The sequence below is a fragment of the Agelaius phoeniceus genome, chromosome 21 (genome assembly GCF_051311805.1).
Source record: "Agelaius phoeniceus isolate bAgePho1 chromosome 21, bAgePho1.hap1, whole genome shotgun sequence".
In the NCBI taxonomy this organism is placed as follows: domain Eukaryota; kingdom Metazoa; phylum Chordata; class Aves; order Passeriformes; family Icteridae; genus Agelaius; species Agelaius phoeniceus.
The window spans coordinates 4,701,448-4,845,626 of NC_135285.1; the positions used below are offsets into that span (position 1 = coordinate 4,701,448).

General features: G+C 46.7%; 1 protein-coding gene across 1 annotated transcript; it reads right to left on the reverse strand.

The window, feature by feature from the left end:
• Positions 1 to 15,628: 15,628 nt before the first annotated feature.
• On the reverse strand, positions 15,629 to 109,758 carry BRINP1 (BMP/retinoic acid inducible neural specific 1). Its single transcript, XM_054646601.2, has 8 exons — positions 109,339 to 109,758; positions 80,735 to 81,002; positions 46,010 to 46,200; positions 38,287 to 38,456; positions 36,927 to 37,032; positions 29,182 to 29,418; positions 22,961 to 23,183; positions 15,629 to 17,398 (listed from the first exon to the last, which is right to left on the reverse strand). Exons 2-8 carry the CDS (start codon positions 80,950 to 80,952, stop codon positions 16,258 to 16,260), a joined length of 2,286 nt encoding a protein of 761 aa, XP_054502576.2. The 5' UTR covers positions 80,953 to 81,002; positions 109,339 to 109,758; the 3' UTR covers positions 15,629 to 16,257.
• Between the last annotated feature and the right edge of the window lie 34,421 nt (positions 109,759 to 144,179).

Here is a 144,179-nt window from a genome sequence, read left to right on the forward strand (position 1 = left end):
TGTGCTCCAGTATTTATGTGAAGTGCTGGACTGGATCCTTCCACTCAGAGACCCGGAGTGTGAGCACAGCCCAGCTGGAGGGACATTTGGAAAACAAAACCAGGTCTTGCACCCTGTTCCCACCTGCCCCAGGATCTTGGGATGTCCTGGTTTAGTCAGGGACACTAAGCCAAACCTGTTAGAGCCATCAGCATAGAATGAGGTGACAAAGGATGAGAAGCTCAATGAAAGGAAGGCACCAAGGGGCACAGTGTCCCAGTGGGGCAGCAAAAGAGGAGAAAGGTTTTTGAAATTAGGCTGGACACTTGAGCATCCATTTACTGCTTTGTAGGAGGAAGCACAGAAATTCCTGCTGTCTCCCTGCAGGACTTAGCTTCAACCTGCCTGTTGGGCATCAAGTCCTTCAGACCTGGTTAGGACAGGACAAGAGGTCCCTCCTGCAGCTCCACGTGCAGGGTCACAGAGCAGCAGTGCTCTGCTGTCCATCCCAGTGCTTATTGTGAAGCACAGAAAGATTTGGGTTTCTTCAGCCAAAGCAGGATTAGTTTTACCCAGTTTTAGCCCTGTAAAAGTTGAAATGTCTAAGCAAGCGATCCAGCCCTCTTGTACAGGCTGTGAGGAGAACAGGAGGAATCTCCAGAGCATGAGTCACCTCTTGTAATGTACAGTGTCTGAAGTGGGCGGGATGAGTCATTCTCCAAAGGTAACAGTCTCTTTCTGGCTTAAATGACTGGTTAAACTGAAAGCCTGACTTTGTGGTGGCAGAAGTTAGCCATCCTTAGTGTCACCAGCATTTGTCTCAAGTTACTTGCACAATTAGAGTGAGGTGAGGTGGCTTCCTTCTCACTTAATAGCACTTCAAAAGACTGTTTTGTGCTTTCTCCTGGAATCTGCACATCTTTGCCCTTCAAAAATGGTGCTGAAACGGTTTGCTCAAGTTTCATGGAGTCAGAGAAATTAAAGGCTGTTGGAAACAGAAAGTCACTTGACCCATCCCTAATCCAGAGACAGAAAACTGCAGATCAGTTTTGTTATTCTTAATGTTTTCTTCTTTCAACAATATCTCCCAACAGTCAGTAGGAAAATTTCAGTTGTTTTCAATGGGCTTTGATCCAAGCCTGCAGAGAGAGCAATAGAGGAAATTCAGCTGCAGAGGCAAATCAACAGAGGGGAAAGGTAATGGCATGAGAGAGCTAAAAGACGTAATTGTGAGATGAGGGGAGAAGGGGGAACAGAGAGAGGTGCTTTAAAGGCTGAGCAGAGGAGGAGCACAGAGGCAGAGCTCAGTGGAGAGGAGATCTGGGCACGGAGAGAGGGACAAACTCATACCCTTGAAACACACGTCTCTCCACCACTGCAGCATTCCTTCAATTTGAAAATGCCTAACTGCTCTTCAGTTTAATCATTGCTGCACTTTTGGGTATAAGATGAATAATTAAGCCTGGGAGTAGAATACAGCAAGTGTTAATAGGGCAGAAGGTACTGCAAAGTCCTTATAAAAAGCTGTGCTTGCAGCACGAAGTGGCTGCTGCTCTCTGTGTCCCCAATCACAGAGTGAGGAGCAGCAAGGTACTAAATTAAATGAAGTGCATCTGCATCCATTCTGCTGGACTCTTTTCCCCCTGTGTTTGATACTATTTCTTGCTAAATAATACCCCATCTCTAGCAAAGGCTGAACAGTGTAACTCTGAATTGTCCTTCCAAATGCAACCAGGACAGACATCCTGCACAGCCCTTCCTTCCATGCCTGCACCTGAGGGCTCCCACAGGCACAGCCTTCTCCCTTATGTAACTCCATGCCTAAAGAGGCTCTCTGGTGCCTTAAAGAAATGATTCAGTCTGAAGTGGCAGCATTGTGAAATTCACCCTCTCCGAGGAGCTGAAGATTTCTTCCTGTTGCTGCCAGAAGATCAACACGAAGAAGCAAATGCCACTTCACAGTGTGAGAGACAACAATTAAACAAGGTCTGAGAAGACCTCTGGGATGACCCTGATTGAGCAGGGAGGTTGGGCCAGGTGACTCCTCTGTGATCCCTTCCAGCCTGGCCCATTCTCTGAAGACACTGGGCTGTGCACAGAGCAAGAGAAGGCACAGCCAGGAAAAGCTGCCCCTGGGATAAAGTACAGCCACAAATCCATGTACAAAGGCAGTGATTGTGGTTCGCTGCTCTGCCTGCTCTGCCCTCCATCTGGAGTGTCTCCCTTTCCCTCAGCACCCTCTTCCTCAGCCAAGCAGCAGCTCAGAGGACAGGTGGTCACCCAAAACTCACTGAATTCACTGAATTACCCAGGGACAGTGTGCAGGGTGATTCAGATATTTGGATCACCTAAAATTCACTGAATTGCCCAGGGACAGTGTGCAGGGTGATTCAGATATTTGGATCACCCAAAACTCACTGAATTACACAGGGACAGTGTGCAGGGTTATTCAAATATTAGAATCACCCAAAACTCACTGAATCCACTGAATTGCCCAGGGACAGTGTGCAGAGTTATTTAGATATTTGAATCACCCAAAACTCACTGAATTCACTGAATTACCCAGGGACAGTGTGCAGGGTTATTTAGATATTTGGATCACCTAAAATTCACTGAATTACCCAGGGACAGTGTGCAGGGTTATTTAGATATTTGGATCACCTAAAACTGACTGAATTGCCCAGGGACAGTGTGCAGGGTTATTCAGATATTTGGATCACCTAAAACTCACTGAATTCACTGAATTGCCCAGGGACAGTGTGCAGGGTTATTTAGATACTTGGATCACCTAAAATTCACTGAATCCACTGAATTGCCCAGGGACAGTGTGCAGGGAGTGTTGTTCACTCCTCTGGGAGGGCAGACCAGTGATGCAATGCTCCTCTTTCAGGTCTTCATTTTCCACATACACCCAATTAAACAGAGCTGTGTACATTAATCAAATTAGGTGAGGAGGAAGAAAGACAGTTTGTTATTTTTAAATCCTTGGAAGATGTTTGGGAATGGGAGGTCATAAAAGTAAAGAGGGAGGTCAATAAATAGAAAGGAAGAAATTATTTTTAACCTTTGCAGATAAGGTATTTTTAGAGCAATCACCTGAAAGCTCCCTGAACTACACAGAGTGATAAGCACAGCTCAAACTGGCACTGCAGCCTGGCTCAGACCCACCTTCCCTGGCTTCTTTAAAGTGAGTTTTCAGTGTAAGAACTTTTTTCTTTGCCTTTTTCTCCCGTCTCCAGTCCTTCCTGCTCTCACTGAGGCACCTCAGAAAGTCTGGTGCTTGTATGGACATTTGAGATCTCCAGGCATTGCTAAATGGATATTTTTCCTCCTCTTTGATTTGCTTTTCATCCTTTTCTTTTTTTTCTTTTTTTTTTTCTTTTTTTGGTCTCCTCTCCCCTTCACACACAGGAGGTGGAAGGATGACAAGCTGAGCTTCCCCAGGCCAGCAAGTTGGAAAAGAAACCAGAGGGGCCAGGAGGACACAGCTGTGGCTGGAACATCACAGACAGGGGTGTCACACGTGGGGCAGGAGCTGTGGCTCCATCAGAGGCAGAAGAAGACCCTGAGGGGCCTGGGTGTGTTTGCCAGTGGTGGGAGAGGGGGACATCCCTGGATTTTTAATTTTCTTTTTGCACACTCTGCCATACAGCTTCACCAATTATCCATGTCACACCTTGTCAGCAGGAGATGGGATCAACACCTTCATTTTCACAGTCTGGACAACAGTGCAGGCAAATGTAGGTGCAGGAAAGGAGCTTTGGATCAGGATAAACTTAGGACAGGCCTCACACAGACATCCCTCTCTAAAGCTGCAGACAAAGGCCTGGATGCACTAATATACTGTGTATAAAACACTTTTTTTGGCTCTCTTCTCTTCTAGAAAGGGCCAGACCTTCAAAGTAATTCAGCACAAACCACGCTGTGCCATAACGTGTAAGCTGTGAATTGAAAACAGATCTTTTCAAAGGTAAAGGGAAGATGTCCCAGCATCTTCCTCAACCTGAATTAGCATTTTTCCTGCCAGGATGCCAAGCTTTTGAACGTGTCAATATGTTGACATGTTGCCATAGTTTGGGGAAAATAATCATTTTTGGAGCCATCTTCCCATCTGCTGTGTGAATTTGGTTTCTTCCTGCATCCTGCTGGCCACTTCACTGAGAGCCATGGTGCCTCTGCCTTCATGCCTTGCCAGAGTGAGGGCAAGGAAAAGGAATTTTCTCTCTTTCAGAGGTGAAAGTAAAGCATAGAAGATGTCAAAAGATAAATATTTGACTTTGGAACATGAAAAAAAAAGAGAAGAGGAAGAGCAGCATCATGGGAATAAATCTCTTGGGGTGTCCTGCAGTCTGGATGTACATTTGTATTGCAAAGACAGGAGCTGGGGATGTGGTGTGTAAAGATGTGGGTTTTACAAGAAAATAGAATCAGTTAGGAGACCTCTGGGAAATCACAGAATGTGTGTACACTTTATGGTTTGTGTAAAATTAAATGCTTTTTTTTTTTCCTTCAAGATATTGATCCTTGTTCTTTTATTATTATTTATTATTATCATTTCTTTTCTTTCACTCTCCTTTGATTATCCATGTCCTGGTCTTTCTGATCCCTTGTTTGAATTGGGCCTCTTTAGGTGAAACAGGCCTATAACTCTCATCTCTTCTCTCTTATGCTCTGAATAATTATAGGTTTCCCAGGAAATCTGGCCTTCAGTAGAAATTTTGTGAAGGTTTTGAAAGATTTTATTAGAAAACACTTGGATCCTGCACAATTATCAGTTCTGAAAGGTGCTTTGCCCACCCCCTCCCGTGGAAGGGCTATTGATCATCTCACAAAGGCAAGGCAGGTACTCACAGGGAGAGGAGTTGAGGTTTGGTTGTCTTTTCAACATCAGTGATAAAATTGCATCTAATGTTCACCTCATTCACCTTAACTCCAGTGGTCTGCACTAATTAAGGTGAAGCAAGCAGTGCTGGTTAATAAAGAACACTGTAATTCGGCTTGTGCTGGGCAGTGATTGCGACAAGAGCAAAAAACTCAATAACTGATTTAAAAGATGGGCTTTGATTACCAGAAATATCTGGGGCTTTTGTCCCCTGATTGCAGAGCACACACTGCAAAGCCCTGCCACCATCAATGGCTCTAATGTGACACTCAAAATACCTTCTCTACCTTTCAAGTTGGGCTCCAACTCGTCGAGTGGGGCTTTAAAATATTGTAGATGATCCTCACAATGCTGTCTTCTGTTTTGCAAAAAACACTGTTCTGCTTGGCCATATGTGCCACCATCCTGCTCCCAGGTCCTATATCCAGGGCCATCACATCCCACACAGTAGCCAGCTCCTTTTGGAGCAGCCACTTTGTTCCTTCCATGTTGCACACTGCTGGAGTTTGCAGGAAATTTTGCTGCTAGGTCTATTTTGGATGCCCATATGTCTGCCAGGTTTGGTTCTCTCAATCCAGGACAGTTCTTTCCCCACTGTCAGAACAGACTGTGCTCCTTCCTTCCCAGCACACCCAGCCATCCCTGGGATGTGTCCTCTGTGCTGTGCCAGCAGGGCTGGGACACAACCCTGCTACATCCACTGAGGTGAAAAATACACACATAAAATCATCTTTTAGAGCAGTGACAAGAGTCAGTTTGGGTGAGGTGTGATGTATTACCCTGATGGCTAATTCCCTCTCTGGAGCATTAGCCATGGAGATGTGTGATGGAGGGCAGCTTCTGCAGACTGCTGATGATCAGGGTGGGAGTTTGTCACAGACATCTTTTATGGAAAATCCTCTCCTTAGGATTTTTCCTCCTGAGAAGCTGAGAGGCCTCAGGAACAAAATGTAACCAATGGTTATCTGCTGCTGTGGAATGCAACAGGTGCATCTGGGATTGGTCTCATGTGGTTGTTTCTAATTAATGGCCAATCACAGCCCAGCTGGCTTGGACAGAGAGTCTGACACAGAGCCTTTGTTATCATTCTTTCCTATTCTATTCTTAGCCAGCCTTCTGATGAAACCTTTTCTTCTATTCTTTCAGTATAGTTTTAATGTAATATATATCATAAAATAATAAATCAGCCTTCTGAAACATGGAGTCAGATCCTCATCTCTTCCCTCATTCCAAGAACCCCTGTGAACACGGTCACAGGAACTGGAAATACAGAAAACAACCCCATGGGGTTTTTCACCCCCTGTGCCTGTCTGGAGCTGCACATCCCAGCTGTGTGGACAGGAGACAGAGCAATCAAGGATCACTCCTTCCCCCCAAGCCTCTCAGGAGCACTCAGAAAGGTCTACATGTACTCAGCAAGGCCAAGTTTTCACAGCCCATTAGCCCAGATGGGATGAACTTCACTTGTCATCTCACTCTCTGCTGACAGAGCTGACCAATTCATTTTTCCCCAGCTGAACAGTTTTCTCTTACAGAAATGCAAATTCAGCAAAATATCATTTTTGTTGACATTTGTAATGGGAAATTATTGAAACACTTCATTTCCAGTTTAGCATTTGGCTGGTTCTGTCTCATCTGGCGTGAAGTAATCAAAACCCAGCAGAGAAGCCCTTGCCTCTTAAATCATTCACCAGATTTTCCCTTCAACAAGCCTGTCCTGAGCTCCCTGAGATGAAATAAAATGGAAGGTTGCCTTTTTACCCAAAACTTTGAGAACACTGCTTTCCATTTAACTTCAGAACTTTCCTTCTTGGAATGAAACTATTGCTCCAGAAATCTGCATTTCTAGGGAGAAAAATGTGCCTTGCAGCAGCTGAATCACAGCAAGGATGGTTTGACTCAAGGCTTTTAAAGAATTAACAGTTGCCACAACAGGACTCCCTCTTATGCAGCCAAGGCAGTGCAGAGAGGAGTTGGTACAGGGAGTCCTGCGTGGTTCAGGCTTTTTATAGTGACAGATTTCTTTGCATAATGTATTTTGGGTGAAGCTTCAGGTTTATTTTGTACTGATCTGATGGCAGAAAAGTATATGTTAAGTATTTTAAAGAAAAAAAAAATGGGAAAGAAAGGTTTCTTAATCAGCTTATTACAGCCTTCCATGTCTAATAAAGCACTTATATGGCTGTAAACCTGGAATCCTACAGGAGGTTGCTGTAAAGTGACAGATTCAGGTCAGAGCTGTTCATGAGCAGCCAGATTGATTTGTGATGCATAACGGTGGCAGAAATGGCATTATTGTTTCACAGGAGAGCACAGAGAGTTGGAATATGCCAGGGCCATTAGAACAGCTGGGTACCCTGGTCTGAAATACCTTGCCTCTGGCCAATGCCTGATATTTCAAATAAATTGGAGCTATTCCACAACTGGTGAGCTCTTCCACAGCTAGTCACACAGTAGGTGTGGTTTTGGTTCCTTAGCTCCCTTCACCCTGGCAACAAAGCCTGAATTTCCCAGTTAACTGTTGCTCCTTTAGGTACAGGCTTTGAAAATCACAGACATGGGATGGGTACAACCACAGCTGTCTGCAAGAGGTCAATTTTAGATTTTCCTTCCTTTCCCTCTGTCACTGCCTAACCCTGTGACCATGGGCAACTCTTTCAATACCTACTTCTGTCCTCTTTCTTGTTTTAAACAAATCCTTTTTAGAGCATGAGTTTGTCCTGTCTGTGTCATCTGGTTGGCTTTTATGGTATTTCTTGTTCTGAATTTGTTGGCCTTTATTTGTATTAACTGGATCCTGTAATAAATGCACAAGTAATGCTGACCTGAGGGAAATGCTGCTCTCTCTATAAAGATATCAGAGAGGTATAAAAACACTTTCTGAATGGAACTCTATTGAAATGGTAAAAGCAATGGCTCCTGTCCAACATTTCCAGGAGCAGCAAAAACCAGATGAAGGACTGGTCCACCTTTATGGGACTGACCCTTGAAAACCCACTGGGAACTTCAGATGGTGCCACATGCATCTTCCTCTTAATTAGTGCTCTTCTGAGAGACTTTGTGACACCAGAGCTCCTTTCTCCTCCAGCTCAGTAAAATGCCAGTTCCTCTGGGGTCTTGGTGTGCGACTGAGGTGCCTCGGTGCTACATCAGAGGTATTAATTCTCATTAAGAAATTATGCAATCAGTGCTCATTTGGACACGTGCTGTGCCCCTCTCTGGCTGCTGGGTGCACAGTGATGGTTCAGCTGGGGATGGAAGGCTCTGTGCTCCTTCCTTCCATCACAGCTGCCCAGGCTCAGCTCACCCAACCAGCTGCTGAGATGGGCAAACTAATCCAGGCTGGCAAGATGGGTTTGTGATCTTGGGACTCCTGGGCCTTTACAGCCCTGAGATCCGGGATTCTCCCTGTTAGCAGTTATTGAGAACTCTGAATTCCAGCCAAAATAATGGATGGGCATTATCTTAACTCTGAGGGGTTTGAGCAGTCCCTTTGACTTCCGTGCATCTGCCACACACATTCAGACCCTCAGTGTTGCAACTCCTGCTCAGCACCTTGCAGGACTGAGCCCCTCACTAATCCTCCTAAATCCAAGTCTATTGACTTTCAAAGCAACCCGCCAGGGTTTCTTATCTACATTTCCTGAACAGGCTGCTTGCTTAAGCTGAGCCTTTTTGCATTAGTCTTCAACCAGACTTGATTTTGAGCAATGAGCATGATTAGATTTTCATATCAAGAGGGAATGAAAGTCTGGAGATAGTTTACAAGTATCTTGGAGTGAGGCAGGAGTGATCTACCTTAATTGAGTAGCTTGTAAAAACACAAAAGGTCAGAATTAGTGTCTAAATCCAACTCAGGCAATATCCAGGTTTTTCTTTCTCACCCTGGAATGAATCTTAACAGAACCCTGAGTCTAAATGTCTCAGGGAAGTTTGAGAGCCAGATCTCAGCCCTTACTTAGATGGCTGACATTTGTAGAATAGGATCCTGTCACCACATGGCAGAATGAGATTCAGTCCTAAACTGTGGCACAATCCCACAAAGAGGGAGATGCTGAATGAGCTCAAGGAGTCTGCTCCAGAAAACAGGCTGAAATAAGGATTGCTTCATCTCCAGGAAATTTCTGTCATGGAGGTCACTTTAAAATTTTGTCACCCAAAATCAGGTGAAGACTGTCTTTCAGGCTGGACCTGAGCATTTGGGATGGCAGAAGTCTGAAGCAAAGCCCACATTGTGGCAGCACATCAGTGTACACCTTTCTCAAGGTCACTGTCACTGCTTGTGCCAGTGGGCAGTCAGGGACTGGCTGTGGAAATGAAGCACAGCTGGAATAACCATTCCCACACTGACATTCTGCTCAACTTCACACAAAGGCCAGGCTTGGGCCTGAGACTCCAGAGGGACTCCCTGCAGTTCTGTGCAGGCTTTGCCATAGCAAGCCACTCTCTGTCCCTTTTGGACTTCTTGTTCCCACCTCTAAAGTCAGAGCAGTCCTAAACTGACCATGTCTGTGGCAACCTTGTATTAATTCAGTGTATGCCCAGGAATAAGCAAAATGAGACTTGGATTGTCACAGAGCCCTCAAAGTGTGGATTAATAGAAAAATTAATAGATCAATTAATAGATCAATAATATACACCTCTCAAAACTTAACAAAAACCTGCATCTAGAAACACAGAAGGTGCAATTGTGTTTCTGATGTCACAGTCAGACCCCTGGCTCCCTCACTTGAATTCAGCAGCACCAAAATCCAATCCTCTGTTCCTGGCAGCAGCTTTGAGAACTCCTGACCTTCAGCTCCCCTTGGCACACCCTGTTTGAGAAGATGTGTGAGCATCTTGGAAAATCACCCCAGCTGAACTTCCCTTTCCTGTTCAAATCTATGTTCTAGACAACATGACTGACAGTATTAAAACACAGGGCTAACTCAGATTCTCAAAAAGTAATACCCCTCCCACATTTGTCAGTCAAGAAATCTTTACCTAAAATTTCAGCCAAAATGATTCAGTTGGACATTTTTTTACTGGAAGCTCTTGTGTAGTTAAAAATTAAGATATCTCACAGAGATTTATCACTGGCAAAAACATCCCTAATAAACAAAATGAGCTGCTGTGCTTTTCCCATTTCATTTTGCTTTCTTTTTTTCAGTTTGATTTATTTGACTTTTTCAGCATTAAAATATTATTTTAAGCTCTGCTTGCATGATGTATGTTTTATATATATATAATGGGCTGGCTTTGTTCATCACTGAGCCAAAACTGAAATGAGGAGGTGATGAGAGACAAGATGGGCTGGGGGAGTGGAAGGAGCCCTCCCTGAGCACTGAGGTCAGTGTTCCAATTTCTTTTGTGCCTGCCTGTATCTCTTCAGGGTCACCTCACCAGATCTCACTCCTCCTCCACAGATTCTGCTGCTGTGGTGATTTTTTCCAGCTATACCCTTTGTAGTTCTCCTGGGGAGGAACCCATGGCCTGTTTGTTTAAGGGCTCTACACAAGGTCAGATTTTCTTCTTGGCTTACAAGCAAGTGCTGGAGGTGGACAGGAGCCACCTGGGGATTGCACTGCTCAGGATGGGGCCACAAAGATGGGTAACAGCACCTGGGGCTGTTCCTGGAGATGTCTTTAATATCCAAGGGGCAGAGACTTGGAAAATTCGCCTTTTTTCCTTGTTACACTGAAGGAAGGTTTGGTTGAACAATGCATTTGTACAAAGCACCCATCTTGTTCCAGTTAAACATTCAGGAGGAAGGACTGAAGTGTCCAACAAGGCTTTTATATAGTATTTAAGTCCTCACTGATTTCCACATTTATTTAATTCATGGATGAATAATAGTTCTGGTGACATTAGGAGAAGATTTAGATTAAGGTGAAGAAATTGTGAGGGTGAGATAATTGATATGTGCATTCTTGGACAAGAAGTCTATAATCTGGCTGGCTCTAAATTGTATATTGTTAGTATACAATTTCTAATTTTCCAAGGCAGAAAGAACCTGGAAGTGCCTCCCCCATGGCTTCCTTATGCCTTGTCTGCTGTGTCTCCCTTCATCCTCTCCCCGAAACACACACACCACAGATCATCCCCCTGTGTCTCTGTTCTCAGGCTTGCAGCACCTCCCCCTTGTGCCATTTCCTCCCTTCAATGAGGGTGAATTCCTCGAGGGGGGTGTTTTAGGAGCACAGAGCTGGGACTGGCACCCAGCGTGTCTCCTGCAGCACTGGGACTGAGCAGCCAGGCTGGGGACCTTGCTACACCCCTGTGCAGGAGGCACCATCTGCCAAATGTCCTCCCGAGCCCTGTTTTAGCAAGTGGGCTAAAGAGCTGAAAAGAACATCCCATCCATGGCAGCTGAAGTCCATCACAGCTTGCTTACAGGATTCTGGCTCTGAAGGGAGGCTGGGCAAGTGGCCAAGAAGTCTCTCTTACTTGCCCATGCTTCTCTTTGGGGAAAGGGATTCCTGGTTTAGCATGGCCTGAGCTGGCTTTAGGGAGCAGGATGGCTTTAGGGAGCACTGGAGTTCCCTCATCCCAGGTTGCAGCCCACCCAAGAGGATGCATACTCCCTTAATTGGATTTGCCAGGGCCTTGGGGCTGCTCTTGATGTCTTCAAGGGAGCACTGGCATGAGCCTTGTCAGCTCAAAAAGCAGCAGATCTCTTGTGTTCTTCTATGCAGGAGCAGCCAGGCTTCCAGGGAAGGGAAGGGAAGGGAAGGGAAGGGAAGGGAAGGGAAGGGAAGGGAAGGGAAGGGAAGGGAAGGGAAGGGAAGGGAAGGGAAGGGAAGGGAAGGGAAGGGAAGGGAAGGGAAGGGAAGGGAAGGGAAGGGAAGGGAAGGGAAGGGAAGGGAAGGGAAGGGGCAAGAAAAAGGGGAATTATCTCCATGCTTTATCTATTTCTCTGCTTGTTGCCCCCTCCCATTTCTTGTCCACCTGCTTCTCATCCCTTCAAGAGGAGATTTCTGCTCCAGCATGAGGCTGCTCCTGCAGCTGTGCAGTGGTCACTGGGCCTGACTGGGGGGGTGTCTGGGGCTGTGCCCTTTGCCTCTGAGGAGGCCAAAGCTGCTGAGGTCCAGATTCTTCCTGATGATTCCATGTGATAGCTAATTAATGGCCTCCCTACGTTTCCATGGCAACTTCATGCTGTGCTCTTAGCCCTGATCCAAATGGACATTCTGCACACTCCTGAAGCCATGGCATCAGCATGTTAATAAGACTTGCTGACGTCTCTTGCTTTCTGCCACACCGGCTGGTGAGTCTAAATTTGAATAATTTGAAAAGAGCAGATTTCTTAGGAAGCTCCCAATGAATTTCTGTCATGTGACTGGAGGAAAATGGCCCCAGAAGTCTTCTGCATCTGAAGGGAAGCAGGATTCTGCCCTACCTGTTGCTTTTTCCTTGCTTTGGCTTTGGGACACCTGGAATTGACTTTTCTTTTTTTTTCTCTAGGTTATTTGGAACCTCCAGCTTTCATGTAGTGCCGAATTTAATGACATCAAGGGACAAGTATCTGTCCTGAATTGGTAGGAGCATCTCTATTAGCTGAGCTGGACAATCTGATGGATTGCTCCCTAACTCCTTCCCATGCCAAGGAAGGAAGCTGGGTTTTGTTCTCATACAGTTAGAGGATGGTTACTCTGACTTGAGAGTCTGAACATCCCTTTAATCATTAAACTCTACAGCAATGCCCACTGAGCATTCAGGTTAGTGGGTTGAGCTTTATGGTGAAGGGGTTCTCTGGCTCCCACCTAATTCTGCTCAGTTAATTGCCCTCCATTCCAGTCATTGTCCTGTCAAACACGTTTTTATGGCCATCATTTCCTCAGGAGCCCGTTAACCCCACTGGAGCACTGGTGTGGCCTCTCTGGGGGTCTGAACTGTTTTCTCTTGCTGAAGCAGATGTCAGATGCCTCCACATCTCCCATTGCCTGCAGAACAAATCCCCCAAACCAAACCCGGGGGATGTTTCTGGATCTGGCTGTCACAGACTGCCCCTTGCCTGGGGAAGGGTTTTGGGACTGAGCAGTGGAAGCACAGCATGTGCCCTGTTTAATTTATTTCCTAGCATCAAAAGCAATCATCCACATTTGATTGGCTTGTTTGGGGTTATTTTCCATTTTCTCAGTGAGCCCAAAACGGTGGTTGAGCTGCCAAATAACTTCACTTTCCCTACCTTGAAGGACATGGAAGTTTCTTCTTGACATTTTTGCTGCATTCCTACACAAAATTTGATGCAGCCACGTTGGAACGTGGCTCCACTTTATGGTGTTGATGTGCCACCGTTTCCAGGTGCACCATCAGGTACTCCCAAGGTGAGTTCCATATGCTGACAGCACGGCTGTGCCAAAACTCCTTCCCTGTCCCTGCACTGCTCCCCAGCCACGATGGGAACGTTAACTCACGTGCCTCTCTCAGCACGCACTTGCTGTTAAATCCAGCCAGGATTTAATGTTGTCTTGGCACCCAAAACCTTTCTTAAGGTTTATGGAGCTGCCCCCATTGCTGAAGGCAGTAAATGCTGGGGGCTGCTCATCCCAAGGCATCATTAAAGATACATGAGGGCAATTGATTTGATCCCTACCAGTGCCACAAACACCAGGCAAGATTTAGGTAATGTGCTGCTAGTTACCCACGAGATCTGAGATTTAATTGCAGCTTCTTTGGCTTCCACTCACTAGACCTGGATTCTTATCTCAAAGGAAAGAATTTATCGAATTAATTTCACTCTGTGTTGGCACAGCCACTATTCCCAGCCATGAGCAAATCCCATCATTGCATGCAGGCTGCAGCTCAGGCAGCAGTCAGTATTTTTAGAGCTATAACCATAGTTCTTTCAAGTGTCAGCTCTTTGGGTCATACATGTAATTTAAACAGTACATTTCTATTCCCTGCTTAGATGGATGTAACTGTCAGGAACATTATTTCTACTGATAATTACAAATTTGACATTCATTTCCCATGAATACTCTCTACTATTTGCTTAAAACTCACCTCCATGCATACGATTGCTGCCAAATGTTCTCTTATCAGAAAGCTGAGGCAGAAATGTCACATCTATAAAGAACACTCTTGGAATGGTGAGGTCTAATATGATTTTCTGCTACACAAAGCAAAGACCAAGCAAATGAAAAACAAACACTGGGAAAAATGGGCAGCCCAAGGCCTCTTGTGTGGACTGCCCAGGTGAGAGAGAGATCTTGATCCAAGGTAGGGAAAAAAAGCTCCCACTAAAGGAAATATCCCTAAAAATATCCTCGCTGTTTAATTCACCCAGTTCTTCTTCTGATGTCAGACCTTGGTGACTAATCCCCCTTTTTGGGGTTTTTCTGATTATCCAAATTGCTTTTCTTATGCCCTCAATTGGTAGCTCAGCAGGAGAGTTCAGTGAATGTATATTTTCCTTAAGCTATCCAGTTTCTTCTCAGGAAATTTGGATGAGAACAACCTAAATCATAGAAATTAAATCTGAAACCAGCCTTAATAGCTCAAGCCCCTGGCACCACATGACCAATACCACAATGCATGAACTGATGTTACTCTCAGAATCTCAGCCAAAGTCTTCAAATAAAGTCAAAATTCCTACAAGACTGTTTTGAACTCTGTTGAACCAACACGTTAAATCTTGAGCCAGACCTGAATCTTGGTCTTTGGATCAGGACTGTGCCCCTTGCTCAGACCCGTTTTCCCCAGGATGCTCCTCCACCTCTGGAAGCCATCAGGATCAGAGATTTATTTTTCTCTCCCTTTCTGAGCGGGCAGGAATTCCAGTCTCTCACTAGCACTTCTCAATCAACTTCAACTAAAAAAAACAGTGAAATTAAGAGAAACACCTCACTACTCACCTCCCACAGTGTTCAGACTTCATCACCCAGCTCAGATGATCCTTCATTCACACAGTCCATTCAACATCCTACTTTTTGTTTAAATCCAAACACATGTCCCCACACATTCAAAAAAATTTTACCCACCTTTTGGTTATTTTAGTATTTTTTTGATAACTCAATTTTTTTAATTTGGCTTTATCCTTGCAAACTCAGGATATGTTTGGTTGTTGTGCTCTTCCCTCCCACCCCTCCCTTTTACTAATTTTGCATATATTTTAATAAAATGTTCTCATATATTTGCTATATATTTTTTTTTTTTTTTGTGGACAAAGTGTAAGTGAGACAAGGATATTATTCACAGCCACAGAAACATAAGAAAGTAAAAAGGATTTTTTTCCTTTCCCAGTGAACAGAGATGACCTATGTACCCTTCAGTGTCTCCAGGTTTCCTTGGAAATGTATTCCCTTGCATTGTGCTTTAGTTTTTGTGTTGATGAGGGTTACCCCGTGCTATTGGAAAACCCAGCACCTGAGGCAGAAAGACAAACTCAGCTTTGCCTTTATGATTTTGGCTTTCTCTGATTTAGGGACTATCTAGAAGGGTCTGAAAGATGAGTGAGGGAAGATTTACAGGTGCTGCTCCTCCTCTGGCACCTCTGAAGGCAGCACCAGCCCAGGGCAGGGCACAAACTGCAGGTCAAGCTAAGAAAACCAACACATCCCATTTTCCAGCATCTGCTGAGTCTCTACCTCTGGTGAAATGTCTTCCAAGATGGAAATCCCAAAGGGAGGACACCTGAGCCCTGCACCCACCCTCCACCTTTTCTGTGTGGTCTCACCAAGGAGGTGAGAAAACTCATCAGTTGTAGCCCCCAAGGGCTGCCATCCCCTCCTGTCCTCCAGCAAAGCTCAGCACAGGCTGCAGGAATAACTCAACATAGAGCTGGCATAAATCTCAACAGAAGAAATATCTTTTATCTTTAACCATTTACTCCCACTATAGGAATAATGGTAGCTCTTTTACATTTACATATAACTCTTGTTTGTTTGTTTGTTTGTTTGCTTTGATTTTTTTTTTCTGTATGTCTCTTTGTCTTGGCACCTGCATAGCAGAAAACTTGACAGTTCAGTACAGAAGTTTGCCCCTCTCTCTGCTCCTCCCTTTATTTCCTCTGCTGCCCCTGAGGACTCACAAGCAACACCCCCAAGGTCAAGAGAGAGTACGGTGTTACCCTTTTATGACGGATTATAGAAATAACAAACATGCCTGACAGTCTTATACAGCGGCTAGAACGGGTTTAGTTTTCAACAAATGAAGAATTTCCTCTTTTTTTTTTTTCCTCTTTTGTATATTAATTACATTTTACAAATCTTATTTTTCCCCTTTTCTTTCCCCCCACTTTTACTTCTTCCTTTTTTACTTTTTTTTCCTCTTTCTCTTTTTTCTTTTTTTTTTTTCTTTTTTTTTGTGGGTTTTTTTTTCGTTCGTTCGTTTGTTTGTTTTATTTTTCTTTTTTTTTTTTTTTTTTATACAGCAAAAGGATCAATCACCAAAGTGTCCATTGCTAAGTCCAGGGGTTAGCAGAGTTTGGCTGTCATCTGGTCGGACTGTTTGAGGATCTCGGTGTTGTACAGGTCCAGGGCGTGGTTCACTCGGATGATCTCGCTGTTGGTCAGCTTCAGGCGGTGCTTGAGCATACACGAGAACAGATCCAGCTGCGGCTTCCCCGGGGCCACCGGAGGCGCCAGGCGGTTGATTCGGTCCCGAATATCCAGCAGCAAGAGCATGACGGAGGAGGAGGAGTAGAACTGCCCGCCCTGCGTGTAGGACTGGTTGACCTGCTGCACCGCGCTGCGCAGGAGGTCCGCGTTGAAGCGCAGGCTGTAGCCGAAGACCTGCACGTCTGAGATCTTGATGTAGAACTGGCGCTTGGTGGGGTCGGAAAGGTCCACGGGCCCTTGGCCAGTCTCGTTGCGCAGGAGGGAGGGCAGCCGAGTCCGGCTGCGTAGGTAGATGTGGACGGTCTCAAAAAAGGTTTTCCACCGGTTGCCCAGCAGCAGGGTCCAGTTGTAGCACTGGCTGTTTTGGAGGCGGATTTTCTCCCAGCGCGGGTAGCCGTACTCCCCGAAGGGCATGTTCCAGCCCTCCGAGTGGCTCCCGCTGAACGGGTTGACGTAGACAAAGAACATGGGGTCCAGGCTGCTGTTGCGCATCTGGCAGATGCGCATGGAGATCCCGATCACCATGTGGATGAAGTCCATCCGGTTCTTGTTGCTCTTCAAGGTGAGGGACATGCGCTTGCGCCACCGCGGGTCGAAGAAGGTGTCCAGGCGGATCTCGTTGCTGATGAAAGTGGTGTGCACGTACAGGCGGGAGTCCATCTTCTGCAGCAGGTACTTCAGCTCCAGGTCCTGGAAGTCCAAGTCCGTCTCAAAGCTGATGAACTGCTCGCTCCGCTCCGAGTCCACGTTCTGGGGCTCGCAGCGGCCTCGGTAAAGCTTGTAGCCCTTGTTGCACGAGCCGCAGAGGGAGATGTTGGCAAGGCTGCACATGGCACAGCTGTTGTTGCCCCCGATGATGCAGGGGATGGGGCGCTGGCACAGACTGGTGCCACCGTGGCAAACGCAGCTCCGCTGGCTTTCCAGAAACGTCCCCCAGAACCCGTTCTCGTTGCAGTAGAGCAGGGACTGGACTCGGGTAAGCCATTCCTGTATCGTCCTGCAGGTGAGGAGGAGGAAGAATTAGCGCTGTAAGGCCTCACAGGGAATCAGTGTTGGCATCTTGCTGGAGCTACAGTGTTTTCAGGGATATGTCTGAGGCAGAGCTCTCGGAACATCAATACCCTGCCGTGGCATCTGGGAGCTATTCCAGTCTATTTCTAGACTGAATCTTTCATCTGCTGTTTACTCCTCTGGTGATGAGCAAAATCCTTCTAAGAAATTGCCACCAGTTGGAAATGCTCACCTGAGCTCTCTATCTTCACTCTGCACCAGGAGCCAAGACAGGCACTGTGTCCTGCCAAGGATCCCAGCAGGGCTCTACTGACATGGGAATGGAGCTGATAAAGCCATGCCAGAGTCTGTGGGGCTATCAGGACATCACAAGGGCAGCAGAACTCCCAGGCTAGCAGGAGGAAACTGCTCTTCAGGTCATTGGCAATTGGCTCCACCCTCTAAAAAACAGATCCATAACAGGACAAGGCAAAGCAGGCAGCAACCTCTGCTTATGAGCTCAGAACAGTAGAAAAGAAGGTGGAAGCCAGGATGCTTAGAGACAAAGCTGCTAAAACTATTCCTCCTTAAAAAAAAACCCCAAAAGTCTTCTGCTAATTAATCACTTCTTGAAGTCTCTTCCTTAAAATCAGCCCCGCTCACCCACCCCTGAGCCCCACCACTCCCACAGCTGCTGGATCAGCACTTTCAACCCCACATCCTGCAGCCCTGGAACGACTCCTAGAAAATGACACTGCAGCCCACGTTCACTTTTTTTGCACAACCCACTTGCCACGTTGCCTTGTTCCCCCTTTTCCCCCCTTCCCACTGCCCCAGGAAAGCTGGGTACAGCGGCTCCTTTCTCAGCAGCCTTCAGCAGAGCCCTGTGTGCAGCCGCTGCTCCCTCCCCTCCACCTCCCCCCTGGCTAATGAATACTTCATTGTCTCCTCTGGGCAAAAAGTTCTTGGTAGTGCTGCAGTGAGAGGACTGGCTAATGACAAATTAGGATTCAGCCCCTGTAGAACAGGAGGAGTGATTATGGACAGAGGCTCTCAGAGCTGGATTAGTGAAATTCATGGCACCTGCATCGCCTGACCTCCGAATAATCATTAAGCTGTGGGCTGTATCAAAGAAGGCATTAAATGATACAGCAGCAAAGAACAGCAAGATGATTAGGGGGAGGGAGCCAGTGGAGGGATGAGAGTGTAAAACAGAGGAAAGCACTGGAAGGAAAGAAATAATCAAGGAGCAGAAACAGAAAGATTGGGAAAGAAAAAGAGGAAAATGTGCAGGTAAAAGGAAAAATGAGAGAGAAACACAGTGGGCAGGAGTAACGGGTGGAGAAAGGGAAAAACTGCAACAGCAACCACTGAAAGAAAAGCAGGAATGAAAAAGCAGGAATGAAAAGCAGGAAGAAAAGGAGTAAAAAGAAGGGCAAGGAAAAAAGGAAGGACATTAGAAGAAAAATTCTGAAGTGTTGGATATGGAAACAGACAATTTTTCATATTCTTCTACCCCTGGTACAGGGCTGACAGGGTCTCTTCCCCCTATTCCCAGCCAAGAGGAGCTCTTCTGCTGGTGGAAAGGACAAGGCTGGCTGGGGAGCTTGGGAGCAAGGCAGTGACCCCCATAAATATCTGCTGTAGAGGGAGACAATCACAGCCCTAGTCCCTCAAAATGAGCACAGGGCTCCTCTTAATTCCTGGGACAGCTCTGCCCCGAGGGGAGGGGACAGCACAGCACAGTGTGCCTGTAAAACACAGCCACAAGCTGACAGCAGCAAGCATTTCCAAACCATCCCAGGGACTGAGGCTGTCTTCTGCTCACAGGTGAAATTTTGCTCACTTTTCAGCAATACAAATATATTTTCACCCATCTGAATCTTTGTGCTTCCTGTTTGGAAAGCCAGTCAAATGCACCTGGATTTGTGCAGTGCTGGACTGATGCTTTACACAGGTTTTATGTGTTGATAACGCCCCTGAGTTGCTGGGCCATGGACTGCCAGGCCATAGGAATGAAATAAATTAGAGTCAGATGACCACATTCTGTCCATTTTGGGTATTTTCTGTCTTAGCAAAAAAAATCACTGGATAGTAATCTTCTTTATACTAACAGCCAGCAGAACAAAATGGGAAAGAAACCTCAGCTGATATCTTGAAATGGATACCAGTAAATTTCCTGTTCCCCAGATGAACTTTGTGGAGGATGGATGGGAGGTTGTTTGTGGTGTGTGTGTGTGTGTTAGCTTTCAGCAAAGATACAAGGAAGACTAAAAAAACCATGAAGAAAATGAAACAGGAGACTACCCACCATCTCCTGATGGCAGTAATAAAGGATGTAATTAAATAAAAATGCAGAATCCAGGGCAGAGCTGGGCATCAGCTACAAACACGACAATGGGAAGTGTGAGAGAGTGAGAGAGAAGTAAAGTGGTATAAATTACCCCATTTTTTCTTGCGACTGGGACAGGTTAAGAATATACACAGGACCAGCCAAAGCCCTTCAGCTGACAGGAGGTAACTTTTTAAAACACACCCCACTGACGGCTCAGGCTCATGGCATTGTACCCAAGAGGTGTCACAGCAGGAGAATGCTGGAAAAATCCACTGCTGAACAGCTGGAAACCAGTACCAGAGTAGCCCCTGATCCTCATTTAAAATATTCCCAGGGAGGTGCTGGGAATCCCCACCCCTGGAGGTGCCCAAGGAGCACCTGGATGTGGCACTCACTGCTCTGGTTGGGGTGACAAAACGGGGATCAAGCCCAGGCTGGACTCACCAATCTTGGAGGTCTTTCCCAACCTCAATGATTCCATGATTCTAAAGTGAAAATAAACATGACCTGCAGGCCAAGCTCTGAGTGAGAATTACTTTGCAGTGCTCTCTGACTGTTGCTCACTGGACATGTGGCTCCCTGGCAATGCTGGGAACAGGCAGCCAGACAGATTTTGGTTTTTATTTGCAGGAAAAAAGGCAGGGACTTAAATAATTTCCTTTGTAAACTCACCTTTCGCTTTCCAACCATCACTAGCTGCTCTGGGGGTACTTTTGGGTTTTCTGTACAGGAGAGTGAAGTAAAAAATGCTATTTTTTTCCTCAGCAGCTGTGAGATGTATTTTGGCTGCAGGCCAGAACATGTATAACCCTTCTCTCCATTGGACGTTATTTCTATTTTACATCCAGTGCTTTAAAATAAAACTACAGGTGATCATTCGACATCAAAGTTTTATTAACTGAGGAGTGGTCTCCTTTTTAAACCAGCTGACTTGCCTCTGTTTTAAACCTGTAAACTTTCCTGGGTTTTGACAAAAGAAGTACAGACCAAATATATCTATATCTATATCTATATCTATATCTATATCTATATCTATATCTATATCTATATCTAATCTATATCTATATCATCTATATCTATATCTATATCTTTATATATTGATATATCTATACATTTATCTATACTTCCATAGATAAAATATAGATATATAGATATATAGATACATAGATATATAGAGATGATATATAGATATAGAGATATAGAGATATAGAGATATAGATATTTCTATCTCCTTAGCCATTGCAAAGGGTCATGGAGAACCAGCCTAATTGCCAGAATCTCTACTCTTCTTTTCTTATCTTCCTTTTGGAAGCACCACCTATTCCTTTCCCTGAGGACAATCAACTGCAATCTTTTTTTTTTAACATTGCCTTTGAATGTATAATGCAGGCTTACAATTATGTGTATTAGGGAGAGAGAGGCTTGCTCTTAATAGAACCAAGCCATCCTTTCAAAGCCACTGGCATGCTTGATGAGCCTCTGTCATTCTGTACAGCAGCAATTAGAAAATGAGAGTATTTCCCAGCTCTGTGAGGAGAAAGATGGGCTGCACCTCTTCCACTATAGAGCTCCTACCACACTGCTCCCCTGCCTAGCTGCAGATGCAGAATGACAAACAAGAAAAGAAATTATAATATGCCTGCTCATGTTGACTTAAACAAATCAAGCACATCAGTCAGTTAAAAACCCATCTGCCATCATCCATTCCACCCTCCTTCCCCCACATTTCATTGTAGTACTTGGAGGCTCCCTTTCTGCTTGGCTGGGTTTTTAAAATAGATGATAAATGCTGAAGACATATTTGTCTGAATCTTTTGGAGTAACATGGTTGGATGGAGATTTCCTCGCTGCTGCTTCACTTTGTTGTTGTTGTTGTTGTTGTTAAAAATTCAAAAACAACTAAAAATTCCACCTTGGACATGCCTTTGGCTGCTCCAGCACTCAGCCTGGTCAGAACAGCTCAGCCACTTGGCAGGGATGGGGCAGGTTTAGGAAGCTCTCCAAAGACTTTATTTCATAATCTCTTACATTTAATAGATATTTCTCCTCATCCCTAGTAAGTCCATCAAATTTTTGTCTAGAAACATGAGATTTCTTGGTAATTAAAGAGGTGTTAAGCCCTGGAAGGGGTTTTCTGAGCTGCACAGTGATGAAATGAAAAGTCAGCGTGTTCAGCAGCCAGGGAGCTGGATGAGTGCTCTAGACAGCAGTCAATCTGTCAATTTTGTCTTGAAACAGAATATTTAGGTAATGAAGGAAGTGAACAAACAGTTTCTCTTCAAATATTAACTCGGCCTGACCCTTCCAAGAGAAGCATGCAAGAAAAGGCACTCAGACTCATTTGTTTTCCCCCAAGATTTTCCATATTGCTTCAGTCCAGACAATGTAGAAAGACACAGCAAGAGATGTTTATGAAAATCCAGAAATGCAAGCCTCCAAAAAAGGAATTGAAGTAACTCAGCTACAGGTTAGGGCTGAAAGGAGCCAGCAGGAGGGGATTATCAGATATCAATAATTGCTGTAGCAGTGGAAAATGCTCTCCTCCACATATAATAAATGGAAAATCTGCTCTCTCCACCTATAATAACCCTGCCAGGCTTCTGCTCAGTGAGGTTTTACAGGTTCACGCTGCATCTCACAGCAAAAATGTGATGTATTGCAAGGGAAACTAAAGCTTCTCCTTTCACTCTGGAGATATTGAGGAGCACAATCCAAGAATGGACTGAAGCACCTTGTGCTCCACATCTCTCTTTGAACAGCAAGAGGAGGCTGAAAGCTCAGCTGTGGATCTTGAGGGGAAAACCACAAAAAAAGCAGAACAGACTGAAGATATTCTTGCAGAACTTAAAGAATAAGTGATGCCCTTCCCCTGGGTAGGTAAAACCACACAGAAGGGATGTGAATGTAATCAGGAATGTGACAAAAGTTACCTACACCTCCAGGAATTTCCAGATTTTACCGTTTTCCCCAAACATCCACGCCAACACCCCCTACATCCAAACACATCCTGCTGGGATTAATCCCAAACCCAAGCCCAAGACGTGAATGTAATGAGGAATGTGACAAAAGTTACCTACACCTCCAGGAATTTCCAGATTTTACCGTTTTCCCCAAACATCCACGCCAAGACCCCCTACATCCAAACACAGCCTGCTGGGATTAATCCCAAACCCAAGCCCAGCTCCACCAGGCCCTGAGCCCAGCTCCCCCATGCCCGAGGAAGGATGGAGGTACCTTTCCCTAGGCAGCTGGTGGTTAGGATTGTGCCGACACCGGACGCTGAGGCCAAAGAGTTTGCGGGCGGTGCGCTGGATCTTCTGGCGCTGGGCTTCCAGCGAGCTCTGCAGCAGCTTGTAGCGGTTCTGCAGGTCCCAGTCGTTCCCCCAGTGCTGGTGGATGCTCCCAATGGTCAGGAAGTGGTTGCTAGGTAGCCTTTTCATGAAGGATTTGAACTCATCTGGAACACACACACACACACACACACACAAGAAATGGGGAGAAATGCGGAGGTTTCTGAGCTGTGACAAAGGTTTTGTTGGCAGGGTGGAGAAAGAGCGGTGGTGATGAGGCCATCAGCTCTGCCAGGGGAAGGTGATGCCCATTAACTCACTGCTCTGAGTTAAGCCACTAATCCCATGGCTGTTGCTGCTCCCATATAGGAAAAAACCCCCTATAGTGAATATCAAGGTGTAACAGCACAGTTAAAATGTACACGGTGGAGGAAAGAAAAAAAAAACCAACAACAGAAATTCCCTGGAACATGAGGTTATAGTGTAAGGGTTATAAACAAAAAGCTGGGAGTTGCAATCATTTTCAGTTAAAGTGTTCTCATTTACGTTGTTTTTCAGCTGCTCCTGAAATGCTGTTTGTTGTTGAAGGCAAAGCATTTTGCTGTGTAATTAAAAAAAAAGGGGGAGAAACAAAGATTTAAAAATTCCCCAGAGGAAAGGTTTGGATGCTGTTAAAATGTCCTGCTTTTGCATTTTTTAAAATGAGCAGTCTGATTCTTACCTCTTATTTAACTCCATTTGAAGTTAAATGAGTTGCATTTTGTAACGAGGAAAATAAAATGAAACAGTTTGCAGGGCTCGGGTGAGAACAAAAGGTGTCAATTTTAGCCAAAGGAAGAAATCCAATTGATCGAAGAATATATTGTTCAGTATTGCTGTTTGTTGTGTTTGTTGTTTTTTTTTGATCACTTTATTTCCATTTTATTTTGCTTGATAATGAAAAAAACCCACTGTTCTGCAGGGTTTGTTTGAGGTTGTTTCGTTTTTTTCATCACAATCATCAATTCTGATACTGTTTCTGTTTCTGATCAGCCCCTCCTTCCTACCTGAGAAGGGTGGTTTGCTCAGATTCTGATTACCAGGCTGGGACAACCTCAGATGAGGAAAAACCAGATGGTTCCAACTTTCTCAGGGGAAAATAACTCAATTTTTGATGCTAGAAAACCACATTTGACACAGTGAGACCTTGAGAAATGCAATGAGTGGGACAATAAGAACTCCATCAAATGCAATAACAACAAGAGCAATGTTTTGTACCAGGAGAGAAAAACCCCAAGTGTCAGCACAGGCTTGGGCACAATCAGCTGAGGAAGGTCCTGGGGGCTGAGGTGGGTCCACATCCTGCTCTCACTGGAAAAAAAAAACTTCATACTGGGCTGAATCCTGCTTGGGGACGCTGATATTCACCCTTTCTTGGCAGTGTTACACCTGGGGCACCCACCTAAAAGGGATGGACAAGGCTGGGAGGGCAGAGCTGAGGGACATTGAGGTGCTCTGAGCTCTGCAAAGTCAGGTGTGGGGAGCTGCACTGGTCTCACTTGGTAAAGAGGAGGCCAAGGGATATTTAATTACAGCAAAAGGTACTCACAGATATGAACAAAACTCCTCTTTTGAGAGACACTTGCTGTAACAAGGAGCAATACACAGTTTGCAGCTTGAGAAATTAAAATGATTTACTGAAAAACTTCATCACTTGGAGGTAATGCAGTGCTGGAACACGATCAGAGATGTATAAAAATCTCTCATTTTACACTCTGCTAGGCAAAACCAAGGCTGACCTGACCTGGTGCTGGCTTTGGTCCTGCTTCTAGAAGGAAGCTGGACTAGGACCCTGCCATAAACTTCCCAAACAAGCCAACAAGAAGTATTTCCTCTACATTATCTACATTATTTCTGATCCTTTCCCAATCTTCTTTTTTTTTTTTAATTCCTTCATCCTATTTTCAGAAGGAAAAGGAGAGCTTGTAAAGGCTGACATCTTTTCAAATAAGAAAAAGAAATAATCCATAGAATTAGCGGAAAAAAAATCAGATAATTTAAATCCTATAGTACAAAGTTAAAGATATTTGCATAACAGATTTCCTATGCAGGAAATTTCCTACTTGCAGTTCATGCTTAACTGCCCAACAAAGGATATTTGTACATCAGGCAGTCCCATCCTGCCATGGATGGTAAGTGGATGTTCACATCCTCCTCATACAAACAATCATCACCACTGCACTACCAACATCCCTGGGACATCTGCTTGTCTCCTTTCTCCCCCAAAAACAACCAAGAGATTTTTTTTTTTTTAGTAATCTCTCAGGTTTTCACTGTGTTTTTAATGCTGCTGCAAGTGCCCTTCTCCTCCTCAGCCCTGACTGTGCTTTTCCGTGGGCCTCTGGAACCACCATCAGGTGTAATTGCTTCTGTTGACCATGCTGATTACTCCGGGTACCTTTCAGCAGTAAAAGCCTTGCATTTGCTTCCCGCCCCTTATAAATCAATTTCCTCAAAAGCCTTTTTGTGCAGGAGCCCAGGCTCTTTTCCCTCTGATGATGAATGTGGAACATTTTTCATCGAGACGGGCGAGGCAGGAATTTCGGTGCAGTGTGCACATTTTGCTACCGCAGTGCAACGTTGGGGGAAAAACAAATGAGCAGCAAATCTGGCAAAATAAAAGCTGGATGGGGTTGTTTAAAATTAGGGTGATGAAGAAAAAGAAAAGTACTTTAAAACCAACATCGTTTCTTCATGATTTATATTTATTTATAACTCTGCCTGAAAGCCAGTGGTATGGATGGGGATATTCCCTGTTTCTGGGAATAGTTCATACTCAGCCCTTAGAATTTCCAATTAATTAACAAGTCTGTTTGCATTTGTGGTTATTTGATTCCTCTGCACAGCAGACCTTGCTGATGGCTGGAACTACACCTCCCGTGATGCAGCCTGGCCCCTCTTTCTGCTGAGTCACCCCATCCCTAAGGCAGTCCCATGGCAGTGACTCAGCATCACAAGTGGCACCACGGGGAATTGGCAGGTCAGACATCTCTTTCACAGATGAAATTTTCTTTTTGCCAGTGTTAAAAAAAAATAAATAAATCCCATTTACATCAGACAGCAATAGTCTCGAATAAACAAACAAATTAACTCCACCAAATGACTTAATTAAAAGTTGGCTTTTTTTTTAATCCACAATCACTGAAGTTTTTGACCAGCCACTCTAAGATGTCAAGAATAAGGCAGAGTTATTTTTCTCAATTTACCCACAAGCAGTGAAGCACAGGGTAAAAAATTTCCTGAGCTGATTCAAAGCAGCTTCAGTTCACTGCAGCCTCCTTGACTTTGAAGATACTATTCCAAATCACAGCAACTCTTGATTCACCCTGCACAATTTTTTTCAAATTAACAGAGGATCCAACACAGACCAGAAGCAGAATACAAATGTTTTGGGCTTTCAGTGGCTTCCTGTGCAAAATGGTATTTTGCTTTCAGAGCACTCCTGTGCCTTTCAGTCCACTTTATTGGAAAAGCCTTCAGGTGTCATCAGAGATTTCTCCTCTGCTGTTCATAATGAAGAAAATCCTCTAGTTATTGGGAATATTTATTAAAACAAAGGAGCAAAACACTAATACTGCAGTCTTTTGTGATAGCAACTTCTATCTCAAAGGATAAGTTCACGCATGATGCATCAAAGTGATGAATCAGATGCAGCAGCTTTAGACATAAAGATAATCACTCCATCTAGCCCTGAAAAGCCTCCAGCCCTGGGTGGAATATGGCAGAAATTGCACTGCAATATGTCACTTGAACATGGCAAATGAAAAACACCTTCCCCCATTCAAATCTCAAGGGGAGGGAGCCTGGATATAATTATCTGCCCTGGCCTGTGCTTGGATTGAGTGCAGCAAGGACAGGATGTGGGGCTGGAACTCCCCTCCCCACAGGGCTCCCACCTTCTCAGTGCTGGGTGGGATCCCCTGGGATGGGAAGGGGTTTGGTGAGACCAATCTGTGCCTCTTGAGCACCTTTTGTGAAGATGCTGTGCCAGAGCCAACAACTGCTAACACATAACCAGTGGCAGAGCTGTGCTGGCAGGCACTGCCAGTAATCCTTGTAAACTTGTGTGCTACTGAGCTGGCAAAAGCTCCTGAAATCCACATTTCTGGTTTGCCCTGGGGTTATCCATCCTGCTACCATGATATTTTCTGAAAAATCCCTTCACCAGGATTTTTTCTCCTGGCAAGATAAGAAGCCTCAGCTTCTCCTTGTTTTGCTGCTCTGGAATGTGGTCTGGAGATTGTTTATCCAAACATGTGAATTGTTTTTAATTAATAACCAATCACAGCCAGCTGTGTCGGACTCTGAGGAGTCAGTCACGAGCTTTCATTATCGTTCTTGTTAAGCCTTCTGGTGTGTCCTTTCTCTTTCTTTAGTATAGTTTAGTATAGCATTCTTTTAATATAATATAATATCATAAAATGATAAATCAGCCTTCTGAGAACATGGAGTCAAATTCTCATCTCTCACCTCATCCTGGCGACCCTCCCAACACCACACCCAGCCCATCCATGAACCCACAGAAACTCACAGAACACATCTGACCTTGCTAGCTGGTGACCTGCTCCTGGAACTGCCCAGCCCTGTGGCTCCCCAGGGTACCTGGGGGATCTGGTCAAGGTGGGCATTAACCTTGGGCCATTGACTCCCACCCTGGCTGCTCTGGCTGCTTGAGCACCAGGGTGACAGCATGAGTGGGACATAAGGACCTGTGCAGCAGCACAAACACCGTAGGGGCCACGTGTTGAAGTGTGAAGCAAATCCTCCACAGACCTTTGAGGAAACATCACAGGCTTGTCACAGACATCTTTTATGGAAAAGCCTTTCCTCAGGATTTTTCCTCCTCAGAAGCTGAGAGGCCTCAGGAGCAAAATGTAACCAATGGTTATCTGCTGCTGTGGAATGCAACAGGTGCATCTGGGATTGGGCTCATGTGGTTGTTTCTAATTAATGGCCAATCACAGCCCAGCTGGCTCGGGCAGAGAGCCTGAGCCACAAACCTTTGTTATCATTCTTTGCTATTCTATTCTTAGCCAGCCTTCTGATGAAATCCTTTCTTCTATTCTTTTAGTGTAGTTTTAATATAATATATATAATAAAATAATAAATCAGCCTTCTGAAACATGGAGTCAGATCCTCGTCTCTTCCCTCAACCAAAAACCCCTATGAACACTGTCACACAGGCTACTGCATTTCAGCCTTTAAAGGGATTAAGGTGGCATTCAACATGAAGAAAGAAGTAAAACTTATGAAGGATTCCTCTTGAATTGAGCTAGGTGGTCCTTTTCTCACAGTTTTCTTCCTGACATGGAGATCTGAGCAGTTGTGACAATAATCATTGAAGAAAATGTGTCTGAAAGTGGCTGGTGAAGACTGAAAGATGAGAGTCAGCACAAGGACAGGCTCCTTGATGAAGTTCTGCTTGGTGCCTGTGTGGTTTCAGGGCAGACAGGCCACTTGCTAAAGGAGATAATTCACTGAAAGTCTTGCTCTTTCCTACCTCAAGCCCTCAGGAGTGTGTATCCTGTGAGTACAACACACCTACTACTATGGGTAAACTACTCCCACTGCCATCACCAACACAGAACAAACTGTGCTGACACCCCCAGCCTCACCTGGGGAGAAAGTGGGAAAGATAAATGTTCCCAGCAGCAGGGAACATTGCCCTGCAGGACAGAGGAGTTATTTTCCCTTCTTCTCCCTGCCTCAAAGGAGGTGTCATCTGGCCTGTGTGATCTTCTCCCTCTGAATTGCTTTCACCAAAGCAAAAGAAAGTATTCATTCAAATCTGAAAAGCAATTTCTGCATCATTCATATGGTGGAAGTTTCTCTGTAGAACTAGTAAAAGAGAGATTTGGAGATGGTTTAGTATGAAAAATCAGATTTTTAACCAAACATATACTTCCATGGAAAATATCCCTGTACACATAATTCCATGTCTGGTGTGTGTTCCTGTCTGTGTGTTTAATAGAGGAAAAAAGGGTAGGACTTTCAAGACTAAGATCCTGGCTTTGGGTTCAAATCTTCTATTTTTTAGCCAAACTAGAGGATTATACTGAGGGAATAAAAGGTTTTTACCAGGTTGTAACCTGCCACAAATTGAAAAAGCAAGTTTTGGTCAGTTACCTGAATTCTCCAGATCTTTATAGGCTTCTGTCCAGGTCTTGGCCATGTTTGCCAGGGTGTACTCCATGATCTGGATGTCGGTGATGGGGCAGTTGCACTGCGGGAACTCCTCGGAGCACTGGCAGCCACACTGGCTGTCCCTGCAGATGTACTCGCCCTCCCCATTGCACATGATGTAACTCAAGGCAGACTGGACAAACTTCTCTTGTAAATACTGAGGGAAGATGATCTGGAGGCCTGGAGAGAGAACAACAGGGTTATGGAAGGAAAATAAAAGTAAATAAAAAAGTAATTTCAGGCATTTGTTGCTCTTTTCAAAACACGTTTCTTTAACAGTTTGAGAAAGTTATGGTGAGGAATTAAAAGCTGTCATGAATAAGGAAGGAACAGTAGTGATTTAGCTGAGAACAGAGCCCATCTCCTGTGCAGGAGAAGGGTGACAAGAAACTTCCCCTTCCCCAAAACCCATTTCATCCCATTCCCAGATCCCAGTACAGTACAAGGCCCTGATTGCAAAGCCTCCCTTATTCCCAGGTGTGGTGTTTTTTGTGTCCTGAAACTAAGTGCTAGTTCAGAAGCAGTGAGCATTATGCTGCTCTGACCTGTTTAGAGAGATTCTAAATGGGTTTGGTTCCACAGAAAAAAAGGGAAATACACACTGAAAGGGAAAATAAGAAGGAACAGAAAACAGAAGAAAGGAAAATACCACAAGAGGGGATTTATAAAAGTCCCTTGCAGAGTTAAGTGCCCAGCTCCCACAGCATAAATACAGGAGTTGGGTACCTGAGCCTTCACAGCTTGCTCCCTGCTAGGAAGGCTACTTGCCAAATCCTATAAAAGTGCAAATGGATTTAGTGCCGATGATTTCAGTGTTGCTTGGCAGACTTACATTAGCAGGGAGATCTATCCCCTTGTCCCTTCCTGCATGGCAAGTGTTTGTGTATGCATCCATCTGTGCAGGCAGCAGTGTAAGTGCCCCTTTGCTCAGGTACCAGAGATGCAATAACAGTTTCAATGTTTGCCCTGAGCACAGTGTGTGTGGTTTTCCATCCTGTCCTCCTCCAGACTCCCTGCAGATCTCCCTGAGGATTCCCAGCTGTTTGCTTCTACCTGGCCAGTGCTGCCTGTCAGCCCCTGTCAGTGTCTGTGGAGCACGAGGCAGGGGACAATAACCCCAAACCTTCCAGGGACCTCTCAGGTTTCTGTGGTTGAGATGACCCCCAAGGTATTAAAGAGTCTCTTTTTTCCCAGCCCCATGACCGAAGAAGAAGTTGAGATTCCTCGGTTCTGCTTTTCAAGGTTGTTTATTTTTCCTTATCTATCCCATTCTTTCTCTGACCTGCTGAGATCTGTCCAGCAGGTCGGGTTGTGGCACAGTCCCTGCCCTCAGGGTGGTGTTAACTTTTTATACTAAGAACTACGTGTGCTTTATTTACAATAATTTTCTGATACCTATCACCTATGTTAGACAGTCTGTCTCTACTCTAAAAAAATCCAAAAGTGCCACCATCACAGCAGAAGATGGAGGACAAGAAGAAGAAGAAGAAGGACAGGACATGCCCAGATTCCTCCATCTTGCCTCTTGAACCCCCATTCTAAATCCCCAAAATTCTACTTTTTCACCCTGTAACACATTAACTATCATTCTACTCAAACCCTTGTGGCTTGTAACTCCTCACACGAAGTTGGTAATTGTTTCCATGGGCTAAAATCCAAGGCACAGGTGGTTTTGACTCCGTGCCAAGGTCTCTGAGCCCCCTGCCAGGGTGTCAAATCCCCCAGGGCAGCCAGAGGAATGTCCTGGGTCCTGACAGGGACCCCCTTGGAAGAGGGCAGGTCTGGAGTGGCAGTGTGAGGAGTTTGTGGCAGTGCTGAGGCAGGTCTGGAGTGGCAGTGTGAGGAGTTTGTGGCAGTGCTGAGGCAGGTCTGGAGTGGCAGTGTGAGGAGTTTGTGGCAGTGCTGAGCTGCGGTGCAATGGAGGCACGCGGGTCAATCCCCCATCTGTTTGTGCTTCTGCTGTGCTGCATTACCAGAGCCATGCCTGACAGCTCACTGGAGTGGAATGAAAATCAGACAATAATTCAGAGGATGAGAGCGTGCAGGAATGGCAAAAAGGGTTGTGACCCCTTTCAGGAGTGCAGGCCCGTCTCTGATGGGTTGTGTTCACCTCAGACAAGAGGAAAACAGCAGGCGGTGACCCTGGGACCCCCATTACCCTTTTGCATTTGGATCCATAGAAGCACCTCAGCCTTAATGAGGTCCCTCTGGAAGAGCAGGTTTGGGGGCTCAGGAGGCTGTGGAAGGCACAGGGAGCCCTGGTTCCCCTGCCCCTGTGCCTGGTGGCACCAAGCTGCCCCTCTGCCTGACCCCATTGGCAGCCTCCAGGCAGGGTGAGCTTGGAGCTCCCTCCAGCTGGGAATGTGTTTGTGACACTTGCACAGGGAAGGATTTCCAGCCCAGGGACACTTCTGCATAGATCCTGCTGCCTTTTCTGCATTGCTGTTGTGGACTGGAAGGAGCACACAAAGAGCTGACCAGGGCAGCATCCCTGCAAACACCTCAAAAACTGGCCTGCAGAGGATCATTATTTTGAGGTGCCTTTGGTCTTTTCTGAGATGTGTCTCAACAAGAAGCTCAGATTTTTTCCTGCTGTCTTCAGGAAGTCCTGAAGCTCAGCCTCTTCCAGGGATTGTAATGGTAGGACAAAGGGGAGTGACTTTAAACTGAAAGAGAGTAGGTTTAGATTTGACATTAGGAAGAAATTCTCCCCCTTGAGGGAGATGAGGCCCTGGTAGAGGTGCCCAGAGCAGCTGTGGCTGCCCCTGGATCCCTGGCAGTGCCCAAGGCCAGGATGGACAGGGTTTGGAGCAGCCTGGGACAGTGGGAGGTGTCCCTGCCCATGGCAGGGGTGGGATGGGATGAGCTTTAAGGTCCCTTCTAATCCCATTCTGGAATTCTATGATTTATCTGAAACAACCACTACAGAGGGATGGTCCCTTGCCAAACCCTCACACTGATATTAGTGACCCACCTGCCAGGATCCCAAACTTTCTTTCAGGGTGGAATGAAAGTGGAGTGCTGTTGGAGAGCTGATCCACAAAAGGGACCAGAGAGCCTGAAGGCAGCTGTACTCACTGAGCTTTCAAGCTCACATGAGAGCAGAGCTGGACTTCTTGATGTGCACTGACTCTTCATTCATGGTCCAAGTCCCATGAACACATTTTCCACTCTGCTTCATGGAGGAGCAACCTGCTCTGGCTCTTTGAATATGATCAAATTACCCCAGGCTCTTAAGCTCTCCATAGTTTCTCTTTGAATTTGAACTTGGATAAAGCACAACAAGGTGTTTGGTCCCAGCTACAAATGATCCTGGCTTTGGAGATTTTTTTTTTTTTTTTAATAGGGAATAGGGGTGAAAAAAGCAACTGAAGTTTCAAGGAAAGCACCTCCCATTGCAAGGGAGATCCACTGTGCATTCCAGCACATGCAGAGGTGTGAATACCCTGTAATCTCCAAAATACAACATGTTTTAACACTGCAGTGTTTCACATGGATCCTCTCTTTTTGCCCATAAAACTCATGGTTTCTGAAAAAAAATAACATTTCCAGGAAAATATCCTATTGTAAGAAATAATATAATGTTTAAGGGGCAATCAGACCTCTGTACACTTAGCACCAACTCAACAGAACACTGATATAAATACTTAATTTCATCAGAAAAGCAGTTTTGCTGGAACCCATCCTTTGCCTGAAGCATTTGACAAGAAGCCCACACTCAGGGCTGTGTTTGTACAAGTGACACCCAAACCCAGCCACTCATGGAGCACCAGTGTGCACACTCCAAACACAACCCCTGACTCTAAACAGGCTGCTGGGATTGCAGGTGACTCACATCTTCCAGCCTGCAATTTCCTTGTGGAAGAAAGCAGTGCTTCTGGTTCTGGTTCTGGTTTCTTCCAGAAGAAACCAGAAACTTAACAGCTGAAATTTCTGGTGCTCAACCAGAAATTTCACAGCTGAAATACAGCTGTGCCTATTTCCACAGAAGTATTTTATATATATACATGTAAATATTCACAGATTCCTCATCATCCCCAGACAAGGGCATATCAATTTTTTTCATATCAATTATATACATATCAATTTATTCATTTGAATTTTTTTGCTTTAGTTCTGAGCATCTCTGAACTAAATCAGAGTGATTGTGATCATCTCTGTGTTTGGATATCAACAAGAGATTTTACAAGCTCTGTGCCAGCAGCAACACCTCATCCAGATGATCCTGGCATCCTCTCTTTCATGTGTAGCTCTAGCCCATGCCCAGGGACTCAATATTTCTGGAATTCAGTGGGTTATGGTTGTCAGGAAAGCACAAGTAGCATCAATCTTTTGAGACCACTGCTCTGGGTGCTTCTGTTGCTACCTGTAAAGCAGGAAAGCTGTAATCCCAAGGAATATAACAGCACCACTGAGCAGCTTGTGCTAGCAGGGAAAGCCCTGCTGCCAGCCACAACCCTAATAAAATAATAAAATATCCCAAATGCTGTGCTGTTCTCTAAGAAAGTTATTTGGATATTGCAAACATTAAAAAAAAAAAAATATATATATATATATATGTAGATAGATAGATAGATAGATAGATATATTCAATCTTTCACTGCTGTCTACTGATGAAACAATCTCAAGTCAGCAGCCAAGAAGAGAAGCAATCTGGTCTTAAAAATTGGGATTTTGGACCATCCCCATGGGGAGAATCCCTCAATCCAAGCCAGGGGGCACAAGGAATGGGCTCATCCCCAAGAGCAGCCTCAGGAGCTGATAACAGATGCACAAGGAAAGTTTGCTGCTGACTTGGATATCTTAGATTTTTAGGGAATTTATTGATCAGAGGAGGAATTCTGCCACTTTGTAAAGCATGAAGTTCCTCTTTAAAAATGAAGGGCAGCACAGATTTGGTATAGGTTTATCTTAGATAACTACAGGCAGAATATGAAGTATCTGACAAGGGAACATGTCCTTAATTCACCCAGAAAAACTATTAGAGATAGATGTTTGGCTTTAGACTGTATATAAAAGGCTTCCTGCATTAAAAGAGGTAAATTTTCCCAGCTCTAAATTAGAGCTATTTGAAACATTTTCCACAGAAGAGTTCTCTGTTGAAAATGCAGTTCCATTGAAGCATTTTGTGAGAGCATGTTGACTCCAAAAGCACTTTTCACTTTCTAAATGTATTTTTTCATACTCCCTCATTTCACTGCAGTGAAAAGTTGAAATGTTTTGTGTTGCCATTACTGTTCTTTCCATCTTGGAAAAAGCTTTAATAGTAATTTTAATGTAAATTCTAATGTTATGTTATCATATATGCTATGCAGGTATATAATACATCTCTTTATGTAGTTATAGATGTATAATATATAAGGGTATTTACACATATACGACAATATAATATTAAATATTGAAATTTAATATATTTAATATATTTAATACTATATAAGTATTGCATACAACATGCATTATGTATAGCATAATAATATATGACCATATTTGATGTAGAAAATGACCTAATATGCAACATTTCCTGTTTATTGTTGCACAGTTTGGAACAGCATAGAAGGATTGTACCTCACTGAGATAGTGCTATGCTCCAATATTGACATATACTGTCAGTAACAGTATTGATACAATAAGCCATGCCTCTGAAATTTGGAGTTCCTGAAATTCTTCAAAATGTTGCTTTTTTTTTCTTAGTCAAATTTTCCAATTTCTGGCCAGGGAACCCAAATGCCCCTTTCCCAACAGGTTGCTGTAGAGCTGCTGGTACCCTGCCCTGCATCACCACAGGGATCCTGCTCCAGGGAGTGCTGGGAAAAAGGGGGACATTCTTGACAAACACTGTGTATATATATGTATATAGGTACTCCAGAACATGTCATGCATGCTGGGCCCACAAGGATACTGGTTTATAAATTAGTGATTCTTTTTTGTCCCAGCAACCCCAAGTGCAGCACCAGACACCCTGCACTATCCTCCCCCAAAATCAACCTGCCCAAACCCTACATGGGTTCATGGAATCATTTAGGTTGGAAAAGACCACCATGATCACTGAGTCAGCCTTTGGATAATCACCACCTTGCCAACCAGAGCAGGGCAATCAGTCCCACTTTCCACCCTGTCTCTCCTGAAAGGCACAGCTTTGAAAGCCCAAGTCCCAGGGCTGGGCAGCAGCAAGTTCAGACAGAGAAATTCTCCCTGTCACGAAGAAGCTGCTCTTTTATTGAGCCAGGCTGAGAGCTGGAGTGACACAAAGGCAGGAACATGGATTTCTGTCAGCAGCTCATGCTCGGCTGCTAATCAGATCAGAGGAGACTTGGTCACGATCCATTACCTGCTGCAGCCCTGTGACTAATTTGTAATGAGGCCTCTCAGAGCAGAGGAAGGATCCTGGGTAATTATCCCAAGAACCACACTCCAGATTAGGTAGAAAACTCAGGTGGAGCTGTAAAGGTCACTTTGTTCCATTAGGAAGAGCTCCTGCCTTCCTCCCTTCCCTCGCTGTCTCCTTTGCGTGGGTTCAGCCATGGAGCTCCATGAAACCCACGTGTGGTTGGCCCCCAAGGTTCTCTGTCTGCTCCCATCAGAGACCATAGCCTCATCCCCTCTGTCTCCTAACTTTTCCCTTTTCCTCCACCTCCTTCCCCCTCCCTTGGTTTATCTCCTCTCTTGTAGGATCAGATAACCAATAGCAGTCTATTGATTTACCCACTTGTCTGCCTATAACCCGAGCTGCCTGCTGATTTAGCTGCTTCCCCACTTATCTCATGTGTCATCCTTGGGTTTTCATTACCAGCAGCTATCATCACAGTGTAAAACCCTCTCAAACTGCTTATTGTTAATTAGCTAAGAACCAGAACTCAGTGATTTGGATAATCACTGCCATAGTGAAAACAACCTGCATATTATTTTTAAAGGCAAATAATAACAACAATAATATTATATCCACAACATTACTTGGTAAATGAAACCCAGTTTCTGTGAAACCAAAGATTAAAACAGCACTTGCCAAATTATACTCAAAGCAGAAGATGTAATGTAGCCCATTCATCTGAAAAATTAAAATTTGTGCAAGTACAAGGATTTGAGAAATAAAACCATCTGGGCAAATGAGCAATTAAATCCCACATTTCCTTATTTTGTCAAAAACTTGGGAATAACCTTCATGAATTACATGCCCAGTGAATTTCCTCCTTCTACTGAAGTTGACTTCTTGCTAACCAGCATGTATTTATTTATTAATTCAGCCATGACCTCTATCTGTTGACTTTTGGACTAGCTCCCCATCTGGGACTGAAGCCATGGCTTCTAGCATCCAAATAAAACCTCTGTGACTTTTCCCAAAGATTATGGTCATTAGAGAGCCCCGAAAGCTGATCTGCAAACCTCTTACACAAATCAGCAGTTTGGGAGGGATGGAGAGACGTGGGCAGAATTCTCCTTCTACACTGATGGAAGAGGTCACTTTTTTTTTTAATGTTGGTGTGTGTATCATACACAGAAGTCCATCAAAATTCAGCAGCAGAGAGACACTTCATTGGGGTCAGCCCTAGCTCTGCTCAGCTGAACCTCGTGTGAAGCTGCAGGGAACTTCCAGACACAGCAGAATCACAGCAAAGAGAAGAGGGGGAAAGGCTCAGAAAAAGGGCACTCCTGTCCCATTTCCACCCCCCTCCCTGGTCCCTGGGCCCTACCTTGCAGGTGGAGTTTGCTCTCAGTGCTTTGCAGAAGGACAGAACTCACAGAGTCCAGATTGTCGTAGCTGTTACAGCCCAGGGGGCCGGTCCGAGTTTCTGTTACCTACAGAGGATGCAGAAAAGAGAGAATGTTCCCTTTGACTGCAGCACCACACCTTCCCCAGGCTTTTTAAATCTTTTAATTCAAGGACTCCTTGTCACGGGCTGGTATAAGCCAAAACACATCCTCCCTAATTGGGAAAAAATGCCCCACCCTGCAAGACACTGCTAATGTTTGGTGCAGTCTCAAGCTGAAAAATCAGAAGGAATTGTGGCTGCTTTCTTTAGGGTACCTCAGGTTATTCTGGGCTTGGCAATGGGATCCTGCAGATTGATGTTTCTCACAGAGGATCTCCATTGGAGAACATCAGAAGCCTGTAGAGGAATTATTCCCTGGCTTCTCTTATTGGAAAGCAAGAAACAGAGATGGATTGCCAGCCCACAGTGGTGCCTGGTGCTCCCACAACAGATGTGAACAGCAGCCCTGTGCTGAGGATGGATGGAGGCACAGATGACCTGCAGTGCTGTTGCTGTTGGTTTCCTGCCCTCCTGGAATTCACCACGGGTGATTATCTGCTGTCACTGTTTCAATATCTCAATACAATTTCCCATCCAGAAGGGAACAGCCTCAGCCATGAGACAGCACAGAACAATAACGAGAGCTGAAACCTTTCAGAAATGGCTAACAATGACGACTCCATCCACACCACCTTCCCTGGAGTGAACTCAGCAACAATAAAATCCCTGCCCACTGTAGGATGATTGCTTTCAGAGAAGGCAGCCTTTGCAGAGCCATTTTCCCTGTTTTGTATTCTCTGAGCAGCTTCCCTTCCTTCCTGCTGCAACCCCCAAGCTGTCTCTCAGTCCGTTTCATTCCAGAAGCCTCAGTAATGCCACGCTGAGTTTTTCACCATTTCTTGTAAATTCAGCTGAGAGATGTTTTGCAGCCTTACACCCCCAGGAGACAAACACTCCTAGGTGGCACAGGGCTGTTCATTTCACAGACCTGCCTTTCCCTTCCAACCTCCATCACTGATCTGGGTCCTCTGTCCCTCTCTCCCTTCCAGAAGTCACTGTCACATCTAGTGAAAGCCTCCTGTCCTACACAATCACCACACTGAATGCCCACCTCTTTCCAGACATTGGTGACCCTGGGGAAATCAATTCTTCAATTGAATAAGAGCCAACAACCTAACCCTGGGAATAAAACAACTTGTGCTCAAAGAAGACACCAGACTGGCAAAGCCCTGCCCAAATCCCTAGAGAATCCATACAAGGCAGACAATCTTTTCCCTCTTCCTAAGGCAGGATGTGGTACCTTGATTGCTCCTGTAGAGATCTGGATCTCATGGAGTCTCCTCATGGTGCCATCACGATCTACAAAGTAGGAGGAGGCGAGCTGGTGCAAAGCTTCAACGCTCTGGGTGGCGTTTCCTGACTTTCTGTCGAGGCGGCTTTTGTCCATGTACATGGTCAAGGCCTCCTCTCCTGCAGCAGAGAGAAAAGGAGATTTCAGGCTGCAAGCAGGGAGAAAATGGTGTCATCTACTGCACCTAAAGAAAGAGAAGTCCCACACCTAGAGCACTCTTGGAGGAATCTACCCTTCCTCACCAGCATCATAGGAGGCCATAGAGAAACCTCCTCCTCTATTCAGACAGCAAGGCCGAGTCCACCAGACAAGTAAAGCAGCTCCACTGAATTGAGTAGACAACATTTTGGACATTTTTTAACCAGCAGAGCTTTGCCACAAAGGATTCAGCCTGTCTGTCCCACCTGAAGCACATTCTCCCTGTAGGCAGTGCCTCTGGAATGATGCACACCTGACAGGAGAAGATCTCACTTTGTGCAAGTCTCTGCCTGACCCGACCTCTGGAGGGGATGGATGATGACTGCAAGCAGAACACAGTGTGCAGGTAGGTACAGTGGACAAACAAATGTTACTTGGGCCTCTTCAGCTCCCAGTGGCATTGCAAAAGGGGAGAGGAAAGGGGATGAGTAAAGAGAATTAATCAGAGGAAAAGCAAATAAGTTAATTTGAACAAACCACCCTTGCTGCCTTCTTTCCTCTCCCAGAGTCTCATCCAGGGAATATAAGTAAAGAGTGAAAATACCATACAAGATAAGGGACAAAAGCAGGTGATTTTGAAATGGTAAACTCAGAGAATCTGGGAGAGAAGCAGTTAAGAACTGATAAACATCAGCAGAGACCTGAATGTAACAAAGCAGGTCTGAAAAGGACATGCAGCTGAGAAGGACTATTTACCTAATAATTCAATTTGTGCTGGGTGAGACACATTAAAATCCAGTCCATTCTTAACAAAAGGCTGGCATTGTGAGAAGTCTTAAAAGGTGGAATGACATCCTGCATCCTTAACATGTGAAACTTGGATTTTAATAAATGAAGAGAAGACACAACTACAGGAGGAATGTGCCATTTCTACATAACTCTCTTAATGAGAAGAATGGTGCTTGTTCTGATTTGATAGATGAACCACTGATGAATACACTGCCTCTGGCAGTGATAGCATGGTCCAAAAAATATGTACCACTGCTTTCAAGGCCAAAAAATATTTCACTTTTCATCATCTTTGCATAATTTTTTATGAGAACAAGGAGTTACTTTTCTTTAAAATTCTTACAAGCTAAAACAATTTGATTCATCCAAATTATTTCTTTTATTTCATATATGAAAAAAATAACCCAAAATCCCAGTAAGCCCTCCCTCTCACTTTCCCTGGAAATTTTCCAGCTTTTATCTGAAAGCCAAATGCCTGAAAACAAACCAAAAATATTCTGGTGGAAAATCAAAATATTTTTATTAGATTTCAGTTTTTCAAGCAATAGTTGTGTTGAGTATTCAGCCTTTGGCTTTGAGATGAAAAATTCACTTTTTTTTTTCTTTTTTTGTGGAAAGAAGGTGCTTTTCATCAAAATAATTGATCGGTTGAAATCTTTTAATTAGTTTTGCAGGACCTAAGTGGAGAAGTTAGGCATGTAAAACTTTGTCTTTAATATTTTGTTAAAAATAACAGACTAGCCTTCGACCACTATCAAAGCTGTGGTGGCAACAATGATGGCATTGTTATACCTCTTACAAAAGCACTTTCCCTGGAAAATGACCAGCTTTGATTTCCTTTATCACCATTACCATTTTCATGTGTCGAGCTTGTGAGGAGACCTTGGCAGGGATCAAGGCTCTGCCACATCAGGCTCTGTCCACACAAACAAAGTCAATCCATCTTCCAGAGGATTGAACCCCCTGGATCTGATGAGACACAACAGGTGAACACAGCAAGCAGCCAGCGAGGCACAGGGGATAAATAAAATGTCTGTGATTAATGTGAGGAGCAGTGGTCACTGCACTGACCACTCAATGCATTTTTGAGTTTTGTCCCTTTGTGTTTTTCAGGGGGATTTGAAGGAATTTTGTCATTTTCATGAAGCAACTCGTTTGCCGCTGAAGAGGCTGGATCAGTGGGAAAGTGTATTTTGAGCCAGAAGTTCTGGATCTCTCATGTAACAAAAACATTTAACTGCAAGGAGATGCAGCAGAGAGAAATGAGAAATGTTGTTTCACCACCATTTTGTGAGGCTGTGGCAGGAGAAGGAAGATCTGGGATAATTCTCCCCTCAGCAGTGATGCACAGCCATCAACTCTTCATCAATTGCACCAATAACTGGGGAAAAAAACAATTTTCCTGGGAAAAAACATGCCTTATATTAACAGCCAAGGCACAAAAATCAGGATTTTTTCATTCCAGCCTGGCTCATTTTCACTAGAGGAATGCTGAGGCTGGAATCCTTGGCCAGGGGCAGGCAGGAAGCCTGGGTGGAATCACATCAGGCAGCAGCACTGCTGTCACATCACCAGCAGATCTCCTCTTGGATTTGGTCCCTACACAACATGAACCAGGCACAGAGAAGGAGAAGGGGAAGGGGAAGGGGAAGGGGAAGGGGAAGGGGAAGGGGAAGGGGAAGGGGAAGGAGAAGAGAGGAGAGGAGAGGAGAGGAGAGGAGAGGAGAGGAGAGGAGAGGAGAGGAGAGGAGAGGAGAGGAGAGGAGAGGAGAGGAGAGGAGAGGAGAGGAGAGGAGAGGAGAGGAGAGGAGAGGAGAGGAGAGGAGAGGAGAGGAGAGGAGAGGAGAGGAGAGGAGAGGAGAGGAGAGGAGAGGAGAGGAGAGGAGAGGAGAGGAGAGGAGAGGAGAGAAGAGAAGAGAAGAGAAGAGAAGAGAAGAGAAGAGAAGAGAAGAGAAGAGAAGAGAAGAGAAGAGAAGAGAAGAGAAGAGAAGAGAAGAGAAGAGAAGAGAAGAGAAGAGAAGAGAAGAGAAGAGAAGAGAAGAGAAGAGAAGAGAAGAGAAGAGAAGAATCTGTTCTCTGGAGCAGTGAGGATTAGTGATTTCCCTACAAAGGTTGTCATTTTTTTTCCTCCAAAGGAAGAAAACAGAGAAATCCATGAGTGATGATGCTTTTTCCTGAAGGAGCAGTGCTGTCCCTAGGATTGAGGGGTGCTGAACAGGGACACTGCTGCTGCAAACCTATTCTGTGCAGCTCTGTGCAGAGCTGGAAAAGCACAGCATCCCCATGGAGGGGTCACATGGGAAAGCAACTCTTGGATCAAGAGAGGTTAACAGAATTTTCCTGCATTATTAAGTCTTAATTTCTCCTTTAATTAAGTGAATGATATGTTCAAAGTTGTTTTTCCTTGAGGGATTTTCCTGAAAATTGGCTCTCAGCTCTGTGTGCTCCATCCCAGAGCATGGATGCCCTCAAAGTGACCCTTCACCAGTGCCTTTGTCACAAGCAGGCTGGAGCAGAGCTGGGTTTTCACTGGCTGCTCTGCAGGTTTGAAAGGCACCAGAGCTGTTCCTCCTGTGTCCAGGTGTGAAAACTGCAGCGTTCAGGTGCTGCTCCCTGTCCCACCCTCCTGGGGCCCGAGCAGCAGCTGGCATTTCAAAGCCAGCCCAGTTCCTGTGTGTTTGTCACTCTCTGCCACCTCCTGAGACACCAGGCTGAGCCACAAGCAGCCATAACCCAGGGCAGAACTGCCTGCAGCTCTGCTGGAGAGACACCAGCTCCTGGGAGAGCCAGGTCATGGCTGCTTTAATGTCCCAGAGCTCTTGTTTAGCCCCCAGACTGAGATTGGAACGTGTCCTCCGTGCATAATGCATGCCCAGCTCTATCTACATTTTCCCTGCCATTGCCAAGATAAATCCTCTTTTTCTCCCCACCATGCTCAGGGCTGGTGGGGTGTTTAGTGCTCCCCTCCAACACCAGTTCTCATTATGAGTCTCTGCATATTTAAAGTTGTTGTGTTGTAAAATCAGGGGAAGAAACAAGCCCCTGTGAATAATTTACAACCTCAGCCAGGCAAAATTAAAAATATATTTTACCATCAAAGGTCTTTCTTATTTTGAATTTTCATGGATGTGAGTGGCAAGAAAAAGAGGAATGTCAATGGGAAAAAAGTAAACCAGCAAAAAAAAAAATATAAAAATCTCTACTTGGCTGTCTTGGGCTCTGTAAAACATGGTCTTGAAAAGTGAATTCCTCAATAAAAAGCAGTTTATCTTTACCTAGACTTCATTAAGGCCTGAAGAAAGCAGTCACTTATGCTCTTCAATGCTTGGAAACCTCCTTTGCCTCACATCTCTTGCTGATGGAATGGACTTGTTTGGGTGCCTGGACTGGAAGAGCAGCCCAAGGATCTTTGAAGGACATCACCACACCAGAGGCCACTGGACTTCTGGGGAACTGTGCCAATTTAGCTACCTACCTAATTTGTGCATGAATCATATGCTCACATCTAATCTCATCCCAGTGTCTGCACAATGCTCTGGGAACAGACAGATGGCCAGAAATTCCTCAAAGTTCACTACAAACACAGCAATGTGGCAAGGCTGGAGGTGAGGCACGTTAGAAAAAGCAACAACCACAAATTTTGAAGTAAAATTGAGCCTTTACCACTGCAGAATCTTTCTCACAGGTAGTTGTTCTTGGAAGAAAAGCATTTAAATGAAAGAAAGGCACACCCCAAAGGGGGAAGAGAGCCATGAAAATAATACAGGGTGGAAAAAAAGAACCAGGAGTAAACATCAATAGGAGCTGCTGATTTTCACCCCTCCAAATGCTCCTGAAGCACCACCAGCAGCGCCTGCTCAGGAGTTCATGGCCCTACAGGGCTCTCTCTGATGTCATCCCTGACACATTCTGTGCACACACAGACCTCTCTGCAGCCCTTGCATACACATTTTGAATTTTACTGAACTGCTGTTTTTCCAGAAGTCTGCTCCATGTTAATGCATTCAGCCTTCCGGCCATCTCTTCCCCTCTGTTCACGCTCCCTGCCCAACTCCTTGAACTCCCTTTTCCTGGAGCTCTTTAAAATTCCTCCAGTTCCAGCAAGAAAGGATGTTTTCCCCCCACCCCTGCATTTGTTTTCATCCTGTGAAAAAGAGGGATGAGCAGGTTCTGTTGTGAAGCTGAGGGCAGTGGTGCAGGGCTGGCAGGACAGTGGCCCAGCTGAGGGATGGGTTTCTCCTGACACACACATGGTCAGAGCAGCACAGGGGCAGCTCCCACCTCACACTCTGAATTCATTGGCAAAGGCTCTTTGGGAGGGTGTGATGGTGTTCACAGGGGTCTGAGGATGAGGGAAGAGAGGAGGATCTGACTCCATGTTTCAGAAGGTTTGATTTATTATTTTATGATATATATTACATTGAAACTATACTAAAAGAATAGAAGAAAGGATTTCATCAGTAGGCTAGCTAAGAATAGAATAGAAAAAGAATGATAAAAAAAACTTCTGTCTCAGACAGAGAGTCTGAGCCAGCTGGACTGTGATTGGCCATTAATTAGAAACAACCCCATGAGACCAATCCCAGATGCACCTGTTGCATTCCACAGCAGCAGATAACCATTGGTTACATTTTGTTCCTGAGGCCTCTCAGCTTCTCAGGAGGAAAAATCCTAAGGGAAGGATTTTCCATAAAAGATGTCTGTGACAGGAGGGGGAGCTGCAGCCTGGCCTGTGCCCCCACTGCTTTCAGAGTCACAGGGTGGTTCAGACTGGAAAGGACCATGCTGGGGTATTTGGTCCAGCCTCCCTGCTCTACAGGCTCATCCCAGAGCACATGGCACAGGACTGCATCCAGCTGGTTCTGGAATTTCTTCTGTGAGGAGCCTCCATACCCTCTCTGGGCAATTTGTTCCAATGTTCCCAAGAAATTCTTCCTCACGTTCAGCTGGAATTTCCAGGCTATCACTTTCTGCCTGTCCTTTTTGTCCTTGTGGCTGGCACCACCAAGATGAGCCTGATCCATGCTCAAGGCACCCCCCTTTAGATCATTATTAATGAGGTGTCCTCTCAGTCATCTCTTCTGGAGACTGAACAGCCCAGCTCCCTCAGCTTTTCCTCACAACAGGGAAAACCAGCCTGTCACCCTGGGTTTTTTAAGATTTTCTAAGCCTTCTGATGTTTACATTCTTGCGATGAACTTTCTCACGCACTTTCTGTAAATAACTCATTGTTTTGCATTCTTTTATAGAGGAGAAATTGGATGGGCTTTGGTTTGTGCAGTGTCATTGGAGAGGTGGCACTGTCACCCTCCAACCCACTGTCACTTTTGGAAATCTATAAATGTTGGAGTCAGAAATTAAATTTCCCTCTTTTTTACCTCAGAGAGTCCAGTGTCCACGTTATTTCATGTCCTGGAGCAACAGATGCCCTGCTCCCCTCACCTCTGCCACAGCCCCTGCTCTGCCAAACTGGACACACTTCCAGCACTGCCCAGTGCCTTCACCACCCTGTTGTGTTGTGATTTCATGGTTAACCCCAGAACCTCACATCCCTCCCCTGATGATTCCCTCCCAGGTGTGTCAGTCACCTCTCCTTTCCCCTCCCAGCACTGTCTGTCAGTCCTGGCATTCCAGAAGGGCCTCAGTGATTGGCAGATCCAAAGGATGCCCTCTACCCCTGGGGGCATTGGGGCCATCCAGGTGTCCTTTGTCCCTTTGTCCCTCCCCTCCTGTCCCTGCTTGGTGGCTCCCTGCCCCTTCCCTGCCCCTCTCCCCGGGGTTAAAGGAGCAGCAGCCACGGGCTCAGGGAGCTCTGTTGGAGCTGGTGCTGCATTCAGAGGCCTGGGGGCCAGAATAAAGCTCTGGATCCAAACCCTCCATCAGAACCAACTCCTTTCCTTCACCATCCCCTTAAAGCTTCTCTGCCAGAGGGAAACCTGAGGAGCAGCCCCTGTTATGGGGGGAAGCTCCATCCCAGCACCACCAGAGCTCCTGCAGGCCTGGACTTGTCTGCAGTGCCCAGCTGCAGCACCCAGCCAGGCAAAAGTGTCTGTGGGGTGAAACACCACACACCCAGGCAGGCAAAAGTGTCTGTGGGGTGAAACACCACACACCCAGGCAGCCTAAAGTGTCTGTGGGGTGAAACACCACACACCCAGGCAGCCCAAAGTGTCTGTGGGGTGAAACACCACACACCCAGGCAGCCTAAAGTGTCTGTGGGGTGAAACACCACACACCCAGCCAGCCAAAAGTGTCTGTGGGTGAAACACCACACACCCAGGCAGCCACGAGTGTCTGTGGGGTGAAACACCACACACCCAGCAGCCAAAAGTGTCTGTGGGTGAAACACCACACACCCAGGCAGCCAAAAGTGTCTGTGGGGTGAAAACACCACACACCCAGCCGGCCTAAAGTGTCTGTGGGGTGAAACACCACACACCCAGCAGCCAAAAGTGTCTGTGGGGTGAAACACCACACACCCAGGCAGCCAAAAGTGTCTGTGGGGTGAAATACCACACACCCAGGTGGCCAAAAGTGTCTGTGGGGTGAAACACCACACACCCAGGTAGCCAAAAGTGTCTGTGGGGTGAAACACCACACACCCAGGCGTCCTAAAGTGTCCCTGGGGTGAAACACCACTATTTGGTTCAGGAGCAAGGGCCAGACAAGCTCAGGCAGGTCCCATCCAGCTCTATTGGTAAATATTCCAGTACCACCCCCCAGAGCCAGCCCAGGTGCCACCTACCTCCCAGGGTGGCAGAGATGAGGAGGTGGGTGCCGTACTTTTTGATGATGGTGTCAATGAACTGCTGCGTGGTGGGTCTCCTGCCCAGCAGGCGGATGCTCCTCTGGAACTCGGGCATCAGGGGCAGCGGGTTGTGGAGCAGGTCCCTCCTCTCGATGGCTGTGTTCCTCACCTTCCAACGGGCAAACTCCCTGTGCCACAACACAGGAAAACACAACAGGGGTGAGGCTCCCAGTCTGGAGGGGCAGGGGGAGTCGGCAGGGGTAGGAGAGGAGGATGGAGAAGGGGCCAGTGCTGTTGGACACCCCCCATGTGGATTCACACATGAGGTCACGAGGCTGGACAGAGGGGATGGGGAGGAGAAGAGGAAAAGTGAGACATTACTGCACAATAACCATATGCTACAAGGGTCAGGCTGGTGAGGAGGCACCCTTGGAGACATCAGAGGTGTCTGTCAGAGAGCTGGACTGCCCGAAAATAAAAGCAAGCTGGTTCCTTCACCTTCCCACACTTTGGGGTCTTTCACTCCTCCATAAAGCAGCAAAGTCTGGTGTCTGTCAGCAAATGGTCTCAACCACAGATCTAGCCCAAACTGATCATTGCTAAATCTCTAATGCCCACAAGCCTTCCTAGCGCACTTTTGCAAAGCAAAGCTGAAGAAAATACATTTTCTCCAAACATCTTCATCTTTCAGCACCGTAAGTATGGCAAAAGAGAATTTTGGAAAACAATTTTTGAGATAAACAATGTAAAAGGATGGATTCAGATATAGGCAGAGTCCAGGATGAAAGTGGAGGTTTTGTTCATGTTTTAGGAAAAAAAACCCAAAGTGATTCTCAAATCCATGCTTTTAAACTGAGAGCAACTGGGAAAAAAATAAAGTTAATGTTTGCAAAAGCAGTTCTTTATTGCAGGCATCCATTTTAAAACAACACAGAGGGAAATGCCTAGAGAAAAGCTTGCACACCTGCAATCTAAAAATCAGGCCTCTGAAACATCACCAGCTGAGCACCTGAAAAATGTGAAACCTATTAATGTCTTTCAAAAAATATTGAGCAAAGCCTTCCTTAAAGGAGAGGATGTTATTTATACCCATTCTCCTACAATGCACCTGCTCTATCTTCAGCTATCTCCCAGACCATCAGCTCACAGGCTTCTCTGTCACTTTTAATCCACACATTCCTGTAACTTGGGTTTAAGACAAATATTTTATTTAGATTATAGGTGTTGTGGTTTAATCCCAGCTGGCAGCTCAGCCCCACAGAGCCACTCACTCCTCCTAGAGAGGAGGAGAGTCAGAAGGGTGAGAGAACTCATGACTTGAGATAAACAGTTCAGCAGATAAAGCAAAAGCTGCACAGGCAATCAAAGCCAATCAAGGAGCTCATTCCCCATTGCCCATCCCAGTCTGGAGTTCAGCCATCTCCAGGGCTCAATCAGAGTGGCTGGGGAAGATAAACTAACTCACACTGCAGATGCCCCTTTCCTTTTCCTACAAGCTGAGCAGGATGTCCTGTGGTGTGGGATATCCCTGGGGTCAGCTGTCCAGGCTTTGTCCCCCCACAGTTCCTTGTGCATCCCAACCTCATCCCTGGTGGGGTGGGATGAGAGGCAGCAGAGCCCTGACCTGTGCAAACTCTGCTCAGCAGCACACCTGTGCTATCAGCACTGCTCCCAGCAAAATCCACAGCACAGCCCCATACCAACCTCTATGGAAAAAAAATTAACTTTATCCCAGTGTTACAGAAGAAATTTAATAACAGTGTTCTCTGGGAATAATCTTGTTTAGCATTAGTGTGGCTCAGCAGTAGCAGCTAAAGCAGAAAGAAGTTTACTCAAAGAGTAAACTTCTTTGAGAAAATTAGTGCTGCTAACAAGGAATGAGCTGAATTCAGCAGAAAAAAGTGGAATGAAGATAAGGCCCAAGGAGACTCTTCCAAGAGAATGAAGTCACTTCAGAAGAAGGCCAGCCCCAGTGAAAACAGTAAGAAGTTAAGGTACCACTGGTCAGAATTAAGGATTTGGGGTTGGATTTGAGGATTGGGTGACCAGATGGCACAGGTATGATTCTGAGGCATGAACTGGGCCAGGGTCCCCTCTGCAGGCAGCCAGCTCACATTGTAACCCAGCAAAGACTAACTGGAAACCTTCAGGCAGACTTGGCACTCCCAGCAGGATCCTGGGTTAAAATCTCTCACTGTGGCTAGTTTGGAGTAATCCATAACACCCAGTCCAAAGCAGGAACGACAACCCCTGGCCCTGAGGCAGCACTGCCCATCAGGGAGTGTCCTCCCAGCACACCAGCCCCACCTGGCTGGCAGAGACCCTGACACACAGGCACAGTCAGAGACTCAGCTGCAAAGCCAGGAGCACAAACCAGATGTTTTCTGCCCAAGTTGATTCTATACTCAGTCCACTCTGCGTGTGTTGGGTTATTTGACTTAATGTAATTATGCAGGTATTTATTTTGATTGTGCCCCTTCACAACACTCCACGCTGCTTGACAGCAGTTACATTCATCAAAATAGCAAAGTGCCAGATATTTACATCAAAATATCTCCTTACACCTGAGCTAATGCTCCCTCTGTAGTTCTTTGCTTTCACAAGCCAAGTGAAAATGCCAAAACAAAACACACCTCCTACTACATTACAAGAGTCATTAGTGCCAAACCTTGCAATCTGAAGAAACATCCATCCTTCCTAGAAAAACCTCAGTCAAAAGGCAAAACCCCCTTCATACAACGAGTTCTTAACACAAGGAGTGATGAAACAGATCATTTGCTCACAGGTTGTCTGCAGATAACAAATACATCACCAATGCATTCCCTTCATGGAGCAGAGGGTGTTCTCTGCTGTCCCAGAATTGTGTAGAAGTTGATTTTAATGATAGATAAAACTTTAAAGGAAAGACAAAGTTTCTCTCTGACACCACCAATCATCCCAGATTAGAGTTCCCATCCCAGCACTTGAAATCCCCTTTGAGGAATGAATGGTCCCTTCAGCAGTTGCACTTGATGGGAAGAGGCAGAGCTGGATGCTCGAAGACAGGCAAGTTTTATAATAAATAAATAGGCACACCCATGTTCCATCAGAAAGATCACAACTAGCAAGCACAGGAAGAATGCCACCTGTGCTTCCTCTCCAAAGAGACAATCATTGCTTCCTGTAAAACTCAAGCACACATTCAGATTCCTGCTCCCTGCAGTATCCATAAAGTCAGGAGGGACCAGAGCACCCCAGAGCCAGCACATTTTCAGACAGGGCTGAGGGAATGTTCCATGTTCCCAATAAAGTACAGAGAGTTTGGTTTTGCTGCTTTGCAATAGATAATTTAGCAACAAAGAGTTGAAATGTGCAGCTGGTCGGGTATTGCTCCCTGTTCTCCTTCAGGGAAGCTGTGGCTGCCCCTGGATCCCTGGAAGTGTCCATGGACAGGGTGGGACAGTGGAAGGTGTCCCTGCCATTGCAGGGGGTGGAATGGGATGAGCTTTAAGGTCCCTTCTGACTCAAAGCACTCCAGGATTCCATGGTACATCAGCACCCAGAGCCTGGGAGCGCCTCCAGTCAGGGCAGACTGGGGAGTGATGGGCAATGAAGGCAGGAAAGGAAATGACATTTGGATAAACAATGTGTCCAAAGGAAAAGTGGGGTCATTTCTTACATCAGGTCCAACATCACCCTTTGGCACCACTGGCAGGAGGCAAAAGCAGGAGTTTAAAGGGAATCACTGTCACATCTCCAGCCTTTCCTGCTGCCAAGGGACAATCACAGCCCCATTCTTGCAGTAGAAGAACCCTGAGCAGAATCCACCTCTAAAGCATGACAGCGAAGGAGACTTTTCCACCCAACTGTTATTGATGCCATCCCTCCCCAGGGCTCCCTGCTCCCAGGGCACATCAGCAGGGGAAAGCCCAGCTCTGCTCTGCTCTCCCTGTGCTTGGATGTGTGGCTTTCCCAGCTGACAAGAAAAGCTGAGCAAATATGTTATGATGAATAATTTATGCAACTAAGTTAGATGTTTATCTTCTGCTCATAGAATATCCATGAACCAGTTGCAATTCCCTCTAAGTTATGCATTATTTGAATTTACTTAGTGACATTTTTCAAGCTTTTTTTATAGGTTTTACATAGCATTTGGCTGTTTTATTTCTTTGTGTGCTGTTGATTCATTGGGATTGGAAACAAAGGAAGGGAACACCAGTAGGGTCATCTGCTCCAACCTCAGTAGTCAAACAAATGATATGGCCTTGTTAAGCTTCCTTTTTAATGTCCAAAAAATACATTTTAAACTTGGCTCACTGAATTCCAATATTTTACATGGAAAGCAAACTTCTAATTCCAGCAATCTTCCATGCAACCTACAGAACCCTCTGCTGCAAGATGCACCTGAGGCCAAGATTATGGTACAGTTTTGGAAAATAGACTTAACATTAATAGATATGGCTACTGAAATAATTTAGAATTATTGAGGTCATAAAAAAAAAATTATATTTGCAGGGAACAGCATAGATCTGGCCTTAGGGAATGTTCCAGCCTGAAACTCCTGAAGTCTCTGAAGAAACACCTCCAAGAACAGGTTTTCTATTAGCTTTCAACTCTAGATTTAATTGCATTTTCTGCAGAAGCAGAAAATCAACCAAAATGAATTCTGAGTGCTGGGTTAGGTAAGCAATACTCTTGTCTGTTTGTCACCACTGGATCCTTCCACCTGTGGCTCTTGGGAGGATTTACCAAGGCCTTGCATTTGTGGATAATGGGTGGAAAAGGTACTGGAACCTTTCCTCACAGAACCATCCTGGGCTGCCTTTCACTCCTCTCTGAGCCACCAGTGGCACCACCTGGGACACAGAGCTAAGGCCTCTACAGCTCCTGAGGCATTTTAAAAAGAGAAATATTGCCCTGTGCATCACTTGTTTTCCAGGTGAAGAAGTTACAAAGACTGGACTGGGATTAGGGGGCACCCCATGGTACAGCTGGGATTGGTAAAGCTGGGATCAGTACAGAGTCTTCTGACCCTCAGGGGAAATCCCAAGCAAAGAATTTCTTTGAATTTCTGCCAGCAGGGGAGCTTTGAATGGCTTTGGAAAGAGGAGAAACCTCTCAGCAAGGAGGAGAAGGGTGGGTATCCCTGAGGGAGATGGGATAAGGAGAAACTCTGACCCAAGGTCTGCATAGTGGGGTGAGGCACTGGTTGGGGCTCTGTCTCCACAGGGCTGAGAGCCCAAGGGAGTTTGGGCTGTGCCAGGAAATGCCCTCCAGGCCCTCGAGAGAAACACAGAGGAGCTTCTGTAAGGGCTGAAAGGGGCAGGAGATGCTGAAAGGGGAAGGGGGCTGAGAGGGAAGAGGGATGAGGGGTGCAGTACTCCTCAAGGAGGCACATGCACAGATTGAGGGACACACTTTATTTGAATAGGGCTGAGGATGAGAAAACACTGCCCCTTCAAGCTGCATTAATGAGCTTCCATCAAGGCCAGCATGTCAGGGGCAGAAGGAGCCACTAGGAATGTCTCAGTGCTCATTAGCACTATGACCCTCCAGGGAAACAGAAAAACAGGGAAAAAAACTACAGAAGAGGGAGGAAAAGTCAAGAGGCTGGAATAGGTACATCATGCACCCCCATCATCAGAAAGGACAGCAGGATCCAAGGGCAGGAGCATCTCTACCCAGGGAGGGAAGTCTGAGGGAGAGGGGACATCAGAGCAGATTAAATTCCAGCTCCACATGGCCAAGACAACCAAAGCATGTAAGTGAGGAAACAAATATTCAGCACAGGCCTTGGGGGCTGGTGCTTGAAACAAAAAAAAAAAAAAAAAAAAAAAAGGAATTAAATGTGTTAAATGATCAGGACAGTTTTAAAAAGGAAAAAAAAAATAGCAGAGGCACTGAACAAACCTAAGCAGAAGAGCCCAGCCCCTCCAGGTGCTGGATGTGCATCCTTCAGAGCATCCCACCAAGTGCACACTTAAACAGGAGCAGCCCCAGCCCTCCCTGGGAACTGGGCAAGGACAAGGAAGCAGCTCCATTCTGCTCCATGGCTCTTTGCTTTTTTAATAAAATTTATCTTGAAAGTCACCCACTGCTCCCAAAGGTGACGGGCCTTCCTGAAGGCAGCACGCTCTGCACTAACAGCATGACACAAACATTATTTCATGCCCTCCCCTTGGCATTTTGCCCACATAATTGACTGTGATGTCACCAGGACTCCCTGATGTCAGAGAGATGTTCCCTGGGATTTTGGTGTCTCTGCCCCTGTTTTCTTTCAAGCACTTCACCATCATTAAGAGAGACATTTTTGGACATGCCTGTGTGTGCTGCAGACAAATATTAGTAGCTGTCAGAATGAGTGTGAACCAAACCAGACAGATTTAAGCCTTGTCTGGGTAAGAAACAAGTGCTGTGTTAGCTCTAAATCTTCCAGAACCCTTCCAGATACTCCTACAACAGAGCTCTTGGTTTGGGGCTTTTGTTTTGCTCTGCCTTTCCTTTTTCCAGCCCAATTGTCCCAGCCCCTGGCTGCACAGAGACCTGATTATCTCCAGTCCTCAGGATGATGGCTCTTCCAGGTCCCTGTGAGCCCTGGATGCTGCAAACAAAGCCAAGGGACAGGGCTGAGCATGACAACAGCACCATAATGCTTATCTTGTTCTGCCAGATCAGGCTTTAGAGGAGCCCGTGCGGGGTATCTGGGATTATGGTGGGGTCAGTGATATTTCATTTCCAGTCTGTGCCCTCAAAATGCCAGACAGCCCCAGGCTGAGCAGTGCAAAATTCCTTCAGCACTTCCCTCTGCAGCTTGGCCTCTTCCCTATCTAGGCCAGCATGAAGAAGTCACTCTTCAAAGCTGAGCTTTTCAAAGGACCTGCAAGAATTAGTTTCCTGTGAGGGTTTGGCACTCATCCCCCCTAATCTATTTAAAAAACCTCCAGTCTGTAGATTTAAACTAGATCCAAATTAGACAGAGGCTGAAACTCTGCCATGAAATAGAGAAAAAAAAAAACAACGAAAAAAAACCCCTAAAAATTTAATTCCAGAGAAGTATGAAAAAGAAATCACTTAAGCTGAAAGTCCAACAGCATTTTGCATAACAACCAGGCAAGTAGACAGGCTCACTTATGACAGCTGGCAGGTGAATGAGATAAATAAATTGACTATTGATCTATTGATAAATGCTGTGCTGCCTGCAGCAGCTTTATTGCTCTAAGGGCATTTACCTGGGTGGGACTGAACCAAGGGGAGGACAATAGAGTTTGAATCATTCAGCAGAGTCCTATGGCAGAAATTAAGCAATGCTGTGGGACTGCTTCCTCCTCCACCTGGCTCCACAGGACAAAGGAAGAATTTCCTGTTGCTTCTCCCCTTGGTCTGTCCTTTGGCCACGTGCTTGGTGTTGGCTGAGGGGTCTGAAACCTCAAATATTCCCCCTTTTTGTGGCAAGCAGTTCAGCCTGCTCCAGAGTTTTGTTTTCATCTCTCTAATAATTTTCTTAAAGATATTAAATTGTTACAGAGTTGAAAGCTCTGAGGTTTTTTTTTTGGAGAGAGGGGATGTGGGAGGTAAAAATGGGGTCCAGAACAATATGACAGTTGCAAGAATCAAAATGAAATAAAATTACTTCAAAGTTAGAGGAATTTCATGTGACCTTGAAAGCCCCTTGGTAAACAGGTTGTGCCAGCACTGAATTAAAATCCAGTCAGACAAACATGATTCCAAGTATTGTGCTTGCTCTTAGGATAGGACTGCATTTGGGTCTCTTAGGAAGCAATATGGAATTGTTGGGTGCCCAAAAGATCGATTTGTTTAGAAAAAAACTGAAATAAATTAATGATTAGAGACTCAAAGCAGAGTGATTCAGCATAGGTAAGAACAAGTTAAAAGATGGGTCATTAAATTTGATCATTATTAAATTTGTTTATTATTAAATGTGATCATGGCCAAGATGTGGCTGTAATTCTTAATCCTGACTTCAAATCCAAACACATAAAAACATGGTAGAGTAGGTTTCTACCCTTTCAGCTGCTTGGGATCACCTCCAGGCCATGGATTTCTGCATCCTCACTAACACACAGTAACTTCTGCACTCCTTCAACACAGCTCAGTGGATCTGTTCCCAAACCCCAGCAGATCCAGCTGCTGCAATGCCCACCAGTTCCAGTTCCTTCCAGTTCCTTCCACCTCACCCACCAGTTCCAGTGCAAGCAGCTCGTGGACATTCACCCCCCAGCTCTCCCTGTTATTTGTGCAGGTTTCCCTCCAAAAACCCCACACCTCGAGCACTGCACACACCCTTCCCAAAATCAGCCTCCATCAGCCTCAGCCACCCCACAGATGTGCTGGTGGGGGTTCCCATTGATAGTAAAAGATTTTAAAATCATGGAAAATTCAGAGAGTTAGAAAGAAGGTTAGGCTTGGGAGATGTTAGGCCTTGTGTTTGCTAGATCATGTGAAACTGCACCTGTGTAATCAGTATATGATAAATTATATGATTGTTAGATGTGACGATTATTTAGTAATTAGATGTAATTATTGTTTAGTCATGAGAAGAATCATGAGAAACTATGTTAAAGATTTGAGGGGGATCACGAGAAATCCATGCTTGGGTGAAATCAATGTATACAATAGAAGAATGTAAGTTTAATAATTAATATGTAAGTTATATAAGGATAGAATATAAAACATGTTCAACCATGGCGGGTCAGATTTGGGTTTGTGTCCCCTGACACCCAGAGCTCTCAATAAAGGCACCTGCATACAATCATTCCATGATTATGTGTTCCTGAACACCAACACCATGAGTGCTGACACCATCTCAGCTGTTCCACACTGGGCTGACAGCCCCTCTGAGCCCCTGCAGTTCCCATGGGCTTGATGGGAGCTGCTGGAAGCAGCAGTGACATCTCTCCAACAGCTCCCAGCACTGTTCTCACCACCACAGCTTAACAATCGTTATTAATAACAGCAAACGTTCTGCTCTGGAGCTGTTTGCTCCCTGAAAGCTCCCCCAGACCACACATGGTTTATCAAGCTGCTGGGGAAGCTGTTCCAACAGGCTGCAGGGTGCTGTGCTCCGAGATGGACAGCACAGGGACACCCAGTCCTTCACCGGGAATTAGAATAAAAATCACGGGACAAGCAGCAGGAGCAGCTCTCCCACTGAAATACCTGACACAGCCTAGAGAAACTCACCTGTGAATCAGGCATTTTGAGTTCTCTGCTTGCCAAAACAATGACACAAATATTATCTTTCATAGCAGGGTCTCCTGGATTTCTGTCTCTAGAAGTTTGACCCAGAATTCACAATCAAGCTGATCCTGGAATGTCAAGGAGCTGTCAAGAAGAAGCTTTCAAAGAACAGCACTTTTGAAGCAGTGGATGGAAACATCTGAGTCATTCAAGGAATTTGAGGTATTATTGAGGAAAGCTGGGATAGCTGGCATGATTGTAGGTTCTCTTCTCCACACTTCTTTCAATTCCCTTCTTTGCACACAAATCCAGGGGCATGAGGGCAGAGATCAGCCAACAACAGGTTGGAAGGGAAGCCAAGACACAGGATGCTGAGACAAATAAGGCTGTATAGAAACATGTGGCACAGACAGAAAAAATGTCCCAAACCATGCAGTCTTGTGCTGTACCAATTGGGTTGGGGGGGCAGGGGGGAAACAAGAAAAAACTACAAATAACACCAACAAAACAAAGAAAAGCCAAAAAAACTAACAAAACACACAAAAATAACCCCAATAACCAAAAAACCCCAAATCCCCAAACAAGCAATAAATCCACAAAAACCACCTGACAAACTAGCCCTTTTCACATTGATGTGTTTATTGGGACTCTAGTAGATTAAAGAATTACACCCTCAATGAAGTCCCTCCTCTTGTGGCTAAGTAGCACATGAGAATATTTAAATCTTTTGTAACCAAGTTTGCAATAGAAGACAGGCAGGGAGAGTTTAATTTATGAAGCAGATAAATCACCCAGGGGTGACTGGCCCATGTGAAGTCCTTGTGACCCCATGGACCCTGTCAGCAAGCAGTGCCTGCCCCAAAATTCACCAAATGTGGGTTCAGAGCCTGCCAGTGCTCTTAGGAGCACAACAGCACCAATCAAAGGCTGCAACAAGAACACAGTTTGGAACAAATAATTTCATTAAATTGCACTTGCTTAATTTCCTGAAGATAGAGGTGTGTGTGGAGCACAGGCTTTTTTCCTAATTTTAGCTGTAGCAAGCTGATAACCTCAGCCTGTGACACCACAGCCCCAAAGTTTGCTCTGTGCTTATCATAATTCACAGTTTGCTCAGATGAAAAACCTGAGAAATGTCCCCTTGAACCTTAATTCCTCACGTTGCAGGTGAGGGTACCAGGCTGCTGCACTGCCTGCAGCTTGAGCACAACGTTTGTCAATACTGGGAAAGTAATATCAGAAATTTAGCCTTGATTGCCCTTTTTCTCAAGAAAAAGCATCAAATTTTCTCCAACACAGCATGCAGCTATGTTTCAAAACTCGAGCTGTTGTTAGAAAATGGAGCTATCACCCCTCCTCCGGTCAGTTGTGCTGCTCACTTGGCAAAGGCTCAAATTCACTGATTTAGGAGGGGGGGAAGAATAGAACAGAAGATGATGTTTAAATACAAAGCTGCTCCTGCCTCCTCTACCCAGCTGAGCCCTCCTGGCAGAGCCACCTGGGCACAGCTGCCAGGCTTGTGGGCAGAGCAGGCAGAGCTGGGACAGTGTCCCCTGTCGCCCACCCCTGGGCCCTGAGTCATCCTCAGCTGATGGAGACACCTCTGAGCACTCCAGGCAGGAGCTGGTGGGTGGCTGGGATGCCTAAAGGCCACCAGTTGGCAAAGTCACCTGTTCCCACCAGGGATCCTTCGCTGCAGGGCAGCTGAGGGGGGTTTTGTGCAGATAAAGGGCAGTGAGGAGGGCCCAGCCCCTGCCCTGCCACCCTTCAGATGGAAAGGTGTGCTCCAGGCTGCACAAAGGGGATCTGCAGGGAAGAGAACTTGCAACAGGACAGGCAGACAAAGCACTGCCTGCTCACAAAGATCCAACAGATGGCCACCAGGCTCAGAATGGCACAGGGGATGGGATTATCCCATATCCTCATACCCTCATACCCTCATATCCTCATACCCTCATACCCCCATGTCCTCATACCCTCATATCTCATATCCTCATACCCTCATACCCCCATACCCCAATGTCCTCATACCCTCATATCTCATATCCTCATACCCCCATACCCCCATGTCCTCATATCTCATATCCTCATACCCTCATACCCTCATATCCTCATACCCCCATGTCCTCATACCCCCATGTCCTCATACCCTCATATCTCATATCCTCATACCCTCCATCATCTCAGCCATTGCAAGGGGCCTTGCAGGAAGCTTCTGGTACTGCTCTGTCCTTCCAGAGAGAGCAAGTGAACAAAAACTGTGTTAAAATAGTAAAACAAATCCACGCTTCCCTCCCACTTTGATCCTTGCCACTTAATTTTCGTAGGGGTGGGACATTATTTTCTCTGAGTTGGTTTAGGAGAAAAGAGTGGTTCCTCCTCATGGTCCCTCAGTTCTGTGCCTTCACCCTCAGAGCTGGGCTTCCACATCCCTTTGGTTTCCAAGCTGTGCTGTTCCTCTCAGGCCACTGGCCAAGGGTTGCTTTTCAATATTCAAGCAGGAATATCCACAGTGGCTGTATGCAGAGGATGTCCCCTCTCAGTATAGGATTCAGATGGTGGCTGGGTTTGAAATTACTAGCAAATAGCATAAGAGGTTAAGGGCTAAGAAAAAATTAGGCTGCAGAGTATAGCTGCAGCAAAATTCGAGTCATACATAATCAGAGGCATTTGTGCTTTGCTCAAGATTAAAAAAGAAAAAAAAAGTCCCCAAAAGCCTATGACATTTCAGAATTACAGTAAAACTGAAGAAATTTTCTCTAGGAAAAAGGTGACCCATTTCCTCAGACTACATCCCTCTTTAGCAAAAAAACTGAACACAAGCTGTGAGAAAGCCTTGAATATTCCCTGGTTGCTCCAAAATCTCATTTCTACAAAAATCAGTTTTGATGTATTTAATTTTCATTCCTAGTCATGCCATTTCAAACTCAGGCATGTTTTGATGGAGGAAATAAAAAGACTGCAATAAAATAAAAATTCACAAACTCATGAAGAAAGGCAATCTCTTTGCATGCTGCAAAGTGGCCTGCAATGAAAAGATAACCATGCTTTTTATGCAACACTTCATAAAGAAAAAGCTTTATTTTTGTCCTGTCCTAGCTAGTGAACAGGGACTTGTGAATGCAAATGCTTTTGTTTCCTGGGATCTGTTGTGAAGCTCTGAGGCACTTGGTTATTCAGGCACATGCTTGGCAATTTCCCCATCATGAGTCATGTTTTCTTTAGCTGTTATTTGTGACTTTGATATGTGGATCTCAAAGCACCTTTAAACAAATGTGTCACTGTAGATGGAGAAGCTGAAGCAGCAGGAGATGAACAACTTTTCCAAGGAAGAGATCCCGAATATAACCCAACCATGAAGAAAATCCACACAGGTGTAGAGACAGGGCAAAGTATTTCACCAGCAAGGACTAAAGTAGATTTTGGGGTTATGGCTGAAGTTGCTGCTCTGTTCTGCCTGCCCAGGGCTCAGCTCATCTCTGCCTCCACACTTCACTCGGGGTGCTGATGATGTGCAAACACAGCCCCACATCAGCTACAGAGAACAGAAACAGGGCCAGAACCACTCAATCATTAAACTTGGTAAAGACCTCCAAGACCATGCTCGCCAACAATCACCCAGCAATGTGGTGGCACCACATTCACCATTAACCATGGCCTTAAATGCCATATCCCCACAATTTCTGAACACTTCCAGGGATGGCAACTCCACCACTTTCCTGAGCAGGCCCTCCAATGCTGTTTCACAATTCCCAATACCTAAAACATCCACTGGTGCAACTTGAGGCCATTTCCTCATGTCCTGTCAGAAATATGGCTATTAAAAATCACCACTGCACAGGTTCCCAAATCCCAGCCCTTAGAGAGGACACAAAAGCCATGTGCAAGCAGTGGAGTGAGCTGGAGTCATGCCACAGGGAGGGTATTGGACCTTCCAAAAGTCAGAGGAATCAGATGCACACCCCTGGCACTTGTCATCTCCCATGCAGTGGTGGGGAAATCCTTTGGTGAGTCTTGGTGGGACCTCCTGGAGGTTCTTCCCCTCCCTCCTGTGCTGCTCTCTTTCATGGCAGACTTCTTGGTTTGTGTTGAGTTCAAGTACAGGATCCTTCTGAGGATGTAAATTCAGTCTGAGGGCATCAGATGCTGCAGAAAAGCTGAGGAGAGACCCCAGGGTGTTCCTTCCTGTGGCAGAGGATTGGAACTGGGTGATATTTAAGGGCTCTTCCAACCCAAACCATTGTGGCATTCCATGGAAAACCTCCCCTCGTGGCTGTTTCAGGAGGGGAGGATTGGGCAAGGTTAAATTATCAGTTCCTATTCTAATTCCAGATACACACACACCTGAGTTAGGCAATATGTGCTATTGCACATCTGAGCCTCTGCTCCCAAAGAATGAACTGAACCCCAGAATTTAGAAGCACATGCATACGTATATATTTATCTACTGAGCAAAACAACAATATCTGCAATGCTTTTTATTTGCCTTCTGTGTTTTGAGATTTAAAGACTTGCATTTTCTGGCTTTCCTCCGCAATCCTAAAAGACAGCCTATTCTTATTTCTTAAATGGAAGTTGTGAGTTATACAATTATATGACTCAAGCATGGAGTGCTTAAAGGAGACGGGAAAAAAGCAAATGTGAATTCCCCGACTCTTACAAATACCAGAGGAACAGAAAATAAAAAGCAACAATCTTTGCAGTCTGGTAGAGAGCAGGTCCTGATCTTTTCTCCTGCTGACTGGAAACCTCACAATCCCCAGTGGCTGAGCAAGAGCCAGGAGGAAGGGGGGCAGGAGAACAGATGCTTCCTTGCCCTGGGCTAGGTCATTAACCTTGGCACACAGCTCTGCCCTCTCTGGACTAGGATAAATCCCCAGAGTAGCTGAGTGATGCTCCAGCCAGTGGGATGCATTTCAGCACTTCTCTCCACACCAAGGCATCCAACTTTCTCCTTCCTCCTCCTTTTTGGTGGAGTTCCTTCCCCTCCTGATAATTCCCAGCCTTCCTTTCCATTTTTCTCCCCCCCAGCAGTGTGCAGAGCAGGACAGACACAGGGTCCTACACACCACATTCTTTGTCCTGCCAAAGAACCTGATATAAACTTCTCCCAACCTGGAAACCTAATGGAGGGCAGGGAGGCTCCTAAAACTGTGGGAGGAATGAATTATCCCGCTCTGTGCAAGAGCAGCACCCAGAGGCCTCCACAACAAGTGCACGTTTATCTCACCAAGATCTGTCCCTGCTCCTTCCACTGCCCCTGCCAAAGCCCAGCTGCTGCCAAATCCCATCTCCACCTACAGGGAGACACTAAAGTGTCTTAGTGCAGCTCTGATGCTGTTCCTGCTTTAACTTATCCCCAACAGGAGGCAACTCTGGGCATTCCCACCTCCCCTGCCTGTCTCTCCTTGCCCCACTTTTCCCTGTCTCTGGAAGGGCAGGTGGTGCCTGTATTTAAAGCCTCAATCTTCCTGGGCACTGGACCGTGCCCAGCAGCGCACTCATCACCAGGGCTGAGTTTCACTGACTGATTGTTTTCTGATTCTGTTTGGCATTTTATCCTGGCTGCATAGAAAACTTATTATAAAATCATATTTGTGTTCCATAGATTATATCTGTGGCTCACTGCGGCGGGATTGCTGAGAATGACAGGCAGAGTCAGAGAGCAAGGTGACAGGGACTGAGCTGCAGTGCAGTCGTGGTGCTTGCAGGGGACAAAACAGGAGCCCCTGGTCAGCCATGGGTTATCCTGGGGGTGGGATGGGTGGGGAAACTGTTAATAATTAGCTGTTGCAATTCTCCTGGCCAGATCCGTGCCATATGCCACAAATAAATGTTCCACACACAGAATAGTTTAATGTTAAACAACTGCAAGAGTCTCCACTGCTATTAAAAATGTGTTGGTGTTTCTTCTAGATAGTCCCAGCTTAGAGCTGCTGTTCATTTGCACCTGTATAGAGTCCAACAGCCTGTGATGGAACCAGAAAAAATTATTATTTAGGATTTTGGTTGTTCCTTGGGGTCTGGGAGCATGCAGACTGCAAAGAGAGCACCCCCAGTGTCCCTGAGGTTTAGGATTTCACGGTGAGTCCAGCCAGAAGGCACCTTGGAGCTGCATTTGGCACAGAAATGGAGGCAGCCACCCCTTCCAGCCATGGTTTTGCCACGTTCCTCCCAGCTCCATCCCCTGCTCACCTCCCAGCCGTGCACAGAGGGTCTGACTGGTGGCATTCAACCTTCCTCCCCTCTGCCTCTCTCCTCTCTCATGCAGACTCACATTTTGCCAGCTGCCTGGCAAAAACATTCCCTAAGAAAGGAAGGTGTCCACATGGAAAGATCAAGGAGAAAAAGAAAGTTTTACCTCTGGAGAAACAACTGGACATGGTGTGATGGGCTTCTTGGAGAGGTGGAAAAATGTTCCAGCCTCCTTCTCTCCAGAGTAGTTTCTGTTCTCTAGAATACACGTTTCAGGAGGGAGCTCCTCTGTTTCCTGAGCACAAACAGGTCTACTGGATTTTCCTGCCCACCTCAGCTAATAACAAGAGGTGCTCCCTTGTTCACAAGTTCATCACAAGGTGCTGGTGCTGCCAGAGGCTCCACAACAGTGGAACCAGCCAGCTGGAACAACCCTCGTGCATCTCTCCATCTCATTGACTCTTTGTTCCATTTCAGTCTCAGCTGAAATTGGATCTTTTATCTCTCCTCCCTTGCCTGTGACTCTTATTTTCCCCCTCATACCATATCTGCTGCTATTTATGATTTATTCTCTGTCGCTGTCCTATTTAATGCTGCAAAATGGTTGGGATGATGGTTTCTGTGGATGGGGGAAGAAAGCAGAGGGACCCTGTCCTTTACCCACCACAGAGGAACTGACTGGATGTGGTATTCACTTGCTCTGAACAGAGAGAGAAGAGAAAACAGTTCCTATCTTCACTTGCTGCTCTTGTTGTTTAGCACATGTGGAATGTGTTATAGAGATTGTTTACCCAAAGTGATTTGTTAATTGGACTCTGCTGAGGGTTGTTTAGATTAGTTGGCCAGTTGGGCCAAAGCTGTGTCGTGACTGTCTCAAACAGTCATGGGTTTATCTTTAGTATCTTTTTAGTATAGTTTTAATATAGTATCAGCGTAATATAACCTAGCTTAATAAAGCAATTGTTCAGCCTTCTGAATCATGGAGTCACAGCACATTATTTCCCTACATTGGAGTTGCCCTGTATTGGTAACTGAACACATCCCAGCATTGTGGGAGATGGGAATCCCACAGCAGCACCTGAATTCCTTACTGCCCAGCACTGTGAAATGCCACAGTGCCACTGAGGGACGTGGTTATCAGGAATCCTGGCTAAAGCAAAGAGCTTCCAGGATGAGGGGCTCTCCTCACAGTGAGCTGGGGGCACCACCTCATTGCAAAGTGTCTGCTGCTATTTATGATTTATTCTCTGTTGCTGTCCTATTCAATGCTGCAAAGTGGTTGGGATGATGGTTTCTGTGGACAGTGGAAGAAAGCAGAGGGACCCCATCCTTTATCCATCACAGAGGAACTGACTGAACTCTTCCCAGCATTGTGGGAGATGGGAATCCCACAGCAGCACCTGAATTCCTTACTGCCCAGCACTGTGAAATGCCACAGTGCCATCAGGGACATGGTTATCAGGAATCCTGGCTAAAACAGGGCTCTCCTCACAGTGAGCTGGGGCACCTCCTCACTGCAGAGGCACTGAATGCCCTTTCCTGAGAAGGATGTTCCACCTCCATTGCACAGTCTGCACCCAGGCTCTGAATGCCCAGAGCTGCTCAGGTCTCACCCTTTCAGGATGTGCAGGGTTCAGGGCAGCAAGGCACAGCCAGTGTCTCTGGGAGGCTCCTTCCTACACGGGGATTTTTTATCACGCGGACGCCACGCTGCAGCTGGCTCTGGGAAGTCTTCTGCCCACACACTAAATAAATTCTGGTGTGGTGCTCTGCTTCTCTATGGAAACCGTACCCTGCATTTCTCTCCATAGGATTTTTCTCATTTCAGGCTCTATAATAAATTAACGAGAAGATGTTTTCTTTACACCAACCATAGGAGAGACACTTTTCTGTACTCGATTAATCTTTAGTGATCTATATTAAATATTTATCTGAAGAAACGAGGCCTGTATTGCAGCAACATTTTCTATTATGAGACTTTATCATATCAAAAGATATTTTCCTGGTGCTGACTCCTTCGTCTGTACCAAGCCAGCATTTCCAATGGAAGGGTAACTTTTTCTTTTTTTTTTTCCCCTTTCTCTCCCAGTGACCTTTTCCCTCCATAACAAGCTGCTGATATGTTAGAATTTACTGGGTTATAAACATTTTTTATCGAGTAGGAGGGAGCTGGGTGATTTGGCACCAGCTTCCCTAATAAAACCCAGGGGAGAGGCTGCAGTGTTTGACTCCAATAAAAGCCTGGAAGGAGCTGCAACCTTCTGGGATGCTGGTCACGAATGACAAGGGGAGCTGGGGAGTGTCAGTCACGTAGCTTCACTCTGCTCAGGCACTTCTGGAAGGAGTCCAGCTCGCTGGCACAGGAGAGGGAGCTGGGAGGGACCTGGTAAAAGACTGCTCTGTTCTCCCCCAGTATTTCTGAGATTGTGTGATTTATCACATGGAGCAGCGAGCTGGGAGCCCTAAAGCCTCTTGTGCAGCAGCTGTGAGCTGGGGAGACACTGAACAGTTGAGATAACTCAGAAAGGATGAGGACCTTGGTGTTGGGGTCAGACACTGGTCCTGCAAGAATGCAGAGAAGTCAGATCACAATTTGATTTTGAATAAGGGGGTGAATTTTCCTACCTGAAGTAGACCTAGCATTGTCTAGAGATAATCAGAATTAAGGTTCATCTATTGAGGCAGTGCCAAAGGGAAACCCAGATGAAGTATTCTGCTTTTTTCAGGTCCTGAACAAAACCACAGCAAAAAGAGATGGTCCAAGTTCACCAAGAGCTCCCAACCTTCCACATCCCTGCCTCCCTAGGGAATGGAGCTTTAACTGGTCAATAACTAGAACACCAAAAGCCTGAATAAATCACCTCAGGACTAGATATACACACATTAAAAATGTTTAGTTCTGATGATATATGACTGAGCTGTTATTTTGACAAATAGCTAGTGAATAATATATCTGACAAACTGCATAATATTTTACTAATGATTAATTTATTCATTCCAAACAAACAAACAAAGCCCAGCCTTTTCCTCCACCATCCTAAAGAACTCTAATGGCTGCAAAAAGCCTTGAGATCCCTGGATGAGCCGTGTCTGTTATTGCCCCTTTTATCATTGTGCATTTCCAGTGATTTATTACCAGGGAGAACAAATTCATGGCTGACGTTATGGATAGCCTCATTTCAGATTTCAGCAGATCCTGTTTAAAAATTCCCGATTTTTGAAATGCCCCCTAAAATCTACAGGAATTTGGTACACTTAGGCAGTTATTTACCCACACAATGTGCTTCAATACCCTTTTTTAAGTCTGAAATATTCTGACTGGAGAGATGTTGTTTGGGATATTGTCCCTAGGGTTAGTTACTACAGGATATTTACTACAGGACAGAGGTCTGTGAGATTCAGCTGAGGATTGCCCTGGCTGTGCTTTTCCCTTTCCCTCACTCAATCCCATTCAGAAATGCAATTTCTGGGAGTTCTCAGAGAAGATAAAGGACCAAAGAGCAAGAGCTCTTCCTTGGAGCTTTCCTGTGAGGGTGGGCTGATTGATTACGGATCAGAGGCTGCTCCAGCTTCCCTTCCTCAATGAAAAATCGAGAGCTCTTAAAAATTGAATAAAATATGCCGTTCTGAGAAGGATTTCCACTGGCACAAGCACAATAGGAGGTAGTAGTGAGTTGCTCAATATTTCTGTGTGCTCTGGCTAATCCTTTACTCCTCAGTCCCTGTGCACTCTCCCCGTGGCACCTGAGGATAACTCATCTGTAATTGGTAAGGGCTCCAGCTCTGTGTCTCCAGACAAAGCTTAAATCGCTCACGTTTGGGAGAGCTCCAGCTTTAGCTGCGGCTGGAGCTGCCCAGGAGAGGATTCCTTTTGGTAGCTGCTTTCAGGCCTGCAGAATCTGGCTTTGTTCCACGTTGGAAGAATCTGGAACAGCTTGTAATGTTTTCACTAGACAAAATTTTGTCAAAACAGCTCGTTCCTTAGATCTCTTGCTCTCACCATAGTCACTGGTGGCCAGGGCAGATAGGATATCAAAAATATGTTGAAGCCAATTCATCAGCCTGGAACACTCTACACCTAACAAAATAAAGCATTTTGACAAAACCTTACTGTGGGAAAAATGTTTTTCTGCCTCACCGAGACAATTTTATTGCACCTAAAGTACAACAACTTTTCCATTCTGTTATTTGTTTCCCTCCACCCTTGTGGAATTTCATCAGTTCTGCTCCTCTTTCAGTGCACAGTCCCTCAGACTGTGAGTGAAAATCCTCCTTCAGTGTTACAAACACTTGTGAGACCTTGACAGGGAGCTGAGATACTTCTGTGCCAGCTCACAGGCTGCCACTGTGCACAGAAAATCTTTTCCTTTGGATGCTCACTCACAATTGTGCAGGAGATGGTCACCAACAGAGCTGATCTGTTCAAGGGGGAGATAAAATACTGTCTTTTTTAAAGACCTGATCCAAATATCTCAGTTCCCCGGAGTGACAACAATAAACTTATTTTTATGACTCTTCTGCAGGAGAAAATTAAGTCCAAGTACAGTTGGCAATTATCCTGTAAGCTTATTATATAGTAGCATTCAGCCTCTTGCACACTCTTTTTTTATGTGCTGGAAGAGCTGGTGATTTCTGCCCCTTATTCCAGAGTCATTTCACAGGGAAGCATTCTCAGATTTCATTTAATCCACTGTGGGCTGTGCACGATGCTGCAGACACCTCAGCAGCCGCGTGTGCCTCAAACATCAGCGGTTCTGTGGGCACAGAGCCATCTCTGAGTGACCACAGAGCCCTGCTGGCCCTGCCAGCTGCCCACCCTTCAGTGTGTGTGCATCCCCAACAGAATCACACAGCCTGAGCAAACCTGCGTGGGGAAGGTAAGGGGAGATCCCTCTCCATCTTCTCACACCAGCATCCCTGCTGCTGTGTCTGCAGGAGTATGGCTGTGGATGCCACATGGCTGGAAATTCCCAGGGCCAGGCTGGATGGAGCTTGGAGCAGCCTGGGACAGTGAAGGTGTCCCTGCCCTCTGCAGGGGTTGGAACTGTTTGGTTTTTTTAAAATCTCTTCCAACCCAAAGCATTCTGCAATGAATAAAGAGCCCACGAGTGGTGCATATGCCCATAGAAATGTTGGCACAGTTCATGTCAATATTCAACTTTTTTCTCCTTTCAGATCAATCCAGTTTGTCTGAGGTCATCCAACAATTAGCAAAACTTCAGTTGTGGCATTGCTAACCTAGCCACAAGTGTCTGTTCCCTGTGCAATCCTGTGGTAGGAGAGAAGATTCTGGAATATATTTCTCCCTGGGTTTGCAGTGCTATTGCTCTGTGGCCTGTTCTCCCTGCTTATGCATGCTGAGGAGATTTGCTGTTATGAATCGCACCACAAAACTACCTTCAAACTCAAATTTAATAACCTAAGTATTATGAAGATCAATATTATGGCTATTCTCATTCAGATGATTAACATTAATATAATTTGGGGAAATATTTATGCTGCAGTAGTGACTGGAGACCTGGATTAAGAGGAGATCCTCAGCAACTCCACAGAAGACACCATTGTCTCCAGATGAGCACTGAAATGCAATACTCCATCTCTGAGCCTCCATGGGCTCAGATATTTTATGTAAGTTACCTAATAAGATAACAAACCAGCCTTACAATCCCTACAGCCACACTGGTGACAGTTTGAAAATCATGAGTCAAGCTCAAAAAAAGAATTAAGAGATTGCTTTTAAAATTCATGAGACTTTTAAAATCTGATAAACTTCAGGGGTTTTTTTCTTTCTTTTTTTTTGCCTTCTGCTTTCTGAGTATGTAGGAGTCGTATTATCAAGTTTTCCTCTGCAATTATGAGGGCCGTAAACTTACTTTAAAAATTGAGTTGAGACATTTACATAATCACAGGACTCTGAAAGTGTGGGCTTTGAAGAGACATTAAATAGTCTTGAGATACAGTTCATCATGTGACTTGGCAACACTCACTGCTGAACAGCACAGCACAGACTCCAAATATCAAATACTCCCAAGGAACAGAGAGGAGTCTTTTATGGGTGGGAGGGGGGAATCTGACACTTTCACAGTCTGCACATGAATGGGGGAGAAGGGGAGGAACACAGGGGAAGGAAAACAAGGAGAACAAGGAGTGTGGGACTATTCATTTTGCTTTAATCAGAGATGAAGCAAAAAAAAAAACTTCTTGTCTTATTCTGATATTTCCTGCTTGCCCTTAACCGTGCAACACACGCTTTTCCCTGTGTACCAAGCTCTCTGATTAGCCTAACCCTGGCTGTGCACTCCCCAGGGACAGCCCCAGACATCTGAGGGGAGGTAAAAGTAATGTTCTTTCTGGGGCTTTCACTCAAGAGCTGGAAGGTAACACTGGCATTTTTAATGCTGAATACCCACTGGGTGGGTTTGCCTTTGCTAAAAAGGAAATAACCAGTATGAGAGAAAGGGGAGGGAAAACAAAGCGAGGTTGGGTGGGGGTGGATGGGCTATGGAAACACCTTTCAGGGGTGTATGGATAATGAAAACACCTTCCAGGGGTGCATGGGCTATGAAAATACCTTTCAGGGGTACATGGACAAGGAAAACATCTTTCAGGGATGCATGGGCTATGAAAACATCTTTCAGGGGTGCATGGACAATGAAAATACCTTTCAGGGATGCATGGATAATGAAAACACCTTTCAGGGGTTCATGGATAATGAAAACACCTTTCAGGGGTGCATGGATAATGAAAACACCTTTCAGGGGTGTATGGACAGTGAAAACACCTTTCAGGGGTTCACGGATAGTGAAAATACTGTTCAAGGGTACATGGATAATGAAAACAATTTTGCAGGGATGCACAAGCAATAAAACACCTTTGCCCTCCTGGGATAACACAGCTTCTCCCACCTGCAGGTTGCCATGGGGTTCAAGTGTCCCTCACTGGTCAGAGCATCCTCACCCAGCCTGAATGCCCCCAGTGCTCTGTGACCTCAAATCAAATCAGATCTCAAATCTCAGATCTCAAATCAGTGCTGAAACCCAGCTCATACTGCAGCAGAGCTGCCAGTCACCACCAGCCCATGAAAGCCATGAAACCTGTGTTTGCAGCTTGCCTAGAGACACTTTTATTGCAGGAATGACAAGCTCCAAGTGTCAGGATGCTTCACTGAGTCAGAGTGCAGAACTGGTCCCAGCTGTAAGTAACAGGGGAACTCTTCCAGCAGCTTTTCCATGACACTCACTCAGGGGAAGCAGAGCTTGTTGCAATATCAGGCATTTTGGAGCCTGCAGACCCTGGTGAGAGCACAGCCATCAAATGGGGCTCTCCTTCAACAAGCCCTGTGTGTCCCTGGGAGATGGAGAGTATCCAGAGGCTTTTCCTCAGCTGGCCTCTAAACTGCCTGGTTGTTCCCTACCCTTGCTGAAACTGATGGCAGGAGAAAGCACAGTGCAGGGTTTGGGGCCAGCAGGTGTTGACACAAGGGGACATTAAAGGTGTCCCTTCAATCTGGGCTAAGGAACTCCAGGAGGCAAAACACCTCCTGCCTCAACCCCAGAGCAGAGATTTCCATGCTGCTGCCTAAAAAGTGCTGTGCACCATTGGCAGGTTCAGCCAGGCAATTCTCACACCTCCAGACATTTTTCTTGTGAAACTTGTGTGAAACCTGGCCCAGAAAAGCTGCAGGACAGCCCTGAGCAACTCAATCTCATGGGTGGCATTCCTGCCCATGGCAGGGTGTCAAGACTGGATGATCCCAAGCCTTTCTAGGCTTCCACAATTCTATTTAATTCTGCCACAGAACAGCTTTCTGGAATCTCTCTCCAAAAAAGCTCTTTCATTGCAAGCAGAAGCACAAGCTGGCTTGACCTGATTGAGGATTTGATGGAATGGCTTCCTCTCCCCGCTGCTCACCCCTCTGCTGGGAGCCATCTGCACATTAAAGCAGATGTTGGTTGCACTCAGGTCATGTTTCCAAGCTTTCTTTTGTAGCCATAAGGACTAGAGACTCTTCCCTCCCTGCCTGCACTCATTTCTTAATTAAAGCTTAAATTCTGATGTCGTCACATGACTGCAGGAGCAGATCCCCAGGCAGGCATTTAGTGCTCTGTGTTGTCAGCAGGACTTTGATTTAGAAGCATCACAGATCCTTTAGAGGATCCCACCCCTCTGGAAGCCCCAGCCTGGCCCAGCTGCCACGGCCAGAGCCCAAGGGTCCCTCTCAGGCAGCTGCTGGAGCAGCTCAGAGGCTTTCCCACGGCACAGAGCGTGGGGATGGGGAGCACCTCTGTCTTCTTGGAACAGTGGCTCCAGAGCCAGGCAGCTGTGAGGAGTCTGGCAGGGAGGGAGAAGGAGGAGGAGGAAGAGGAGGAGGAGGAGGAGGGGGAGGCAGCAGCTGCCAGCAGCCTGCACTGCAGTGCTTCAGCCCAGAGCTGGGTGGGTGTAAACACCATCCCTACCCATCTCCTCTCCTCCCTCTCTCCATGGTTTTCACTGGATGGCATGGATTTGAACAGGAAAAAAATAATTCCACAGTGAAGGAAACCTCCCAGCAGCTTCCTGTAAAGACTTTGTGGTCACCATGCCGGTGCTGGAAGGGTGGAGAGCTGCAGGTGTGAGAGGGGTTTGGTCCCAAGAGCTCCCAGGCCTGGCCACCAGCAAACAGAGCCCTGGTGAACCCTCCTGGCAGCCAAAGCTGCCTCCATCAGCCCCGTGCCATGGAGCAGAGCAGGTCTCACCTGCCCAGAGCTCTCCTGAGGGAAGCTGGGCTGTGCCAGGACACCTGGGTGCTGTGTCAGCTCCTCCCCGGGCACACGTGGGCAGAGGCACAAAGGAAGTGCTGGCTCTGCACAGGAATATTTGATATCACACTGCCTGCAGAGGAGATCCTGCCACAAAGGGCTGGCCCAAACCCTGCTGCAGGCAAAGCTGATTCCAGGCTTTCTTTGTGTCCTTGGGTTCTGTACCTGCTCTTAGCAGCTTAGCCCAGCTAAGAGCTCCAGCTGTCCTGGTGGACACTTTGTGTTCCATTTACAGAGCCTGGTGGGTAGCAATCAGCAAAAAAGAAAGGGGAAGAAATATCCTTTCTGGAACCCAAAGGAAACACTGGAGGGATCCAGAAATAAAAAAGAAAAAAACCCAAAATGCCTTCTACCAGTGCTACTTGTGCCAGAACAAAATTATTCTGTCTATCTAACAGGATGACTTTTTTATTTTAATGTAACAGCTTCTCTGCTGAAATAAGCATCTGCCTGGTTTGAAAACAGAATTAATAAGATTATTAAAAAATTATTTTAAAAAACAGCTAAAAATATTTTTTTTTTAAAGAAAGAGAGTGAAAGCTTCTCTTTGCCTTGTTAGCTTTTAAAATATGTTCCCAAGCCACTGGACCATAGTCTGCTGCTCTGGAGGAATCTGAGATGAATGTGCAGAGTCATTGCTGTCACAGCATGCTGGGAGCAGCCCTGCTGGGCACAGCCTCCACTTGACATGTGGAGAGCAGCACTCCCCCACCATGCAGGAGGTCTCTGAAGGGACAGGATGTGGACATCCTTGTCCAAGCCCAGCAGGATGCAGATCTCTTTGGAAAGGTTCAGTGACTAAAATATTTCTGTGCTGCTTCTGGGATTCACTGGGAGGAGGATCAAAATGTTTTGTTATGGATGGAGAAGGGGAATTTTCCTGCCGGAAGATGCAGCTCTGGAGATCTGTGCTAGCGCTCGGCCAATCCAGCTAAGAGCTTCCATGGATCAGCAGGCAGGGCACTGATCTGCCTTTCCAGGCACACAGCTCACTGGAGGGCTTTTCTCCAGAGGAACTGGCGTGTCCTGACCACGAGAGCCTCATCAGAATGTGAGCTCATCAAGTGCTCATCAGAATGTGAACTCATCAACTGCTCTGCCTCCATGGCTGGGCATGCGCTGCCCCCTTCGGATCCAGGGCTGCCCTTCCCGAGCCTGGGCAGATTTTCTGCTCCCCTATTTCAGCACCTTCAGGGATATCAAAGGCTGGTGCCATGGTGCCTGACCATGGCAGCCTCATCAGAATGTGAATTCATCCACTGCTCTGCCTCCACACCGTCCCTGTGCCACCTTCAGATGCAGGGCTGCCCTTCCCGAGCCTGGGCAGATTTTCTGCTCCCATATTTCAGCATCTCCAGGCATACCAAAGGCTGGTGCCACTTTTCCTCCCTCTTGCCCTCTGTTCTCAAGAATACCAAAGAGAAGGAGAGGTGTGTCCTTCTGTCAAGCCTTGCAGCTGCCAGGGATGTTCCCAAGCCGTCGCCATCCGAATCCAAAGGCAGCCAGAGCAGCTGCTCCTCCAGCCTGGCCAGGGCCAAGCTCTGTTCCTGCTCAGACAGCCCAGGACAAAACTCTGCACAGCTCAGCCCCAGCCATTCCCTGCCAGCCCCTGCTCCTGCCTTTCTTCTGCTTATGCAAATCCATGGAAAGCTGCACATATGCAGGGAGCTGCATTATGCAGGGGATGTAGCAGCAGCAGTCCCTGCACTGCATGTAGAATGAGGGCTGGGGCTGAAGGAGATGCTGTGTGATGGAATTGTCTGGTTCATGCCCATCACTGAATGGTTCCTGTTTGCCAACTGCTTTTTAGAGATGCAGAGACAGGAATGTAAATTGTGGCTTTCGTAAAGTTGCATAAACGTGTAGTAATGTCATTTTTAGATGAGCATTTACATCAAAGACAACACTAGGAGGCTTCATTGTTTACATGCTCTATGGAAATGGATTTCAGGTTTTGGTTTACACACATTTATTTACACGGCATGTACTGATTACAAACCAATGTACATCACCCATTTACAGGCATAATATAAACTAGGGGGTTTCTGTATTTTTGCCTGGATGGATTTCCATTGCTCATTCCACATGAAGAAAAGAACCTCCTTTAATCTCAGCTCCCTCTGTCCTTCAATTGCCGTGCTGTCTCTCCTAAAGAACCCTTGCCTGTGACTGGAAAACAAAAAAGCTGATGTCCCCTTTAAACACATAGCATGAAACCCTAATAAGAAAACCTTGTCAGCAGAACTTCAGCACGACTAAAAAAACCCTAAGCAAAGATTAAAAGGCCTAACAGTGCCCATCAATTCATACCTGAGCTAAGCATCACCTCAATGCTGTTTGAGAAGAACGTTCACGGTGCTTCCTTGGATGCTTCAGACATCCAGTCAAGTGGAACAGGACTGAAAACCTGCCAGGCTGTGTGAGAGAGGATCTGTGAGTGCACTTTGTCACTGTCACAGCACCCAGCCTGGTTTTGGGAAGCACCAGGAGCCTTCCCAGGCACAGCTGCATTCCTGCTGCTCATCCTGGCTCTCACTCCAGCCCAGCCGTGCTGGGGAAATTATTATTGGGTTTTTTCTTTATCCTAAGATGCTGAACCCAGAGAAAATCAAAGCTGGACCCCAGGGAATTTCAAGATTTCATATTCACAGAGCGAAAAGGACAGTCAGTCTTTTTTGGTTTTCAGTCCTTCCCTAACTCAAGGTTATAAAAACTCCTTGCAAATTCAAACTGAAGAACAACCAGCTAAACACAATACACTCAAAATCAAAATTTTCCTCTTTTGACATTTTTGAAGTGGCACTACTTGACTTCATATCTTGAGATGAACTTTAGTGCCTTAAAAGTTGCAAAAGAAAAAAAAAATCACTGGATGAATAAAGGGGAAATAAACGGCAAGGCTTAAAACTTTCACTGAGCCTGAAATGAAATGTTTCAATTTTTTCATTTTACTGAAAAGTTGAACAAACATCCATTTCATATCAACCCATTTTTAATATGATTTTTGTTCTGTACAACCAGTGAACCACAAAATCAATTCTTTGTACTGCTCTACTGACCAGTAGATTAAATTCAATGCAATAAAGGGACAGCAAAAACAGCCAATGAGGAATGGGGAGAAGAAGGGCCAGAAAAGATGATGGAAGCAGCTCTTATAGAATCTGTCTGTGCCACAACTTAGCACAACCAAAACAACCTCACAACCACTTTAAAAGAACTTTAATGCACATTGCTGCAGGAAAGAGCAGCCTCACCTGTCCCCTTTGGCACCCTCCTGCCTCCATCTGCACAATCCTGTCCCTCTGCTATCCCCTGACCACAGAATGAATGAGACCAGAAAGTGATCTAGTTAAAAATTAACTTTTTATTTATTTTATTTTATTTTATTTTATTTTATTTTATTTTATTTTATTATTTTTTTCACCTGTCCGACTGTTTTTCTGCCAGGTGAGCTCCTCAGCTCTGGAAATCACAGGTTTGCATGAAATCTGCCTGAAAGCTCCAGTCAGGAAAGGCCAAACTTCTGTAGGTTGGAGTCAACTTTAGCCTGGAGAAAAGGAGGCTTGGGGGGGACCTTCTTGGTCTCTCCAGCTCCCTGACAGGAGTGACAAGTGACAAGAGGAAATGACCTCAAGCTGTGCCAGGGGAGGACATCAGGAAGAATTTTTTTTTTATGGAAAAGGTGCTCAGGCCTTGGCAGGGGCTGCCCAGGGAGGTTTGGAGTCCCCGTCCCTGGAGGTGGCACTCAGAGCTCTGGGCTGGGGACAAGGTGGGCATCAGGCACAGGCTGGACTCGATCTTGGAAGACTTTTCCAGCCAAAACAATTCTGTGATCTGTGACTCTGATATAAAACCAGCCATAAAACCCTCACAATCACTGACCAGCTTGGCCAAGCCCAGAGCCTGGTGTCAGAGTCACATTTTGCTTTTGCTCAGAAATTATAAAAGCTCATTGTCCTCCCAGCCAGGGCAGGCAGTCATACAAACCCTGGGGCTGTGTGTGCCCTGGGCACTGCTGGGTGTGCTGGAACACATTCTCCAGCCAATAAATTGGTGAATTTACCTTGAAGTCAACAGTTTCACACATTTATGTCACAGAGAATCTGGCTCATTGTTTTTAATTTGTGGTGCCATAAAACTTTGAAAGTTTTGTGAGACAGTTTTGTGAGACCAATCTTTTTTCCTCCTTTATTTTTTTTTTCCTCTAAGGGAAAATTCAAGCAGCAGAACGGCATATGCATTTCTAAGTCTGTTGTAGCCTGTGCTATGAGCACAGCAGAGATGCTGGCTTCAGGATCCTTCTCTTCCTCTTCACTGAGGGAGTGACACATTTAGGGAGCACGTAGCTGCTCAGATTTGTGGGTTTTCTAGGACTAAATAAAAATCTCTAGTGTGGCTGAATGCATTCACCAGTGCAAATCCCTTTATGAGCACACAGTTTAGTGTCCACTCTGAATTGGAGAAACAGGGAAATAACACAAATGTTGGTTAGATGAGACCATGGGGGTCCCTAACCCAGCCTCCCACTTGAAGCAGGACCAGCTCTTGAGCACATCAGCTGAGGCCTTGTCCAGCCAAGCCTTGAAAGCCACCAAGGGTGGAGACACCTCTCACCTCTCCACTGACATGTCCTAGACCTGCACTGTTCTCCTGAGGAAACAACATTCTGGGAGGGAAAAAAAAAATCAGCATTTTTCCCCAGGCAGCATCCCAACTAATTTCTGTCCAGCTTGTGCAGCCAGTTACTCCCAGCCTTTCCTGTCTCAGAAGCTCCTTTTCCTTTTTAATTATCTGGGACCTTGCTGTACCAAGTGTTGGTGAGCAATTGGCTCTGTCCTGTCACTCTGCAGAGGAAGGGATGGGCAGGTCTGGCTGCTGTGGAGCCACCTTCCCCACTAAGTTTTGAAGCTGCTGGTGTATTATAGGCAGACCTGACAGAGCTCTCAGACTGATTCTCTATTTGCAGGTTTCATGAAATTAGGCAGCCTCTAACTGGTCCCACTGCAGGAGAAGTTACAAGGTGAGCAGATCTCCTTTTTATACCCCAGGGTTTCCCTGCTCCCTTGCACAGACAGCCAGACTTCCCTGTCCCCACTGTGGTTTCAGAAAACGGCATTAACCTCCCACGCATGGAAAATACGCATTTCTCCTCGCACATGCACGTTCCACTCGCAGCCCCGTGTGATCATCCATTCCATAGTGCTGCTGTCCCTTATGTCCAAACATCTTGCAGCTTTTAATTAAGTCTGCCCAGCAATGCAGAGCAGGCAAGTGCTGTCATCTCCTCATCTCCCCTTCTCAGGGGGTGGGGAGGGAATTGGGGCACACAGAAATGAGCTCACCCCCAGCCTCAGCACAGATCCTGCCTGTGTCACCTCTCTGCCACTCTACCTGTGGGCTCCTCTTGCCAAGGCTCTGTGTCCTGTCCCTGTTTTCCATAGAATTGGCAGTGGCAGCCTCTGCTCAGCTGGATGAGCCCATCTCACCTTGTCTGTCTTTGCCTCCCCCCTCTGACACTGAACAAAGCCTTTTATTTTTCTTTTAAGGAAAGATTTTTTTTTTGTTCAGTTTTTTGTTTGGGTTTTTATTGCTGTTTTGGGTTTGGTTTGTTTGTTGTTTTGTTTTTTGTTTTTTCTAGAACTTGCTTCAGCTGAGCAGCATCATCAGGGAAATTCCTGTCAGTGCCTGTGCCTGGCAATTTGCATGGAGCATTCCAGTGCTCAGCCCACTTTTTGCTTTGCCTTATAGCTAAATAACTTCTGAGAGAAGCAGGAAAAAAAAAAAAGGACAACATGACAACATACTTCAAAGCAGTGGGCTGAAGCTGTTAACTGTTCAGTGGTAACAGGGATGTTTTCTGGTCTGAGCAGGACCCCAGTCCCAAAGCCAAGCTGAGCTTCATCTGTTCTCCAGCCTTCCTGCAGTACCTTGTACCCCAGGCTCTCATGACTAGGAATAACAACAAGGATGGTGATAATGAATATTCAGACATCCCACAAACCACTCTCAGCATCTGCCATCCTATCTGCATTAGCACCAGTGTGCACAGATAATGATCAAAGCAGCATTTTCCTGCCAGAGGCCCCCCTAAACCACCCTTATTAGTATGAATCAATGCTGACTAATGTGCTTCCCTAATGCAATTGTATCCACTCCTACTGTTCATGATTTAATATGAAACATCTCCCCCTTTGCCTGCCTTCTTCCTAATGCCACATGCAAGGTGTGAGCCTTGACTGAGGGTACCAGGAAAATCAGTGATCCGTTTTACAAGAAAGAGACCTAAAATCCACTGAAATGAAATGCATGGAAGGAGGTAACAAGACTTTAGGGGTTTTAGCAGTGAACTGTCTGCTCACTCTAGGATGCTAGACCTGGATCCAGGCTTCCTATGAAAGATATCATCAGCTCTGAGGTTCTACAGCAGTTCTGCTTATGCAGAATATAAAATAGCCCTGCTCACTGCAACAGGCTCTGTGCTGGCTGCTGACAAGCTCTGGACTTCAGTAATGATAGAAGGAAGACTCCTCCACGATTTTATGTTGCTTCCTTTTTAGCATCACCTGCAAAAAGGAGAAAATTCTGCATTTTGCCTTATGCTGCTCTTAGCACCACCAGTGGCTTTGCCTTGGTGGTTTTCCAGTGTAAATGACACAGCCCTGATGTGACATGTCCATGTTCCCACACCGCAGGACACCAGGGAAATCACCACTAAACAGCCAACAGTGCTTCAGTTAGGGTTGGGTGAAGTCCTCTGGCCTGATTTCACATTCTCTCCAAACCCCTGGTCGCTGTGGCTGCTTTGGGATCTGCTGCCATCAGCCTTGGGAGAAGAGCAGGGGTCAGGCCAAAACCTCCCTCAGCAAAATCACCAGGAACTGCCTGACAGAGCAACAAACTAAAAACCAGCCAACCTAAAAAAGTATGGGAGGAAAGGGGCATTGAAGGAGAAGATTGCACAGAAAATTCCCATGCTCCATATCAGCTGCTTTTCTAAGGAAAGGATTGATATCCTTAATGCAGGATATGTGCCTCCCTTGGGCTAGTCTAGTGCAAAGAGCAATTGAGAGCCATCTTTTGGTAGGAAAGAGGCTTCTATGTTGGAATTAAACAGTTGACAAAATCCCAACAGCTTTACAGATTCTCAGAGTCAATTTAAGGAGGCCACAAAATGAGATTTTACCCCTGTGGGTTTCAGTAAAAGGGAATGTTCTGGGAGAGTGTGTGCACAGTCTAGCTCTTAACTGTGAGAATTGGCTGTGGCTCCACTAATTCTCCATAGCCAGGCTGAGCCTGATACCCCTTTAAAAATGCATGGGCTCAGTTTTTAAGTGACCAGTTCTGCCAACAGGGCCAGGTATTAAAACCAAACAGCCCTGCAGCATCCAGCCAGACTCCCACCTGCTCATTGCACCTGCTCTGCTGGAGCACGTGGGGCTTTCCCCTCTTCCTCAGCTGAGCAGATTTGTCCCACACTTGGATTTCCAAGGTGCTCAGCTCCCAGCAGCTCCAAGCACCACACATGAGTGGCACTGCCAAGCCCTCAGCTCCCTCCTTCAGCTCACTGTGTGGTGTTTGGCCATGAGATGCCCTGGGTACCCTTGCAGTCCTCTCTAAACTCTCTCCCTAACTACTTCCACTGGATGTTTGTCTTATTTCCAGGGGTTTTTTTGGGAATGGTGACTTCTCCAGCATGGTCATTATCTGCAAGACCCCTCTCAGACACCTGCCATGCACACAGAATGCTGATGCTGTTTTCTCCCATGCTGGGAGCAGGGTGTTGTGCTCTCCACCTGCTCCACATGTCTTTCATAAGTGGTTTAACAACACTTAGCAGAAACAGAGAAAACAGATCCCTTTCCACTTCCTATACATGAAGTTCATCCTGAACTGAACTAAGACTTCAAATTCATATGAGTTTCCTACAAACCAAAAGGGAATTTGTTCCTTACTCCCTGACAGATAAAACAACAAATCACAGGCTTCACATGCAAACAAGATTTTGGCTCCTGTATAAAAGTGGAGGAGGCACAGCCAGGGCACAGGCTGCCTGCTCAGGGTGTGAATCCTCCATCACAGGAGACCTTCCAGGTTCCCCACCAACCTCTGTCAGACGTGACACAGGTATGTCTGAGCCTGCCTTGGGGAAAAGGCTCAGATTAAATGACCTCTCAAGGTCCTTCCAGACCCGTTTCTCAGTGATGCTCAGAGACAGGATCCCAGGCTTGATGGATCTGTGGCCTGACCCACAGTGACAGTTTGTAGCTATGTCTGAACACATCCATCGTGTGGCTCTCTGCCCCCAGCCCTGCAGACTCTGTGCTGGCATCCTGGGCTGCACAGCTCTTTAGCAAAGGGCACAGCCAGTGCCAGAGGCGAGGAGCAGGGCAGGGATCTGTGGGCTGGGTCACTGTGTGTGTTGGCAGGCAGGGCAGGAGGGGAGCTGGGCAGAGCACGGCCAGGGAAAAAGGCATTTTTGGGAAAAGGCATTTTCCCTGCTGCTCTGTGCACAGGCACTGAGACCTCACCAGTGGAAGCAAGGCAGCACAGCTTTTAGCTTTTGGGGTTGTCTTCCCCCTGAGCTGTTTTGGAGAGGACAAGCCAGGACAAAACTTTTAACCTCCCCTTGCTGCTGCAGGGAGAGGGGGTTCTGCACTCCCTGGAGGCTGCAGGACAAGGACAAATCATTTTTCTTCCCCACACAGAGCTGTTGCCTCACGAGTCTCTGTTACTCTGCCTCTGGCTCCACGCCCATGGGACAGCACTCCCTGCACACAGGTGATTCCCTGTAACTCCCTGTAATTCCCTGTAATTCCCTCCTCCCCATGCCCATGTCCATGTGCACAGTGCCACGGGCTGCTCACCAGCATTTCCCTGCCCACCACTTTGCATGGCAGTGTTTGCAAGAGTCTTTCTGAAGCACAACAGGACCATATAATTATGTAAATGCACACGTGGCTGGCAGAGTTTTTCAGTCTCTTTGGGTTTCAGCACAAATCTCCTGACACTTGCTGGCTTATTCCCCTTCACTCCAAAGTGCTTGCTGCTTCAAAAGGGCGTTCATGTGAGCACCCCAGCTTTTCAGATTAAAATGAGGAGGAAAAAGGGTGGTTCTAGATAGCACAGCTGGCAAGAAGAGTTTGAAACAAGCAACAACTAAGGCTTAAAAACCTAGAAGGCAAAATAAAATCCAAATTCTGCCTATTCTCTGCGGGTTTTTTTAACTCTCTGCAGTTTCTTAAATCAAGATCACAGCTCTTGGGCCAAGTCCAACTTGTACATGGAGATAAATCCTCAAAGATCCGTGGCAGGCAGCACACAGCCAAGGCTCCTACACAGCAGTGTGAGAGCTGTCACACTGACGTGCGTGGTGACATCTTGACGTGAACCTGCAGCTACTGGCAGTTCACACGTACGAGTTTGGTACAGAGGCTTGGGCTGTCCAGAGCTCCATTGATTTGAAAAAGCTGCTTGGGAACCTGCCTGTGAACTGTCTGTCACCACGAATGAAGAACACCCACCCCCTCAGCTCCTTTTCATCTCACTCTGTGCTGTGCACATTGCCATGACACTGCAGTGCCTTCATCTCACTATCAGAGCTCTCCAGCCCAGCCTTTGAAGCAATTTGCATTGCCAGCTGGGGGCCAGGGGGAACCAAAGCAGCATTGCCAGGTGGAATGGGGACAATGGGGCAGCTCCCAGCCTGCAGCCCATGGGAACTGGCAGAGCTCCCAGCACCCAAAAACTCATCCAAGGCACAGGAGGCAGATTGGAAACACAAGGTGACCGCTGTGGCAGGGAGCAGTGACAAGGAGGACTCCATGGATAGCAGAAGGCTCATTAATTGGAACACAAACCCTATAAGGAACATTTGAAGGAACTGGGGCTGTTCAGCCTGAAGAAGAGGAGGCTTAGAGGTGACCTTATTGCTCTCTACACCTTCCTGAAGGGAGGCTGCAGACAGGTGGGGTCGGTCTCTGACAGAACCAGAGGACACAGTCTCAGCTATGTCAGGGAAGGTATATATGTTGGATATTGGGAAAAAGTTCTTCACCAAAAGGATAATAAAGTACTGGAATGCTCTTCTCAGGGAGGGGGTGGAATCACCATCTCTGGATGTGTTTATAAAAAGACTGGGCATGGCACTTGCTGCTATAGTCTTGTGGAGGTGTTAGGGCACAGGTTGGACACAATGACCTTAGAGGTCTCTTCCAACCTCACTATTCTGTGATTCTGTAATTCTGTAATTACTTTATTATACTATATTATTCTATACTATATTACACCACATCTAAACTGAATCTGCACAAGCACCAAACTCAACTCAACTGAACAAAATCTTGTGACTGTCTGCTGACCCACAGCCTGCACACACATTTGGCCCTGACAGGCCCAGGAAACAAAACACCATCACCTTGGGCAAACAACCTCCACATTGCATTCTGCTTTGGCACAACGCAGGAGCAGTGAATGAGACAAGAATCATTTTGATCATTCTTTTCTCTGCTTCTCTCAGGTTCAGAGAATGTGACTGCCACAGAAGCTGACATACCTGTATATTTTATATCTGGTTGTAAATCCTTGACGATGTCTTTCCACAAAGGATAAGTAGCTCCGTGAGTGGTGGAAAGGCCCCCTGTCTGAAATAAGCCAATCAAACTCCTTGGAGACATGTTGGTTGGTAGCAGCTGGGTCCTGGTGGGAGGGCTGTATGAGTATATGGTCCCATATAAACAGGAGGTAGAGGAACTCAACAAGCCTCCAGTTCATGCTTTTCTGTCTGCCTTTTTCCTCTCATTCTTGCTCCATTCTGTGGAGTCCTGTTGGAAGAGAGAGGGGATAGGAGGAAGGAGAGAGAGAAAGAGAAATGGAGGGGAGGAGAGGGAGGAGGGAGAGAAAGAGAGAGATTAAAAATGCTCTCATCCTTTGACAACCTTCTCTCAGGGTGAAAACAGATGTGAAAAATCAAGAACTAAAAGACTTCAGTTTGCCTGTGTTACACCTTAGAGTATTTGGCAGTGTTTTATTCATGTACTTAAGTGGTACCTTTAACCTCCTGAGCATTTACCACCTTTGAAATAACCAGGTCCTGACCTGAGACATCCTCAGCCCAGCTTTTCCATCATTTCCCTCATGAAGTTCTCCACAGTGCTGCAAAGGCAGGTGAAGGCCAGGCACTGGAGGTGGCTGCACCCTAGGCTACAATTACCCCTTTATTGTCCCTTTAATGCTGTGCCAGAGAAACGTGTCTTCTGCTTTCATGTCTCTCTGATGATCTGTAATCCATACTCTGTGCAACCTGAGCAATCTATAAAGACCCAGCTCTTACTTTCAAGTGCTGCCAAAAAAAGAAATAAAACAAAATAATTACCCAGGTCTGGCGACGGCACACATGGACACACAGACACACACACACACAGACACACACAACTATGAAATCCTGCCAAAGTCTGACAGATAAAAATGTCCTCACCCTGCTTTCCTGCTGGGGAGGTGTGTTTGGTGCAGGGGATGGGGTCTGTTGCTATTTCAGTTATGGTGGGACCTGGAGGCTCTCCCCAGGATCAAGGCTCTGCAGGGTGACTGGCTGAGCATGCACATTGAGCCAGGCAGATCCTTCCCAGCACCTGGAGCAGGGCACACTCTCACTGCCATGCTGGGAGAGCAGCAAAGCAAGGCTGGGGACAGCCCTTTGTGAGCCAGCTCCTCTTCCAGGCATGTGACAAGACATATGATGAGTGGGAAGGCAATCAGGGGGCAAGGTGGCCTGCTAAAGGTTACACAGCAAGCCATGGGTACAGCTGGAAGAGAGCCCTGCTCTCCTGACTCCCATTGCCAGCATCTCAGCCCTTGGCTCATCCTCCTCCCAGTGAGGCTGCTGGCACCCCGGTGTCACAGACATCTTTTATGGAAAATCCTTTCCTTAGGATTTTTCCTCCTGAGAAGCTGAGAGGCCTCAGGAACAAAATGTAACCAATGGTTATCTGCTGCTGTGGAATGCAACAGGTGCATCTGGGATTGGGCTCATGTGGTTGTTTCTAATTAATGGCCAATCACAGTCAGCTGGCTCAGACTCTCTGTCCGAGACACAAACCTTTGTTATCATTCCATTCTGTTCTTAGCCAGCCTTCTGAAGAAATCCTTTCTTCTATTCTTTTAGTATAGTTTTAATATAATATATATCATAAAATAATAAATCAAGCCTTCTGAACCATGGAGTCAGATCCTCATCTCTTCCCTCAACCAAAACCCCAGTGAGCACGGTCACCCCCTGGCACTGCTGGCACCGTGCCCCAGGTGGCAGGTGAGGAGCCTGCTCAGCTGTCACCTCCCACCCAGGATGGTCCCCTCCTGCTTCCACAGCAGCAGCTCAGCCTCTTGGGCTGTGCTCCTCGCCCCTGGGAGCTGCTTGGAAAAAGTCCTCTCCATGCTCACAGCTGGTTCTGCTCCTGCCTTCTGGGTTTTGTGGAGGGAGTGCCAGCACTGAGAGCTGGCAGTGATCTTAAAGCTGCTCCCCAAATCTGGAGCACAAGCTGTGCTCAGGACAGGTGATACCCACCTGTTTCTGTAAAATGCAGTGCAGAGAGACTGCAGATACTTTTTTAAAAAGGAGAAATGAGGTTACTCAGTGCTTTGCCACAGTGAGAGTTCATGTCAGGCTTCTTTGTACATCTCCAGAAAACTTTCTGGGTTTGAGCCTGAGTCCTCTCAAAGTTTTTAACTCCCAGAAAGAAGAGATTTTGCTGAGAGTGTAGGAGGGGTGTGCTAGAGGTGCCACCCTCACTCCCAGCACTGTGTGTGAGCCCTGGCTGCTGGGAGCAGCAGAGCACAGGGCAGAGGTGCTGCTGGCCAGCCTGGCCATCCCTCAGCTCCAGGAGCTGTCCCTGGAGCATGGCAGGGCTGCATCCCATGGCAATGAGTGTGTGAGCTGCTGTGCAGGTGGGCTGGAGCCCTGGGTGTGCTGGGCAGCTCAGGAGCCCTCTGTGTGTGCCAGAGAGTGGGAGCCTGCACATGGGCACCGCACGTGCTCGAGGAGCTGCAGCAGGCTCGGCAGCACTCCACAGATCTGAGGTGTGTAAGTCATAAAGATGACACTCAGCTGTTGCATTACAGGAAGAAATGGGGGGAAAAAATTAAGTATGGGAAAGTCAGCCAATGTTTGATTTTTCTGTTGTTCCCAAATAAACTTATTTCTAATTGCAGATGGGATATTACTGTTATTAAACATGGTGGTACCTGCAGTTCCTGTTCCTTTTCTGGAGACATGTTTTGAACATCAGCCTTCACCACTGACTACTATTTCATCCCTGAACAGGGAGGTTTTCAGTGCTTAATCCCTCACATCACACACAGAATGGTTCTACTTTTCCTTACAAACCAGGGGAGTTTCTAGCCCCACCCTGAGGGCAGCAGAACACAACCCAAGAGGGCCCCAGAACACCCCTGCTTCCACTCCTGAGCCCAAGGTGATTTCTGGAGAATGCTCCCAGCTCCATCCCACCCTCAGCATCTCCAAATTCCAGTCCAGAAGTGCATTTTTACTGCTTCTCCACCCAGGCTCCTTCCCTGCCTGGCTGTTCTTGTCCCATCAACTCAAATTCAGCGTGTTTGTCATGAGCTGGGTGTGCAGACAACAATCAGCTGCTCTGTACATGCTGTCCCAGCTTCCTTGGTTGTCTGCTCATTAAACTCACCCAAAGCTATTTCCCTCGTCTGCCAGCCTGGATCAGTTTTCCCTTAAATATTTCACTGTCTATTGGATTTCTGCTGCAGAGAGAGGAAGGGAGCTCTTATGTACCCAAGTGGGGGACAGCCCCCCTCCAGCTTCCAGCACAGTGCAAGTGAGAAATGAAATATGAGAAGAGCCAAACGAAAATGGGCCTCAGAGAAATCCCAGTGTGTCCTCCTGCATGTGAATATCATACACTGGGGAAATATCAGCTTGTGAAAGAGAGGAGATAGTCCCTAATTCTCCACACACAGCTCTTCATCCTCTCTTCCTCTCCTTTGGGGCACAGCTGGAGCCAGGATGATTGGGGCTGTGATGTTCTTATCCAGCAGGTAAGATATGGGCAGAACATGCCTTGAGACCACTGGAGAAATGATCACATCTCCAGCCTGGAAGCTGCCTGGATCAGTTCTGAGGGCAGGGAGTGGTGCCTGAGGCAATGGAGGATGGTGGAGCACAACTGGGTCCACACAACTATCACACCATCAGCTTTAATTTTTCAGTAGTATCTTTTTCCCCCCTGTAGCTGCTGTAGAGATGTTGTTTCACATTAAAGATTAATCCACTCCACAGGGCTGGTCCCCATGGAAGCTATAAAGCTTACTAAAGTGGGACTATCTTGTGTCTAAGACAATATTGTGAGGTGCACTCAATCTACCTCCTAACAAGCTTGAATCTGAAATGAATTTTTCAGGTGTCTTTATGGGGCTCCATTGATGTGAAATATGTTCTGTGGGTTTGGCAAAAGGAGCCAGGGAAGAAGCAGGGTGGGAGACCCCAGGCTAACTAACAGCTAAATCTGGCACAGAAGCAACCTGTGGACTAAAGAGTGAGCTTGGGGGAGCCAGACACTGGGTTTTGATCCAAGAATCCAGTGTCTGGCTCAACTCTGCCCCAAACTCCCCCTATGACCTTGGGCAGTGCCCTTACATGTGGCTCTTGGCCTCACTTTCCAATTGTCAGCACGGAGTCACAATGGGGTTTGTGCGACTCTTTAGACCAAGAACTTGCTGGGGAGGCCAGAATTGGGCTGTAGCACCTCCCAAAACACAAACCCACTGCCCACATGGCTCCCAAGGTGTTTCTGCCCTACAGTGAATGCCAACCATTTCAGCAAAGTCAGCAGTTAACAAAACCCAGCTCTGCAGCCCATCCCCACAGGAAAGAGAAGCACAGTAGGGAGGGAGGGAGCTGGGTCCTTCTGGCTCGTGTCAACAAACACCATCATGCAATCATCACATCTGTTAATAAACATGATCCGTGGGTGAGCCAGGACATGGCTCCAGTTCACAGCAAACAAGCAGTGGGAGCAGGGAGTGGTGGATGTGCTGACTCTGAGTCATGGTGCAGTCATTTTCCAGCCCCATCCAGCATGGAAGCTCTTCCCCCAGTGCACATCGAGATCCCTCTTAAAGCCCCTTGGAGTTTGTTAGGTGGCTTAAGGTGCCCTTTTTCTAATACCAATTCAGCCTGGGACATTAAATGTTCCTTATCTTATGAGTCTACAGGATTCGTGGAGGAAAAATAGGCAAGTATTTTCTGTAAAGTGCAAGTTGTATTTGAATGTACACTTAATTTCTTTGTGATTGATATCTGTGTGTTAATTATATTCTATTTTCAGCAATACCTTCGCTGTCACAAGGCAGTGCCTTTTATCCAAGGAGTTCAAATTGAATTAGAGACATTAATTAAAGCTCTCAGCACTCTAGTAAGGCAGGCAAGTGCTGTTACTCCCATTGTTTCTTGAAATAAGAAGAAAAGAATAGAGCTGGATGTCTACTTAGCCACTTAAAAGGTAATTTTTATACAGTGGGAGAGCTCAGAGTGATAGATTTTGCACAAAATTATACTGCAAGGTCTGTTCCATCCAAGGGAGGCTGTGCAGCCCCAGATCCCTGCTACAAACAGGCAGACAGGATGCAGGTGCTCTGACTCTCCATGCTTGCTGTGAACACTCCTCTGCCTCCTGGGATTTTCTACCTTTCCCCTAGCCCCTGTACCTTTCATTTATCTCTTCTATTAGACCCAAATTGATCTCACACACATCCCTTCTGTTTTCCCATGCTCGTTGTTGTGAACTATTTCCATCAGAAATGCAGACTCAGGAAAGAGAAATTACTGAACGCATTATTTGCAGTACAGGAATAAGTCCCCTATCTCTTTAAGCTTCATGCACCAATAATTCTTCCTTGTGTCCCACATTTGGTTCTTGGCAGGTTGAGAGAGGTTTCTGCCTGCTGCCATTTACCAGAGGGAAGAGGCTAACAATTGCTATTTGTATCTGAAACAGTTCTGCTCTTCAGCAACTTCACACACGGCTTTAGGATGCTGATAAATTAGTAAGAGACTGAAGTGTCAGGGGAGAGATGAAACAGCTTATGTTAGTTTAGAGCTCAACCCTGGGAAGTGACGAATGTCTGACCTCATTTCAGAGAACAGATTAAGTGTACCCTTAATTTTAAGTACAGGATGTGCTACTCTAGCTTTTATTCAGCCATGCCTGCTTTGAGTTTGTGCACTCAGATTCCTGGACAGCTGATTGCTGCCCCACACCTTTAGGGTTTAACTTGTGGAGCAGTAACATTTCTGTCCTGCCCCTAACTGAGAGATGGCCCATGAAAATATTGGAAAGACAACACCAGGAGCAGCCCTGCCTGTCCTTTGGAAACCCAGCCCAGCTGGGGACACCTCTCCTCTGTCAGGGCCAGAGGAATTCAGGCAATGGGGATGGAAAGGGAAGCCAATCTGTCAGAGTTTAAGTCATATGAACTGCTGTGGATAAACCTGAGCTCTGGAAAAACAGAATTTGGGCACTTCTGACCTAGATGTCTTTATAGCTCAGACTGCAGACACTGATACCTGACTGAGTCAGGGCTGGAGCTGCAGCTCAGCAGTGGCTCTGACTCTCTGGGTGACTGTGGCATACAACACTGTAAAATCCCAAATGGTTGTAAAGCTGTTTTTTCAGGGAAGTGGGATTTCACTATTTCAGGCAGTGATCGGCTAATCCATCCCCAAATCTCAATAATTCTGCTCTGATCAGTGTCTAAATTTGCATTATTCTTTCACCACTCCAGTTTTAAATATGCATGAGTGGTTAGACCTGCGGGATATTCATCAGCTGAAATATTTTCGGGTGAGGAAAGGCAAGGAGAGAAGATGAGAAATACTTCTCCAAAAATACCAACTGAGTCCACAAATTCACTTCACTTTTGCCAAATTGCTCATGCTGAAAAAAATAATGATTGGGAGATGTCAGTGTTTGGGTTGTGAGAGCTCCAAGGGGGTTTCCAAATCTCAGTTTGAAATTACTGGAGCTTTCTTCTCCTTTTGATTTGTCTTTCCACGCCCTTCAGAGGGAACAGTGATAAAAATATCACTTTTTACCCCAAATGACTTGTAGGAGAAAAGATTTTTTCTTCTTTTCAGTTTATCAACACTTTGCTTACAACTTGTCAGAATATTCTGTGAACCAAAACCACCCCACAAACCCTCTTTTATTAATGCAGTTCAGCCAGCAGCCTAAAGGGAGCAGGTTTTGTGCAGAAACTCCTATTACTCCTTGCCTGTAAGGAGGCAAGAATTGTAGTGGTAACAGCTCTGTACTCGCTCTCAGCTTGTTTGTCCCCACATTTCAGCTAATTGTAGACTCCTGGTGTGATGATGAGGAGGATGAGAGGTGCCTTCAAACCAAGCAAGAGTAGCAGCTGACTCCACCAAGTCACAAAATCAGGTGGTGCTGGACAGAGGGAGTCAAACCCCAAAAGTCCTGACCATAAATCTGCTGGCCAAGGTGCCACAGTCACTGCTCTGAATTCCAGGCTCCACAGACACTGGGGTCAGGGCTCTGTGTGGAAAGGAGATCCTTCCACAGGTTGGGAAAAGAATTGAAATGAACTTCTGCTCATGCACACAGGTGCACAGGAAAAGGTTTATGGTGAAGTGTCACAGGGTTGTGAAGATGGTGAAGGACCTAGAGGAGAAGCCATAGGAGGAGCTGCTGAGGTTTCTCCAGACTGGAGAAGAGGGGACTCAGCAGAAGTTGTGGCATTCAGGTTCCTCACAAGGGGAGGTGGAAGGGGAGGCACTGATCTCTCTGTGACCAGTGATGGGATTGGGGGGATTCAGGTTCCTCACAAGGGGAGGTGGAAGGGGAGGCACTGATGTCTCTGTGACCAGTGATGGGATTGGAGGGATTCAGGTTCCTCACAAGGGGAGGTGGAAGGGGAGGCACTGATGTGTCTGTGACCAGGGATGGGATTGGAGGGATTCAGGCTCCTCACAAGGGGAGGTGGAAGGGGAGGCACTGATGTGTCTGTGACCAGGGATGGGATTGGAGGGATTCAGGTTCCTCACAAGGGGAGGTGGAAGGGGAGGCACTGATGTGTCTGTGACCAGGGATGGGATTGGAGGGAACAGCTGGGGCTGGGCCAGGGCAGCTCAGGCTGGGGATCAGGGAAAGGCTCCCCAGGGAATGGGCATGGTCCTGAGGCTGCCAGAGCTCCAGGAGCCTTTGGACAGCACTGCCAGGGATGCCCAGGGTGGGGTTGTTGGGGTGTCTGGGCAGGGACAGGGGCTGGGCTGGATGAGATCCCTGTGGATCCCTTCCCACTCAAAACTCTGCGACTCTGAAGCCAATCCTGCTGAATCCAAGTCTGGAACAGTGGGTGCTGCGCAGACAGCAAGCAGCAAGGCTTTGGTGCATGCCCCAAAAAGCTCAGAATCCATTTAGGAGAGCAAGGACAGCAGATGGCCGGGGACAGATGGGGGAAGGCAAGGGAACAGTGAGCTAATCCCGCTCAGCGGGCCGCGGAGCAGCGGTGTCAGCACACCAGCAGCCCAACTGTTGGCAAGGGCTTGATAGCTATTGTCACAAATGAGAGTTAAAAATAGGGAGACTGGATAATGAGCTCGCTTTTGTAGATGTTTGTGAGGAACTCCTCTCATTTGTGAAGTGGCAGAGATAGAATGAATATAGATGATAATAATAATGATAAATTGCACTTTTCTGAGCTGCTTATTAAAAAAAAAAAAATATGGCGGGTGTTGAGCAGTGATTTCTATTAAGCACTGCCCTGAACTTGAAATTATTCCTACTATTATTAAAGTATTGTCCTAGTTAGTCCACTTCCCCATAATTTCTTTTTAAGTTACACAAAAATGCAGCTCTATCTTCTGTCTTCCTCAGTATTTTTACACCTCATATCAAAGTCCAGTAATCTTACAAGCATTAATAGATTTTTGTCCTTGCAGCAGCTTTAGGAGATGGAGAAATGCTGCTTTTTCCCATTCAGCAGGATGGGCATTGAGACATGGGGTAGATTAATGGCTTGTCCCAGATCATTTTATAACTGCTTGAGGAATTCAACCCAAATCTCTTACATCTCCTTGCAGTACCCTTCCTACGCACCTTCATGCTACTATTCCAGAATTAGCTGGGACTTGCCACAGAGCTGCTTAGAATTATTTTGGATTGCTCATTTCATGTCAGGAAAATGCCAATTCATCAGAGGCAAAACACTTTGTAGAAATTTGTTGATTTAAGGGGGGGAAAAAAAAAAGGCGTTTTGATAAAGTCAGCTTTTCTTTGGAACAGAATGTGTTGAGTGTTCCGTTTGGAAGGGATTGGTTCAAGATTGTGTTTTGTTTTTCATTACATGTTGAGTAACATACATTCAAATTCAAAATCAAGTGTTTTCTTAAGCTGTGTGTTTTGACTGAGCCGAAATAGATTTTGTAATTTATGCACAAGAGGAAATATCCAAATTCATTTAATACTTTTCTCACAATTTGGAAAAAGAAACACCTGCAAACCAGACACAATAAACAGGACAAAAATCATTCTATTCCCTGCATTTTTTACTGGAAACTCAGGAAAGAGTGATCTGAATTCTCAGTTTCATGAGGCCTGTGCCAGAGTCCAGAAATCCTGGTTTTTGCTTTCAGAACTGCTCCATCCTGGTGCCAGTCTTTCTAACATATTCCATTGCAGCAACTGGGGCCTGTGAGCTGAAAGGCTGAAGGAAAAAAAAGTGGTGCCAAAACTCCTCTGGAGAGCAATAATATAATATTCAGTTCAAGAAAGTCAACTCATATCCCACACCTGACTCTCTGTGCAATATTTCTGTTCTGAAGTTCATTCCTGGGAAAAGACTTTGTCACCTAAGCTCACATGGAGTGATCCCACTCCATAGGCCTTGGGAAATGCAAATCACCACTGCTTCTCTCAGTAGAAGGAGCTGAGGTTACCTAATCCTTGCAAATGGTTTATCTTCCCATTTGTCTCATCCCTCTAAAAGGAGCTTAGCCTTTGGCTGGGTTATTGTGTTCTAAGGGTGGAGGAGCAGAAGGGGTTAAAATCCACAGGCCATTCCTTCTCCTGCTGCAGCTCCTGCTGCTTGGATAATGCCAGCCTGCCTGCCAGGATGAAAGGCACCACTGGAGCTTCCTCTGGGCACCACATTTCACCACCACTCAGCTGGATGGAGCCAAGAGGAGCTGCTGAAGAGGGGAGAGGAAAGGGACTCTGAGTTGCTACTCGCAAATTCCAGCCTTGGGCAGCTCCACCTTCCTTATCCCCGCGAGTGGATGAGGAATTTGCCATAAAACTCAGTGTGCATTTAGTCCCCCTGGTTCCTGCAGCCACAATTTCCTTGGGAAATTCTTCCCTTTTGACATGTGGTGGCTTTTTATAAACTTCAGTGTGAAGGAGAACCATGATCCCACAAAGCTCTTATGACCTAAAATTTAAAAGCAATAATAATTTGAGATCATTGATATTTTCTGTTCCTTTGTGGTCTCAGCCCTGCCCGGGCACTCTGGAAGCAGGGTGGCACCTCCCAGGGATGGCTCAGGCTGCTGTGGGGGAACAGAGCTGCAGGTAGGGCCAGGGTGAGCACAGCAGGTCCCTGATGGGGGCTCCATGTCCCTGCAACTCCCCGGGGGATGACTTAGAGGTGAGTTCCACAAATCACTGGTCAGGGTATGCAGGGCACTGCTCTGAGGCTGGAAACGCCCAGGGTCAGTCCCTCATGCAGCCCAGCCACCCCACAGAGGAGAACTTAGATGCACTGCACATCAATTCAGGCTAGGAAAGTGAGCTAGAATGAGAGTTAGACCCAAATAACAGCATTTCATGGGCAGCTCCTGCAGCAGAAGTCAGAAATCTGGAGCTCAGGCTCTGCCATTGCAGGTCCTCCTGCAAAGTCTATTGAAGTCAATGAGCCTTGGGTTGGATCTCATTGCAAAAAGATAATCAAATACCATATTAACTCTTAATTTGGAACAGCGTATTAAATTAGAAACTCACATTAACCTGGAACTGCATTTATATAATGAGAAGATTTAAAAGCTGTGTATCACGAAGGTGGGAGAACTCCTACCCAAAGCTGCTCTCAGCAGCCCTGAATCCCAGAGCCAATCTTCCTGCAGCACTGCATTCCCACCTATTCCCCAAGCCCTGAGCCTGGGATTTCCACTGGGACAGAAGGATGTGTGGAAAATAAAGCCATCTCATCCTTGCCAGTATTAATCTGTCAAGCACAGAAGGCTGGTACCAGCTAGGCTCCAACCAAAGCCAAGAACTAGAAAGTCCCAGAGGATCTTGAGGATCTGCACTGGCATCACAAGCACCCTCTCCCATCAGTGCACCAGCTCTGCAACACAGATATGCTAAAAAAAAATTAAAAATTGGAGCAATTCAGTCCTTTCTGGGATTAAAGTTCAGCACCATCCAGGTCTGAGCATCTCCAACATTACAGCCCTTTGTTACCCACACTTGAGGCCACCTCTAGCTGTGAGCTTTATTTATTTCCTTCTCTGAGACTGTTCTGCTCTGTGCCTAATCCATCTCCTGACCACCTGGAGCGTTTGAGAGTCTTGGCTGTGATGCTTGTCTGTTTGGATAGACTCTAAGTGGAGCTGGTCAAAAAATTTTGACAGAACAGTTTTTCGCAGGAAAACGCAGTTCCCTCAAAATCGAAATGTTGCATGGGAACGTCAATTTTGACAAACTTTTTTCACGTTTAAAGTGTCAAAACAAATCAGTTTGATTTTCTCTCTTCATTTCAGTCATATTGAAATGTTTAATTTTGAGGAAATAAACACATTATTTTTGTATTGTTTCAATTAATTTGTTTTGACATTTCTACATATTGTGTATTGTATTGATATATGTTTAGAGTAGATTATACAATGCATAAAGCTGTTTATTTTATGGATTATCATACAATGCCAAATATTTCCCACAGCATCTAAGTGCTTCAGCACAAAGGAACAGAAAATATCAATGATCTCAAATTATTATTGCTTTTAAATTTTAGGTCATAAGAGCTCTGTGGGATCATGGTTCTCCTTCACACTGAAGTTTATAAAAAGCCACCACATGTCAAAAAGCAAGAATTTCCCAAGGAAATTGTCCATTTTCCAAGCAGCTCTGTCAGCTCAATGACAGCAAAGTACAGCTTCTCTCCCTTCTGTACACCAGAAAACCAACTCCTCTACTTGTTAAAGAAAAAAATAAAAATAGAAGAAGAAGAAAATGCAGATTTTCCCAGAGTGGAATTTGTATGCAATGTTTTCCTGAGCATCAGGGATTTAAAAGTCTGAATACCATTGACCTCCTGGGACCTCTGTCTTCCAAACCACTTACGTACTTTTAAAAGATGTATTCCACCTCCTTCTTGGAAGTCTACCTGATTTTTTTTTTTTTTTTTAATTTGAAACCACATTTCTGCTCCCCTGCACGAAGCAGAGGGGAATCACTCTGTGAATGTCTGTGCAGGTGGTGGGAAAAGTGGGTTGAAAAGAAGAGCAAAGCAAGAGGCAAAAGGGAGGGTGAGGAGCTGAGCCTGAAACAAGGCAACTCCATCCATTCCTTTTATTTCAGTGGGAATAAAAAGAAGCATCCCCAACTTGTGGAGATTCATTTACAGTGGAAGAGGGGCTTTTCAGTCTGCTTTTCCTCTGAGTGGGACATGCCTGGTGTGCCAAGCTCTGTGGTTGGAAATCTGAATTCCCCCACGCAGCTGCTGGGAGTGCACCTCTGAATGCAGATCTGCCTGGAAGTGTCCTTGTGCTCCAGCTGGCCTGTCACTATGGATTACAGCTCTTGGCTAATAGTGAGCACTGCTGGAGTCTGAGACTTCCATTAAAAGCTGATGTTTCCACCTCCACGCCCCACAAATGGCTCCATCCCATCCCAGCTGACGTTTCTGTGCTCCTGGCCTCATCTCTGGGGTGGGGAAGGAGAAAAGTGCCTCAATTTGTCTCTGTGTTAGGCAACAATGGAACAAGTCGAAAGCAGGAAAGGAGGTTTGAGGATGATCAATTTTGAAAACTGTGGGTAATTCACTTGAAAGCTGACCTTACCCCTTCTTGTCACCAGCACATCTGTAGCATCAGAGCCCCATCCCTCTGACAGCAAAAGCACAACTGAGCATGGAGTTACCCCCTGGAAGAGTCCTTGAGGGAGAGGCTTCATTAGCCCAAGTTGCACTGTGGAGTGTCTTTGGAAAGGAGGAATGCTCCTGCAGGGAGATATTGCCCATCCGTGCCAGACTCTGCAAATCACAGCGAGCCCGCAGCGCCCGAGGGCTGCTGACAGATCCAACAGAACTGGCATGGACACTTGACCTTTCCTCAGTGCCAGGAGCAGATCACTGACCAGGAAGAGCAGCACATGCTCAACCAGGCTCTACAAAGGGAAGCAAGAAGGCCTGGAAGTACTGAGAGCTATTTGTAAAACAAACAGGGCAGCTACAGCACAGCCTGTGCAGTTGGCCGGCGTTGCCATCACTCGTGGGCAGGCCCAGGGGTGACTTCCAGTTTGGCAAGGGCCAGGTGCCATCACAGCTCCTCCTGCTCCAAGGGAGACATTCAGAATGAATGCCTACAGGCCTTCCACGGGAATGCTGAGAGATTCACGCCTCTGTGGGCTGGGGGAAGGACAGGGCATGCTGAGTGGCACTTTAAAGCTTCCCTGGCATGGTGTCCTGCCAAAGGGAGCCAGCAGACCCCTCCACCAGCCTGCACACATTCTCCTGCTGGATCTCCTCACCCTGGATGGATCCTGCATGCTTCCCAAAGTGACTTTGAAAGCAATCCAGAGCGAGCATCACATTTGTGTCTTCAACAGCCTGACTCCCAGAAAGACCCTGTGCAATCAGCTGGCCAAATCCAAATCTGAAAAGCACCTCCATGGCTGGTCATGATTAATTAATTCTGCCTTGACATTCCCCAGGGCACCTAGCAGCTAGTCAGAGCTGCCAGAGGAAGAGACACTGCTGTGGGAAAGGATAAATAGTCTTTCCTCAACTACAGACATCAAATTAGATAATAAATAGTTGGCTAGATACATAATTTTGTATGAGTGTTAAATTAAATGCAGAACAGAAATACAGCTGGCTTACCCCTGTGAAATCAAAGGTGTTGGGAAGGAGTTTCCAAAGAAAGAAGAGTATTTAGAGTCTGCTGTGCTCATGAAGACACAGGCTGAAGTTATCTATCATGGCTTATGTGACTGTTCACAATGACAGACAGCTATTCTTGGACATTTTATTCCTGGTATAACATTCTCAGACCAGAGCAGCTCAAGGAAACTTCCCTCTAATTTATACTTTTGTTTTGTCCCTCCTCCTGTAGACAAGACAACATCTTTGTTCCCACAGGAACACAGTTTGTTCCCACCAGCTGCTGTGGGCTTAGCCTGTGCTCCTCAGGGAGCTGCAGCTGCCAGCCCAAAACAGGGGCTCTCCTGTGTCCCCCTTAAACACTTCAGTCCCCTAAACCCACAGGTTCTGCTCAGAGGCTGCAGTGACAAACGGGGGATCCTGCAGGAAGCTGGCAGGGCTGTGGTGACAGCCCAGGCTCAGGTGGGACCCTGTGCCCAGAGCAGATGGCTGTGGGAGCCCTGCCAGCACAGGGAGCACAGCCAGCACCATCAGCCCTGTCTCCCTGGGTGTGCACATCCACAGCTGATGTCCTGCAGTGCCACAAGTCCCTGTGCACAAACCCAGCCACGCAAATGAAGTGCAGGGTGCCCTGCTCTGAGCTCCTGTCACAGCACAGGGCAGGGCTCTGCTGGTCCTTTTACACATCCCCCAGCCATGGAAGTCCTTGCTTTGGCCCCTGCATCCCTGAGGAGACAAGTCCCACCTTGCAGATGTGTTGATGTTCTCCTGGGACACTCAGCTCACACTCTGCTCCCATTGCAAGGAGGTGTCTCTGCCTTCCTGCACCTCATCCAGAGCCTGGAATCAGCTCAGATCATCCTGTTCCTCCTTCTGTGCAGCTTTCCTTCACCCACCTTGCTCCTCCTTTCTCCATCACAGCAGGCACAGCCAAGACATGTTATTAACACTTGCCACTTCGTTAGCAATCCTCTCCAGGAGGAGCAGGGGAGAAGAGAGGAAAGCCTGCAAAAACTGGAGAGTCAGGAAAGTTGGATTAAAGGAAGAGTAGCAAAGACTTGAAGGTGTGAATGAGAAAGTGCAGGAGTAGAAGGAGTATGAGACAAACCTAATGGGTGAGAAAGAGATTTATAATTAATCCCCAGGCTGGTGAGAAAGCAGGGAATGAAGTCAAGACCATCCTCATCTCTATATAGCTCTGCTCCTGATTTACTTTGACTTCAGACAGATCTTTTTATTTTCTCCTTTTATCTCCCATCACTCTGGACCCTTTGAGTATCTGCTATTTGAGGTAGGAATTGTCTTTAACTGTGTGCAGCAAAAAGGAAACTGCAATCATAGGCACTAAAGGATGCGAGACATTGTTTTTAACACATCCTAAAATTAGGCTTGGAAAAGTGCTTGGGGATTGTCTGCCAATGTTTATTAATTCAGATTGAATTCATTAGATAGCTACTGTCAAAAAGTGGGATGGGAAAAAATTAAAATAATCAAAGTACATGACTGCATTATTTCTTAATGTAAATGCTTCCTGATGAGATGTCTATAAAGTGGATCCAGAAGGAAATGTTAAAAAAAAAAACACAAAACCGACCAAAAGTGAAATAATATGGTTAGGAAAAAAAAGGTTATTCATTTATACAAAATTCAAGTTTTGAAATTATTTTCTACTCCCTTTTCCTTTTAGTCTCAAATATAAAATCTTTTTCATTCTTCCCCTGCTACACTAATTACATTTAAATACCTAAAAGTAATTTTTCCCTTCATTTTTTCTTCCAGAGCTAAACTGATAAAAAAAAAAAAAAAGAGAAATCATTATTCACCTATTCCTACCAGGAATTCCAATAACTGTCTGTCAGATCTTCATAACAACATGAGGGATCTCAGCAAGGCTGAGTTTCTCTGAGTTCCTTAAGCTGGTGACTTTCAGAGTCCTTTGCTGTCTTCTAGTCTAAACCTGCATTCAACACAGAACTTAAAATGAAATAATTAGATTTACAGCAAAATAGATGAGCAAAGCCCTGTGTCAAAAATGAGTGAAAAGTTCCCAGGAAATAATCTGAGAGTGAATTTACTTTTTCCATTAGAAATTGCCATATGCTGCTGGTTTATTTTAAGATTTTAAGACAGTGACACCATCCCTTTTCACCCTCTATTTCTCAGAATTCTTCTCCTGATTTCCCTTTTTTTTTTTAAATCACCACAGAACCAAACAGGCACAAAGTCCCTACAGAAAACTGGAATATGTGATGTCCAAGTGCCTGTGACATTAAGCCAAAAAAAAAAAAACAAAAGCATCAGAGCTCCCTGCATCAGCCATCCCTGACTGAAACCCCTGAAGAGCACTCAGAATGAGACAGAGACACAGCCTGTTCCAGGGACCCTGCTCCTCCTCAGGCAGTGCCTGCACCCATTCTGTGTCTGCTTTCTCCAGCACAGGGCCCTGCTCACAGCAGTCTTGGTCCTGGAGCTGTTCAGGGAAGCAGCACCTGCTCAGCTCCCTGCAGGCAGAGGATTTAAAGAAAAGGTGTGTGTGTAGGAACTGAGCATCTAAATATCTCTGGATGTTTCCACATTGCCAAAGATCTCAGCTCCCTGTATTATTTTGCTCTTGGAGTTTCTCCAGGAAGTGGAAACAAGCTTCCCTTCAGAAGTAACCCAGTTCTGGGTACATTTTGCTTTGTTAACATCAGTTTTGGACAATATGAGCAAGCACAAACCCTCTGGTGGGTTATTGTCACATTCCACAGTCCTGCAGCACTGTCCCAGCACATGCTGCATGCTTCAACCCTCTGCATGTGGGGCATGGAAATGCACCCTGAGTGTCTGAACACAAAAATACTGCATTATTGAGCTGGGAATCAGCCCTCATATCCCTCCAAGTGCCTGGATGTGACCGTGTTCACAGGGGTCTGAGGATGAGGGAAGAGACGAGGATCTGACTCCATGTTTCAGAAGGCTGATTTATTATTTTATGATATATATTACATTAAAACTATACTAAAAGAATAGAAGAAAGGATTTCATCAGAAGGCTGGCTAAGAATAGAATAGCAAAGAATGATCACAAAGGTTTGTGGCTCTGACAGAAAGTCCGAGCCAGCTGGGCTGTGATTGGCCATTAATTAGAAACAACCACATGAGCCCAATCCCAGATGCACCTGTTGCATTCCACAGCAGCAGATAACCATTGGTTACATTTTGTTCCTGAGGCCTCTCAGCTTCTCAGGAGGAAAAATCCTAAGGAAAGGATTTTCCATAAAAGATGTCTGCGACACCTGGAATTTTAAACTTACACCTAAAAATAAAATCCAGAGTGTGTCTCAGCTCTGCTGTTGATTTCCTTTTCCCGAGTCCAAACGTTGCTGATGGAGCTCTGGAGGCCAGAGTTGTGCAAGGGCAGCAGAGTTTGTCCCCAGCCCTTCCACCCACCCCTGCCCCAGCACCCAAGGGAGGGTTGTGCCCCAACATCAAATGTGTGTCCCTGTGATGTGACACACGAGGGTTTGGGGACTGCACTTCCCTGGTGTCAAGGCTTTACAGAAAGGCTGCCTCAGAGGAGCAGCAGTGAGGAAAAAAAAAGTGCAGCCATGGACAAAATCTGCCTTCAAACTTAAAGTAATGAGAAGCACTGCAGGAGGATCCACTGGTAGGAAGGACCTATCAGCCTCTTTTGCTCTTCTATTTAATGCAGGCAGCTTTATCATTAATTGCTATTTACTGCAAATGCTGAAGTTGGGAAAAAGATTAATATGAAACAGCAGCCTTGATTCAGCATTCTTAAAGCACAATGCACATGTCTCTTTGTGTGTGCACTTGCAAACTTCATTTTATGGTTTGTGGATGTAAAATACTCATTTCTGTGTGCAAGGGAGGCAAATAAATACAATTAGCATGTTCTTCCCTTATCTATTCCAGTAAAAGGCCAGCTCTGCCAGTGATCTTAGGCCATGGGAAGAAAGATTAACTCAGGCCAGATTTCTGAAGAAGGAGCCATTTTATTGGAGTGGAGGGGAGAGAGAGGCAAAACCCAGCACTGCTTTTACCCAGCATTGGGAATGCAAAGAGTCAGCATAGATGACCACCAGTCTTTGGGGGATTATATTTCCTGAGGACAGGGGTTGCTGAATTCTTTAAAAAATCCAGATTTTTCCTCATGCCAAACTTGGATCCAAGTTCCCTGGGCAGTTCCCATCCACTGTGTGAGCTGGAGGCTCAGAGCTGCACCACCAAAGGGATTCAGCTCCTGTGCATGGAAACACATTGAAAAAGCTCTTCTGCAAAGCTCCCAGCCTAAGACCTGCCCAAGGTCATATATAAGATGTCAGTGACAGCACCATGATTGAACTATCTCACGACAGCGCTGCTTTATTCACACAGTGCTGCTGCATCCCAAAGCAGCCTCTGCCGCCTTCCTCTCCTTATCTCATCCTCCTTAGAGACACATCTGTCCTGTGCTCTGTAAACCATAATATACCTGTAGTCTTTTATTCACTATCTGTCACTGGGCAGTTTTATTACAGATCCCTGAATTATCCAGCCTAGACTACAATCTACTTATTCCTGTCAGCCCTTCTCGCTTCCGACCCTCGCCTCACCTTTCAGCCTTGGCAGTGTTTTAAGGCTTTCAGGTACTTGGAATGCAGGGACAATTCTGATTCTCAGGGGAAATCCAGCAGAATTGCACTGAGGCCAGCCTGCTGGTCTCTCTCTCTTTCCTAAATGCAGATGGTTGGAAATCAGAAGCTTGCACTGGTTTCTGCAGTCTCATTTGAACCAATCCTTCAAGAATACTAACAGCTGCCATTTTAGACCTCTGATCCCCATTCTTGCTATCCATAAAATTTTATTCCCCTCCTTTCTCTGCTCGTTTCATCAGAAATCAATCTTCCAATAATGCAGGTAAATTGCAGCCCTACCTTACAGCCATATTTTTTTTTTTTGCATGCATCTTTCTGGTGAATTTTGCAGAACAAAAACTCCTTCATCCATCCTTCCCAGCCCAGGCCATGAGCACAGTAATCATCACACTTCCACAACACCTCACCGGCAGATTTGCACCTGCCACTCACATCTGTCTCTTTTTTACCATCCAGGAAACAAAGGACTCGTTCACACCTGCCCCAGCAGCGAACTTTGTGCTCCCAGCACCAGCTCCCCCCTCCCTCCTCCCAGTCACACACCTGTCAGAACATTACCCCACCTATTGATGTGTTTTCCTCACAGCCATCAGCTGCCCATCCTTCTGAAGGGAACACTGCTTTATTACCTGACCACGGGAGAGCATCTCTGTCCACACAGAGGTGCTCATGGCCAGGGCAGAAGTGGCCCTCAGCAAGTGCCACCTGCTGAAGCTGAACTTCAGCAGCCTTGATTCTCTTCACCCAACCTCTGTCTCCAGCAACAGGCACAGAAAGGCTGATAGGAGAGGAAAGTTATGGAGAAAGGCACATTCCTCCTCAATCCCAGCAGCACAGTGATGGTGGATGACCCTGGGCAGCAGGCAGGACTGTGCCCAACACGAGGCAGACAGGGAGAGTCACCCTGGGACCCTCAGGAGGAGGGGACTGTGGGGAAAATATGGGGAGAGGACACAGCTCTATAGCTGATCTCTGCCCACCCTGTCACTCCTACCAAGCTGCTTTGGTTAAGTCTCAAGATTTCATGCACCCACTTGTCTCTGTCACAGCCTCCCTGCATCAGCTTGGGCAGATTTTTAAGGTGACATCTTACAAACACCTTGGAGGCTGATTTTCCAAATGTTCCCCATATCCCATGGCAGTATTTCAGGTCCTGTTTTCTATAACGTTCTGCTACCTTTTGCCACCAACTACTTTCAAAATCTGTCAAGGCAAGATTGCAAACTGAAATGCTTCTACTGACAGGATTTGAATAGCTCTCCAAGCCTTGTGCTGCATTTCCTCTGGTACTGAGCAGAGGTGACAGCATTCCCTGTTTCTCCTCCTCTGTGCAGGCAGCAGGCCCTTGGGCACAGGGAGTTTGTATCCCTACAGGACCTGGGGCTGGGAGACTCCAGGCTCATCCCAGCTCTGTGCCATCCTGCAGATGCTGGTGCTGATAGAGGACACTGAGCTGTGCAGCTCAGGGTCACTGCTGCTGCCTGGAACCACCCGCTTCATGTCCCACTTCAATATCTATTCTAATCACTGAAATTACTTTTGTGGGAGTTGACACAGAAGAAGAGATTGCTGGATTGATATTCTGTCTGGCATTGATGAAAACCTTTTTATAATACCTTAATCCAGCACCCACAGAAGCAATTTGCTAATCTCTTGCTGACTTAGCTTCCAGCGGGATCGACCATGGGCAGTCACATTACCTGGCCAACCATATTATGTTCTTTTTATGCAGAGAGAAAATGTCCTTCCTGACCCCAGAAGATGGTCATCCTTTGCTTTGAAGCCTGAGACCTGATTACCATTGTCCCAGATTGCAGGGCTGCAAATGCTATTAATTGCTACAAAGTTATGTAGCCTTTTACACTTCAAATCCATCCGGACTTTCATCTCAGCCACATCCTGCAGCAGGGAATTGTGTGCCTACACTATACACTGAAGAAAGGACTATTTCCTTTTAATTTGCTTTAAAAGTTGTGCCCTTTAATTTTGATGTGGTCCCCTTGTTCTTCTATCATCAAAGTGTTAAAATACTTCTGATCACGTTTCATTTTAACCTTCATTTACCTTTGTACTGGAACCTGAATGTCCCTCCTCACTCCCAGCTTTCCCAGACTAGATGAACTATAATTTCCAGCCTTCCCTTATTTAACTTGTTAATATTTGTAAAGCAATTTAAAATGTATTAATATGGTTCAATTATAATATCACTTCTATTTTCCATCCTTCCTTTTAATGTCTCAAGTGTCCATCTAATTTGCCATCAATCTCCATTGATTCTCCCTCTGATGATATGTTAGTCTTTATAATATCCCGGGGAATATTTCTTCTGCCTTCCTGACCAGCATTTTGGAACAAAGAAGCTGCATACTGATGAACCATAAACATGATTCACTCTGCACTCGGCATGTGCATGGATTTGTTGTTGTTGCTTAGGCTTTGGTCTTGGAAATCAGTTTCATTATGTCCATGGGGCTGTAATTAAAAATTTATCTGTGTGATTCCAATTGCAGGATCGGGCTCTTTGTGGTTCTGATTGCTCTCGGTTGGCGACAATTGAGCCCAGGTGTGAAAAAAGTCTGTGCTTGATAAACTTTGAGCAATATCTGAGCACTCAGTGACACATCCTGCAGCAGCACAGCCTTTGGGACAAGAGGGGTGATTTTGACATCTATCCAGTCACAAAGAGGGGAGAAAATTGACATGTGGTTATTCACCCCTTCTCTTTCCCATAGAAAGCTGGGAGACACCCAAGGAAATTATGTGGTACTAGATCTAACCCCCCCCCCCCAAAAAATTATTTTCATAGATGACTTGTGACTTACTTCATTACTGCAGAATGTTATTAAAACACCAAGCATGAAAGGAATCAATAAAGAAATAGTCAGACACAGGATATTCCATCTGGCACTGCAGATGACAGTCCTCAGACAACCACTGACTTTGTGTGTCCCCACACAGCTGAAAGGTTATCCCAGGAGTGACAGCACTCATCCGTGTCTTTCTGATCCCTTTAGTGTCCTACTGTTGTGGTTAGAACACTTCTCAGTTTTTTCCAGTCTTAACAAGGCCCAAGCCAGCTTCATCAGCAAAATAGATCCCTCCTTCATCCCTCATCCTCCAGCAAATTCCCTGAGCAACACTTCCAGCTCCAATCCGTCTTTTCACCTTTACTCTTCCGCCAAAAAGCAAAAAGGGTTGATGCACATGTATCTCTAATTGCACAAAAAGACTAGTTTAGTTTTATCTAAATATTTCTAAACTCAAGTTTCTGCTCTTTGGTTACTTTAGGTAAATATTGCAGGAAAATCCTAATTGGTCTCTTTTTCCCTGGTTGACCAGATTTATCTATTCACTGACCTAAAACATGGTCCATCATTTTCAAATACTTTACAGTTCTCTTTCAGGAGAGTGGAAATGGCAGATGAACACATTATCAGCATTCTCCAGCATAAAACAGTAAAGCCTGGAGTTGTTTTGCAGAAGTGACTCCGAATTTGGATGACATGACAATAAGCAATTCTAGAAATAGCTGCTCGTCTTAAGGCTATGTTACAGGGATCCTTGTTGCTGCTTTCTTCTCTCTGTTCACAATCTTAGCACAAACACTGTGCTTTGTTAGCTCTTCCCTTTGACTTTCTCAGCATTTCTTAGGCATTCTTTGGTCTCAGCTTGTACCTCCTAAGCTCGCGCTGCTCCCTCAAAACACGCCTTTGATTCGGGCTGCAAACCTCGCTCAGCACAGGGCAGTGTGGGAAGTGGCTGGAATAACATTCCTGGTCCAGGCAGGGAGGTGGTCTGAGCCAGGAGGGACCCAGAGCCACATATGTACCCCAGCATATGTCAGAGGGCTCTGCTCACCCGCTCACCATCTGCACCTGCCTGAAGAGCAGCCACGCGCCAAGAGCAGCCCGGCTGCTCCAGCACCCGCATCCTGCCCTGCTGGTGTCTGCTCCACCGAGCCCAGAAGTCCAGCTAAGGATTCCCACCTGCTCATCCTGCTCCTCCTGCCTGCTCTGAATCCCCAGCCTCCTCCCTGGGGTCACAGCTCATTTCTGTTCATTCTTCCCCCGGTTAGTTTGAGCTGCTTTGTGATTTTCCACAAATTCCTTTTAGTTATTTTTTCTGCTCCCGCAGCCTCGCCTGGAATGTGCTGCCTGCATGAGGGGATGGTTTTAAAGCTCACCCTCCCTGTCTTCCACCCTGCTTAGCAAGTCAGCATCTACAGTTGTGAGGATAAATTACCACAGGGGTCTCCAGTGTTAGCAATGTATCTGACAGCCACACACACAGCCAGGGCAGGGTACAGAAATGGCTAAAGGGGACCGGTCCTGCCGACTCAGGACTTCTGGCCAAAACTGCATCCAAAACCGTGATGGACACAGTGGAGTCCAGAGCACAGGCCAGGTTCTAAATCACACTCTAAATCAAAGCCTAAGAAAGAGATCCTAACTCACCCCAGAGCCAGTTAACAGCCCTGGCTTCAACAGGCTGCAGTGATTTACAGCAAGAGGCTGCGAGCTTTTCACAGGAACTTGCTGTACAACATATTCCAGCTGTAATATGCAAAGATATTAAAGTCCAGGCTGTAAGAAGACCTGTCATAAGGCTTCAGGATGTATCTTCTCTAAATACCAGGGTAAAGGATGTACTTCCTATCAGCAATGAGACAGATCCCAGGCATGAAAAGACTACAGGATCCAGAGCTACTCTACTGGAAATTGGGAGACCAGATGGGAGGGAGAGCTCCCTCTTCTCCTATATTCCCTTTTGATATCCAACAAAAAGTGCTGGAGCAAATTGTTGGGGTTTTGTTGGTTTTCTGGAGCTTCTCTTCTGTGTGAGAACCTCCCATAGCTTGGTTTGCAAGCTTGGTGTGTCAGCTGTGAGCTGACTTTGCTGTAATTCATGACTGTCTGGGAGGGAAGATGTCTCTGTAAAGGAAATACTCCACCAAATAGTGCCCACTGCTAACACACACACACACACACAGAGAATTGTTCTAGGGCTGCAAAGCTGTACTGGTGCTTCTGGCACATCAGTTTCTACCTCTGCCCAGCATTTCCATCAGTGAACAACAGCATGTGTCTGGCAAAGACAATTCACTCCATCCTCCTCTGCAGGTGACCCTCTCTAGATTATTCACTCCTCTGTGACTTACTGCTATTCCTATTGCCACTGGAAGAGGTGATCCATCAGCAGAGCAACTGGTGGTTTTTCTGGAACAGGAGCCAGAAATCACATGTGTGATAGTTCAAGCACTGGGGAATGCAATGTCAACACCCAGAAAAATGCCACCACCACGGGTGTCACCGTGGGTGCCACTCAGCCACAGCAGCAGCTCTGTGCAGAGCTGAGCTCTGCCAGCTGCACCGTGCAGGCAACAATAAAATGGATGGAGAACACATGACTTGAGAAGAACAAATAGCAAAAACAAATAAGCATCTTTCTCCTGTGAAGCTGCTTGCAAGTCCTGCCTCAAGGCTGCAGGAAAATAACTCCCCAAGCAGGAGGCTGTAAATGTTGTGTTAAACTCCCCAGCCCAGGCTCAGGGGAATCCTGGGCCTGACTCTTGTTTTCTTTCCAAAATGACATGTTCATATACCCAGTTTATGCCACCTCCACTTGGGATGTGATCCAGCATTCCTGAAATAAACTTAAATCCTTCCATAGCCTTCAGCTCACTCTAAATCAGCTGCTCCTCTGATTTCTGCTTTTTCTCCCATTCCTCCCTCCCACTAGTCAGGACTTTTCCTTCCCTGGCACTGCACAGCTTAGCTCATCAAGCCAGCAACAGCTGTCCCGTGCCTACTCCAAACCCTGGGAATGTCACCTCATTTGTCTGGTCCTGCTCTGCCCATCCTCTCTCCAGACAAAAGTACCTGGTAGATGTATCCACTTTGCTTCCCCAGCTCTCTCTCCTTGATAACATTTCCCTTTCCCACACCACCTGCAGCCACCAGCCCGCTGCAGCCCTGGCCAGACGTGCTCCAGGCCCAGCACATCAGCTGGACATGGCCATGCAGAGGCACAGCAGGCAGGGGAGAACCTTCCCTGGCATCCAGGAACACTCTGGAGCACACACATTGCCGGGAGGAGATGTTTATTTTGCCCTGACTCAGCTCAGCACCATTCCCTACCTCATCCTGCTCTGGCAGCCATCTTCCATGGGAGAGGGAGAGCAGCAGGACCAGTCCCAGTCCATGGATCTGTTTAGAGGCCAGATCTCTGTGTGTGTGTGTGTGGATATTCTCCCTTGCTGAAAAGCTGCTCTATGTGGCCTGGAAGGAAATGGGCCAAGGTCTTTAGTTGTTAAAAATCTCATGATACTTTTGCAAGCAGGATGGTGTAAATCAAACAACCGGGCACAAGCTTCCTCGGTCTGGGTAATTTATATTCTGCCTCACTAAGTTCATCTCTGCACTTCCAATGCATGAAGTGATTTTTCACTTCCCCTGTAGTATTTGCTGGCACGGAAAAGCTGCTGGGCTCTGTCCCAGAAGTAGCTGCATTTCATCACCGGGTGAACGATCCCTGCTCGCACCGGGCCGGCTCCCCGCAGGCTGCGCTCGCCCGGCAGCTCCGGAGCGGGAGGAGCGGCCCGCACCCGTCCAGCCGCACCGGGGCTCCAGGAGCAGAGCCCCGCCGGCACCGAGCGCCAGCCCCGGCCCCTCCGCCTCATCCGCGGCCGGGGATAGGGGCGGGGGATGCGGGCGAGGATGCGGGAAGGGATGCAGGCAGGGCTCAGGGCAGGGACGCAGGCAGAGATGCGGGAAGGGAGGGATGCGGGAAGGGATGTGGACGAGGATGACTATATGCTGAAGAATGCGGGCAGGGATTCGGACAGGGGTGCGGGCAGGGGATGCTGCCGGGGAATGGAGGCAGGGATGCGGGCGGGGGTACGGGCAGGAGATGCTGCCGGAGAATGCGGGCAGGGCTGGGTGGTGATGCGGGCAGGGATGATGCGGGCAGGGCTGGATGCTGATGCGGGCAGGGATGATGCGGGCAGGGCTGGATGCTGATGCGGGCAGGGCTGGATGCTGATGCGGGCAGGGGTGATGCGGGCAGGGCTGGATGCTGATGCGGGCAGGGATGTACGCTGATGCGGGCAGGGCTGGATGCTGATGCGGGCAGGGATGATGCGGGCAGGGCTGGATGCTGATGCGGGCAGGGGTGCGGGCGAGCCCCGCTCCGCTCCGCGCCCGGAGCTGCGTGGAGCCACAGCGCCCCCTCCTGGGGCCCGGCGGCACCGCCCGCCCGCCGCGCTGGCGCAGCCGGGCTGAGCGGGGCTGAACCGGGCTGAACCGAGCTGAGCGGGGCTGAACGGGGCTGAACCGGGCTGAGCGGGGCTGAGCGGGGCTGAACCGGGCTGTACCGGGCTGAGCAGGGCTGAGCGGGGCTGAGCCGGGCTGAGCTGGGCTGAGCCGGGCTGAGCGGGGCTGAGCGGGACTGTACCGGGCTGAGCGGGGCTGAGCGGGGCTGAACGGGGCTGAGCCGGGCTGAGCGGGGCTGAGCTGGGCTGAGCCGGGCTGAGTGGGGCTGAGCGGGGCTAAACAAGGCTGAGCTGGGCTAGCGGAGCTGAACAGGGCTGAGCTGGGCTGAACGAGGCCACACAGCGCTGAGCGGGGCTGAGCGGGGCTAAACAGGGCTGAGCTGGGCTAGCGGGGCTGTACCGGGTTGAGCCGGGCTGAGAGGGGCTGAAGGGGGCTGAGCAGGGCTGAGCAGGGCTGAGCAGGGCACGGGGTGTGTTCCCTTTTTTGGGGGATCCCTCCCTGATTTCCCACCTCCCAGCACCGTGTCTCGCAGTGCTCCGGGGTTCTTCACCCTCATTTATGTTCTTCAGTTATTTTTTTCCAGCCCTCCCCAATCAATTTTTTCCTGCTTTCTCAACATCTCTGCTGTAAATACCAAGTCCTGGGTAAAGTCTAGAAATCCCCATCCATTCCTGGGAGCTGGGTGCGGATCCCTGGTTCTGGAGTCAGTTCCTGCCATGCTCTCCTGAGCAATGCACCTGGAGAAGGTGGTGGGGCTCCTGCCTGCTCAAAGATGGGAGGATTTGGCTTTGAAGTATTTCTGTCACACAGACAACAATGACTATTGTCTGCTGGCAGACCCATTCCCACGGAGTGTTTAGCATCCGCCTTACACATACTCCCAATGTAGTAAACAGTGGTGGTTAGGAGGGAATAGGGACAAATCCCATGCCATTTCTTTTGGGACACATTTTACCTAAAACTAGCCAATTCACCATATGTTCCTCCTCTCCAAAGTTTTAACACTGACTTTAGTCAGCCTCATTATATTCCTACTCTTGGAGGCTCGTGTCCTCACTAGGCCCTATGGAAAGAGGGGAAGAGGAGGAAGGTCAGAGGGGGATGTTAAGCACCTCTAACACCAGTGACATCATCCCCCTGTGCCCACTCTCATTTCTGATCAAAGGGGCATGCAAAGGGAGTATCTGTCCCTTGAGTATGGGAGGGTTTTTCTCTGAACCAGGGTAAGACTGGAGTGGAGCCTTGCATTGTGTGTTTTAGCCATCGATGTGTGTGTGGTTCTGCTCACACACACTCACACACATTTTAAAGCTATGTAACTCCAGCAGAGCTCTTCCCATACTCCCAGACTCCAGCTCTTGATCAGGGAAGGCATGATGAGTATGGAAATGCCACCGCTCCCCCAGCCATTTCCCTGCTTCCCTGTCTGCTGCTCGTCTGCCTTTCCAGTAGTGAAATCATTCCCAAGTCCTGGGAATCTGCAAAGAGCCATAAAACAAGCGTAGACACACCAAATGTAGAGGGTTTTCTGCTGAGTTGCAAAGGGCTTTGGAGTCAGACAAACCCCAAATCAATGCTTGGAGCCAACTACAAGAGAAGAAAGCTACACTGGAGGAGCAAACCCCCTACTGCGAGCCCTGCAAAGACGACAGCATGTGTGTGCTCATGTGAACTTCTGAAGGTTTGATTTACATAATAAGAATATCAGTGCAGCTATTTCTGCCCGTTCAGTGTGTGTGGATCCCACCTGTGTGGCTGAGCGTGCGGGAGCTGCGGGGCTGCAGAGCTTGGAGAGGGGTTTACAGAGCGAGCCTGAGGGGCTGTGTCTGAGCCTGGGGTGGGCTGCGAGCTCCACAGCATGTGCTGGCTGTGCTTGGCTTGTACATGCTCCAGGGAGAGCATGGTGGCTTGTCTGGGGTGTGTGGGAGGGAGAGAGTCCAGGGCTGGCTGGCTGCTACTCGCAAGCAGAGCTGATCGATATTTTTCCTTTATAAGGAATCTTTTTTCAAAAGCCTTTCATGTTCCCTACACCAAAGCCACATCTCCTCTTTACTCGCTCCCTCCTCCTCTCGCTGTCTTCCCAAATACTTCTCTACAACTCCTGGGAAAGCAGATTTACTGCTATGAACACATTATTATTATGCAGCCAGATGAGCAGCCAGAGTAAAGCATGAAGGACCCTTCTGTCCTGCCTAGTGCAGATGTCAATCACACGGCTAAATTCAAACACCAATTCTGCCAGCATTTCATCTGCTGCTGGGTTCCCTCCATGAAGAGGAGACTGCATCCAAGAAGTGACACCTCCTCCCCTTCCCCACTGTCAGGTACCAGCACGGGGGAACTCTCCAAAGCCAAAACACGCACACCTATAACCCCCCTCCTCTCTCCAGATGGTCTCTGGGGATTTAGACCCAGCCTGTGCTGGACCCGGGGGTGATGCAATGGCATGGAGATGCCCTCCGTCCCGCCATTCCACAAGGACTGGAAAAAGGCAAAGTTACGCTCCACACCAGCCTCGCAAGCAGCGCGGAACGGGGGAATGAATGTGGGGAAAACCCATCTCCAGCACCGCGGGGTGCAGCTCCCCGCCACCCCTTCCCTCCCCCGGCTCTGCCGCTGCCTCCCATCCCCGCTGGAAGTAGAGGCAATCAGCCCAGTGTGGGATTCGAGGCGACAGACTTTCCTTTTCCTCCGCGATTTGCTTGTCACTTGCGAAAGCGGAGCAGCGGATTAAGTGGAGATGACACCATCTCCTTGGGGACGGTCCCCCCCTGCTCCGGGATGTATCGATACTCCGGAATACAGATGGATCCTGGCTGCCTCCCGCCCCCACCGCCAGCCCAGCCGCGCCGGGGCTGAACCCCAATCGCCGGCCATGCTCCGGGGGGGGCTGCCCCAGTAAAAACCAGCGCTCGCAGTGCGCGAATCTCGGCACCACGCGTGCAGAACGGAGCTGCGGGACTTGGCCATCCATCCCCCCGGGCAGGCAGGGCGGGGGTGCGGGCAGGGGGAGCGGAGGGGCCGCGTTACACAACGCGCGGCAGGACGGGGGAGCCGGCCCCGGGCACGGGCAGAGCCGCAGCCGCAGCGCAGCAGCGCTCGCCTTACCTGATGCTAATGTCCCTCTGTGGCGGAGATCGGCTCGCCCGTGGCTTTTATTCGGCTCGGTAGGAACTTGTGGGAGAGCTTCTCTGTCCAGCTCGCATACTGGGTGCGGGGCTGAGACTGCAGGCGTGAAAATCCTGGGGCTCTAGCAGTCCTTTTCATGCTCAGACAGAAAATCCCCTTCCTTGATCCAGATCGCGGGCATTAAGGGCAGAGGCAAGGAAAAAAAAAATAAAATTCCGCTTCTCCCCTTCTTCCTTTTCCTTTTTCTTGCTTTTTTTTTTCCCCCTTCCTGTGCCCCCCCTCTCTTCTGCTGCTCAGTTCGTAGCCATCGGGGGAAAGAGCAGAGGCAGCAGGGAGAATGGAGAGGGGGTTAGAAATAAAAATGAAAAGAGCTCCAGGAGGGAAGCGAGAGGCTGGGCTTGCCACCGGGGGAGGGGCTTGGAGCGGGCTAGAGAGGATGAATGGGGAAGAGGAAAGCAAGGCGGAGCCCCAGCCTGGCCATTTTATTCTAAGAAGTGTTTTGTACATAATTAGAGAAGGGGAGGGGCCGGGGGCAAAAAGGAGGGACTAAAGCTCCGGCCAGACGGAGCCTGGGCCGTGGGAAGGGAGGGTGAGACCGGGAAGGGCCGCGGGATGGGGCTGCGGGAGGGGTCGAAACTTGTCCGCCGAGGGGGTTTGGGGAGGAGGCAGCAGCGGGGCCGGTTGCAGACCCCATTTAAATAGACCCCATCTATTTCATTTTAATTCTATTTTTTTCTACCCCCACGCCTTCAGTTTTCTCCTCCCGGACCCGGAGAGCTCCCGGCTGGTGGGAGAGCAGGATGAGCAGGATGGGCAGGATGGGCAGGATGAGCAGGATGGGCAGGATGGGCAGGATGGGCAGGATGGGCAGGATGAGCAGGATGAGCAGGATGGGCAGGACGGGCAGGATGGGCAGGATGGGCAGGATGGGCAGGATGAGCAGGATGGGCAGGATGGGCAGGATGGGCAGGATGGGCAGGATGGGCAGGATGGGCAGGATGGGCAGGACGGGCAGGATGAGCAGGATGGGCAGGATGGGCAGGATGGGCAGGATGCTCCCGGCCTCGCTGCGGGGATCCCGGCTCTCCGTGGGGAGCGGGGCCGGGGCCGAGCCGCTCCCCAGCCCCGCCGGGCGGGCGCGGTTCAGCACCGCGGACAGCGCCGGCCGTGCCGGGAGAGCGGGGCCGAGCGGGGCCGAGCTGGGCCGAGCTGAGCCGGGATGAACCGAGCCGGGATGAGCTGAGCTGGGTCGAGATGAGCCGAGCCGAGCTGAGCTGGGCAGAGCCAGGCCGAGCCGAGCTGAGCCGGGCCGTGCTGGGAGAGCGGAGCCGGGATGAACCGAGCCGGGCTGAGCTGAGCTGGGTCAAGATGAGCCGAGCCGAGCTGAGCTAAGCCAGGCTGAGCTGAGCTGAGCTGAGCCAGGCCGAGCCAAGCTGAGAGCAGCTGAGCCGAGCCTGGCTGAGCTGAGCCGAGCTGAGCCAGGCTGAGCTGAGAGGACCAGAACTGGGCCAAACTATGGATGCAGCCGGCTGCGCTCCCGGCCTGGCTGTGTCCCCCAGGTGAAAGTCCCTCCGCTGGATTTGGAATTGGCTTGGGATGGGGAATGGAGATGGGGCTGATTCAGGGGCTTGACCCACCCAGATAAACCTCAGCAGACCAGCAAAGGCTGCCCAGTGTAGGGGCAGAGCTTAACAAAACTGTGATGTGAGGCTTCCAGACAGGGACCCCGAGGTTTCCAGACACTACCCCTAGGCAGTGGTGGGGCTGGGCTGGGCTGGGCTGGGTTAGGCTTGGCTGAGCTGGGCTGGGCTGGGCTGGGCTGGGTGATGCTGATAGTGGGAAAAAAACACCCACCTCATGCAGGGTGTGTGGGCCAAGGAGGGCAATGGGAGATGCCCTCCTTCCTCCAAGGACAAGCCCTTCTCTGGCCTGCAAGGACACTCTGTCCTTCTCTCACCCATCCCTTGTGGCTACAGAACATTGTCTTAAGCCAAATCTTCAGCAAGTCTTTCCTAAGCAGAATTAGAAGCTGTTTTGTTAACTCCAAGCTGCTCTGACTGGGCTGAAGCTCAGCTTATGCCAATGGCAGGGTGCCCAAATCCCCTGAGTTGCGCCTTTTTCCAAGGGACTGCTCAGCCACAAAGCACACTTCCTGGTGAGCCACCTTGGATTCTGTCACACCGACTCAAATAAAAGACTGAAATGATTCCCACAGATTCCCCTGGTGCAAGGCCACAGAGGAAACTCCACAGCAGGGAAAATTCAGGCATTAGGTCTTACACAGAACATACAAACAAGGCGAAAGCCTTTGTTTAAAGAAATGGCACGTGGGGATATCATCAGTGTGTTTTTTCCTTGATGCTCTTGGCATTACCAGAAGTGGAAGGAGAAGCCTTGTGTCCTACATGAGGCTGTTTGAAATAAAAGCAAAGGCTCCATGAACCTGCAGTGCAGCCACATGGGTTTTGCCAACTCAACCAAGGCAACAGTTCTGGGTGTCTTTCCTCACTACACCTGAGAAGGCTTCTGTGATTTGGTCTAGCAGGGTTTGGCACCGCCCAGAATGACATTTCATACTCCTGTGAAGAGGGAGAGAGAGAAAACAAATGGCATGATACTCTTCAGGCACCCAAAGGCCTCACAGACCTAGGGAACATTTCAACACCCAAGGGCTGTGTCAGGGGAGGGTCAGGTTGGATATCAGGGAAAGGTTCTTGTCCCAGAGGGTGCTGGGCACTGCCCAGGCTCCCCAGGGAATGGGCACAGCGCCGAGGAGGCTGCCAGAGCTGAAGGAGTTCTTGGACAACGCTCACAATGAGAGGGTGGGATGGAAGGGGTGACTGTGCAGGGCCAGGAGCTCCACTGGATGATCCTGGGGGGTCCCTTCCAATGCAGGGTATTCCATGATTCGGTAATTCTGTGATAAAGACTCCCTAGGAAGTAACACTTCCATCCACAAGGTCCATGTCAGCCAATTCCTGGGGCAGATGTCCTGCCTGGAAATAAGATTGTCTATCAATATAATAAAAATAGAAGTAGAGGAAAACATAAAACAATGTAAAAAAAGTAATTTTGCTTATGCTTTTCCCTGTCTGCCCCCCTCCAGTCACACATACACTGCTGCTGCCTCGTTCCCAAAGCTGTGACTGTCTCTGTATCAAAAGAGGATTATTTGGTGCATTGAGTATTCAACATGTTCTCTTACAGTATTGTTGTGTTCAATGAGCTTTGCTCATCTGAATGGACACTCACTGCATAGTCCACTGGTTTAATTTGCTGCTTTGGAAACCTAAGCAGGTTACAGCATATTTGGCTATGTGTCTGTTCTTATGTGTCAAAGATAAGGTTTCTGGATGCCATTTTTAAAAACAAAATTATTTCACTTCGGTAGCTTTCTCTTTTCAGTGGTCTCTTCTTTTTAGTCTTGAGTATTTCAACTCACCTTCTTCCTACAATGAACAAAGCCTTGATCTTCACCCCAAATCAGCAAAGCTCCATTGAACAAGGATTTCTATTTCTTCTTCCAGTAAGGATTTTTTTTTGAGCTTTTAACAATTTTAGCACATCCAATCCTCACTTTTTTCCACCCTTCTTTCCTCAGATATCTTAAAAGCAATGTTTGGAGTTCTTCAAACTATAATATTGTTCCCATTATGAAAATAGAAACCAGTCTATCAGAAGAACAGAACTTCACAACACAAAGAGTTAAAAGAGAGAGTCTCCAATTTGCATGCACTGGGCAAACAAAAAATTATGGTAGTGACGAGGATGGGGAAACAGTAATTTGGGAAACAGTAATTTTGACTCTTTATTAGAAGTTGAGGAATAAATCACATGGAACTGAGAGACCTAGAAAGCAGAGAAGTGTCCATGTTGATCACTCAACAGCTGCCACAATGATGGACAAAGAGGTTTTCTTGGTGTGTTCCAGGTATGCTGTGGGTGTGGGTTAACCCCAGTGGTCAGCTCAACACAGCACAGTCATCCCCTCACTGCCCTCCAGCCCATATCCAGGGGCCTGGGGGAAGAGGAAAGGGCAAATAAAAACAAGAAAACTTGGTGATCAAGAGAAAATGTTTCAAAATTGAAGCAGTAGAAGATGATTAAAAGAAAACAAAGAAGTGAGACGAAGGCAAGCACTCACCATGTCCCACAGGTAGACAAATACCCAGCTAGATCTCAAACAAAAGATGACTAATCTAACCAAAATCCTCTTTTCCCTCTTTTCATTGCTGAGCAAGATGTTCATTATTGAAATCATCAGTGTGTTAACAGCAAATGTTCTGGTCACAGATCTACAACAGGATCCTTTGAGCTGCTACGGGGGACATTCACTCTCCCCCAAACAGGCCAGCACAAAGTGCCATTATTATTTCTTGCAAAAGGAGCTGTATGTGCCAGCTGCACACAGTGAATTCTTCATCTCTGTGATTCTACAGCAAAGCTCACTCCAGAGTCCCATGAGCTGCTGAAGATATTCAGACTCCACTCTGTGTTCTTCTCATGCTACAGGCAAACTTTTCTCCCTCACATATCCTGTTGTGTTGTCCTCCTTGAGGATGCACAATGTATTCTTGTCAAGGTTTCACAGACTTCATTGTTTATTACAGGCTAAAAATGGATTAAACTTGCTTTGTGAGCATTGTATTGATATTCTGGTGCTCTCCCAGTCTCTTGTGAAATATATTTCCTCTTTTTCCTCTGCAAACAATATCACAGCAAGCAGTGATCTTACCCAGACTGTGCTTTGTGCTGGCTGCAGAGAAATCCTGTGCACCAACCAGATCCATCTGCTGCTGGCATCCCTGAACAGCTGGAGGGGTGTCCCAGTGTTCCCCAAGCAGGATGGGTGACACAAAGGGCTCCACCAGGCTGTTCTAATGGATGGCAGAAGAAGGCTGTGAGTGGGCTCAAGGGTGAGGCCAAGAGGCAAGGACCATGCAGAGCCTGTTTCCATCACCCCCAAATGCAGAATTAAAGGTTTAAGTTGAGTCCTTTGCAGTGGCTGGGGAAATTATGAAAATCCCAGCCAAGACAAAATGCTGGCAGGTCCCAACAGAGTGGGAAGAAGCAGTTGGGAAATGTTTGTTTGTTTGTTTATTTGTTTTCTAATAGGAGTTTCTAGTTCCCTTGCATTAAACTGAACAAACCTTCTTGGTGAAGTTCTTAGATACCTTAAAAGTTCAGAACTCACTCATCTTTCCAAATAGGTTTTCCATCTTTGCATTGTTCCTAAATTAACATATCACAAATTTATCCATTTAGAAAAATCCATTTCCAGGTTAAAACTAACAAAGGCAGAAATGCCATAACTTCAGAATTGAACTCCAGCTGTCCTGGGCACCCACCTTTCAGGACACTTGTTCTGAGCACCATGACCTTCTGGGGTTTCAGAATTACATTTTCAGTTTCACGAGATTCAGCTTTCTAATTAGCTTTTTTTGTATTTTTCCCTGCTGGTCTGCTTCTTAGCAGATGTCGTGTGAGAAAGAAGTAATAATGATTTGTCTTTCATTGAAATTTAAAATAAGGCAGCGACCACTCTGAGGTCAAATCTAGGAAAATAGAGTGGGCAGAAGGAGCAGTGGGAATTGGTTGTTTCCCAGCTCCAAAGACTGGTTCCCCACTGTCATTGATATGACAGCTCCTGGCCAAGAGTAGATCACACAAATTAATGATTTGACCCATTGGATTAATGGGGAATTATAACAGGCCCGACATTTGGTCTCAGGTATTCATCTAAACATTCTCTGCAGTTAACAGAAAGTGGTAATTTTAACTCTCCAGGTGTAATCTTCCTGTTATCTTAGACAGTATCTTTGACATGGCTTGAATTTCCTTCTGAAATTGTCTCTCTCTGTTGACTCTAAAGGGAACCAAATCAGTGCTTAGATGAATTCCTAAATTTTAGAAGGATGAAGCCAGAGGATTTGAATACTTTCCTTTAGAGCTTATATCTGCTGATTTTCCCATTTAGGCACAAATCCATATTCTTTATTAGCAGTCTTTCATATTCCCCATTGTTGCCATTGTGTGGGACCAAGCACAAGTCATCAGTATTCATCACCTGCAGTTTAGTTTCCTTCTGAACTTGGACAACGACTTTCAAAAGGGAGCTACTTGTAACTCCCAGCCCATCATGAGCTGCACAGAAGGCTTCAAGCCTCACTCTGCCTCTATCTGCAATCACTGAGCACTTCAGACCACTCAAAAAAAAAAAAAATAAAAGTTGGCAGATGAAACCCATGTGCAGTCAAATGCAGGGACTAGAATGTTCAATGGGTTTCTTTTTTTTCTCTTATTCCTCACTCCAAAATGTCTGTGTTCTAGTAACTGTTTCATATCTCACCCATAAAATTCACAGCTAAGGAGATGGCAAAGCAAGAGGTGTGCTTATTATGAGGCAGGCAAGAGACAAAGAGGGTTTAGCTTGATTAAAAGAGGTGCAGAAGAGCCACTGTCACCCAGAGTCCCAGCTAATTCTGATGAGAGTGAGAGGGTCAATGCTTCTGTTCTGGATTTCCCCATCCAGCAGGGAAGGCCCTGCATTGGATGTGAGCATGGAATAATGGTACCACCCCCAAGAGATGACTCCAAGTCATGCCACAAACACTCATCCCACTCATGACTGTCCAATTGGTCTGATCCATTGTAACTCTCTGGGACGTTGTTTTCAGCCCCTGGAAGGGGTGGCTTTGTCTTTTTCTCCCTGGATTGTAAATAACAGCCAAGTCACCTGGCTCTCTGCCACACAACACAGCAGGGAAATTCTGTAGCCTAAGGTCCAAATCGCCAGGACAGGGAGTCCAGCATGTTCCAACAGATTCATGCAACCTAAATGCACTTTTTTCAACAACACAAGTCCAGGTCAGAATGGACCATCACTATTATCTTTGGAGCAATACACCTAGCAAACAATGAATATAGGGGGTGGAATAAAAAGTAACTTTATTTTTTTTTCATCATTGAGTATTATTTGTGATTTATTTGGGAGAAAATCTGAATCAGTGAGGAATGCCATGTCTGAGAGCATGCTGCTGCTCTGAGATAAGTGCATTTTGCCTCAGGTATGCAGTGAGTCACCAGGTTGATGGCTGGTGCATTCCAGCACCCTGAGAAGTGGAGCTGTTGTTACCTCACAGTAACCACATGCCTTGAGCAATATTATTTCTCACCTACAATAGGGACTTTTTATCTGGTTAAGACAAAGTGATGCCATCGATTTTCAGGAACTGTGTTGAAAGTGCTTCACAAAAAAACTCTGCATAAACGCAGCCCCTCAGGCTAGTCTGGTTAGTGGCCAGAGCAGGAAAGGACAAATCAAAATATTCAGGAATCTATTTACAGAAACATGGTCAGGTAAAGCAAGAAGGAGCCGTGCTGTGAGTGCCCTATCCAGGTGCCTAGGACCAAGATCTTTGTGTGCAACACAGCTGTTTAGATGCAGCTTTTATGGCACTGTTCCCCAAGCAGCATGCTAAAGAGTGAGCATAAAAACTCCAGTTCGTTTATTTTATTTGGATGCTTCCCAAAGCAAAGACTGCTACACATACTCTGTGTGTGCACACCTCTCCCTGAGCAGTCCTGAACCCAGCTGCTGCCTTTCCATGGAAATGGGGATATTCCTCACAAGGAACTTTGCCTCAATCCTTCTTCCCTTCCTCTATCTTCCCTTCCCTTCCCTTCCCTTCCCTTCCCTTCCCTTCCCTTCCCTTCCCTTCCCTTCCCTTCCCTTCCCTTCCCTTCCCTTCCCTTCCCTTCCCTTCCCTTCCCTTCCCTTCCCTTCCCTTCCCTTCCCTTCCCTTCCCTTCCCTTCCCTTCCCTTCCCTGATATGCCCTGGTACCAGCAGGTTTCAGATTTCCATACCAACCACTCCATTCTCTGTGGGTTAAACATCAGGCAGAAATTCAGGTCTGGGGAATCCTAGAGGTTCTTTTCCCCTCTGTTTTCCCCTCTGGGTATGGATTTGCCAGTGGCAGCTCTGAACCAGCCCAGATGTCCCCTCAGAGCATTGCCCTCCCCTGTGTCCCAGTAGATCCATACCCTGAGCTCAGTCTCTGCCAGCAATGAATTCTGCACACTCAAGGCAGCTGAAAGGGCTGTGGCTGTCAAGTGTTTCTTTTTGTCGTGCTCAATTCTTATTTTCAAGCTCTTCTTATGCTTGTGACACCTTCTCCAGGAATAAACATTTCTTTCCCTGTTTGTTATAGACCAATTCCCTCCCAGCCAGTCAGCATTTAACTCCTCCAATGTTTCCTGAGGAAAATCACCCAGCTCACCTCTGGAGGGAGTGATCTGTTGTATAAAATGTTCAGGACCAACTTGGACACCTGGGATCTATTTTTAGCTCTGCTGCTGCTGATAGACACATATTCCCAAGGGAATCACATTACTCCTCCTCACTTCTCCTTGCATCTGTGTAATACAAGAGATAAATTACAGATCTACTACTCTTGCCAGGATTATTTGTGTTTGTGTAACTTCCACCTGGAAGCCAGACTGAGCTAACTGCAGTTGCCCACCCAGTTTTTTGCCTACATAAAGGCACAAATGCAGCCAAATATTGAGGTATTTATGGGCAATGTTACAACTGAGAGCACCATGGCCTGCAGTTATCCACACCAGCAGGACTCAGCCTCCAGGGGAATTCTTAACTCCCTCTACCAAAGCCTCTCTGGGCTCTGTGGATCATCCTGAGGGAAAGTTCAAAGGTTTGCCTCACAAACCTCAGTATGGCAACAGGTGAAGACAAAAGGAAGCAGAACTGACCCTGTTGGTCATGAGAGGGGTGTAGAAAGAACCTGTTTTACACAAAACCAGAGGCAGAACTTGGAGAAAACACAGCCCCAGACCTCAGTTAAATGTCTTTAATCTCCAAATCATCCATCTCTACACGTGTTGACAAAAACCACTCTATAGGGGCAAAGTAATTATTTTTATTCTCTTTCTTTCCTTGCTGCCTCACCAATACTTGATCAATATTGTCATTAAAGCTCTGAGAATAGGTTCTGTTGGTTAATCTGTGCCTTGAGTACAACAGAGAGAGAAAGGAAAACAAAAACCCCTCAATCATGTCACTCTTCCACAGCCATCACCAGTCCCTTTTTTTTTGGGAAAAAGGGGCACATCCATGGATGTCTCTTTCACAAACAACAAGGCACATGGTCCTGGCTTTTCAATAGGCATTTGGAGCCCAAGAGAGCTCTCTCACCAGGGGCAATTTGTAGGTAGGTCAGGTTTAGAGGATGAAGTGAGTGAGGTATCCTATAAATAGCTGGCTTATTGTATATTTAGTGTATGCCTTTAACAGGCTTATGCTGCCATTAAGTCTTGTGTGGAAGAAGGGAGCCATTGTGCCACTGCAACACTGACCTAATTAGCTTTGCTGAGGATTTCTTTAACAGGTTTATTCTAACAAGTTTAAATGTCTGATAACTGATTTATAAGGCCTTTTAATGAGTCTCTGTCTTCCTCTGTTGGGTTTAATTCATGTTGCTGCTGCTCAGTAAGGTTTTGCATCTACACAGAAGGCTGATTGTGATGTGCTCAGGCTTTGATAAGCTTTATTCTTGCAGCAGATTCCTTTCAGTGTGCTGAAGGAGGTGGAGGCACGTATATTCCTGTAAATAGGAATGTGTGGAAGAATGAACTTTTTTTTTTTTGAATTGCATTTCAGAGCTGTGCCTTTCATCCAGAGAGGTCTGAGCAGTCTCACAAACTCCTGCACTCAAATTCTGCTCGCTGGAAGACTCCCATTGATTTCAAGTGGGTTTCTAATCACAGACAAAATTCCTGATTGGTGCATTCACCACCAAAATGATAAGGGGCACATTGTGCAAAAGATAACTCCAAGCATGGCCTGAGCCTGCTGATATCTCCACAGCACCCTGAGGGTCCCTTGGGTGACAGGTGAGGTGTTCCCAAGCCTTGTTCCAAGGGCACCATGTAGGATATGGGGCTGTTCTGACCCTGATGCTGAAGGTGAGAGGGTTTCAAATCCTCTGACTGGGCAAAGTATCCTATTATAGCCTCTTCCAGGCTCTCAGAATGTGCAGAGATGCACAGTTTTCTTTGTGCACCTCCAAACACCTCTGTTCTGGAGGCAATTAAACATAAATTTAGCTGCACTCTTATGAGATGCTGTATCTGAATTACTTCAGCAGGTAGGGAAACTCAAGCAAAACCTGTCAGAGCATTAATCAGAATTGCCCCACGGATCACTGGAATAGATTTTAGCTTTCCCAGCCCAGTTCTGCAATCTCAGGCTTTGTGTTCTCCATGCAGAAATAAATATCAGCTTGTTCTACAATAAAAGAAGAAAGCACCTATGTTTAGGCCAAAAGACATTATTGTTCAGATTCAAATAATAATTATAATTGATAATTAATAATACACAGATAATGCTCACATTTAAATCAAATTATGTATTAAATGTGGCATATTACTATTATATATAACCATAACTAATAAATAAAGTCAAAGGATGTGTGACACACACTGTTACACCATGCACCACGTGATCCAGACAACACGGACAGACAAACTCCTCTTTTGATCTCATTCACACTCAGATTCACCCAGGCAGAGAGAGCCTCAGCCACAGAGAGCACCATGAACTTGATGGCTGGTGGCAGAATTTTCTGTCATCTTTAGAAGATGATTCTGCACAGCAAATTAAAAAGGAGGTTCAGGGAAAAGCCAGCACTTTTTCCTCCAGCAATCAGGGAATCTGCTGTAGGAATGAAGTCATGTCTCTGTGAAAGGGAGGAGGAACTGCAGGTGGATGTATGTGCTCACACAGACAGAAAGCCTCAATCTTCTAGATTTACTTCCTACCCCATTTAGGATAAGGTGGAAATATTCTTATCATTTTTATAGATGAGAACCTGACTGACTGAGGGCACTTATCTGTAAAGTAACATAGAAAAGATGTGTCCAGACAGCAAATTAACTGTTGCTTTCAAAATATCACCCCTGTTTCCTAACCCTTGGATCAACCTTCTTCTAATGGAAGCTTTCAGTCCATAGTACCTCCAACCCCTGACTTCATATCACCAGTAATAAGTGAAGAATTAACTATCATTGCTTTCTGTATAAAGGGAGTCTGGAAGAGACCCTGGAGATAACTGCTTGTTCAATTTGCTTCACCTCAGCTCTGCCAGTGATTTTTTTTTGTTGTTGTTTTTTTTGTTTGGGTTTTTTTTTTTTTTTTTTTTTTTTAGGGTCTGCTAGCAGAAGTTTTACATTGCAAGGGAAAAGGAAGAATCAAAAATTATTTTCCACCCAAGTTTTACTAAAGAGTTCTCAATGTGGCAGGAAATATTTCCAGCATGTGATGTTCCTTCTCAGCAGCATTTCTAAACACAGACTCATCTCTACAGGACAGAGATGGATGTATACTCCCTAATGGAATGGGATTTTGTTTAAAAATATCAATATTTTGCCCCCAAACTTTACATGGAAAAGGCTTTTGTTTCAATAACACTTCTCAATCACAGGATTCTACTTAGACTGAAAACAAAGACACAGAAATTTTCAGTCTGGCCCCTTGGGATGCGCAGGATTCAGAGGCTGGGACTCCAGCTGGGTCCCTGTGTGACCCTGTGGGCTCTTTGCTGCAGGGCTGGCACTGCAGGGTGGTTCTGCCCCAGCCCTCTGCACACTCCCCAGCAGGGGCTGCCATCAGGGAGTGTCCACGTTCTACCCCTGGAGCACACCCAGATCTGCAGCCCAGCCCCTTCCCCTGCACCTCTTACAGGAGGAGCTTGAGCCTGGACAAGGAGAGGCTCTGAGGATGATTGTTCCAGCCCATCCTCACCAGTGCTCTCCAGCTCTGTGACTCAGCTGGGATGATAAAAACCCATCTCAGCTTCAGCCAAAGCCTGACCTTAGTTATCAACAGCACAGGTTGTGCAGAGACTGCTGATGGAAGATTTCTTTTAGCATTTCTAAGCAAGAGTGAAACCTCATCCCCACGACTCCCCAGTTTTTCTTGCAGCCTGTTAGCATAAATCTCTACCCTTAAAATAAAAAACCCTTTCCCTGACCATATCTCCCCAAAAATCTCCACTTATTCCCATCCCTGCAGCTGCATTTTTATGTGAGCACAGCACAGTTCCTTCAGGTGTAAATGATGAGTGTCCAAGCTGACCTCCACGGGCTCGGACCTTCTCCATCCCTGACAGCAAGGCCAGCTCCTCCCAGCCAGCTCCTCTGTGCAGGGCTAATAAAAGGAGATATACCTTCCCTCCCCACCTGTTTAACACAGTTGTTTAATACAGTAATTCTGGGAGAATGTGCATGTTGGGAATGACTTACTGTTATTGTGTGCATTTAGGGCAGCCTGAAGATTCAAAAACAGAGATAAAAGTTCTATTATCCAAAAGGCCCCTGTGCCCACAGCGATGTTTATGAAAATCATTTTGTTCCCTTGCAGTTTGACTTTGTTTTATCAAACACTAAAGCATTTTAAAAGGTGCATGGAAAGGAAATGCTTGCTGGAGCCACCTCAGCTAGATCAGGGATAACCTCTCCCATCTCTGCTGCCTTCTGACTAGATCCATGGTCCTGGAAATGAAGAGGTGGGATTTAAACAATTCAGCTGTTTTCTTGCTTCCTGCATTTGGAGAGAAAAAAATAAAGGAAAAAAAAAAAAAAAAAAGAGAGAGAGAAATAGTCCATTCATAGCTCCTTACACCAGCAGGAAAAAAAAATAAATCTACGTCTTATTTAGCACAGCACACTCCACTGCTCCAAATTCCTTTGTTGTTGACTGTAAAAGTCTTGTACTCTTCAGCCATCATTGTTACTATGTTACTTTTAAGAACAGACTCTTAATTTTAGGACATTCTAGATTCTAAAAGCTCTTCTTGCCTTTCAGACATGAAGCTCCTCAGACCAAATATGTCTTTACTTATGTGTCTGAACATCTTCTGGTACAACAGAGCCCTGATCTTTGCAAGAATTCTGAATTTCTCTTCTACTGCAGTTAATGGTAATTTTTTTCCTGATGGAGTAATTCCATTGGTTGCTACATAAAAGTGAAGAATGCTTTAATGGATATTCTTTCTGCCTTCTGAAGGTTATTCAGAGCAGGAAAAAATATCAATATCTCCCCACCTGCAGTACTGGGTCCTGTCAAGCTCCCCAGCTTTGGAGGGCTGAGGCATGCAGGAATGTGTAGCAATAACATATTTGCCATTATTCTTTTAGTTAATGGCTGGTCAATGCTGATTCCAACTCCTGACTGCTGCACTTTCAGTGGTAGAGCAAAGGAGGTGAAAGGAAAATTCTGTGCATTTAGATTAGAAAATAGTATGGATGGCTAGAAAATAATATATCCTGCTAAAAAGAGGATGGTGATAGAGCAGGTCTGTCCAGCCTTGAGAAGGGGAAGCTCCAGGGAAAAAAAATCCATTAATTTATACCACACATGTTGTTTAGTTCTGCTAAGTTAAACCACTAAAAACTTGCAGCTTTTTTTCTCTAGATTCTGAGCAAGGTATTTTGTGTAAAATACAAAATTAACTTAGAAAAGGATATTTTGACTTCTATTTTCTGATCATTATTTGGAATGGTCGCAAAAGATATTTTCTATTTTTTCTCCTGCCATAAAAACTTGATTCCTAAAGTAGGTAGCTGGAAGATGAATGACCCAAATTATAATATGGCACCTGGATATGGGTCTTTTTCTGAAAGCAATTGATATTATCAGATTTATAATAACTCACTTAAAATTATATCTGTGCACATCACTGATGAAATCCTTCTTTCCATATTTTGTAAGGATGACTTGTGATAAACCTCGCACTTTTCATCCTTTTTCAGCTAATACAAATTCTTAAGATTTCCCCTTGCTGATGTTCCCTCCTCCTCTCTGACTCCTTTGCCAGGCTCCAGAAAACTCTGTTTTCTTGGGGATAGGAATTACCAATATCCAGTGATCTTTAATTAATTACTTCAGAATGTCACCAGACGCTTCTTTCGTGGTATCCAAACCTTTCAGCCAAACTCCAGTGAGCGTCTCCATCACGTGAATATGGTCACAACTTTCTGTCATTTCAGAAGTGACTTGTGGATACCCAGGGCACTGGGAATATTTCCCTGTCTGCTCTGGGGTGCCCTGACCCCCATGGGAGCACTGACTTTCACCCTCATCCATGGAGAAAGTTTCCTAAACTCCAGAATAGACCAGAATCTACTAAAGTGAGAAGTAGATTGTAGAGAGTAGTGTAGGTGTAGCAGTCAGGTGAGAAATTCAGATTTTGGGATTTTTAGTGTGTTGTGGATGGAAGCAAGATGGAGGACACAGGGTGCCCTCCTGGGTTTCTCCTTCGTGCTTCTTCTTCCTTTTTCTTCATGGGTTTGGGTGGCATTTTGTAATTGGGTGGAAAAGTCCCCATTGCAGGCTCAGTTATTGGGTTAAAAAGGGAAATAATCCAGGTGTCAGCTCTGAATTGGATGGTTTAGCTTTCAAAGACCTTGGAACAAGAGGTTGTTGGCCATTTTTGCTGTGCTTTTCCAGCACGCTGAGCCTGGTGTGCACAGCGTGCAAAACTCTAGATAAGATAACAATAAACAAGAACCTGAAGACCAAAAAAATCCAGTGTATCTCTCTTTCCTCACACCAAACCACTCCAGGAGGGTCTCCCTGGACAGGGGAGCCCCCTGAGAGGGCCCAGCCCCAGTCCCAGAAATCAGGGACTTGGCAACAGGTACCCCAGCAGTGAGTGAGCAAAAATAAAAACCCACCACAAAAGGCCAGGGTGACCTGCAAACAAGGCAGCTGATAGCAAAAACCCTGTCCCAGGGTTCCTGGAGAGCCCCTCCCACAGAAGCAGAGGCAGGAGAGCAAACCAGCCCAACTGGCTCCTCCACCCGCCCGGATTTCCCAAGCCTCGATTGGATTCTGCAATCACAGATCAATTGATAATTTCATAAAACCAAGTGAGCGGCTGTCAGCACTGCAATCAGCCCAGGATGATGTGTATGCATTGACCTTCAATCCCCTGCCCAGGAGTGTGTGTCAGAGATAAAATGCCTGTTTGGAATGCCTCTCCCTCCCACTCTCCCCAGGCCGTTGCTCTTTATGGACTGAGTAAGCTTTTGTTTAATTGGTTACAGCAATGGGAGAAATAAATAATATCAATACTGAGCCTGCCTCCAGTGGCTGCAGAGAGTCAGGCTCTGCCTGACAGGTGGCCCTCAGGAAAAGTTTGCAAGGCTGCTCCAAGGTAAAAAAAAAAATACACAAAGATTTTTAGCTCCACAACAGAGGAGGTTGTATTTCCTGTGGCTTAGTGATAGGAGTGAAATAATCATGAAAAATCATTTTTCCATAACTTTTTAAGCCATACTCTGGAGCTGGCTGTCCTCCCTTCTCCTGTGTCTCAGGTGTAGATACAAAGCTACTTCCCTTTTCTGTCCTTCTCTTTTTCCATCCTTGAATTGAGTATCCACATCAGCCAAGACATGGGAAGTGAGGCAGAGAAGTAAATTGCCAACAGCCACGCAGAAAAACCATCCTGAAGCCTTTCAAAAGCACCTGTGTATTTCTTATCTGCTTCTTATAGTCACCATTTCACCCCAAATAAATGCAGCAATTCCTCTTCACTCACGTTCCTATGTGAGCATCCCCAATCCTTTTTCCTGCAAGCACTCAGTTATTCTCAGAGCTTGGTGAAGAATTTATAAGCCATATATAAACTCTTTTTGCTGCTGCCAGAGTATTCCATGAATAGATTTTAATTTTCTGAAGCATCTTTGCTGTGCAAATCCCCAAGTATGGCAATCCAGACTCCCATCCTCACAGATGCTCGGGAATGCTCACGAGCTGATCAATACCAGGCAGGATTGGTCACTTAGACCATAAGGTCCTGTTGAAGCTGTTTCCATATTAGATGATGGCTCACAAACACTTGCAATTAGGGGCTCATTAAAAGTGAATGCAAGTTTTCATGCAACATTACATTCAGGAAAACAGGAGCATTCAGCCTCACACAGCCTGGAAGGGAGCACAATGAGAGCTGGCTCCTTAGAAATTCCAGCTGAAGTTCCCAGGATCCTTGTGTTGAACAAGTGTTGCACAATTGTGGCTCTGATCATGAATAAAAATATAAATAAACCCTTTTGACTTTGGGATAAACCTAGCATGAAGTGTGAAATCAACCCATGTTGTACATCATTTGGAATGACCAGTCACATGCAGAGTCTGAATAATTAGCAAAATAATTAATAACCTGCCAAATAATTAGCACACATAATTAGGTATTGACAAAAATGAGAGTACATGTGCTCCTGGAGTTTGGGTTGTAGTGAGCAAGCCTGGAATGTCAACGAAGCTTTCAGCCATCATTGCATAACCTGGCTGGAGACTTTGGGAACACTGCAGGGAAAAATAGGAAAAATGCAATGTGTGTCAATTCAGATCAAATTACATCTGTCTCATTTCTACCCTCCCCTGTTGATTAATACTGAGACAACCTCCCCTAACTTCTTTTTATGGCACCTCTGTCCCCAAGAATTTCTGTGGAAGAGGCAGGATTTGCTTTTCTTTAAGCCCAGCTCCAGCAGCCAGTGGTGGGCAGCCAGGACCACATGGACAGAGGATGTTCCCGTAGTTTTTATCACAATATTCCCCCTTACACCTCCAGAGTCACATCTTGGTCCTGCCTTTCCCTCACTGAGTTGCTTTTCTTCAGATGCATCATCATTCAGGCTGCTTTTACACCTTGGGGCTCCTGTGGGACAAGACAGAGGGAGCTTTTTGCAGGAAGGAACACACTCCCTGAAGAAAATTTTTCAAACCTAAAATCACAGAAAGGTTTGGGTTGGAAGGGACCTGAAAACTCATCTCATTCCACCCCTGCCATGGGTAGGAGAACCTTCCACTATCCCAGGTGACTCCAGGCCCTGACCAACCTGGCCTTGGACATTTTTTGGGACAGAAGTGTTCAATTTTTGACTTCCTTCCACTTCTGAGAGAGCTGCACAAGAAAACACTGATTCACCAAAGGCAGAGGAAGCTGCTCATCTCCATGGCCAAGACCAGCAGCAGCAGTTATGCAGCCTAATGCCATAAGAACCCAGAGGTCCTCTCCAAAAATCAGCGCACAGCCAGCCGGTGGGAGGACATTTGGCACAGATGCCTCACCTCAAACATCCCTCTGGACAGCCAGGAGCTGTGTGCAATCCCTTGGGGCACCCCAGGAGCTGTGTGCAATCCCTTGGGGCACCCCAGGAGCTGTGTGCAATCCCTTGGGGCACCCCAGGAGCTGTGTGCAATCCCTTGGGGCACCCCCTGGAGCAGTGTGCAATCCCTTGGGGCAGCCAGGAGCTGTGTGCAATCCCTTGGGGCACCCCAGGAGCTGTGTGCAATCCCTTGGGGCACCCCAGGAGCTGTGTGCAATCCCTTGGGGTGCCCCCAGGAGCTGTGTGCAATCCCTTGGGGCACCCCCTGGAGCAGTGTGCAATCCCTTGGGGCAGCCAGGAGCTGTGTGCAATCCCTTGGGGCACCCCAGGAGCAGTGTGCAATCCCTTGGGGCACCCCCTGGAGCAGTGTGCAATCCCTTGGGGCAGCCAGGAGCTGTGTGCAATCCCTTGGGGCACCCCAGGAGCTGTGTGCAATCCCTTGGGGTGCCCCCAGGAGCTGTGTGCAATCCCTTGGGGCACCCCAGGAGCTGTGTGCAATCCCTTGGGGCACCCCAGGAGCTGTGTGCAATCCCTTGGGGCGCCCCCAGGATCATCCATGCTCCATCCATCCCTGGAGGCAGGCACACCCAGGCTGGCCAAGTGGCACAATGAGCAAATCCCATCTCCTGGGAGAGGAGCACTCCCTGCAGCTCCCAGCACACACCCAGGGCTCCATCTGTGCTTGTGCTGAGCCAGACCTCCCCTGGGCCGTGGGGAGGGAGCCTTGGCTGCATTTTCCACCCCTGGGGCTGATGTGATATATGAGGTGCAGGTGACACTTGGGTCAAGTGAGCACCTGTTCTGCCGAGGCCTCGGGGGAGTCTTACTAACATGGGAAGAATTTATTTTAACAGCGAGAAACTGGGGGAGATTAGCACAGCACATTCCCTCCCTGGGAGCTGTAAACTGCTGGAATTCACTTCTTGCCTTTGGGATGCTGCAAAGAGGAGAGGAAGGGTCTATGCAAGGGCAGGAGGAAGGGCTTTATGATTGAGAGCTGGTGTCTCTGTTAGCTTGAGATTTGGATTGCAATAGCCAAGAGATGTCCTTGGTCTGCAAACAATGACAAACCCATCCCTGCAGCATGGAAGCTGCAAGGCTGAGCACATTTATGTTTTGTCCAGAGCATTTGGGATTTTTGTTAAGGCAAAACATGTAAACACCATATAAACACCATTTGGAAAGCAGGGACTAAAACCACAGTCACACACATTCACATTCAATATCTCATCTAAACACCTTTGACTGCTGCAAGGTTAAAATAAAGTATTATTATTCTTGTCAGGTAATTGAAAAGGAGGAGCCCCTTTCCCTATTTCATCTGAGCTTACAAAGTCAAAATGTTCACCATTCCCCCCCTAGTCAGTCAAAAAAAACCCAAAACCCCACATTTCACGGTGAAGGCCAGGAAAGGGTCCTACAGATTTGTCAGTCTGGGTTCAGAGGGAAGCCATGGCCTGTGTTGGTCACCAGCTGATGGTGTTTTCATAGTTCATGTAAAAATTAATTGCTTGTCTTAGTGCAGTTTCCCATGACTGGGTAGGAGTTGCACAAACCCAGCCTGAGGTCAGCATCCTTACAACAAAAGCCATGTCTAGGCCTTAATCCTGGAGATAGAAAAAGTGTGTTGGACATCAGTCTGAGGGAGGAGGGTAAATGAACTACTTGGTCACATCAGAACACTGCAAAGAATTTCTGATCTCTTTGTAGAAACAGTAGAAAAGGGAAGCAAGAAGTAAAAAAAAAAAAATTAACAAAATCCCTTTTCTCCCCCAATTGTCTTTAAAATGTTCATTTTAGCTGTTGTTTGAAAATTATTCTTTTGACATTTCCTTTGATCTTGTTGTCTTACTCAAAATAGTTCCAATGGTAAAAAAATAAGTGCAATACTTTCCCTGACCCTAAATAGAAGTCATTTTGTTGTTCTGGTTGCCTTTTTTAATTTTTTTTTTTTACTTTTCAATTTGCTAAGAAAGCTGTTATTCACCAGCCCTGCTGGAATCGCTTCTCCTCCCTCACTCCCAGTGCTGGTACTACTGGCATCAATTCAGTAGAGGAACAGAGGATTTCAGTCTCCTAAAGATGCCAATCCCACACCTTTGAGAAATGCCAAGTGCACTTTGTGTGATAGCAGGGAGTTCCTGAGCTGGTGCAGGCAGAGCCTGGAGCCCACGGGCAGAGCAGAATCCAGCCTGGGCTGCTCCATGGAGATCAATCACGGCCAGCTTGTTTGCCACAGGGGCCAGCTGAACACACCCCAGCCTGCTCTGATCCCTGGATATGAGCAAGGATCATAAAAACAGCTCTTCCTCGCCACAGAGGACTCAGGATTTGGGCAAAGCACTTGGCTAAACAGGAGAGGGGCTCATCCAGAGATTAATGGGAGCTTGTGGCAGCCCCTCTTTGTACTCAGGGACAGGGAAGGTAAAATGTTTCTCCCAGTGTGGCCTCTGCCAGCTGAGCATCTGCCTGCCTGGCCAAGTGTGCCTTGTTCAAAGCAGCAGCACCAGCAGCACCCTCACCTCACCTGTGGCTGTTGTTCCCTCAGCAGTGCCCCTCTCTTGGCAATGCTTGGCTCCCACTCTGGAAAATAAATCACCTCCAGTGCCAGACTCCTCCAGAAGAGCCACTGTGGACAGAGGAAGGATGACACTGTCCCTGGGATTCCCTCAGCTAGTCCTCCTGTGGTTCTGATGGAAAAAAAACCCTACACCCACCCCACAAAGATTTTCTCAAGGCCATACAATCTCCCCACACTCCCATTCACACCCCCAGCCATCCCATTGATGCAAGGCAGGGCTGGTGTGGTAATTAAAAGGTAGCAAAGCTCCTCGTCTGCATGAATAGGGGACAAGTCAATACAGTTCAATCTGCAGCTGAATTGACTGCAATCAATTCCTCCCCCTGCCCGTCCAAGGCTGCAGATGTAAAGTGCACACAATCTGATCAATGGTGACCTTGAGAGCAATGAAGAGACAAAGCCCCCCTGCAAACAGGGGCAGTGATGGAGAGGAGCCTTTGGAGCAGGCAGGAATGACAAGGAAAGCTGAGCTTAACCTGCTGGGGCAGGCAAAGGTGCAGCCTGGACAGCTGGGAAGAGCCAGCAGCCTCTGCCATACCTGGGCTTGTGCCCTCTGTCATCAGCAGCAATTGCTCAACCCCCAGTCAGCTGCATCACAGTGAGCAGGGGAATTAACCCAGGAGTAGGATGGTCCTTGCCCAAAAAGATTTTTGGAGTGATACTGATGAGAGACCACTATTCCCTATCAACCTCCTCCACCCTGCAGGGAGGTCGGGATGGGGAAATCAGAGAATCGTAGAATGGACTGGGTTGAAAAGGACCTAAAGGACCACCTAACTCTGACCCCCCTCCCACTAGACCAGGCTGTTGGTGAAAGGTTTCTCCCTGCCCATGGCAGGGGGGTTTGGATATGGATAATCTTTACAGTCCTCACAAACAGATGGTACCAAGCATCCAAGGCACCCCAGCACCTCCACTTGGCCCCAGGACATCTATCCACCACAGGCAACTCCTATAAAGTTATCTGAAGACATAAACCAAGATTGTGTCTTAGCACTTTCCCCTTCTGACCAGCTTCAACCCAATCACCAGTAATGAATTAATAATTAATCAATCATTCCCTGATTTCATTTTCAGCCTGCAAGATGGAAAAAAAAAAAAAAGAAATGGGATCTTAAAATAATGCTCTGCAATGGGTTGTGTCTGTCTCTGGCAAATGCAATTTAACTGCCTTAATGAAATGCTAATTGGTAGAAAATATATATAAAAACCATCCTGAATACTCCTCTAATTGAATTTCCTTTTTCCAGATCTACAAAGCAAAATGCTCAGTGCAGAAAGAACAGTAAACAGACTCAAAGGCTGTCCTTTCTGAGACGGGGTAGAATCACAAAGAGCTGCACAGGGGTTCATTTGGAATAGCACCATTGTTGTTCCTAATTGTGTGTGTGTGTGGTGTGTGCATGTGGCAGAGCTAAAGAAAAAAAATGATGTTTGTAAAGAGCTGCTCCTTTGCCTGATGGACTGGAGGCGCTGATCCGACAATTAAAGCATCATCTCAGTAATAGCCATAAATAAACAGCAACATTAGAACAGCCTGGCAATAAAGATGGTATTAAAAGGAGAACAAAATGAGAGGCAGCACCCAATGGGAAGGGGTGAAGTGGAAGTCACATTGATCTGCTCTGTCTCACTGAGGAGGAGGAAACAATGACATGAATGAGCATTGGGGACCCCCAGAGCTCCCCAAAGCTGCTACAAAGGAAGAGCAGCACAGGCTCCTGGCAAGGGGTGACAGGTGTGACTTTTAGCCAGAAAGAGTGAAAAATAGAATTAAGTGGATGCAATCAGGGCTGTTTAGAAAATTCACATGGAAGGTTGTGCAGGAAAGCATTGGTTTGTCAAAATCCCAGCTTCTTACAGGGTCAGGGTCAGCTCTGACCCTTCTTCTACAAGTTTTGAATCGTCAGAATTGTGACACTATCCAAGTGCCAAGTTCCCAATTTCAAGTTGTAATGACTTTTCATATAGAAATTGTAAATCACTGCACTGAAAGAGTTTAAGGGGAAAAAATCCCCAACCCAAATCACTCAATTTCAAACACCAAATGCCAACTGACCTGACAAAGATACCAGCCACTCCCCACAAATTACCGCCCTCGCATTTCTGAAGTTATGAGTTTTTGTCCTCTTTTGAGAGGAAAAAATGCTGATGCTCTGAGAACTCCCTCCCCTGACCTGAGAGAGCCGTGTCCTCTCTAGAATGGGCATCCTTGACTTTGCCACTGGCAAAGCATCACCTCACTCTCGAGTGCAGCCTCAGGTTTCTCAAGCAGGACACCAGCACTGCTGGCAGCCCCAGTCCAGGGGGCCACACAAGCAGTAGATTTTCCTGTGCTCCATCAGTACTACTGCCTTTAAACCCTCCTAGAGATTTTAAATGCCTCTGCAAATAGCCCATCCAGCTGAGTATAATTACCTTAATTAAAACCCCACCTCATCCTTCTGACTGGAAAGGTTCATGTGTTTCCTTTAATGATCTCCTTAGCAGCAGGCTCACAAAGTCCTTTGGCTCCTCTGGCAGGGAGCTGGGACCTGAATGCTTAAGGTGGGGGGAGTCACAGAGGTGCTCCTGGGGTGGGGGGAGTTTTGGGGCTGAGGTTTCCAGGGAATGGATGGGTGATAGAAGTCTCTGTTCTCCTCTAAGCACCAATAATTTCTTCTTTTCTCCATGAAATGGGAACCTTCCAAACCTCCAAAGCCTGGACTTAGTTGTGTCCTGATGCCATGCCAAGGAGAGAGGATGGCATGGTGCTCTGTGCCTGGCTGAGGACAGATTGGAAGATAGCAGTGGCCATAAGGCAGCAGGAAGTGCCTTTGCTGCTGGTCTAGAGCAGCCAGGGATGTTTTTTCACCTCTGGTCTATAAGCAGCAATTCAGTTTTGTCTCTGCTTCCCAAGGAGCCCTTATGGCTCACAGAAAGCAGAGAACAACTGCTTTTGATGTGCATCCTACTTACCTTCTGTCCTCTTCCCAGGGCTATGTCTGTGCAGAGTTAACCCCTCTCTTTCTGTTGGGGTTTAGGATTCTTCCTTTTGTTTCTTCCTCCCAGGGAGTTTTCTCCCACAGACAATAACAACCAGGTGTTTGGGAGAGATAGAAGGAGTGGCCAAGCTCAGGAGAGGAGGGCTCTTGGCTGCACTCCTCTTAGCTGAAGGTTTCTCTCTGAGGGGCAGAGATACCCAAGAATTGGGCTGGGAAGAAAGGGGCTGGGGCAGCTGCTGGCTGCTTCTGTTCTCTCAGCATTCACAGGGGAAGGAGGCCACTGTCACAGACATCTTTTATGAAAAATCCTTTCCTTAGGGTTTTTCCTCCTGAAAAGCTGAGAGGCCTCAGGAACAAAATGGTTATCTGCTGCTGTGGAATGCAACAGGTGCATCTGGGATTGGGCTCATGTGGTTGTTTCTAATTAATGGCCAATCACAGCCCAGCTGGCTCAGACACAGGGCCCGAGCCACAAGCCTTTGTTATCATTCTTTCCTATTCTATTCTTAGCCAGCCTTCTGATGAAACCTTTCTCCTATTCTTTTAGTATAGTTTTAATATAATATATATCATAAAATAATAAATCAGCCTTCTGAAACATGGAGTCAGATCCTCATCTCTTCCCTCATCCTCAGACCCCTGTGAACACCACCACAGGCTACAGTCAAGAATTCACCACCACCACCATGGCTCTGTTTTCTGCCACCTTCTACCACGAGTTGAGCTCTGCTCTTGAGAGCAGCCATTGCACTGGGACCTTGTTAACACCCTCACCCACCAAACAGAGGAGTTCCAGCATCTGCTGGGGTGCCTCAGAGGAAACCCCAGGACCCTTGAGAGAGGAAGGTGTGTCCTCTCCAGCCTCATGAAGAAACAGGTCTGATAACACTTGTTCTGTGTCAGCTAATGGGGCTCCTGGGCAGCAGATTGCTCTAAAAAGGCCATTCCTGCTTGTCACTCCCTAATCCTTGCTCTGCTGTTGGAGAAAATTTAATTGTCAAGTTCCTCAGTTTTTGGCTGTTAGAATGAGGCAGCAGCAAAGTCTGGCTTGAGTGGATCTGGGAGATGAAATCCTGGCTGCCTCTTCCTCTTCACTGGGTGTACAGACACCAGCACTGTTTCTATTTCCTTGCTTCCATGAAAATTGCCTTATTGAATTTTTAAATAAACTCTGCTGGTTGGAATATCTAAAGAGCCTTTGCACAGACCCTGACAGCGCTCTTTTTTTTTTTTTTTTTTAAATTAAAAAACTTGGCCTCGGGCAAAATGGAAATGTCTTCAGATTTGCAATCAGTGCTCATGTAACATATCTGAAATGCAGTTTATAAGCTAGTGATTTGATGGGATTTGTTTCTGGGGGGGGTAATGGAAGGATTTGTAGAACCTGGGAGCCCAGGATGCCATGACACAAATTGCTACCAATGACCACACCAAGGCACAAGGGGAAAATGGGAAAGAACAAGCAAAGAACAATCTGGTTTTAATTGCTGAGTTGCACGTGGGAGTCACATTGTCCTCTCCTGCCAACCTCCTCTTCATCTTTGTGTTTAACCCACTGAGATGTCCAGTTTGCTCCCAGGAACATCCAACTCTGATAGAGATGGGAAATTAATAATAAATACCTGCTAAATGCTGAATAGGAACTGTCACAGAGAGCCTGTTGAGAAGAAAAAGGCTTGAACTTTGTCCTGAGGCTGCTTTCCCCAGTCACTGATCTGGATCATTTCATTAGCTGAGGTCAAAGGAAAATCCTTCTGGAGGGAGGCCTGGGGAAAGGGGAAAAGCAGAGAGAAAAATACCTTCCTCTCTCAAGGATACAACTGCAATGGCCTTAGCTAGGGATTAAACAGCTGAGCAAGCCCCTAATTATGCCTGGGTTAGATGGTAAAGAACCCCAGAGGAAGGAGTGAATAAGGGAACACAGGGCTGTTTATGGAGCAGAAGAGGGGCAGAGCTGCCCAGGGAGATGCAGAGGCCAGAGCTGTGTGTAGGAGGAGTGGATGATTGGGGTGATCTGCCCAGGCCTCATCCAGAGCATGCAAACACAAGCAGTGCAGAGATTCACCAGCCATTGCTCACGCCAGGCCTACACAAGCTGGGAAAGCCCCACATCATCATGCAGAGCTGGGCTGGAATCTGCTGCTTTGGGGATATCTGCTCTGGGATGGAGCCCCTTGGCTGCAGCTCTTCCTCCTCTGCACCTCCACAGCAGGCTCCTTTATCTCCTTGTCCTGTGATATCTCTCCTGGAACAAGCATAAAAGGAACATTCACCACACATACAGACCACAGAGGGCCCAAGTCCTGAAGCTCTTGGGGATGTGCTGCCTCCATGTGCTGTCCTCTCAGCCTGTCATTCCCACCCTGGGATGTGCCACAGCCAACCACCTCATTGTGGTTAATCCAGGGGTGGCACTGATCTCTCCCAGCCCACAGGAGTTCAGTGCCCACCTTCTTTCCACGTGCCACCATGTGAGGATGACTTCAGACATCGCTTTATGACACGCAGCAGCACCCAGCAGGATTTGTGCCAGGAGCCATGCAGGGGGAGCTCACCCCTCTGAAACCAGTAAGAGTGTGTGGAGTCTGGCTGGGATGGAGCTCATTTTCCCCACAGCAGCACTCACAGAGCTGGGCTGTGTGTTGGGAAGGTGCTGGTTACACACTGGTGTGCTGGGTCTGCTCAGCACCAAGGCAGCCTCTCCAACATTCCCCCCTCAGCAGTACGCTGGGGATGGGCAAGATTTTGGGAGGGATTACATCCAGGACAACTGACCCAAACTGACCAAATGGATAGTCCACATTATATGATGTCTGCAATAAAAGCTTAGAGAAAGGAGAAGCAGGGGAGCATTTGCTATGATATTTGTCTTCCAGAGCATCCTCTACATGTACTAAACCCCTACTTCCTCCTGATGGAAAGAAAAGAACAAATCTATTATTTTTCTTTGCTACTTCTTGGGGCAGTATTTTATTTAGTTAAACCACCCTTACCCTACATGGTTTTTTCTATATTTTCCCCCCTTCTCCACCCTGCTGAGAAGAGCAGTGGTAGAGAGGCTTAGTGGGCACCTGTTGTCCAGCCAAGGTCAGCTCCCCTTGGAGAAACAGAGCCAAACCAAGCAGATTAATCTGGTTTTTGGAGGCTGTAGAGCCTACATGTCTGTCTCCAAAGGTTTGCAGCCTCAAGGCGAAATCATTTCTTCACAACTGAGTTTTGCCTAAGGCTGATGCTGCATTGCTGAGCTGAAGCAGAAGGAGGAACAGGCTCGTGAGCTGATTGTGCAATGCTGAGGAGGTCAAAATGATAGAAGTGCTGGGAGATTAGGGCTGAGCTGTGGGGCAGGGACAGGAATGTGCTGTAGGGTTGAGAAGCTGCTCCCTGCTCTGGGAAAGGGGGCAGGTTGGTGCAGAGCCAGGCTCCACAGCTTGGGACAGGCCTGGGAAACACTGATGTTTTTTCTCTGTTTTCCCCCAAAATGGTAAATGATGCTTATCCATCATTATTATGTCAGCCAGCATGGGGATGGCCCAAAGGCTCTGCAGAGGTCAGTGGGCTGATCCATTAAAAGGCACCCAAAGATGAGCTCACTTCTTTCACATGAAAAAGGAGTGGGTGAAATCTTTAAATCTCTGGAGTCAGAAACAGTTTGGAGTCTTGATAGCTTGAAACTGGTTTTCAATATCCATCATTCTTGTAAATGCAACTGACTCCATCTCTCACTGCCAAGTGCTATTTCAGGGCTGTTCATTCCTCCCTAGGACATGTCCTTAGGAAATATCTTGTTCTTGGTTGAATCCAGAAACAGGTTGTGTCTGAACAGCAGCCCAGTGACAAAACCCCTTGTGGCTCACTTAAAGGTACCATAAGTGAACAAATCCCTTTATTATTATAGAAGTTACCTTAAAGTATCAATGCCACTCACAACTGGACCAGATGCCATGAACTTCAGGACCATCCTGAAGTTCAGCCTGTGAGATGCTGAGTGTGAGACTCATCTTTGACTTCCATGAGATGTGAGGACACCCAGCACCAGCCTGGATAGGGCTTTTTCTGGAGGGAGGAGGAGAGCAAAGGTAAATAGTGTAAGAGAGAGAGGGATAGAGGGAATGAAAGGGAGAACAACTGTTGAAGAGCTTCATCATCTCCCTGTCTAGAAGATATTTCTCCATTGACTCTATTTAAAGTCAGCCTCAGGCTTGTGGGCTTGGAGAGCTTTTAGCAGATGAAAGAACTCACTCATCAGGCAGAAGTTTTTGATTTTTTTTTTTTTCTTTCCTCAGCTCTCCCAGGTCTGTTTTAAAGCTATTTCAGCAATTGTTGAAAACTGTCAGATGCCTTTGACAGATCAGTACTTTACCGTGGAATCTGCATGGCCTGTTAGCCAATCAAAATGCAAATTTCGGATACATTTAAAACACAAGCCCCCAATTTGTCTTCCAAATGCTGCTGGAAAGTCATGAAAGCAATTTAGCTGTCCCTGGGACTGCACCTTCTCCTCAGTTCTGGCAGAGCTGCCGGGTTTTGCCGGGAGGGAATGTGTGCGTGTTGGAGTGGTGTGTGCGCGAACACCGCGGGCGGCGTTCCCAGGCTGCGAGCATCAATCTTCCCCTCTGACTGAGTGAGATTTATGGCTCAGCCAGGGGCTCCCGGCTCCTCCCAGCTCAGCACTGCTCCTCCAGATCCACACAAGCTCAGGGATGAGGTTTGGGAAGAGCGTGGCACCGCATGCCGTGGTTTTGTTGAGGTGTTGGGGCATGGGTTGGACTCGATGATCTTGAAAGTCTCTTCCCACCCAGTGATTCTGTGAAGAAGGATGGACACCCAGGCTCTCCCTTCCTTCCTTCCTTCCTTCCTTCCTTCCTTCCTTCCTTCCTTCCTTCCTTCCTTCCTTCCTTCCTTCCTTCCTTCCTTCCTTCCTTCCTTCCTTCCTTCCTTCCTTCCTTCCTTCCTTCCTTCCTTCCTTCCTTCCTTCCTTCCTTCCTTCCTTCCTTCCTTCCTTCCTTCCTTCCTTCCTTCCTTCCTTCCTTCCTTCCTTCCTTCCTTCCTTCCTTCCTTCCTTCCTTCCTTCCTTCCTTCCTTCCTTCCTTCCTTCCTTCCTTCCTTCCTTCCTTCCTTCCTTCCTTCCTTCCTTCCTTCCTTCCTTCCTTCCTTCCTCCCTCCCTCCCTCCCTCCCTCCCTCCCTCCCTCCCTCCCTCCCTCCCTCCCTCCCTCCCTCCCTTCCCTCCCTCCCTCCCTTCCCTCCCTTCCCTCCCTCCCTCTTTCCCTTCCTTCCTTCTTCCCTTCCCTTCCTTCCTTCCCTTCCTTTTTCAGCTGGCAGTGGGGTGTCAGTACCAGCAGCTCACCCTGGGCAATAATGAGAGCCACTTAATGGAGCCTGAGTCAACAGGAACATGCTTCTCTTTCAACAAACAAACACTGTTATTCCCCTCCTTGCTCTTCCCACTAGGAGCTTTCTGCTGAGGGAAATGATGCCTTAAGATTTTAGCTTTTATATTTTCCATGTATTTGTAATCCTGCAATTCTTTAGTGGATAACTCCAAACTCCACACACAGTGTGAGCTGCTGCTGCTTCCCCATTTGGGGCAGACACAACAATTCCTCTCCAGGCTGGCAATCAAGAACACCTCACTGCCTCAGGCCCCAGAGATGGAAACAAAAGGGAGTTGGGGGAGCAAACTTGGGGTAAATTACTTCATTACCTGAAGCTGGAATTGGCAGATTAACCCCAATATGCAAATGGAGCAAACTTATAAAAATGTAAACCTGTGATCCAGGGTCCATTTTGGGTGTAGGCCCTGGGGTCTTTGCCTCCCCAAAATGTACCTGAATGCCCTTCAATAAAAATACCTCCTTTTTATTCCCTTGATTTTGTCTGGCCTGTTTTTAGGTAGTCCCAAATAGGCATCAGGAATGGGTGGATCAGCATCTCAACAGAGGAGCATCTTTGATTTACCTCCAGATTAGGTACAATTGGCATCATGGTGACACCAGCTCTTCCTGTCCCTCAGTCCTAACCTGATCCCTGCTCCCAGTCAAAGCATTATCCATCCATTCCAGTCTGAGAACCCAGTCTGAGCCAGCTAAACCAGTTTTCTTTATTTTTCTACCAGAAAACTGATTTTCCCTGCTCTTTTTAAACTATCTGAAAGTAAAACCTACTGGGCAAAGACACTACTTTATTTGAAAATCATTTATTTCCCCTTAAAATACCCTTTCCCCCCATAATAATCCTTCAGTTCTGATTTAAAGCCACCTTGCAAAGGTGAGGGATTTTGTTTTTAATAAGAACTAGAACTGCTGTACACAAGACAAAAAGCCTGTCCAGCTCATTCTTTAGCTGGAAATGTCATTGTTTCGTGCAGACTCATGCATAAAAATTAACCCATACACTCTTTAAATGGGTCTGGGGGAAAAAGGCTCAGTTGCCTGTGGAGTTACCTGTTTATATCAGTTGAAATGAGCCCACTGCCATCCCATTATGATGCATTTCTTACCCCCAGAGGCCCAGACCTGGGAATCTGCAGATTCTGGCACACAGAACATTTCCTGGCATTACCCAAAGCTGGGAATAATCTTCCAGGGAACTGAGTTCACGCCAAAGAAAATTCTTTCCCGCTTATCAGATTTGCTTAATAACACGGGTAAACCTTTACTGCAAGATTATTTGGAGTGATTTTTAAATGTTCCTCCTCTGCAAATGGCTGGGTTTATGTTCCCCTCGTTCTGTTAAGGTCTGGATTCTCCCTTTGCCTTCAGTCTGCCTCTTGTCTGGCTCACTGAAGCAGCCAGATGGTGCAATTTGCAGGTACCTCCACAGCGCTTACTTGTCTGACATGCCTGAACTGATTGAAACATGCACTGAAACCTCATTGAAGTGGCCTGGAGAAAGCTCTGGAATGTGATAGATCTGGGAGACAGAGCAGGCACATTCACTCCTGGAGACTGCACAGCACAGAGCTCCAGGGGAAGGAGTTTGTGCCTGCACAGGTGGGCAGGGGATGAGGCTCTGTGGGTGCTGTGGATCCTTACAGGACCACTTGGCAGTAAATAATTATGGTCTGGTTGCTCATGTAGTGCCTGTCCCTGCATTTATATGTAGATGTGTGTGTAGGTGTGTGTACTAGTGAGTACATGATTCTATAATTCTGTGATTATTTTCTGATTCCCTCCTTCTTCTGTGTCTCCATGCTCTGTGTGTGTGGTTGATGTTCATATACCTAATCAAAAATCATAGAATTACAGAATGGTTTGGGCTGGGAGGGACCTTAAAGACCATCCAGGCCCACCCCCTGCCATGGCAGGGACACCTCCCACTGTCCCAGTCTGCTCCCAGCCCTGTCCAGCCTGGCTTTGGACACTTCCAGGGATCCAGGGGCAGCCACAGCTGAACAGTGCCAGGGCCTGCCCACCCTCACAGGGAAGAATATTTTAAAAAATATTTTCTCTCTTCTTGGTCTTCTCTTGCTTCTTTAGGAGTGTGTTGTGAGATGCCAGACAGCTCTGGGAAAGGGGTCAGCGAGTTGGGACCAGTGGGTGATGAGAGTCCTGGGAAGAGCTGCAGCAGAACCTGGGAGTGGAACTTGCTGGGGACAGTTATGAAGAGCAGGGTGGACAGAACTGGTCTAAAATGCCTCCTAACCCAAGGAGAGTTGGCCCTCAATATCTGCACCAGGATTTTCCAGGGGAAGACATCTGCTGTCACTGAACAAAACCTCCCTTGGAACTATGTCCACGAGCAACAACATCTTTGCAGTCAGGGATTTGAGAAAATGAAACAAACACCTGCAAGGAACAGAACTGAATCAAGCACTGATTTAAATATGACAAGAAGAAGAAGGAAAAAAGGCATTTTATTGATGGACTGAAAGAAAATATCAAAAAACAAAGCCACCTTGCACTTCAGCTGGGGTCAGGACAGGATGAGGAAGGGGACGAGAGGTGGGGAAAGAGAAGTGGCTGGCTCATGCACTGAGCTCTGCTGTTGCACAGGCAACACCCTGTCAGCACTTTGCAAGAAGGAGCTCCATCTTTCTTTCTTACGTGGCCTGACAGCTTTTCACAAGAGATTTATACAGGGACAGATCAGAATATCTGTCACAGCAAACCAGCGTGGCCGAGAGCAATGAGGCACTGTGAGCTGGGACCTGGCACTTCTCAGGGCACAGAGATGCTGTCCAGGGGAGGGGACAACGGTGGGTGCTGCTCCACAGCCCAGAGTGGAGGGTCCCTGGGCTGCACCAGCACCAGGAATGTGCTCTGGGGTTCACCTGGCCCTGGGCAGGTATGTGGAGCTCCCAGGCCTGTGTCCCTGCAGGCTGGGGAGCCTCCCCTTGTGATCAAAGCACAGAACCTGTCACTTCCAGGGTTCAATTCATCTCTTTCTAAGGCAGATGTCTAAAACAAGTCAGATGAATTGTGCTGTGGAATTGGTTGTTTCTCTTTCCCAGCTCCAGTGGGAGTTCAGGCAGCTGGCTGGGCTGAGGAGAGCTGTGCTTGAGCTGCTGAAAGCAAGAAGAGACAAATCACAGAACCAGAATCACACTTTCCTTGGGTTGGAAAGGACCTTAAAGGTCATCTCATTCCAACCCCCCTACCATGGGCAGGGACACATTCCAGGGCCAGGTTGCCCAAACCCCACCCTCAGTGTGCACACAGACCATCCACAGTGTCTGCTCTCATCTCCATGAGCCCATTCCTGCCTCCATCCCCAGAGAATCCCTCAGCCATGGCAGGCAGGGCAGGAGTGCACACATCCCCTGGGAAGGAGGTGCTGGAGAGGTCTGCAAGGAGCAGGGACACAGCCAAGAGTGAAGAGTTTAGGCTCAGAGCAGCCAAACTTAGGGGGTTTTTTGCCAGAAGGTTGAAAAGGAAAAGCCAGGGATGGCCATTTGTGCTGGGCAGTGCCTCTGCTTGGCTCAGCCCAGGGCACTCAGCAGTGCCAAAGCCACGGGAGCATTTCACAAGGACAAAGGTTACTGGCTGCTGAACAGCAGAGCATTAACATGGAAATGACAGCAATCCATGCCAGAGCAGGGCCCGTGTGAGCCTTTCCAAGGCTGTTAGCACGGAGTGGGAGCCAGCCTCAGCTGTGGGACAGGATCTGCAGCCCTGGGTCAGCGTTGGCAGCTGGCAGTGCTGTGCTGCCAGTCCCACTGCAGCACACCCGCTGGAGATGGGAGGAAAAAGGAGGGAAGGAAAAGCAGGAGAGGTTCAGAGCCCTGCTCTGTCAGTGCAGTGTCGCTTTAGGACATGAAATAAAACGACACAGACACTGGAATTTCTGAGGTAAAAAGAGGGGGTAGTTTAATTCTGACTCCAACATTTACAGATTTCCAAAAGTGACAGTGGATTGGAGGGTGACAGTGCCACCTTTCCAATGATACTGGACAAACCCACAGTCCGTCAAATTTCTCCTCTTCCTTCATATAATAATTCAAAATAACAAGTATTTACAGAAAAGCACATGAGAAAGTGCATTACAAGAATGTAACCATCAGAAGGCTCAGAACTCAAAAGAGCAGAGTGACAGTGCAGCTCCTGCAGACCCCAGCTGTGGTGTAAATTGAGATTCCACATGGATGCTGCCGCCTGCTTTCACTGCTCATTGGGTGCAATTTACTTGTCTCATCCGATTTACGCCATGCACTCAGGTCTGGGGCATAAATATCCCAGCTCATATCACTATGAGAACATCCTCTGTCTGGCCTCTCTCACATGGCTCAGAGTCATCAGATTCAGAGGAAGTTATTTTAATATAGTGATCTTCGCTCTCCCACCCAAAAAAGACAAAGCCCCAAAGCCCCACTGAGTTCTCTGCTGAGGTCTCCAAATCACACAGATGGAGTTCTCCATTGGATTTCATTTTATCCTCTGATCTGAAGGGTTGAAGTGTGAATTAAGTGATACCTTGGCTTTGAGCACAGCCCCCCTTCCCAAGGGTGATTCCAGCCTAAATGAACAGTGAGTGTGTGCATTAGGAATGCACTCCCCAAGCATGAATAAACCTTCTCAGGGATCCTTAACAACATACAATCTTCCAAGCAACAGGTTGCTTTACTAGGATTAACAACCTGGAGGAGAAGGATTAATATAATTGCTACTCCTAACCAGAGCTGTGGAAAATAATCACAATGAAGTTAAATAAAACAGTTAAAAGCTGTTAGGGATTTGGGGTGGTATTTTATTTTATTTTTTTTAATCTTTTAAATGTATTTATTTTGTAAATCTCGCAGGAAGTTCCCTGATGTCAAGCAGGATGTGCAAACATTCATCTTCTCCTCCCTCTTTTTCAGAAAGGTTCTTAAGCTCAAATCAAACAACAGGATAATTTCAGGGAGCAACACCCCAACTGGCCTTTCTCCAGTGCTGTTTCACATTTCATTTCATAAGAATAAAAGTTTGGTCAGACAAAAGGAAAAGTCCACCTAATCCAGAATTACAAGTTCAACAGTGGCCAAAAATTGCCACTAGGAAAGGCTGTGCAAACAGGGTGAGCCCCTGGCACTATTCCTCTCCCTGTCTTGCTCTGCCTCCAGTGCTCAGCAGCTCAGGCACTGCCAGAGTTAGAGGTGTTATCTTCCAGTTTAATGCCCTTGATGGATTTTTTTTTTTTCTTCCATGAAGTATCTAACAGCTTCACAAAATGCATGGTTAAGCTGTAAAACTCTACTTTTTTTTTGTGAATGCCAGAAGTTTACATGGGTTCAAAAAGCGAAGTGTGAAACCACATTACATTTCTACCTTCTGGATGTGCTATCAAGCAAACACACCTTGACAGGGAAATCTCTTCCCAGGAGACACCATGACTTTGATACGTTGTTCTTTTTTTTTTTTTTTTTTTTTCCTTTCCCCTTTTTTAAAATCCATTTCTGGAATAAACGTGTTCCACAGCAAATCTTGCAAGGAAAGTGTTTTCCTGCAATCAGCAGCCCTGCTTGCAGCATTCCTCCAGCCCCTCTGTGACCAGACCAGATGCACTACAAGGTGTTTGTGAGTGGAACATCAGGAGCCACAGGACTGTGACCAGCTGAATAATTCTGAACAAACACATGGAAATAAACATCATCATCCTGATCACGTTAATCACAGCCTCACAGGAAACCTTCACCTGGATTTTAGTGAGTTTAGAGCCCGTTTTCTTCAGTATCTCTGATTCCCCGGTGATCCTGGGCAGCTGGAGCAAATTTCACCCTCGTGTAAGAGCCAAGTCAAAGCACCCCCTGAATGCCACTGGCATGAATCTGCAGCTCTTTGCAAAGTGAGGTGGTGGTGAGATCCTGTGGGATCTGAGGAGCCAGACACCTCCTAGGCCAGCCAAAATCCCCAAATCTCTGTTTCTTCAGCCTTTTCCACCCTACAAGTGTTTTTCTTCCCTCTCAGACTGCCAAGACCCTGTGCATGCTCCATAGGCTCTGAAGAATAACTCCTTCACTTATCCAGGGAGGTTTTTAATTCCCACCAAACCTTCCTGTTCCAGGGGACTTGTTTTAACTTTGCTTTTCCCAGCACAGAAACAGCCCTGGGCAGTCAAACTCACTGCCCTCAAGAAGAGGAGAGCCCACTTATGCAGTGAGCACCATGGGCTCTTCCCAAAGCCTTCCCAGTGCCAGGCTGAGTCTCTCTCTTTCCTTCCTCACTTTTGTGCATGTTTTCAAGGAATCTGCAGTGCTTTTGAAGCTGAGTATGTTCCAAGTCTCTCCAGGTCAGATCCCCATCCTCCTCCGTGGCTGCTGGAGCGGACAGTGGGCTCTGTCCCTCCAATCATGCTGCTGCTCTTCCCTTCCAGCCCCACCACATATTTCAGATATCTTCAGACCCCATGAACAGCCCTCCTGCAGAAGGAGCTGGAACCATTTCAGCCTGGGCTGAGAGGAGACAGAGCTGCCCCCTCAGGCTGAGTGAAAAGGGCCCAATGAACGCCGTGATGACAGCGCAGTAAAATTCCCTGGGCTCTAAATATTTTATCATCATAAAATAAACATAGATCTTCTCATCATGAAATATACATTAAAAAATGTTTAAACGTGTTAATTATTAAACCAATATTGATTCATATTGGATG

Bases quoted from the DNA above. Each gene is read 5' to 3' on its own strand.
- BRINP1 (XM_054646601.2), bottom strand. From the start codon at position 80,952: ATGAACTGGAGGCTTGTTGAGTTCCTCTACCTCCTGTTTATATGGGAC. The intron at 38,457-46,009 runs GTAGGTGGCACC...TCTCTGCTGCAG, and splicing joins CATCTCTGCCACCCTGGGAG to GAGAGGAGGCCTTGACCATG. The intron at 17,399-22,960 runs GTACCTCCATCC...CCTCACCTGCAG, and splicing joins CACCAGCTGCCTAGGGAAAG to GACGATACAGGAATGGCTTA.